Raw genomic sequence first — 124,563 nt, 5'->3', positions numbered from 1 at the left:
GGGAATAGTGCACGTCCTGCGCACGTCCTGGAAATGTTACTGCATTGCCTTGGATAGCACGACAACCCAACAGAATAAAGATAAGGAAAAAAAGGCATAACAATCAACAAGGTCGAGGTCGACGCAAGAAGAGACTAGGGACGTCATCACGGACCCCAAAATAGTAGAAGTCGCGGACTCAACTATAGAGGACCTTGACCCCATTCAATTAGATCTCAGCGATCCCAACAAAAAGGCCTACATCGGCTGCAAAGTCTGAGAACCAGGTAAATTTAGCCAATTTTTAATAACTAACGCAGATTTATTTGCCTTCAGCCATGCAGATATGTCAGGCATCCCCAAGGAGATCACCATACATAAATTGAACGTCGACCTATTATATCCCCCAGTAAGGCAGGTCAGACAAAAGTTCAACCCCGTTATCAATGATGCGGTCCATGATGAGGTAGAAAAACTATTAGAAAATAGTTCCATCAGCGAGTCGAAATATCCCAAGTGGATCGCCAACGTAGTGATGATCAAAACGAAAAATGGGAAATGGAAGATGTGTGTAGACTTCATAGACTTAAACAAAGCATGTTCGAAGGATTCATTCTCGTTACAATATATCAACCAACTCATCGATGCGACAGCCATGCACAAGCTGCTGAGTTTCCTGGACGCGTACTCGGGCTATAACAAGATACTTATAGAAGAAGAAGACCAAGAGAAAACCACGTTCATCACCCACCGAGCAACATATTGTTATAGGGTCATATCATTTGGGTTGAAGAACGCAGGATCCACCTATCAAATATTGGTCACAAGAATGTTCAAAGACCAGCTTGGCAAAACCATAAAGGTATATATCGACGACATGATGGTCAAATCTATAAGGGCAGAGGACCATATCAACCATTTGAAGGAAGTTTTTGACATACTAAGACGGTACGAAATGAAACTAAACCCAGAGAAATGCGCGATTGGCGTAGCCTCGGGGAAGTTTTTGGGTTTCATAGTGTCGCAACGAAGGATCGAAGTCAACCCGTAACAAATCAAAGATATCGAAGGGATCCCGGAGTAACTGACTACTAAGAAGCAATACCAAAGGTTGACTGGTCGAATGTCGCTCTATCGAGATTCATCTCGCGGTCATCCGATATATGTCACAGATTTTTTGGCATGCTCAAAAAGGATAACAGCCTCAAGTGGACGCCCGATTGTGTACAAGCTCTGTAAGAACTAAAGGTGTATCTATCATCACTACCTCTACTCTCGAAGCCTGAACCCGAGGAACGCCTCCTCGTCTACCTCACCGTCTCCGAAGTGGCAGTAAGTGCAGTCCTGATTAGAGAAAGTAAAGGTACGCAATCTCTCATTTATTACATTAGCAAAACACTCATTGACACCGAAACGAGATACCCATACCTCGAGAAACTAGCCCTGGCACTGGTCGTAGATTCACAAAAGCTTAGACCCTATATCTACTGCCACCATATCTCGATCGTTACCAACTTTCCTCCAAGAAGCATTTTACATAGACCCGAATTGTCGGGGAGGCTGGCCAAGTGGGCCATCGAGCTAAGAGAGCACGATATCACATATTAGTTGCGAACAACGATAAAGTCGCAAGTGTTTGCCGACTTTGTCGCAAACTTCGGCGCAAAGATAATGCCTAAGGTCGAGAAGGAAGCCGCCCCAAGCTTCTATCCAAACACAACACCTCTGGGTCCTATACACCAATGACACATCCAATGCTTCTGGATCCAGACTAGGACTCGTACTCGAGGTCCCTACCGGCAAAGTAATTCTCCAGTCCGTAAAATGCCTAGATATAACTAACACTCAAATATAGGGCGAAGTGGTTGAACCTCTATTGTGATTCACAGCTCGTAGTCAACCAAGTCATAGGGACTTTCCAAATCAAAGAACAAAGGTTGCAAAAATATCAAATCAAGACCTGCAAGTTGCTGCCCAAGTACGACAAATGCCAGCTCGACCAGATCCCGCATGCCCAGAATATCGAAGCGGACGACCTCGCCAAATTAGCCGCAGCCACCAAAAGCACCACAACCGGGGATAAAAATATAGTCCACCTCCTCAACTTGTCGTGGGACCAAATCGAGGTAAGATCTATAAGTTTAACTTGGGATTGGCACAATTGTATTATCACCTACTTCCAGGACGACACACTCCCAAACGACAAAAATGAAGCTAAAAAACTAAGAATAGAAACAACCAGATATAACCTCCTTCATAATGACTTATACAAGAGAACATACGGCGGCCCTCTGGCGAAGTGTTTGGGTCTAAACCAAACCCAGAGCATCCTCGAAGAAGTTCATGAAGGCCATTGCGGCGCTCGATCGAGCGCTCGTTAGGTGTCTCATACATACAGGATACTACTGGCCCACCGTGAAAAATGACCCCTCAGAATTTGTAAAGAGATACTAACAATGTCATAAATATGCCCAAATAATTCACCAAACAGGCGAACAACTTCACTTAGTCACCTCTCCATGGCCATTGATCAAGTGGGGAATGGACATAGTGGGCTCCCTCCCAGCAGAGCGAGGTAATCTACAATTTCTTTTAGTTTTAACTAACTATTTCTCTAAATAAGTGGAAGTAGGAGCGTTCTCCCAAAGAGACGAACAAGAGGTAATCGCCTTCATATGGAAAAACATCATCTGCCAATTCGGCCTACCCAAAGAGATCAGCTGCGACAACGGACCCTAGTTCACGGGAAAGAAAACCGCTGAATTCCTCGAGAAATGGCATATTAAGAAGATACTTTCAACCCCTTATCGCCCAGCCGGTAACGGGTAGGCATAATCCTCTAACAAGTCCATATTAAACATCATGAAGAAAAAACTCGAAGACGTCAAGGGATTGTGGCCGGAAATACTCCCAGAAGTATTGTGGGCGTATAGAACCACCCCGAAGATAAGCACAGGAGAAACACTCATTTTTTTGGTCTACGGAACTTAAGCAGTCATACCAGTGGAGGTCGGAGAGCCCAGCTTGAGATACTATCATGAAAGCGGCATTAACAATGACGATACTAGAAGGCAAGAGTTTGATAAGATCGACGAACGAAGAGACATGGCGTACTTAAGAATGGTTTCCCAAAAGCATCAAGTGGAACATTACTACAACAAGAAGGCAAAGGTACGACCACTCAAATTCGGAGAATACGTACTCAAAGCCAAAACCCAAGCAAGCAGAGATCCACAAGAAGGCAAACTGGGAACAAACTGGGACGATCCGTACAAGATTATAGCCAAAGCAAACAAGTGTTCATTCCAACTAGAAACAATGGAAGGAAAACAATTACCAAACAATTGGAACATCATCTACCTCAAATACTTCAACTTCTAAAAAAAAGAAGCGCCCCCTAAGTCGTACTCTTTTTTCCTCACTTGAGTTTTGTCTCATTAGGGTTTTCTCAAGGAGGTTTTTAACGAGGCGGTGGAAAGCATATTGAAGATGACGAAATTAAAAGGAGCAGAAAGCATAATGACCAAACAACAAAAGCAAAAATACATAAGTACAGAAATAAATAACAGGAAAGGAATAAGGTGCAAGACATAAATTTAATATTTCACATATAGATATAGATTTTTTTATAAAGGCTCTTGAAGATGCCGACAAAAATACACAAAAAATGTCAAAAACTGCTAGCCATCGCCATCACGACCCACAACGTCCTTACCAGCCCGACCCTCAGCAACATCCCCACCCTAATCGCAGACACCATCACAGTCCCGACCTTCAGCGTCCTCTCCATCCTCGCCCTGAAGGTAAATAGAAACGTACTAGGCATCCTCCTCAAGATGATGTATAGCATCCTCCCCATTCTCATTTTCTTCGCCAGGACGAGGCATAGCAGGTAGCCACAAGAAATTCGAGCCTCGCGAGCCTTGCCCCAGCATCCTCAAAGGTCGCCCCAGAAACGGAGCCCATCATATGCAACTCACTAAGCACATCCAGTCGGGCCTCGACATGAATCCATTCTTCATACAACTCACATGGTATTTTGGGGAAGCCATAAGTAGTAGACAGAGAAGGTCGTGCAAGCAATTGGGCCTTCTCAGCCTCCAAAGCAGCAACTCGATCATAAAGATCATATGTTTCCTTTTCTAACTCACCAATCCTCTCCTCAAGTCAGCCCTTCTTAGCCCTCGCCATTGACATGTCGTTTTCTCACTCAGAATGAAGGGATCGATTCTCCAACTCAAGGAACTCCACCCTCCTCCGAGCCTCCAACCAAGTAGACTCCGCCTTATCAAGCTCCTCCTGCTTCCCGATAATCTCGCCGCTGAGAGCCTCCGCCTTAAACTGTCACTCTTCAAGTTGGCCTCGCAGATGGACCACTTGGGCTTGAGGATCGCTACATTGGGCCTCTACGCCCCTACTAAGCTCGAGCTCATACTCTTTGCTCCTCAACGTCCCTTCGAGGATGCTACACTTCTCTACGGCCTGCATCAGCACTTCATCCCTCTTTTTCAAGTCCTCCATCAGGACTCGAACATCGCCAACTTTACGAAACCGACCCTAGAGCTCCCAGTACTCTCTAAGGCACGTTGTATACTTATCTTTTAGATTCACATAAATTTCTTTACGTCTCATCTCCCGCCGAGCACTCTCAATCTCTAGAATAACCATGTATAAAATGAAGAAAAAGTGTTATATCTTACAAATAAACTAAGGCATAAGGAAAGGAACAAACGATAATCGTACTTACCCTAAGAGTGAGACCAACAATGTTATTCAACAGGGAACCATCATTTATCTTCTCGAGGGTCGTATCCTCAATCTTAGAATAGAGAGGACCGAGGGCAGGGACAACCTCCTCAGTATTTACAAGCAAATTATGATCCATTAGGATCGTAAGAGACCTAGAGTCCCCCTCCAACCTCACCTCAAGTTGATTAAGCCCCTCCTCAATTATCCTCAACTCGTCTAGATCCATATTAAAGTCAAATCTGACATCCTCCTCAGCAACGGTCTTGCTTCTGTCACCAGCAGACAATGAGACATCTACTGCAACCCTAGAGGACGAAGCCTTATCTTGCCTCAAAAGTGTGAGGTCATCGTTAGGCGACCCACTTCGACTGTCTCCCCCTCAATACGCACTGATGCATCCACATTCATCTCCTCCAAGTGCGGGGCCTCAGAGTCCATCCTCGTGCTCTCTCTAACATGCACTATGGTCGTCTCTTAAAGAATGAAGTCTCCCTCTTTTAAGTCAATGGCTATTGGTACTTCCCCTCCCGCATCTACGACTCTCCTCTTACGGGGCATTAGACCCCCATCATCAAGGGTGACATTGTCGTCCTCATCAACCAGTGAAAAGAGTTGAGGATTAGAAGTAGCAAACAGAATAGAGACATGCTCTTAGACTGCGGTAGCCAAGGCAGGGGCAGGTACATAAGTTGTAGTAGTCAAAACAGAGGCAAAAGTTGAAGGTACAACAACCTTCCTCCGAAAAGAGGGCACTGGTGCCCGGCTCCTACGAGAAGACCCCCTGCCTCGGAAAGAGAGAAACGTTAAAGTTAGTAGAATGCATCGACAATACAACAAAAGTGAAACGACCACGGCCAAAGAGAAGAGGTTACCTGTTGAAGGAAGAGCCAGTTTGAACTTCTTGAAGAAGCTCGGCCAGTTGCGGTTTCCTACGACATGGGGGAGGACTTGCTCGACATAATTGGAAATGCGCATGACTAAAATGGGAGGCTGGTTGTTATCTGCAAGAAAAGAAAAATCCTTCAACTAACTCCGAGCAAGTAAAATAATAAAGATAGAAACTGGGCACTTACGTGTGTAGTTCCAAGCCTCAGGAAAGCCATCGACGTTAGCCACAATGTCCCTAGTTCTAACGTTGAAGAAGTTGAGCCCGAACTGACTATTGGCCTTGTCGACCGTCTTCACCACCAAGAATTTGCCTCCACGGTGGTGAGGTTCATCATCGTTCCCTATAGAAGCTATGGACAAATAGATGCACCAAATGTGGCATCAGTTTGACCCCGACCAACTCGAAAAATTTATTCAGCATTCTGATAATCATGTTGACTTATGGTGCAAGCTGTGTAGGGCTGATGCCATAGTGATGACAAAATTCTTCCATCAACGGAAGAATGGGGAACGAATAATCGATGAGGAAGGGATAATGATATAGAGAATAGTATCTAGGGCAATGAACCGGCACCACGTCCCCTTCGGCCGGGATCAATTTGACATGCTTTGGAATACCGAACTTTGCTTTGAATTTCGCCAATTCTTTGGAAGCCATCGTCGATAGAAACTTCCCTAGTGCAGCGTTCGATGATCGGGTAAGATCAGACCTAATGTCGGGGTTATGGGGGGTTATCTCCTCCACCGACGGGAAATCTTCATCCTCGGCAATGGCAGAAACACTCTCCCAATGGGAGGGAAACACAACTTCCAAGGGAGCAACGCGACTCCCTTCACCAGCATCTAAGAGCAAGTTTGACATGATTTAAGGTGATGAAGAAGAATATAAAAGGGAGAGATTGGGGGATGATGTAGGGCAACAAAACAGGGAAAGGAGGTTTAGAGAAAAAAGATGCAGGAAAGAAGGCTGATGTCTAGAAAAGATAGAAGAACAAAATTTCAAATTCAAGTCCAAAAACCTCTATTTATAGAAATCATGGCACTAAACCCGAAAATGACTCGTCATAATTGGCATCGGAATCGAAACGGTAAATCCAATCAAGGGTCATGCACGAATTGAAGCAACACATCGAGAACATGCGTCCTAATAAACATGATGTCATGACGTGACTCTAACCCTTGGACAAGATAACTCTAACAAATTACCCGGGAAACCTGAAGAGTTTGAAATATGCTGCCCACAGAGAGCCACGTTGTTTGTTCGCCATGACGACTACGACTCTTGTGGCCAACTCGATAAGTTCGACCACAAATGACATTATCCGCTCATTGAACTCACATGCGAGGATGACTTCAATAAGCGGAGGGATGACGAGCGCAAAACACAACACAAAATTAATGATCGCTAGTCAAAGATAGTATAGTTTAATTATCGTCTCCACATGGATTGGATTTAAATAATGTTCGAGTAATGGTTTAAATGCTATTCAAGAGGATAAACACGTGAGTAAATGATTATGAACTACATTTAACTACTAAAATAAAGCAATTAACAATTGACTGCAAAGAACTAAGGATTAGCAGAGTCAGATTCTTATCAATGTGAAGAATAAGGGTGCTGACATGGTAGGTGCAAGGTTGTTATTCTGGATATAATATTGTTATATTTCATTCTTGAGTTTCTATTGATTCTCACGAATTCAATAGGTGATTAGCTTATGCTTCCGATTCAGACTCCTCTCTCGATTAAATCTAAATCTTTCAAATAAACTAATGTGAAGTGCGGTGAAACTTGCAAGAATCTATTGGTAAGAATGGTCTAAGAGAAACTTCTCTCGATCATTTCTCAATCTCAATTTAAGAGGTAGATCACAAAGCTCTTTCGATTATTTTAAAGAAGTACCAAAATAAATTAAGGCATGCATTGTAACGATGTTCAATATTATGCTCCTCTTTCGATTAAACAAGATAATGAATAAAATCACAAATTTAGTTAAATCTCTTCCAATAGATTCAAGCAATTAAGAAGTAATCAAATACATAAACAATAACCAAGTCACCAAGGCATGTCAAATCCTAAGGTAAACTACTCCATAATTATGGAGGAAGTCATCACAATAAGAGTTAAAGAATAAGAAAGCATCAATCTAGCATTACAATCTAAACACCCGTATTGAATTGATGGAAAGATGATGGAATCTCGTGTCTCGTTGCCTTCAATGCTTTCCCAAAGCTTCCAAGTTTCAAAGTCCTCTAAAATTCATGTTTTTGGTATATTTATACCATATTGGAACGGGCCCGGACGAAACTACCATTTTCAGGCCGAATTGGGACAATTGGATCGCGAAAATATACTAGCGCGCCACCCATGCGCCACATTAGTGAGGATTTTCACTTTTTAGAGAGTTGATTTTTTCACTGTGCAGGAATTTTGCACTAGTGCCCCGCTACGCATGGCGCGAGGCGGTAGTGCAATTTTCTTAGAGTAATTTTGTTTTTTCACTTTTTGAAATCTGGACTTGGTCCTCGACTCCCGAATGTGATCCCGACTTAATTTCTTGAGCTTTTACTCAGACTTCTAAGCTCCAACTTGTTCAAATTAGCTCCAAATTATCTTAATAGATCGTAATTACTTCATGCAAGGCATAAAACACATAATAAGTACAATACACTAACATTTAAGCTCAAACACAAGTAAAATACAGTAATTGGAGTGCAAATTATGACTAAAATACGGGATTCTAGCCTACCATCAACGTCCCACACATAGACCATTGCCCGTCCTCGAGCAATCAAACTGCACTTCACATAGAGACGACCTTCTTATCAGATAACTTCCCTAACACATCATGCCAAGAATATTTAAAGCAGACTAGGCACCCTATCATAACATCCTAGCTTCAAGACTCGACTCAAAAGCACCACGTATTTTTCACAACCTGCTCACTTACTCTAACATAGAGGTCAAAGTCATTGCCTTTCCTTTGCAAGTCATGTGCTCTTACACAATCAATAGAGAGTAGTTCCATATATAATAAAGTTTAAGAACAATTAGGAACTAAAGATAAAAAGAATTCACTCACTGTTAGAATCAAAACTCATGTGCCACAGAAGACGTGCCATAAGCTTGCCCATAGTGTAATACTCTACTAATTGAGCTCAGTCAGTCAAAGATCAAGTAGGACTTAATTTGGTTGTAATGTAGGCTGCGGGACGGGTAGGATACATTTGAATATAGTGACTCCACCCCCACTGAGCACTTAAATACATATACATTAACAATTCAAACTCCACACTTATATTGAACCAAACCCCAACCTTCATTCATAATAGCATCGAGCTCCTAATATCTTTAAGCACAAACAAGATGATAACTACCAATGGAATAAATTTTTTTCTTTCTTTTTAATCAAACTCTTTTTCCTTTTCAATTCTCTACATATGGCTCTCATTAGTTTTCAAACAGTGCATCTTTCTCCCTTTTCTATAGTTCCACTCAAAAACCTGACCATACCTCACTTAGCTTTTACAAGCTCATACAAATTCAAATGCTCACGAGAGGTAAAAGGTTCAAATAGATAGACAATTCAAATAAAAAGGGTTAGGCTTGTAGTGTGGTTGCCAAAGAAATAGGATTTACACGCTCAACGGAGCTAACTAAGATACATCATAATTAGGTGGGTAAACACATATATCTGGCTCAATAAAGAAATGCCTATATCTTCCTAGACTGAACAAGACTACTATTTCACTTTGCAAACACACGGGGCAAGTTCTAGATATCAACTGACATACACAGAATATCACAAAACCTCACACACGCACATTGGCACATAACTCACTTAGGATCAGATCGATCTCATCTCTCTAGTCAAAGCAGTTAAGCAAAGTCATAATTAACTAATTTAAGGCACTTATCCATGAATCAAGAACTGAGCCTAGGTATCACAACTGAGGCACTCACTACTCTCAAGGCACAACAACATTAAGAAAATTCATCTCCATTTAATACATAGTACGAGACTTCACTATTCCTAATAAAAGAAAAACTAACTACATTAGGTTCAAATAAAATCCTTGGAAAAGAACCGCGACACAAAGAAAAACCAAGATGGAATTGTTACACTACCTAAGAAAATAAAATATCTTTTCTACGACTTTTATCCCTTAAGAATACAGTCGAGGAAATCAATCGTCGGGAAAAGTCAAATTTTTATTCAAAAGAAACGAGTGCAAACACATATATACATATATACATTCCCCATCCCACACTTTAAATTGTGACATGTCCCCATTACACACAAATAAAAAGCAAGAGGTAAATGAAACTTCCCTGATTCATCTAGTCGGGGTTTGAATCGAAGTCGAGATCTCCTTTACACACCCGACCCAGTGCATACATCCACACAGAGAGCTTCTTTTCTGTCTTCTTTGGGTATACCCCACACTTATCAGCTTCACTCTTTCCGATTTGCTCTTTCAGACCCCCCTTCTCCTTCCATTTTGAAGATCAACCTTTCATCCCCCACTCTGAGCATGAGCTGCCTTTCTTGAATATCTATAATTGCTCTGCCCGTAGCCAAGAATGGTCTTTCTAAAATCATAAGGACCTTCCTATTTTCCTCTATGTTCACCACAATGAATTCCACATTGAACACAAATTTATCTACCCGAACCAGCACATCTTCAATGATTCTGTTAGGTATGATTGTGGTCTGATCCGCCAGCTGCAAAGAAACAGGTATCGACCTAATTTCTCCAATATCACCCTCTAATTTCCTGTAAATAGACAAAGGAATAAGATTAATAGAAGTACCTGAATCACACAAAGATTTTTTAAATTTAGTACTTCCTAAAGAGCAAGGTATAATAAACTCCCTGGATCTCCACAACTTTTAGGGAGCTTATTTTGCAAGATTGCACTACAATGCTCTGTCAGCTTGACAACCGATGTCTCTTCCACTTTCCGCTTCTTGGACAATATCTCCTTCATGAATTTAGCATAAGCTGGCATCTGTGAAAGCAATTCTGTGAAAGGTATATTCACATGCACCTGATTGAACACTTCTAGAAAGTGCTCAAATTGTTTGTCTAACTTTTCTCTTCTTTGTTTCTGGGGGAACGGTAGAGCTGGCATGTATTTGCTCTCTTTAGTCTCATTATTTATTGAATTATCTTTTTTTTCTTTTTCTGAGCTCTAATCTTCCCCTTCCTCTTCAAATCCCCATCTACCATCACTTTTCCTTCTTGAATATTGTTATTTTTCTGCTGGTCCACAATCTGCACTTGTCTCTCAATCGGCTCATACTTTTGCTTTGCTATGGGATCCTCCAACTTGTACCCACTCCTCAAAAACACTGCATTGATTGTCTCTTTTGGATTTCTTTCTGTATCAGCAAGGAGAGTTCCTGAAACCCTCTCAGACAATAGAGTAGCTAGTTGCCCAACTTGTCTTTCTAGGTTTTGAAAAGATGTGCCTAGTTCTTTGATAGTTGCACCATGGGTGTCAAGTCTCTCACCTGTCTTGATAATGAAGGCCTTCATTAGATTTTTCATGCTAGACTGATTAGACTGTGGAGGCTGATATTGCTGCCTTAGCTGATTTTGAAAGCCCTGAGCTCCATGTCCCTGGGGTGTAGAGTTACTTTGCTGCCATGAGTTCAGGCTACCACTTGGTGAATTCCAAGAAAGGCCTGGGTGCCTCTGTCCCATAGGATTGAAATTATTACCACTCTAATAGTTGCCTATATCAAAGCTTCCCACAACATTTACCACTTTATCTGCAGCTAAGGCCTGATATTCATTCGTTGGATGACCCATTCCACAGAAATCACAAACTAGTGATGGTTGGCTTTGGACCTTGGCTAAGGTCAAATTTCTTATCTCTTTGGCCATGGCGTCTAGTTAGGATTGCATTGTAGTGTAAGAGTCCACTTGATGAACCCCAAGTGATTTTCTTCTATCATTACTCTCAGCAAGCCACTGGTTAGCATCTTCAGAGAGCTCATCAAGAATTGTCATAATCTCCTCAGGAGTCTTCTTCATTAAAGGACCTCCGACTGCAATGTTCAGTGTTCGTCGTGGAGGGGTGTCAATCCATCCCAAAAGTCCTGGAGATGCATCCACAATTCAGTCCCATTATGCTGACACTTCCTCACTATCTCCTTGAATCTTTACCAAGCCTCAAAAATTATTTCGGTGTTCGTGTAGCAGATGTTGTGAATTTCCCTTCTGAACTTCACTGTTTTTGCAGCCGAGAAAGTATTTGTCAAGAAACTTTCTAGTCATATCTTCCCATGTCCTGATCGACCCCGTTGGTAAGCTACGAAGCCATTGCTTCGCATCATCCTTCAGTGAAAAAGGGAATGCCCTTAAGTATACTACATCTTGTGACACACCGTTGTACTAGAAGGTGTTCATGATTTCCTCAAAATCCATCAAGTGAATGTTAGGATCTCCATTCACCTTTCCTCTGAAGACACTGTTGTTCTAGATAGTTTGAAGTAAGCCTTGCTTCAACTCGAAATTATTCGCTGCTACTGGTGGAGGTCTGACACTGGACAACTCCTGATTGTAGACTGGTCTGGCATAATCACCCAATGCTCTACTAGGCCTAGGTACCGCATTCTCGAACTGATCTTCAATCAAGGGTCGACTTAGATTGGATCTTCGACCCCCATCATCATTGATGATCTCATCAACATCTCTACGGGCTGCCTCAGCTGCTATCCTTGCAGTTTCTTCTCTATGTTGTGCTACTTCTCTTGCAGCTAAATTTACCTCATCTTCACCGTTATTAGCCATGTGTTCTTGGGTTGAAGGTTTCCCCAAGAACTTTTCGGTGAGTTCTTTCTCTTTCCTCAACTGTCACATACTCTTTTCTACCTCTGGATTATATGGAATCAATTCCTTTGAATAAGATCAAGTTATACACTAGAGACGTCAATCTGTTTCCTGCACACGAAAGAGGAAACCCGTGAAGAATAAAAAAGAAAAAAAGAATAGAATAAAATAAATTCCTGAATTAGAACCAAAAACTAATTTGAACACTATTGATTGTCAATCCCCGGCAATGGCGTCAAAATTTGACGAGCGCAAAACAGAACAAGAAATTAATGCTCGCTAGTCAAGGATAGTATAGTTTAATTATCTTCTCCATAGGGATTGAATTTAAACAGTGTTCAAGTAATTTCTAGTTTAAATGCTATTCAGGAGGATCAATACTTGAGTAAATGATTATGAACTACGTTTAACTACTAAAATAAAGTAATTGACAATTGACTGCAAAGAACTAGGGATTAGCAGAGTGAGTTTCTTATCAATGTGAGGAATAAGGGTGTTGACATGATAGGTGCAAGGTTGTTATTTTGGATATGATAGTGTTATAATCACTTTTGAGGTTCTATTGATTCTTACGAATTCAATAGGTGATTAGCTTATGCTTCCGATTCAGACTCCTCTCTCGATTAAATCTAAATCTTTCAAATAAACTAATGTGAAGTGCGGTGAAACTTGCAAGAACCTATTGGTAAGAATGGTCTAAGAGAAACTTCGCTCGAATATTTCTCAATCTCAATTTAAGAGGTAGATCACAAAGCTCTTTCGATTACTTTAAAGAAGTACCAAAATAAATTAAGGCATGCGTTGCAACGATGTTCAATATTATGCTCCTCTTTCGATTAAACAAGATAATGAATAAAATCATAAATAGAGTTAAAGCTCTTCCAATAGATTCAAGCAATTAAGAAGTAATCAAATTCATAAACAATAACCAAGTCACCAAATCATGTCAAACCCTAAGGTAAACTACTCCATAAATATGGAGGAAGTCATCACAATAAGAGTTAAAGAATAAGAAAGCATCAATCTAGCATTACAATCTAAACTCCCGTATTGAATTGATGGAAAGATGATGAAATCTCGTGTCTTGTAGCCTCCAATGCTCTTCCAAAGCTTCTAAGGTCCAAAGTCCTCTAAAATTCATGTTTTTGATATATTTATACCATGTAGGAATGGGTCCGGATGAAACTACCTTTTTCAAGCCGAATTGGGACAATTGGACCACGAAAATATACTGCGCGGCGCGCCATGCGCCACATTAGCGAGGATTTTCACTTTTCAGAGAGTTGATTTTTTCACTCTGCAGGAATTTTGCACTAGCGTCCCGCTACGCATGGCGCGGGGCGGTAGTGTAATTTTCTCAGAGTAATTTTATTTTCTCACTTTTTGAAATCCAGACTTGATCCTCGACCCCCGAACGTGATCCCGATTTAATTTTTGAGATTTTACTTAGATTTCAAAGCTCCAACTTGTCCAAATTAGCTCTAAATTTTCTTAATAGCTCGGAATCACTTCCTGCAAGGCATAAAACACATAATAAATACAATACACTAACATTTAAGCTCAAACACAAGTAAAATACAGTAATTAGAGTGCAAACTATTACTAAAATACTGGATTCTAGCCTACCATCAAGGGACTAACTGTATGGGTCAAAAATTACCTTTGACATGATCAAACCATGTTAACATTAAGGAGGCACTCACAGACCGCCACGTGTCGCCAGTACGACTTTGACAAAGGCTTGCCCGCGGTCGAAGCGATCTCTTAAGAAGTGAATGGCAGGGCCGATGAAGCTATTGAAGACCAAGGTCGAACAGTCAATAAAGATCAGGGTTGAGGTCGAGCACTCACCGTAAATAGAGTGAATAACTACTAGTTTTAGGATAAAACATCAAAGGAGAATATTCTAGTGGATATTCTCTGTACCTGTACTATTAGGGTATTCTAGGTATATGTTCCCTATAAATAGAAAGAGACATAAGGATTGGGGGAAGAAGATATTCACTTATAAGAAAATACATTGACTTGATAGAGAGAATCTGGCTTTATCGCAAGCACACGAGAATAACTTTTTACTAAGATTCTTGTATAATTTTTCCACTTGATCCAAGAACAACCCGAATATTCGAAAGCTCATCAATCATTCATCATTATCAGATAGAATATCCACAGATCTTACCCTTTTTTGAGTGACTCGCATATTTTTATTTTACTTAAATGTCATTCATTACTATTTATTGTTATTTAATGCCATCCTCTTCCTTTTGAGTCATTGAATATTATTTGTGTTGTCCACATTTATTGCCATTCAGTCAAACATACATATTATCTACTACAAAATCAGTTAATATATCTTTTAGATATTAAAATTGGCTAAAATTGATCCTACTTTATTTAAATCTAATTAGTTGAACCCGGGTCTAAATTTTGAATCAAACATCCAGCACGACTCATAGTAAGTGCAAAACGTAAGTAATTCTTGAAATGGTATAGAACTGGTTGTGTAATTAAGAGTTAATTTCTTCTGTCTTCTCGAGGAAGGGAGCTAGCTGTTTTTATCATTTTTCATCACTTGTTCTATTCCAATAATGATGTTACATGAACCAAGCTAGGACTCTGTCGTTTTGGGAATTTTACATTAATGACATACGAAGAAGCATATACATCACTCTTTTTCAAGAATTGACCAGCCATTTTGACATCTTATTTAGTAAGTTAACTAAGGTAGAAAATTCTTTTACATGTATTATCCATTCGAAGCATGTTTGGTATCCTTGCCTTGGTTTTGGGATTCTTTTTTATTTTCTGATAATATATGAAACAAAATCAAAGAGAATTGAAGCATTCTGCCCAGAGAAGTTTACTACTTAGATAATTTGAGACCCTTTATTTTTCTCTAACATTATAAACTGCGCTTTGTCCAATTATAAGTGGTCTACAATTAGAACACATGCATTAAAGGCGCATTTTATTTTTTGGTCCAACTTATATACATTCTTTAACCAAAAACTATGATCTCTGTTGAGTTATATAATAATGTCCCACACTATTTTGGATCGGATATAATTCAGATCAACCCAATCTCACACTTTTTTTTATTGTTCCTAATGCAAGTTATTGTTCATTTTTTTCTTCTCAGAGAAAGGGGGAAAAAGCATCGAATGCCAAAACGCCAATGATGTTCTATAATCCTCATATGCCATTGCTAATATATTTCTATATAGTTACCATGCAAATAAACTCTTTGTCAAACCCCACAAATGCACGACAATGTCATGATGCTATGAAAAAACAAATTACTCTCTCGTCCTAATTTATGCGGTGGTATTTAATTATGTACGAGGTTTAAAAATAAAAGAAATATTTTTGCAGCTTATGGTCTAAAACAAGTCATAAGAATCTATGAAGCCAGAAATCATCTCATTAAGGATATAACAAAAAATTTAAAGTTAAATTATTTCTAAATAAAAAAGTATGACAATCTTTTTGCACAAACTAAATAAGAAATTTGTGTATAATACTTCACCTATAAGATAATTATTTTTAAATATCTGCTATAATTATTTTTAAATATTTGTTATAAGTTATATAACGTGATAAAAGAGATAATTAACTTACTATAATAGATTAAATTACACTAATTTTGTAAAAAAAAATATTACTATCACGACCCAAAATCCACTATAGGCCGCGATGACACCCAACATCGTCGTTAGGCAAGTTAACACTTAATTATTCATTTTATCATTTTTAAAATCATAAATCTTTCTTAGATAACGAGGTTACTACATTAAAATAAATCATAGTTACGTACAATTTCGTTAAAATAATAAGTGAAAGTGAATCAGTGTAAAACAATCCATAACAAATTCTAGAACACCCCCAAAACTCGGTGTCACAAGTGCATGAGCATTTACTAAGGAGTACATTTGTTACACCCTATATTTTCGTAAATAAAACTGCGTCGTGAGCAAACTAATGTAGGACCCAAAGAAATGAGATCATCTTTGAAAATATATAAAACAAGTTAATCATGTTACCTTGAAAGTTACAAATATTGAAGATCATGAACTACAAGTACAAAGAGGGTTGGAAGGTTTAGAAGCTAAAGGAATTAAAAAAAATAATGTTTCGTCGAAAGCCGACAAATTGGGAATGTTATAGCATGTACTTTTGGGATGAGACCGGGGTGTTTTACATGATAAGGAGGTTATGTTACGAGTTATGTTATTCGTATGATAGTCGTGTGTTATGTTTTGAAGTCAAGCGAGTGGTGGAACAAAAGTCGATGAAAGTCATCACAAGTTACGTTCATAAGTTTTACTGAAACTTTGGGTCAAATGTAACTGCAATTTACTCCCAATATACTTAGAGTTATGGGGTGTTCCATCCATCAAATTAAAGATCTATGAGTCTACTTTCCAACGTATTAAACCGTTTGTCAATACGATATCTGAGTAGAGAGATATGGGCATTTTTGCGAGACTGCGCAGACTATCACCTACTTTCTTAAACGAGAATCCAAAACTGGGCCTGTTCGGGTCGTCCAAAAATGGGCCAGTTCGGGTCATTCAAAGAGAACTTTTTAAAGTCCTATCCCCTTCATATATTAGTCTGATAATAGGGCAAAATAACCAGACTCATTCTCTACAAAACTCCTCCCAAATATTTCTCCCAAACCCCAATTAATTTCCTCCCCCTTTCAAGTTCTAATCGGAGGTAAAGCCTAGAGTTTGAAGAACCAAGTTAGGAGTCGAGTTATCCAACAAATAAGGTAATTTTACTGCTCTCTTTCATCCATTTTTTTCTGTTGTAGATGTATAGTAAGTCGTTCTATATTTGTAAGAACTCACGGGACGGTGATCGGAAGCCGTGAGTTCGAGTTATTCACTTGTAGCGGACTATTTTGTGTACTGTTTTATGGACTGTTTTATGGTGCTATTGGACTACGTGTTTTACTACTGTTTTATGGAGTTTTGGAGGAGGAAGGGTGTGGATAAACACCACATAAATGCAGGATGTTGGGCTGGTCGTTCGTCGTAACATTTTCGGGTTGTTGACACTACTACGGTGGTCATTTTGTGTATGAAGAGATTGGGGTGTGTTGGGATGTTTTGTAGTATTGTGTGGTGTGCATAAGGTTGGAAAATAATGTATATATGTTGTTATTGTTGTTTTTGGTGTTGTTGGTGTTATCTTAAATTTGGAGGAAGTAAGGATTATAGGGGAAATGCTGTCCGTTTTAATACAAAATAAGCATGTCGTTCGTTGTGCGATAGTTATACGTTTCATAACTTAATGATAATATTATTATCGTTGTTGTAGATTAAGGTGAGAAGAGGCGAGTTCAACTTGGTGATTGAAAAGAGTGTGATAAGGTATGTTAAGGCTAAGCCTTCCTTCATTTTGGCATGATCTCGTAGCTACATGTGTTAGTAATGAGACATAAAGAGAAGTTCGTATTCATGAATTTATTCACATTATTCTAGTCTCATAAGTTATAATATTATTCCTTATCGAGACTCTATATTCAATTTAGTATTGTCTTCTTTCCAGTCAAGAGAGCAGCAAGCCTATATATACAGTATTACAGTATTTTCATTACTATCGAGCTATAATCGATGGGCAGGCCCCTATTGGGCAACCTCTGATCAGATGGAAAGTTATATACCGAGCCTACTGTGGCCGAGCGCCTATGAGCGAGCCCAGCATGGTCGAGATACATAGCCTAGTATGGCCGAGCGCCTATGAGCGAGCCTACTACGGCAGAGCAGTTATATATACCGAGCCTTATAAGGCCGGACAATTATTTTACTTACTATATTGAAGGAGTTGAGTCAGTATCAACAGGTAAGTATATCTCCAGATCATCTTTGACTCCCAATTACTTTCAGTTATTATATTATCAGTTCAGTTTCAACTTTCAGTTATGTTATCGCCTTATATACTCGGTACATTATTTTGTACTGACGTCCCTTTTCTGGGGACGCTGCATTTCATGCATGCAGGTTCAGATAGACAGACGGGTATACCTCCTCAGTAGGTGTTTCCAGAGTTCAGCCTGATCGGTAAGCTCCACATCCTTCGGAGTTATCGGGTCTAGGTTTTCGTGTACATCTTCTGTATGTATGTATATATATTATGGGTAGGTCGGGGCCCTGTTCCGATCACAATATATCTATCAGTAGAGGCTTGTAGACATATCCTGTCAGTTAGTGCATTATGTTGGGCTTGTAGGCCTGGTATGTATATTTTGGTGGTTTGTCAGTTGTAGTAGTTATGACGGCCTTGTCGGCCCAACTTTATATTGAAGTTTAGTCAGCGCTAGTTTCCATTCAGTTTTATATTTTGCTTCACAAATTGTCTTGCAAGGTGGCCCCTTGGCCAAATTATGACATTATATGTTCAGAGTCCCTTAGTCGCAATTTGGTACGCCCAGTTAGGTGAGACACCGGGTGCTGGTCTCGTTCCCAGGTTTGGGGCGTGACAAACTTGGTATCAGAGCAGTTCTATCCTAGGGAGTCTACAAGCCGTGTCTAGTAGGATCTTGTTTATAGATGTGTTGTGCACCACATTATATAAGCAGGGAGCTACAGGGCATTTAGGAGTTGGTTACCCTTCTTTCAAATCTAAATCGTGTTGTAGAACTGAGTTATAGGAAATTTGAGTTAAACTTACGTATTCTTGTTTTCATACACAGATGACGGTGACTAGGAAGACTACGGCTAGCCAGAGGGGAGATACAACAACAAGTGAGGGGACCAGTAGGGTACCCCCAGTAGATGGGTCCCAGTCTGAGGCCCAAGGCGAGACCCCTACTCAGCCATTACCGGCTCCTCCACCACCTGAGGAGATTCCTAGGGATACCGCACATCCATTTTCCCCTCCACTTCCACCAGATCAGGACTTGAGGAGTGCGGTGCATTTATTGACACAATTGGTAGCTACCCAGCAACAAGCTAGGGCATCAGCTAGTGCAGGATCTTCTGAGGGGTCTGGGAGTTCAAGGGTCCGAGAGTTTATTGCTTTGAGTCCCCTAGAGTTTACAGGGTCAAATCAGAGGGAGGACCTGCAGTATTTCATAGATAAGCTTCACAGGATCTTTCGGGTTATGTATGCCACAGAGAAAGAAGCAGTTGATCTAGCAACTTTTCGACTCCGAGATATAGCCATCCTTTGGTACGAGGGATGGGAGAGGTCCAGGGCACGTGATGCACCTCCAGCTAGTTGGGAGAATTTTTTAGATGCTTTCCTTGACCAGTACTTACCGCAGGAGATCCGACAGGCTCGGGTCGATCAGTTTCTAGCCCTTAAGCAGGGCAATATGAGTGTTCGAGAGTATAGTCTCCGTTTTGACTCATTAGCCAGATATGCACCATCCATAGTTGCTACTATGCATGATAGGATCCACAGATTTATAGCATGGTTAGCCCCAGAGTTGACCGAGGCATGTGCCACCGCTGCATTGCATGATAATATGGATATCTCCCGGATTCAGGCATTCGCTCAAAATATAGAAAAGGGGTAGGCGTCGACAGCAGGGTACAGAGAGGACTGAGCAAGGGCAGCGTAAGAGGATGCGATTTCCTAGGTTTCAAGAGGAGTCTCAGGGTAGTTATAGGCCCCAGTACTTCGGATGGCCACCTAGGCCTCCGCCACCTCAGTTGCAGGGTTACAGGTATGACCGCTATACTCAGTCAGGACCAGGTGAGAGCTCACGGGCGTCAGTTTTGCAACAACAACGAGGTTCAAGGCAGACATGGTCATTTCCGCCGCGGTGTGACATCTGTGGTAGAGGACACTTGGGCCAATGCCGAGTAGGTTCTGATGCTTGTTATACATGTGGGCGTCCGGGGCATATGATGCGAGATTGCCCAAACAGAGATTCTGGGGGTATGGCACAACCAGCAAGTTCAGCGACAGGATCATCTATGTCTGTGCATCCTTCTAGGCGCGAGTCTCAATCTTCGGTTGGTAGAGGTCGAGGTAGAGGTAGAGGTTCCAGTTCAGGTGTTAATTAGAACCGTATTTATGCTTTAGCGGGTCGACATGACCAGGAGTCTTCACCAGACGTTGTGATAGGTATATTGACCATTTGCTCTCACGATGCTTATGCCTTGATAGACCCAGGATCTACTTTATCATATATTACCCCATTTGTCGCGAGGAAATTTGGTATAGTGCCTGAAATACTAAGTGATCCTTTTGCGGTATCTACACCGGTCGGAGAATCGATTATTGCTAGACGGGTTTACCGAGGTTGTACGGTGATAGTTTGTAGTCGTCAGAACTCAACCGACCTAGTTGAGTTAGAGATGATGGATTTTGATGCTATCATGGGCATGGACTGGTTGTCAGCTTGCTATGCTACAGTTGATTGCCGAGCAAAGGCAGCTAGATTTTATTTTCCAGGTGAGGCAGTCCTTGAATGGGTAGGTAATACAGCAACACCCAGAGGTAGGTTTATTTCCTATCTGAAGGCGAGGAAAATGATTGCAAAAGGGTGCATTTATCATATTGTGCGAGTTAGAGATGCAGATGCTGAGATATCTACACTTTAGTCTATTCCCGTAGTCAATGAGTATGCAGATGTGTTTCCAAATGAACTTCCAGGTATTCCTCCAGAGCGAGAGATTGATTTTAGCATCGATTTGCTTCCAGGAACTCAACCAATATCCATCCCTCCGTATAGAATGGCACCTGCGAATTAAAGGAGTTGAAGGAGCAGTTAAAAGATTTGCTGGAGAAAGGTTTCATCAGGCCCAGTACCTCACCTTGGGGTGCACCGGTACTCTTTGTGCGGAAGAAAGACGGCTCGTTGAGGATGTGTATCGATTATAGGCAGCTGAACAAGGTAACTATTAAGAATAAGTATCCACTTCCAAGGATTGATGATTTGTTTGATCAGTTGCAGGGGGCTAGATTCTTTTCAAAGATAGATTTGAGATCGGGATACCACCAGGTCAGAGTTCGGGAGAAAGATATTCCGAAGACAACCTCCAGGACCCAATATGGCCACTTCGAGTTCCTTGTCATGTCCTTCGGGTTGACGAATGCTCCCGCCGTATTTATGGACTTGATGAATAGCCTATTCCGTCCATTTTTAGATCTGTTCGTGATAGTATTTATTGATGATATTCTGGTCTATTCAAGTTCAGAGGATGAGCATGTGGACCACTTGCGAGCGGTACTCCAATCCCTCCGTGATCGTAAGTTGTATGATAAGTTTTCTAAATATGAGTTCTGGTTGAAGTCTGTAGCATTCTTGGGGCATATTGTATCCGATGAAGGTATAAAGGTAGACACTCAAAAGATTGAGGCCGTGAAATCTTGGCCTAGACCTACCACTCCGACAGAGGTTCGTAGCTTTCTAGGCTTAGCAGGAAACTACCGGAGATTCGTAGAGGGTTTTTCTTCCCTTTCGGCACCATTGACGAAGTTGATGCAGAAATCAACTAAGTTTCAGTGGACGGAGGCTTGCGAGTGGAGTTTCCAAGAGCTTAAGAACAGGTTGACCTCAGCGCCAGTTCTAACACTTCCAGAGGGTCCAGAGGGTTATGTCGTGTATTGTGATGCCTCAGGTATTGGGTTAGGATGTGTCCTGATGCAACATGGGAAGGTAATTGCTTATGCTTCAAGGCAGTTAAGGAAGCATGAGAAAAATTATCCAACCCACGATCTCGAGTTAGCTGCGGTTGTCCATGCACTTAAGATATGGCGGCATTATTTATATGGTGTTCATGTTGATGTATTTACCGATCATAAAAGTCTGCAATATATATTCAAGCAAAAAGAGTTGAATTTGCGACAGAGGCGATGGCTTGAGTTATTGAAAGATTATGATGTTAATATTCTCTACCATCCAGGGAAAGCTAATGTTGTAGCAGACGCCTTAAGTCGCCGATCTATGGGTAGCTTAGCACATGTAAAGGCCGAGAAAAGACAATTAACTAGAGAGATTCATCAATTGGCTTGTTTGGGGGTCCGGTTAGTAGATTTCGATGATGGTGGAGTTGTACTCCAAAACACTGCAAAATCATCTCTCATAGCTGAAGTCAAGGAAAGGCAGTACAATGACCCAGAGTTTGTCGAGTTGAGAGAGCGAGTTCCGCAGCAGAAGAATCCATTGTTAGAGCTCAAGGGAGATGGAGTTCTCAGATATAGGGGTCGTTTGTGTGTTCCAGATGTAGCAGGGCTACAAGACAGGATTATGTTAGAGGCACATTATTCGTAGTACTCCATTCATCCTGGGTCGACGAAGATGTATCATGACATTCAGGATGTGTACTGGTGGAACGATATGAAGAAGAACATTGCTGAGTTTGTCGCCCAGTGTCCTAGTTGCCAGCAGGTGAAAATAGAGCATCAGAAGCCCGGAGGGCTAATGCATACTATAGAGATCCCGACATGGAAATGGGAGGTGATAAACATGGACTTTGTTACGGGTTTACCTCGTTCTCATCGTAAGTTCGATTCTATATGGGTGATAGTCGATAGGCTCACTAAATCAGCTCATTTTCTACCTATCAGATCTACATATACAGCAGAAGATTATGCAAAGTTATATATTAAGGAGATAGTGCGGCTACGCGGAGTACCAGTATCTATTATATCTGACCGTGGGGCTCAATTTACAGCACATTTTTGGAGGTCATTTCATAGAGGTCTAGGGACTCAGGTGAATCTCAACACAGCTTTTCATCCACAGACTGATGGGCAAGCCAAGCGCACAATTCAGACGCTCGAGGATATGTTACGAGCATGTGTATTGGATTTTAAAAGAAGTTGGGATGAACATCTACCTCTTGTCGAGTTTGCATATTATAACAGTTACTACTTCAGTATTCGGATGGCTCCGTACGAGGCTTTATATAGGCGTAAGTGCAGATCTCCTATAGGGTGGTTTGATGTTGGAGAATCTGGGTTATATGGGCCAGACCTAGTTCAGCAGGTCGTAGAGAAAGTAAAGCTCATCCGGGAGCGACTGTTGACAACTCAGAGTCGCCAGAAGTCATATTCTGACATGCGGCGACGAGACTTAGAGTTTGAGATTAATGACTGGGTATTCTTAAAGGCATCCCCTATGAAGGTAGTGATGAGGTTTAGCAAGAAAGGCAAGCTTAGCCTACAGTATATTGGGCCTTACAGGATTATTCAGAGAGTGGGCCAAGTAGCTTATGAGTTAGAATTTCCCTCATAATTGGAGTTAGTCCATCCAGTTTTTCACGTATCTATGCTACGGAAGTGCATTGGAGATCCTACCAGAGTGGTATCCACAGATGATGTATAAATTACGGAGGACTTGTCATACAAGGAAATTCCAGTTGCCATCTTAGACCGACAAATTCGCAAGCTACAAAATAAGGAGGTAGCCTCCGTGAAGGTTTTATTGAGAAGCAATAATGTGGAAGAGATGACATGGGAAGCGGAGGAAGAAATGAAGTATAAATACCCCTATCTATTTCAAACTGAAGATATGGCTCGAGATGGGATGCTACAACACAACTCTATTCAGACTAGTAGGTAATCACGTAAGCTCTTATTTTCTGACTTTCAGCATTTATGATTTACGACTCTTTGAGGCAAAGTGTTGTTATTTATAGACATTGGCCATGTGTGGCATGCATAGTATGTTTTCTGGATGCATGCAAGTTGGTTATAATCTAGTGCACGGAGGAAACTATGGCAAAATTTTTCCGAAGTCTCTAGAAGTAAATATTCGAGGACGAATGTTCCTAAAGGGGGAATGATGTTACACCCTATATTTTTATAAATAAAACTGCATCGTGAGCAAACTAATGTAGGACCCAAAGAAATGAGATCATCTTTGAAAATATATAAAACAAGTTAATCATGTTACCTTGGAAGTTACAAATATTGAAGATCATAAACTACAAGTACAAAGAGGGTTGGAAGGTTTAGAAGCTAAAGGAATTGAAAAAAATAATGTTTCGTCGAAAGCCGACGAATTGGGAATATTATAGCATGTACTTTTGGGATGAGACCAGGGTGTTTTACATGATAAGAAGGTTATGTTACGAGTTATGTTATTCGTATGATAATCGTGTGCTATGTTTTGAAGTCAAGCGAGTGGTGGAACAAAAGTCGATGAAAGTCAACACAAGTTACGTTCATAAGTTTTACTGAAACTTTGTGTCAAATGTAACTGCAATTTTCTCCCAATATACTTAGAGTTATGGGGTGTTCCACCCATCAAATTAAAGATCTATGCGTCTACTTTCCAACGCATTAAACCGTTTGTCAATACGATATCTGAGTAGAGATATATGGGCATTTTTGCGAGACTGCGCAGACTGTCACCTACTTGCTTAAACAAGAATCCAAAACTGGGCATGTTCGGGTCGTCCAAAAATGGGCCAGTTCGGGTCGTTCAAAGAGGACTTTTTAAAGTCCTATCCCCTTCATATATTAGTCTGATAATAGGGCAAAATAACCAGACTCATTCTCTGCAAAACTCCTCCCAAATATTTCCCCCAAACCCCAATTGATTTCCTCCCCCTTTCAAGTTCTAATCGGAGGTAAAGCCTAGAGTTTGAAGAACCAAGATAGGAGTCGAGTTATCCAACAAATAAGGTAAGTTTACTGCTCTCTTTCATCCATTTTTTTCTGTTGTAGATGTATAGTAATTCGTTCTATATTTGTAAGAACTCACGGGACGGTGATCGGAAGCCGTGAGTTCGAGTTATCCACTTGTAGCGGACTGTTTTGTGTACTGTTTTGTGGTGCTGTTGGGCTGCGTGTTTTACTACTGTTTTGTGGAGTTTTGGAGGAGGAAGGGTGTGGATAAACACCACATAAATGTAGGATGTTGGGTTGGTCGTTCGTCATAACATTTTCGGGTTGTTGACACTACTACGGTGGTCGTTTTGTGTATGAAGAGATTGGGGTGTGTTGGGATGTTTTGTAGTATTGTGTGGTGTGCATAAGTTTGGAAAATAATATATATATGTTGTTATTGTTGTTTTTGGTGTTGTTGGTGTTATCTTGAATTTGGAGGAAGTAAGGATTATAGGGGAAATACTGTCCGTTTTAATACAAAATAAGCATGTCATTCGTTGTGCGATAGTTATACGTTTCATAACTTAATGATAGTATTATTATCGTTGTTGTAGATTAAGATGAGAATAGGCGAGTTAAACTTGGTGATTGAAAAGAGTGTGCTAAGGTATGTTAAGGCTAAGCCTTCCTTCATTTTGGCATGATCTCGTAGCTACATGTGTTAGTAATATGACATAAAGAGAAGTTCGTATTCATGAATTTATTCACATTATTCTAGTCTCATAAGTTATAATATTATTCCTTATCGAGACTCTATATTCAATTTAGTATTGTCTTCTTTCAGTCAAGAGAGCAGCAAGCCTATATATACAGTATTACAGTATTTTCATTACCATCGAGCTATAATCGATGGGCAGGCCCCTATTGGGCAATCTCTGATCAGATGAAAAGTTATATACCGAGCCTATTGTGGCCGAGCGCCTATGAGCGAGCCCAGCATGGTCGAGATACATAGCCTAGTATGGCCGAGCGCCTATGAGCGAGCCTACTACGGCAGAGCAGTTATATATACCGAGCCGTATAAGGCCGGACAATTATTTTACTTACTATATTGAAGGAGTTGAGTCAGTATCAACAGGTAAGTATATCTCCAGATCATCTTTGACTCCCAAATACTTTCAGTTATTATATTATCAGTTCAGTTTCAACTTTCATTTATTTTATCGCCTTATATACTCGGTACATTATTTTGTACTGACGTCCCTTTTCTGGGGACGCTGCATTTCATGCATGCAGGTTCAGATAGACAGACGGGTATACCTCCTCAGTAGGTATTTTCAGAGTTCAGCCTGATCGGTAAGCTCCACATCCTTCGGAGTTATCGGGTCTAGGTTTTCGTGTACATCTTCTGTATGTATGTATATATGTTATGGGTAGGTCGGGGCCCTGTTCCGATCACAATATATCTATTAGTAGAGGCTTGTAGACATATCATGTCAGTTAGTGCATTATGTTGGGCTTGTAGGCCTGGTATGTATATTTTGGTGGTTTGTCAGTTGTAGTAGTTATGACGGCCTTGTCGGCCCAACTTTATATTGATGTTTAGTCAGCGCTAGTTTCCATTCAGTTTTATATTTTGCTTCGCAAATTGTCTTGCAAGGTGGCCCCTTGGCCAAATTATGACATTATATGTTCAGAGTCCCTTAGTCGCAATTTGGTACACTAGGTTAGTTGAGGCACCGGGTGCCAGTCTCGCTTCCAGGTCGGGGCGTGACAAACTTAAACCGACATAGTGGGGATTAGGATTAAGTGTGGATCGTAAATGGTACGATGGACTTTGTGGGTTGCAATACGTAGCCTGGAATGCAGCTCACCATAAAGTCTCCTCAGCAGCTGCGCCTATGTGCCAAGACCCAGTAAGTATCTAGCCTAACCCCGGAGAAGTAGTGACGAGGGGTCGACATTGACACTTACTAGAGGTGTCACGACCCAAATCGATAGGCTGTGACGGGCACCCGGTACCTTACTCAACCGAGTACCAACATAACGTATCTTTTCGTATCATACTATCATAGATAACTGAGCTGGAGAGGCTGCCGTGAGATAAGTAGAATACAACATGAAATACCAACTTATACTTAAGACATACGGGCCTACAAGACTAAAATGAGCACTCTTATACTGAACATAGGCCGATAAGGCCATACAATCTTTCATATACATGACATCTATCTACAAGCCTCTAAGAGTACATAAACATCATAAAGGTCGGGACAGAGCCCCGCCATACCAATCAACACATGTTCTAATCATACTGACCAAATAGCAACTCCATAGCAAATGGAACGCACCAACACCTTCCGCTGAGCTGATAGCCTACTTGGAGGAATCTCATTCTGTCTAACGGACCTGCGTACATGAAACGCAGCATCCCCAGGCAAAAGGGACGTCAATACAAATAATGTACCGAGTATGTAAGGAATGAAAATCAGTAAATAATAGACATGAGAGAAACATGGAGTAAAAGACTCAACATGTAAGTTTGAATAAATCTGTGAATCATTTCATATTTATAATGTCATGCATATGCGTATAAATGTCATACCATGCATAGGTATATGCGTTCATAACATCATCAAGCCTCTGAGGGCATCCCATCATATCATCTCGGCCACTGTGGGCAAATCATCAACGTATACCAGCTGATCAGGTGGTGGTGCGTATATAACGCTGTAACCTTTTCCCATATATTATATACATATAAATACATATATATATACACGTATATAATGCCATGTGGTCATGGGTCATGTATAAATGCATGAAATGCATAAGAAATACGTTAATAAGATTTCTCGAAATGTCATAAAAATAATATGCCTGTCGGATAAACTTTATCAAATACGTATTTTTCTGAGATCCGTGAACAAAAGATATAATAATAATTCACATGGGGAATCAAGAATATAGACACCCATGGTATTTCTATGAATGGAGTCATTTATGGAAGTTGCGTATTTTGCTCGTTTCATTGTATTATTTGGATCATGCCAAAAAGAAAGAAGGGATAACCTTAACATACCTGAACTGATTCTCTTGACAATCCCTTTAACACCGTCTTTTGCGATGAAACACGTAACGGCGGATCGAAGTAGGAAATAATTCCTATGAAATACCCGAAGCAATAACGTTGCTATGCAGCTTTTCCTTAAGAACTTAGCAATAACGTTGCTATTTGGAAAATCATCTTTGTTGAACTCTTTCTTAAGAGATAAGAAATAACATTACTGTGTAAGGAATCTTGGCTGAAACTCTTAGAAAGAACGTTATTTTTTCCTGAAATCCTTTCTTAAGAGATTATAAATGTTATCCTTACTTTTAGGTAGGCCCCACATAATAATGACTAAGCCTTATAATCTTACTCAATTGTGCCACCTTTCCATTATAACATAAGAGTCACTAAATAAAAAAAAAGGGGCTGCCACGTGAAAGACCAATTATCCTTATCCCACTAAACTAATTAATTAGTTAATCTTCCACTAAAATCACTAATTACCAACATATTCACATAATTAAGAATTATCTCAAATTACTCAAAATACCACTTACTTTTAACACACCTTATACACCACCTTACTATCATGGTTATTTGGTACCTTGTATGACATTAGTCCATAAATACGGGGTATTATAGCTTGGACCGTATTTTATCTCAAACTTTGACGAACCCTTTTCTTTTGATTCGCTTACCCCCTCACCTTCACGAATTTACTTGTCACTTGTTTGAAATACCATAATGCTTATAATCTCAAAATAATCTTATTCTCGAACTTACGTCGATTAACTTACGACAAAACTTTAACGTACGAAAACGCGGGATGTAACATCTCATTTCCGAGCTTTCATCAATTTATTTATGGCATACTTTCACGTACGAAAATATGGGGTGTAACAAGAGGTCCAACAAAGCAATATAATAAATTATAAGCAGACGTGAAGTACACAACAATAATGGGGTAAATCTGTAAGTTACCTAACCTTCCAAATATTTCTTTTAAAGTATGAATTTCTCAGTCTTGTATTCTACCTCAACAACTCAGCTGTATCAAGTACCAATAACAAATGGATAAGAAGTACCATATAAAATATCGGGCATCAGTGGAAAGATAATCTCGTGAATGTTCGGACTACGAGCGATATAACACACGATTATACCGAGGTTATTCGGCCCGATCCATAATAATGCGTACACTGCCAAGTGTCAAGCGGCATGAACTATAGATGCATCTATTATACTGCCGAGACGTTCGGCCCACTCCACAAGAAAAGAAGGAACTTATCACATTACGAGACATGTGCTTACAATACAGTACATGAGTATAAAGTGAATATAACCTTTATTGTTTCTCAAATAATTTGCCAACACACACACACACACACACACACACACACATATATATATATATATATATATATATATATATATATATATATATATATATATATATATATATATATATATATATAAATCCAATTTAAATTATAAATTTAATTAATTAAGCCAGCAGAATGAGTTTAAATAATTCAAATATTACATGATAAAGTCCTAAGTCTACCCGGACATAAACATGTTTAGCTACGTACAGACTCTCATCACCTTGTGCGTACGTAGCACCCGCAACTAGTAGCACACAACAATTACTTTACCTAGGGGCATTTTCCCCCTCACAAGGTTTAGACAGGAGACTTACCTCGCTCCCAAGTTCCATAACCGGCTCCAATGCCTCTTTAACTTCTCGACTCAAAGTCAAACGATCCGAAACTAGTCAAACAATGTGCAATTCAATCAAAATATACTCCAAAGCTCATGATTAATCAATTTATAACAATTTCTAACCCCACTCGAAAAGTCAATAAAGTCAACCCCTCGGGCCCACGTGCCCGGATTCCGAGATTTTTGAAGATAAACTTTACCCATAATATTACGAACTCAAATATATAATTTATTCCCAATTCCATGTCCAAAATCGTGGTAAAAATCCAAAATTATCAATTCTAGGTTTCTCCTTAAATTTTCCTAATTTCCAAGAATTTCCATGTTAAAAACCTTTATAAAATCCAAGTATTTAACTTGTAATAGGGGGAAATCACTTACCTCGAGTTGCTTGATGAAACCCCCCTCAAGATAGCTCCCTAAATTCGGCCATCCAAGTGAGAAATAAGAGCTAAGTCTCGATTTAAAAGAACCCGTCTGCCCAACGAATTTTGCACCAGCGGACATCCAGCTGCATATGCGGCGTTGCTTTTGCGACAAAAACCTTGCTTCTGCGGAGAAGCACTGGAGGCCATCTCTCGCACCTGCGGAAAATCCCGTTTCTGCGCAAACGCAGGTGCGATTTAAATTTTTTGCTTTTGTGCTGCCTTTTGCTTCTGTGATTGTGGATTCTGCTTATGCGGACGCGCAGATGCGCCCAACATTCCGCTCCTGTGGATCCCCCCCCTCCCCAGTCCAATTTCGCTCCTGCGACCAAAGGTGTCGCTTCTGCGCTTGCGCAGATGTGACCAAAAACTCCGCGCCTGCGATACTCTGCTCCCAGCTCCTATTGCGCTCCTGCGCTTCGTCTGTCGCTTCAGCAGCTCCGCACATGCGCCTAAATTTCTGCAGGTGCGGTTACACCAGAACTTGGCCAAAACCAGCATGTCCTAAATTCCAAGTTTCAATCTGTTTCAAACCCGAGGCCCTCGGGACCCCATCCAAATGTACCAACTAGTGCCAAAACATAACACGAACCTACTTGGGGTCTCAAATCACACCACCACCACTACCACCACCACCACCAACAACCCAGTATAATCCCACTAGTGGGATCTGGGGAGGGTAGTTTGTACGCAGACCTTACCTCTACCCTGGGGTAGAGAGGTTGTTTCCGATAGACCCTCAACTCCCTCCCTCCAAGAACTCCCTACCTTGCTCTTAGGGTGACTCGAACTCACAACCTCTTGGTTGAAAGTGGAGGGTGCTCACCGCTAGAGTAATCCACTCTTCTCAAATCACACCAAACAACATCAAAAATTGCGAATCGACGATCGAAACCTTTCTTTAAACTTTTAAACTTCGACGAACACGTCCGAATTATATCAAAACATTCCGGAATGACGCGGAACTTTGCGCACATGTCATAAATCACAATACGAAACTATCCCAAGGCTCGAAATCCCAAACGGATATCGATAACACCAAAATTCACTTCAAGTCAAACTTAAGAAATTCTTAAACTTTCAAAATGCCAACCTTCCACAATAGGTGTTGAAACGCTCCTGAACCACCCGATACTCAACCCGAACATACGCCTAAGTCCGAAATCATCATACGAACCTATTGGAGCCTTCAAATCCCGATTCCAAGGTTGTTTACTCAAAAGTCAACCCTTTGTCAACTCTTCCAACTTAAAGCTTTCGAACTGAGAATTTTCCTTGCGAAACCATTCCGAGCTTCCCGAAATTCAATTCCGATCACGCGTACAAGTCATAAAACATGAAGTGAAACTACTCGAGACCTCAAACCGTCGAACGACGCGCTAAAGCTCAAAATGACCGGTCGGGTCATTACAATTATATTATCATGTATATAACTTGAACCTAAAGAATTTCCAATTCGATAGTACTTCTTTATTGCTCACATTTTTTTTCAAATTTGAAATGGAAAAAGAATCATTAGATTTGAAATAAACCAATGTATATCAGCTATATGTATAATTCGTAACTGCCTATTTATTTTTACCTTTATTAAGGAGCTTACCTTTTCTGGATTCCTCTCCTTTTGGAGTGAACCGGAAAGGGGCCAGGCTGAAGACCCGAGAACCCGAGGACAATTCAAAATTTAACTACTCATAAAAACCCCCGCCTGTCTCCACATTCAAATTAAAACGGTAAAGATAAAAAAGTTCACCATTTTCTCAGTTTCAGACAAATCGATCGGAATCTGACCGGAAAATGGAACAGAAGAAAGCGTCACAAACGTCATGCATCCCATCACCCTTCCAGGACCTCCCATTTAAAGAAATCTCCAATTTCAAAACTCCAAAGCCTTCACGATATGCAGCAAAGTTCAGTTCTCCTTCTCCTACACCGGTTCACCGCCAGCCGGAGTTCTTCACCGCCTCTAAAACCCCGCCGGTATCCTCCATACGCCGTCGTGGAATCATGAAGCCGTCGGCGGTGAAGTCGAGTGCTGCTGCTCGAAGATTAAAGGCGTTCGAGCTCGAGCAAGCGAAATCAGCACGAAAGGCGTTGATTAACAAAGAGAGATCGTTGAAATCACTCGCGAAGTCGCTTACCGTGTGGCTGAATTTCTTGTTTGAAAACCCTACCTCTTGTGGCTGCGATGTCTCGAGTTTCACCGGAGGATTTGAGACGTCCAATCGGCTGCCGTGTGTTGCCGGAAATGGGAAGAGGAGGGAGAGTGAGGCAGGGCACAACACTGTTGGAGTTGATGTGCTGTGGCGAGGGCCCAAGAGGCAGAGGCATTTATCCTCAAATTTTGAAGATGAAGAGACAACAGCATTTTCAGATTCCATGTTTACGGGACTTAAAGCTTCGTTGACTGAGATTTGCAGCTTTGATGATTTAAAGGAGAGGATGAGTGGTTACCTCAGCTTGGGAAGCTGTAAAGAGGTTTTTGTTACAATGACTCAAGTAACAAAGGTAAAGTATGGAGATGCTAAATTCACAATTGAATCACTTTGTAAAGCCGTTTTCTGTTGAATGATTGGATAATGGGCTTAATCTGTTTTAAAATAATATGAGATGCTTGCTGACGAAACTCCGCCTTCACAAAGAATGATTGGTCTCAAGCTTGATTAAATGACTAGGGTTGTGGTAGATTGAAACTAAAGAAATAGTCAAACTATGAGAACCTCTAGTCTCGAGAACCCTAATTTCCCTCAAAAGGCAAATTGTTTTATATTGGACTGAATCAGCTGAAAAGAACTAATGAGGCATAATTGATTGATTGATTTGATGATGCTTTTTCTAAGTTACTCTACTGCTAATATTTACTCAAGGAGATGATAGCGTGTTTTATATTGGAATCAAGATCTTAGGCACCAATCTAAAGTAATCTGAAGCTTCACAACATGTTTTAGGAGTGTAATTAGTGCGAACTGAGAACTGTAAAAGTGTGACTGTGCATGCTTTAGCTAACAATACCATGATTCAACCTATAAATATTATTATCACAGAATATAATATATGCCTACTTTATCATGGTTTGAATTATGGTCATTTGTTAAATTTCTCCTGCTTTGGTTATCTTTCAGACCATTGATGAAGGACGCCTGAAAATGAGAGCTCATTGTCCCATGGTAACCGATGTTGGAATGAAGGAGAAAGCCTTGAGAACTCTTATGTGTTATAACCCCGTTTGGCTTCGGATTGGATTGTACATACTCTTGGGGGGTGACACCTTGTTACCAAATGGAGATGTCAATTCCGACCAAGAAATTGCCTTCTTGAAGATGGTGCTTGATAAGCAATTTTTCTCACATGTTGGTCTAGCAAAGACCTATGCTTATAACAAGTTAGTGGAGGGTTTATATAGACCTGGTTACTATGAAAAGTTAGGCAATATTGTCTTGAAGAGATTTTTGTTGCTTGTTCTCATACTAGATAGAGTCAAAACTCAGAGTAGTCTGCCACTTAAATATGGTATTGACGCACAAGATGGAGGATCTCCTCTATTGTTCTCTTTGCAATCAGATGCTAAATCTAGCCGTCAACTGATCAACAGTAATTACTTGTTTACTCTTCATATTTTTCTTCTGTAGCTTGTTTACAAGACCTTTCTATTCTAACTCGTGTATTAACATATCCATATCTTAAAAACATTTTAGAGTTCTTATCATCCGATGTGATGCATGGTGAAGGCAATCTACTTGCGCATCTTGTCATCGTAGGCTATAAAGTGACATATCAACAGGTAAGCATGTCTATTAATGAACTTAGTTTGCTAGTTTATATGCTTTTACTACATGGTTGACTTTTTCTGGTTACCGGGTTGTCTCATGTTTAAGTAGGACCGAGTTGAGCCCTCGTTTAACTATGGGTTGTCTCTTCGTTACCGGGCGCTCTCTTGTCTTCTGTTTACTTTTACGGCACGGTTGACATCATTCATATGTGTTGCAGTATAGGTCTCTGATTATTGTGGCCAACTGATATTGTCTGGTGCAGAATCCTTTGCTTGAGTATCACTTTGGTGTGGCTGATTTATTTAAGGACCTTCAGGATGGCATTCGACTTTGCAGAGCCATTCAACTCTTGCAACATGATCCTTCTATCCTCTCGGTTAGCTTATAAATGATTGTCTTTCCTTCCTTTCCTTTCGTATGTGTTAGATTGGTTCCCATTTCTACAGAAGCTGTCACAATTGGAAACATAAGGCTTGTTACTATGTGCTGTTCTATGTCAGAAAATGGTAGTTCCCTCAGATACTCGCAAGAAGAGTCTGGTGAACTGTGGCACAGTTCTACAATTTCTCAGGGAGGCAGGTGTCCCATTGTGTGATCAAGATGGAACACTTATTATGGCAGAAGACATCGTTGATGGAGACAAGGAGCTCACCATTTCATTGCTCTGGAACATCTTTGTGCACTTGCAGGTGAATTTTAGTATTCCTAGTGACTATTTCATCTATGTCAGTACACGTTAAAAACTTAACCTTATTTTTAACGAGGTATGATCTTTTACCTGTTGCTTTTATATAACTAAAATAGTTATGCTAAATCCATTCTCAGTTTACTTAGTTGTACTTTGCTTCCTAACTATTATAAAATTTGTTGTTAGCTACAGGAATTATACTCTATACTTTTGTCACGACCCAAAATCCCACCACATGAGTCGTGATGGCACCTAGTCTGTAAGACTAGGTAAGCCGATTTCCATTGCATTTTTGAAGCCATTTTTTTTTTGAATTAAATAAATAATCAAAACTAATAGCGTAAATAATTACAATATAGAACCTCCCAAGACTGGTAGTACTGAATCACGAACTCTAACTGAATACATGGAATGATCACGAGGACCGAATATACAATACTGTTTGATTACAAATTAACAGTACAATGAAATGAAACGACTCCAAGGGACTGCGACAACCAAGCAGCTCTACCTTGAATCCTTACGACCCCGCTTTAACTCTGCTCAAGTCCGTTATCTTCAATACCTGGCTCTGCACAAAAATGTGCAGAAGTGTAGAGTGAGCACATCACAGCGGTGCCCAGTAAGTATCAAGACTAACCTCAATGGAGTAGAGACGAGGTACAGTCAAGACACTCACTAGTCTAATAACCTGTGCAATATAATATACAAAATAATAGGAAACAAATAATAATAAGGGCAGGATAAAACAACCAGTGATATGTACAACAGACAACAAGAATACCATTAATATCACTCAACAATACACAATTACACCCAATTAAATCAAGTCCTTCAAATAAATGTCTTTCACATATAATTCTTCCAGATAACTCTCTTTCAAATATAATTTTCTCAAATAATAACAATTATTTTTTTTTCAAATATAATTCTTTCAATAAATCTTTTCAAATATAATTTCCTCAAATAAATATCTTTCAAATATAATTCTTTATTTATTTATTTTTTTAAATATAATTCTTTCAATAAATCTTTTCAAATATAATTTTCTCAAATAAATATCTTTCAAATACAATTCTTTCATGATAAAAACCTTTCAAATATAAACTTTTCAAATAATTAGCCTTCAAACATAGCTCTTTCAAGATAAATACTTTTCAAGTATAACCCTTTTCAATTAAGTATCCTTTAAACATAGTTCCTTCAAGATAAATACTTTTCAAATAATATCCTTCGAGTATAAGTCACCCTGTGACACCTAAGCATGGAAGATTAGCAGCTCCGAACACAGATATAACCACAGGAGAGTCTACCGGAATACCGTCCCGTAGTCCCCAATTTAAATATGCAGTGCTGGGGGATCTCCCGGAATACGTCCGTAGTCCCAATTTAAATATGCAGCGCAAACAACAGAGATAACAACTATAACACGACAGAAACCTCGTACATCACCACAGCAAGTACAAAAGCAACAATGACAGAGATGCAAAGTACGGCGAACAAATCAACTCAAGAACTTAAATCACAAGAACGGTAGAACTCATTCACAAGGAATAACCACAGTAAAGAATGCTAGGCACAAGGAGAACAGCTTAACAAGGCAAAACAAAACAAAATGTAGCAACGATTCCACAATATTCAAGTCAACAATAAGAAGCCAACACGAGTCAAATAATTTCAAATAATGGCAAGTCAACTAGGATATAGGTTATCTAAACTCCTTTTGAGGTTGAGAAATTACGAGGAATATTCAACAATTCAAGTAAGTATTTAGGCACGACAATTAGTTGATTAAATATATACCAACAATTACCCAATTTACCACACAATATGCTCAGGACTTTAACTCGATAAACTTTACACATATAAGCCAAGTACGTACTCGTCACCTCGCGTAAATGGTTTTCAATTACACAAATTGCACATAAGACTTAATGCCTAAGGGGTAATTCCCCCACTCGAGGTTAAGCAAGACACTTACCTTTTTGAAGTTAGGCCGATATTCCAAAATAGCCTTCCTGCTTGAATTGACCTCCGGACAGCTCAAATCTATCCAAATTAATTGTATAACTTCATTAAAATTCATCGGAAACAATTCCAGATAATAATGCGTCGACATAAAATTTTATTCCAAAAAGTCAACAAAAGTCAACGCAGGGCCCGCTCCTCGGAACCCGATAAAATTTTCATGAAATCCGAACACCCATTCCGATACGAGTTCAACCATACCAATTTTATCGAATTCCAATAACAATTCGACCTCCAAATCTTAATTTTTCGTTTTCAAATTCCTAAGTTCAAACCCCCGATTTACACCTTAAAAACATATAATCTAATCGGATTATTCAATGATAATTCAATATTATGGAGTAGAAATGATCACAAGGGACTTACCTCAAGTTTTCCCGTGAAAACCTTGCTCAAAAATCGCCCAACCCGAGCTTGAAATGCCCAAAAATGGCAAAAGCTCGGAACCCCTCTGTTTTTGTATTGCCCGGGGGTTTTCGCATCCGCGGCAAATTTTTCGCACCCGCGGTGCCTGGCCAGTCCATGAATTTTCCGCTTCCGCGACTCATTTCTCGCATCCGCGAGCTCGCACCTACGTCCCTTTTTCGCGCAGGTGCGATCACACCAGCAGCCCAGCTGCTTCAGCTCTTCCAAATCCAAATTCGATCCGTTAAGCATCCGAAACTCCCCCGAGGCCCTCGGGACCCCGTCCGAACATACCAACAAGTTCCATAACATAACACGGACCTACTCGAGGCCTCAAATCATATCAAACAAAATCAAAACGACGAATCGCACCTCAAATCAAAATCTATGAACTTTGAACTTTCAAATTCTATATCTTGTGCCGAAACATATCAAATCAATCCGGAATGACTTCAAATTTTGCACACAAGTCATAAATGACATAACGAAGCTATTCAAATTTTCAGAATAATATTTCGACCCCGATATCAAAAAGTCAACCCCCGGTCAAACTTCCAAAAAATTCAACTTTCGGCATTTCAAGCTTAATTCCACTACAAACCTCCAAATAATTTTCCCGACACGCTCCTAAGTCCAAAATCACCATACGGAGCTATTGACATCATCAAAATTTCATTCTGGAGTCGTTTTCTCAAAAGTCAACTCTCCGGTCACCTCTTTCCATTTAAGCTTCAAATTAAGGATTGTTCGTTTAATTAAATTCCGAATCTTTAGTAAATCAAACTCGACCACACCCACAAGTCATAATACATATTGCGAAACTGCCCGAGACCTTAAGTCATTGAACGGGGCGTAAATTCTTAAAACGACAAGTCGGGTCGTTACAACTTCTTTTATATTCATGATGTATTTTGTTGTCCATTCTGTAGTTGCCACTTCTAATCAACAAAGAACTTTTGTCAGAGGAGATTTCTAAAATCCGAGGAGTTGTTGAGGTATGCTTAGTCTTGAGCAAATATACTTATTCTACTTTCCAGAAAAAAAGAACAATCTCTAAGTCTATAATGTGAGTATAATGGTGTAGATTGGTTAAGATAGGAAATCTATGAACATGTTTTCCACCTCTAGTTCGCAATACTGTGTACTGTTAGCCTATGTGTTAATGCTCATTGTGTCTAAAAGAGTGTGTATTTTATATTCGTACACTTAAATCCCCCCACTGTAACGAGCCAAATTTGGTAATGCTTTTCATATTTTCCACTTACAGCAAAACTCAAGCAGCTGCAATCACTTGGACATGCTCCTGAATTGGATCCAGGTATTATTATCAATTAATGAACTCTGTGACTACGGTAGTAATGTTTTCCTTAAATCAGCCCTGTGGTGATCCGAGTATTATTCTCGCTGGATTTTGCGATGATCCATTGCCATTCTTTCATTGTTGTCACCTAGTACGCTTCACACTGATTATATCACATATGGTTAAGTGATGCTTAGAAGTTTGATTGACTAGTTGATGTAGATGACTAAAAGAAATAACTCTTACGGGGTGTGATTCTATACAGGCATTTTGACTACGCTACTCTCTTGGATTGTCCTTTAGTCTCCTTTCTGGAAAACATAGCTCTTTAACTGTGATGCAAAAGGAAACGTACAGGATTTAACATGGTGAATATGCCTGGTTAATAAGAAACTAGAAAACTCCTGTTATTTGGCTCTTATATAGATAACATATCCCAGTATTTCCGAAGGATGTAGTAACACTCATGCTCAGTTTCAAATAATCCTAGCTGCAGAATATGTAGCTTCCACTACGGACCACCCTAATCCTCATTAAGTAGTAGACTCGTTAGAAGATTATTGCTGCCTGTATCATTATGATTTGGATTTATCATATGAACATGATTACCTGACTGTTTCAGGCAATTTGTGAAAGTTATGACCTTAAGGTCGAAAATTTTTCATCGTTGGTTGATGGAAAAGCTATGTGGTGCTTGCTTGATTATTATTTCCGCAAGGACAATCGCTGTTCCTGCTCTTATCAGGTGCTTGAATTTTATCCATTAATCTATCATTGTTTAGCATTCTACTAAGACAATTTGCAGCTCAATACCGTTTTGTGATGATAGTACAGGCACTAGGTGAAACAAAAGAAGAAGTTTCCATAGTATCTGTAATTGATTACACAGATGCAGTGCACAATTTTATTCTATCTCAAAAGCTGCCATTGCTATTGGGGAGGTTTCCAGAGGTGAAAACATATTTTACTTAGTGTCTGTAAAAATTGAGCAATTCATAATATTCTTTTATCGCCCTGGTAAAATAATTGGTTTAGGAGCAAAATAATTCTGAGTGTTCCAAAGAAATGCTGCTCCAACTGTTGTTTCCCAACGATGAAGTTGTCCCCTGCAAATAAGAGTACTGATACAAGTACTTAAAATTGTTACAGAAAAAGAATATGCCAGACCTCTTAATTTTCCAATAAGTGCTTTCAACATTCAAACTTTTTACATGGCTTCTGCACTCACATATTAATCTGAATGAAATACCTTTTAGTATCAGAGGGACCTTCTATCAAATTAGTATACATTCTTCTTTTCCTGAAAACTTATACGTTAAGAAAGATCTCTATGATAACCGAACAGTAACTCCGGCTCAAACTTTTGTAATATTATCCGGGATATTTCAAGTAGCAGTGTATTGCAATAAGCCAATAAGCATTTGCTTGTAGAGTTCCATGTATTGCAGGCATTTGCTCCTAAGAGATTGAGGCAAACAAGGATTTCCTACTGCTACACACCCCACAGAATATTCTTCTTAGGAGAGCAAAACGTATGAAAAGCAACCAATAGCTGTAATCTACCTATGGAGTTATGATATGGATAATGAATGTTTGTCGGGTAGTTTCTTTCTTAGTCTTTTCTTGCTAGAAGTGCATGCCTCCTTATTAGTCAATACTCCTAGTGATTGGATAAGATACCGTGTATAGTTCCTCTGCGCCTTTATCCTTTTTATGTTCTCTAGTCTTCCTCTGCAACTTTTTGTTGAACTGAGAAATAGAGAACAATTTGTAGAAATGAACCATGTTCTGACCTTAACCAAAGTGTTTGGGATTCAAAAGTGGAAGAAACCATTTGGTCTGTTACAATCGGACACTTATTGCTTTTCACCCATATACGTTACCTTTTGGAGGTCGCAACCATTTATATAATTCTATGAATTTGGTGTTGTTGGTCAGTTAACATGCTACCTTTGTTCTCAAACTCCCCCAGTCCCAATTCCATGTCCATCGTACCTTTTTGGTCTGTCCCTTCATGGAAAGTTAAGTTTTACCACTTAATGTGTAACTCAGGATATTTCATTAGACGAAAATGATCTTTCATAGTAATTTTATTTTAGTGGCTCCATTAAATAAAACCATGCCGAGCTAAACAACCAACATCCACTTTGGGATGGCAGGAATAATTTAATTAATACTTGTGGGCCGAAAATTGTATGATTGAAAGTTAGATATAATATTTTTGCAGGTACTACAAGTCAGTGATATACTGGAAACAAACGGTGCATGCAATGGTCAGAGTGTCATTATTCTCTTGGTGTTTCTCTCATTTCAACTACTAGTTAGAAGAAACAAGGTATTATTCATTATAGATTATATGCAAATCACTAGTGTTAGTCTTAATTTGGGAAAGAAATGACCATTGTCTTTTAACAGGATCAATTGAATTTCCACAAGTTATTGGGATTTAATTGTCAAAGTCCTGAAAGAAAACGGCTAAGCGCGGACCAGTGGTTTATGCATCTAGAAGCAGCTGTAGACCCAGAACAAAATGATGACAAAGGTGTCTGATGGTTCTTTTGAGGGATTCTAGTTTTAGAAATTTTATTGTTTATTTTATTTCATTTGTTTGGCCAACGGAAGACTTGAAACATTTATCAGCTGTTTATATGAACTACAGGAAGTAAAAGTTTTGGGTAACACCATGCCTCAGAAAATTTTCCATAAAACCAAATGGTAGTGAACCCTGTAGGCGCTGTTTATATAAACTACAGCGAACATAATTTTGACTGTGACACCATGCAGCAGAAAGTGTTGCGTGAAAATATGAAGTTGTCAATACTACAGATTTTCATTAAAGTTGGTTAGAATAACTTATTTCAAGTTTTAATTTTCTTTTCCAATGAATGCAAATTTTATGAAAAATGTTCCCACTTCTTTACGGAAATAATTTCAGTAGAGGTAATCTTTCTCTGCATAAAGGCTTCTGTCCTTTGTAATAGTCCCATATCCATGTCATCGACAGCCTTTCGTACTAATATAATTTCATGGTCTTTATGACCTTTTTGATAACACAGATGCTGCCAGAAATTTTAAGGCTGTAATGGCTTGGTGGCAAGAGATGGCTCAACAAAATAACAAATGCACTTCTAAGGAAACTTCTAGCAGTCCAAAGTGGTCTTTTACTAGTAAAAGGAGCAATGATACTCAAAAAGGTAATCATCCATGACAATTATGTACTTGGTGTGTAAATATTTTGCTGTAACCAGTATCAGGAACATGTCAATATTCTCTCCGATAGCTTTTCTTCTTGTATATAATTCAATGTGGGTGTCACCCCTACTATCTCCATTCTGTGCTTTGTCATCTGAGGATGAAAATCTGAAATTATGCTTCAGGTATAGTTTTACCAGGCCTCAAGCCAGCTGAAAGATGTTTGTCTCATTGTTTCAGAAAATGCAGCCAAAGTAATACAGTCTCATTTCAGACAGTCAGTGCAGCGTCGCAAATATTTGAGGATTAGGAATGCAGTCTGTATCTTGCAAGCTGCAATACAAGCATGGCTGAGGGTAAAGAAGGAACCATCAATTCAGTTCTTTGGTTCACAGACATATCTGGCATCACTATGCGGTATATGCTTACTTTTTTTTCTTCCCTTTTGCTCCATTACTAGATAGAACTTTTATCATTTAATGTATTGCTACAAATGAACAGGTGCTAGGAATTGTTCAGAAAATTTGGAAAATCACTCTGCCTTTGTGGTTGATAGACATGCCTTTCTTAAGTTGAGAAAATCTGTAAGAATCATCCAGCGTGCCACTAGAGACTGGATTTCCCGGAGACATGTGACTGGAGATGCATCACCGCAAGATTTGTCCACTCCAACTCTCAATGATGCTGCCATTGTCATACAAAAGTGTATTCGTGGGTGGATAGTAAGGTCTTCTCTTGTAAACACAGACCAATCTCCCACAGTTTCTAAGGAACGTGAAGAGAATATGTATCATATAAATGCAGCGGTAACTATCCAACATGCTTCAAAGGAATATACATTAAGCAGCCCTATACACAGTCAACACTTTGCAGCAACTAAAATTCAAAGTCACTATCGTGGATGGTTGATGAGGAAAATTTTTGTGGATCAGAAGCAAGCAGCAACAAAAATACAGAGCATTTTCCGATCTGCAAGATGTTTGAAGGATTTTCATTGCTATAAACGGGAAGCTCTTTCAACGATTACAATCCAGGCTTATGTCCGCAAACGGATTGCTCAAAGAGAAGTTTATAGGCGTAAATCTCAAATTATTATGATTCAGGTAATTTTGTCTTCAAATATTAAATATTTGAGCGTATATTGCTTCATTTTGATTTACTTCTGAGATACACTCGATATTAACCTGCCATATATTGTACTTAACTACACCTGTTATTTGGTGCCTCGGGCTTATTAAGTAACTCATTGAAAGTACATCCTCATAAGGTCAATATCTAGTCAAAGGACTTAGATTGTGTAGCTTCTTTTTTTCATGCATTTGCGTTATGTTTTTCTGTTAGTTGTATCCTGCAACCTTCCAGAGGTCATCAGTCACATAAGGTACAGGGTTCCATAATGTTTATGTCAATATGTGACACAAGTCAAACCGCAGAATTTAGGTCACTTCCTTTCACGAGCAGACTGTACCTTGAATCATTAGCCTACGGGATAGGCTTATATTTTTTTCAGGCTTAAACAGCGTGTTTGCACCAGTTAGCATGAGGAGAAATGTAGATAGATGAACCAGAGGCATTACAAGTTTATCTAACAAGATGCGGGAAGCAAGGCTTAGATGGTTTGGGCACATGCGGAGGAGAAGCCAAGATGTCCCGGTTAGGAGGTGTGAGTGGTTAGCTTTGACGGGTATGAGAAGAGGTAGAGGGCGGTCTAAGAAGTATTGAGGTGAGGTGATCAAGCAGGACACGATGCGACTTCAGATTTCCGAGGACATGGCTCTAGATAGTGTGAGAAGGCACGGGAAAAAATATGTTATTGATATTGAATGAACAATACAATACAAGAGGTCCTTATTTATAGTTATACTATACAAGGACATACTACTCTTTTACCAATGTGGGATAATACTACACTATATACATGCTGTAAACTAACACTCCCCCTCAAGCTGGTGCATACAAATCATATGTACCGAGCTTGTTACATATATAACCAATACGAGGACCAGTGAGAGACTTGGTGAAAATATCTGCAAGTTGATCATTCGACCTCACAAACTTTGTAGCAATCTCTCCTGAAAGTATCTTTTCTCTGACGAAGTGACAATCAATCTCAATGTGTTTAGTTCTCTCATGGAACACCGGATTTGATGCAATATGAAGAGCAGCTTGATTATCGCACACAAGATCCATCCGACTGATTTCACCAAATTTCAACTCTTTGAGCAATTGTTTGGTCCAGACTAGCTCACATGTTGCCATAGCCATTGCTCCATATTCTGCTTCTGCACTAGACCGAGCAACTACATTCTGTTTCTTGCTCTTCCAGGACACCAAATTTCCTCCTACTAAAACACAATATCCAGACGTAGAACGTCTATCGGAAGGTGATCCTGCCCAGTCAACATCTGAGTATCCAATGATCTGCTCATGACCTCGATCCTCAAAGAGTAACCCTTTGCCTGGAGCCGATTTTATATATCGAATAATGCAGACAACTGCTTCCCAATGACTATCACAGGGAGAATTCATAAACTGACTTACAACACTCACAGGATAAGAAATTTCGGGTCTAGTCACTGTGAGATAATTTAATTTTCCAACCAGCCGCTTATAGCTTGCAGGATCGCTAAGCGGCTCCCCCTGTCCTGGCATAAGTTTAGAATTCGGATCCATCGGAGTGTCAACAGGTCTACAACCTATCATCACCGTCTCCTCAAGAATGTCTAAAGCATATTTTCTTTGAGAAATAACAATACCTGAGCTAGACTGGCAACCTCAATACCTAGAAAGTACTTCAATCTGCCTAGATCCTTAGTTTGGAAGTGCTGGAAGAGATGCTGCTTCAGATTGGTAATACCATCCTGATCATTGCCAGTAATAACAATATCATCAACATAGACTACCAGATAAATACAGAGACTTGAAGTAGAGTGCCGATAAAACACAGAGTGATCAACTTCACTACGAGTCATGTCAAACTCATGGATAACCGTGCTGAACTTACCAAACCAGGCTCGAGGAGACTGCTTTAGACCATAAAGTGACCGACGCAATTGACATACAAGGCCACGAGACTCCCCCTGAGCAACAAAACTAGGTGGTTGCTCCATATAAACCTCATCCTCAAGATCACCGTGAAGAAAGGCATTTTTAATGTCCAGCTGATAGAGGGGCCAATGACGAACCGCAACCATGGATAGAAAAAGACGGGCTGAAGCCACTTTAGCCACGGGAGAGAAGGTATCACTGTAATCGAGCCCAAATATCTGAGTATATCTTTTGGCAACAAGACAGGCCTTAAGTCAATCAATTTGTCCATCGGGACCAACTTTGACTGCATAAACCCAACGACAACCAACAGTAGATTTACCTGAGGGAAGAGGAACAAGCTCCCAAGTACCACTTGTATGTAAAGCAGACATCTCGTCACTCATAGCCTGTCGCCATCCTGGATGAGACAACGCTTCACCTGTAGACTTAGGGATGGAAACCGAGGACAAAGAAGATATAAAAGCATAATGGGGAGATGACAGACGATGATAGCTCAAACCGACATAATGAGGATTAGGGTTAAGTGTGGTTCGTATACCTTTTCGAAGTGCAATCGGTGTATTAGGAGCAGGGTCCGCAGCAGGAGCAGGGTCAGGTGCAGGACAAGAACCAGTTGGGCCTGATGGAGGACGCAAACGACGATGATAGGTAAGATCTCAGATATATCATGGTGGTCAACAGGAGTAAAGAAAGGTTTAGACTCAAAAAATGTGACGTCAGCTGACATAAGGTACCTACGAAGATCTGGAGAATAACAACGATATCCCTTCTGAACACGAGAATAACCAAGGAAGACACACTTGAGAGCACGAGGAGCTAACTTATCTTTCCCAGGGGCTAAGTTATGAACAAAACACGTGCTCCCAAAAACACGAGGTGGAAGAGAGTATAAGGGTGACTGGGAAAACATTACTAAATGCGGAATCTGATTCTTGATGGGAGATGAAGGCATCCGATTAATCAAATAACAAGCTGTGAGAACTGCATCGTCCCAAAAATGCAACGGGACACGAGATTCAATTAGAAGTGTGCGAGCAGTCTCAATAAGGTGCCTATTCTTTCTCTCAGCAACCCCATTTTGTTGAGGGGTATAAGGACAAGATGTCTCACGAATAATTCCTTGAGAAGTCATAAACGGCTGAAATTGAGAAGATAAATATTCTAAGGCATTATCACTGCGAAAAATGCGAATACAAACACCAAATTGGTTTTTGATTTCTGCACAGAAACTTTGGAATATAGAAAATAACTCAGAACGATCTTTCATTAAGAAAAGCCAAGTACATCTTGAATAATCATCAATGAAACTAACAAAATAACGAAATCCCAAGGATGAACCGACTCAACTAGGACCCCATATATCAGAATGAACTAAGGAGAAGACAGACTCTGCATGACTCTCAACAGTACGCGAAAAAGAGGCTCGAGTATGTTTCCCAAGTTGACACGACTCACAATCTAATGTAGACAAACTAGATAAACTAGACACCATCTTCTGAAGTTTGGATAAACTCGGATGTCCTAAACGTCTGTGGATTAGATCTGGAGGATCTGTAACTAGACATGTTGTGGAAGGACTGAGTGAGTTAAGGTAGTAAAGGCCTTCTGATTCACGTCCTGTACCAATTGTGTGTCCCGTACTGCGGTCTTGCATAATAAAAGAATCGTCAATAAAATATATACCACAATGGAGGGCACGAGTCAAACGACTAACAGATGCAAGACTAAAAGGACAGCCAGGGACATAAAGAACGGAATCTAGGGTGATAGAAGACAATGGATTAGCTTGTCCCACTCCTTTTGCCTTAGTTTGACATTCATTGGCTAAAGTAACAGTGGGAAGAGACTGTGAATATACAATATTTGACAAAAGTGATATATTACCAGAGATGTGATCAGAAGCGACTGAGTCCATGACCCATGGGCCACGAGTGCTAGACTGGGAAACACAAGTAAAAGAATTATCAGTAACAGAAGTATCAGTCTGAGCAACTGAGGCTACTTGTGGAGATGTCTGCTTACTTGCTCGATACTGAAGGAGCTCATTATATTCTTCTTTAGATAAAGAAAATCCCTGGTTACCTGGAGTCTCGGTCTGAGCAATGTAAGCATTTTTGGGTGGACGACCATGTAAGGAATAGCACATTTCACGAGTGTGTCCAAGTTTGTGACAATAAGAACACTTGGGTCTAGATCTTCCAAAACGACCTCCTCCTCGTCTATGCTCCATAGTTTGAGATGCCCGAACATCCATTGTCTGGGATGCAAGAACAGAGGAATCAAGTATCTGTGATGAGATCACTGGTGGACTTGGTGCTGCAGCAAGGCGGAGTAATCGAGAGAATAATTCATCAACTGTCGGGACAGTCGGAATAGCCAAAATCTGGTCGCGTACTGAATCAAGATCATTAGGAAGTCCAGCGAGGGTAAGAACGAGAAACATCTTCTGTCGCTGCTCTTGTTGTTTTTCCACACTAGCAGAAACTGACATCAACTTCTCAAATTCCTCCATGACTGCCTATACTTGACCCAAGTAAGTAGACATATCCAATTCCTGCTTCTTTAAGTTTGTCATCCGCGACATCACATCATAGAAGCGAGATATGTCATTAGTGTATAAGGTGCGTGCCTTTGCCCAAACCAAATAACATATCTGGAATGGACGAAACAAGGGCATCAACTTGAAATCAATAGATCGCCACAAGATGCTACATAACTGAGCATCGACTTTTGCCCAAAGTGCTATTGCCTTTTCATCTCCATCACTAGACTGTTTGATTAGATGATCTTGAACACCTTGACCTCTACACCACAACTCGACAGATGAAGACCAAGCTAAGTAGTTTGAACCTCTCATTAAAGGTTTCGAGGTAATAATAGCACTAGAGCTTCCAGAACTCATGTTTCTAGACCCAAAAGCATCAAATCCCAAAGACATTATTGCAAATTATTACCAAATAAGAGAAAGAATCAATTGTAATCCACCGAAACAGAGTATGGCAACACAGAAACATAATGCTGAAATATTGTAGATGACGGAATCTACTGTAGCTGTCGGAATAGTACTGTAGCTGCCGGAAAAAACTCAAAGTTGTCGGAATGAAATGTGTGAGAAGTCACGGGAGAAAATATGTTATTGATATTGGATGATAAATACAATACAAGAGGTCCCTATTTATAGCTATAAACTACAAGGAGATATTACTCCTCTTCCAATGTGGGACAAGACTACACTATACATATCTATAAACTAACACTCCCCTCAAGCCGGTGCATACACATCATATGTACCGAGCTTGTTACACATGTAACTAATATGAGAACCAGTAAGAGACTTAGTGAAAATATCTGCTAGTTGATCATTCGACTTTACAAACTTTGTAACAATATCTCCTAAAAGTATTTTTTCTCTGACAAAGTGACAGTCGATCTCAATGTGTTTAGTCCTCTCATGGAACACCGGATTTGACGCAATATGAAGAGCAGTTTGGTTATCACACACTAGTTCCATCTTGCTGATTTCTCCGAACTTTAACTCCTTGAGCAACTGATTGACCCAAACTAACTCACACGTCGCCATAGCCATGGCCCGATATTCGGCTTCGGCGCTAGATCGAGCAACTACATTCTGTTTCTTGCTCTTCCACGAGACCAAATTACCTCTTACTAGAACACAATATCCAGACGTAGAACGTCTATCAAAAGGTAATCCTGCTCAATCAGCATCTGTGTACCCAACAATCTGCTCGTGGCCTCGATCCTCGAATAGTAATCCTTTGCCTGGAGCTGACTTTATATACCGAAGAATGCGAACAGCTGCATCCCAGTGACTATTACTGGGAGAATCCATAAACTGACTTACAACACTCACCGGAAAAGAAATGTCAGGTCTAGTCACTGTGAGGTAATTCAATTTGCCAACCAACCTCCTATATCTCGTAGGGTCTCTAAGAGGCTCCCCTGTCCAGGCAGAAGCTTAGCATTCGGATCCATAGGAGAGTCAATAGGTCTGCAACCCATCATTGCAGTCTCCTCAAGAATGTCTAAGGCATACTTCCGTTGTGAAATAACAATACCTGAGCTAGACTGAGCGACCTCAATACCTAGAAAATACTTCAATCTGCCCAAATCCTTAATCTGGAAGTGCTGAAAGAGATGTTGCTTCAGATTAGTAATACCATCCTGATCATTACCAGTAATAACAATATCATCAACATAAACCACTAGATAAATACACAGATTAGGAGCAAAATGCCGATAAAACACAGAGTGATCAGCCTCACTACGAGTCATGCCGAACTCCTGAATAATTGTGTTGAACTTACCAAACCAAGCTCGAGGGGACTGTTTCAAACCATATAGTGACTTGCGCAATCTGCACACACAACCATTAAACTCCCCCTGAGCAACAAAACCAGATGGTTGCTCCATATAAACTTCTTCCTCAAGATCCCCGTGGAGAAAATCATTCTTAATGTCTAATTGATAAAGAGGCCAATGACGTACAATAGCCATAGACAAAAAGAGACGAACAGATGCTATTTTAGCCACGGGAGAGAAAGTATCACTATAATCAAGCCCAAAAATCTGAGTATATCCTTTTGCAACAAGACGAGCCTTAAGCCGATCAACCATGCCATCCGGGCCGACTTTGACTGCATAAACCCAACGACAACCAACAGTAGACTTACCTGCAGGAAGAGGAACAAGCTCCCAAGTGTCACTCGCATGTAAAGCAGACATCTCGTCAATCATAGCATGTCGCCATCCTGGATGAGATAGTGCCTCACCTGTAGACTTAGGGATAGAAACAGTGGACAAAGAAGATATAAAAGCATAATGTGGTGACGACAGACGATGATAACTTAAACCGACATAGTGGGGATTAGGATTAAGTGTGGATCGTACACCTTTGCGGAGTGCAATTGGTTGACTAAGAGGAGACAAGTCCGCAGTAGGTGCAGAATCTGATGCGGGGCGTGAATCACCTGGGCCTGATGCTGGATGTGGACGACGATGATAAGTCAAGAGTGGTGGAGCTGCAGAAGGTTGAACTGGATTATGTGGAGGAACTGGAGCTATAGGTGGTGGAGCTACAACCGAAGCTGTAGGTGGTGGAACTGGAGCTATAGGTGGTAGAGCTACAACTGGAGCTATAGGTGGTGGAACTACAACTGGAGCTGTAGGTGGTGGAGCTGGAGTGACTGAATCTCCAAAAGATGAAACTGGTAGTACCTCAGAAATATCTAAGTGATGACCCGAACCTGTGAAGTATGATTGGGTTTCAAAGAAGGTAACATCAGCGGACATAAGGTACCGCTGGAGGTCAGGAGAGTAGCATCGATACCCCTTTTGTGTTTTCGAGAAACCCAGAAATACGCACTTAAGAGCACGAGGAGTTAACTTATCTGTTCCTGGAGTAAGGTTATGGACAAAACAAGTGCTTCCAAAGATACGGGGTGGAAGAGAGAACAAAGGTAAATGGGGAAACATGACAGAGAATGGAACTTGGTTCTGGATAGCTGAAGATGGCATACGATTAATAAGATAGCAAGATGTAAGAACGGCATCCCCAAAAAACGCAACGGAGCATGAGATTGTATGAGTAGGGTACGAGCAGTTTCAATAAGATGTCTATTCTTTCTTTCAGCTACCCCATTTTGTTGAGATGTGTACGGACAAGATGTTTGATGAATAATCCCATGAGATTTCATAAACTGCTGAAATGGGAAGACAAATACTCTCGGGCATTATCACTACGAAATGTGCGAATAGAAACCCCAAATTGATTTTGAATTTCAGCGTGGAAGGTCTGGAAAATAGAAAACAGCTCAGATCGATTTTTTATCAAAAATATCCAAGTGCACTTGGAATAATCATCAATGAAACTGACAAAGTAGCGGAATCCTAAGGTGGAACAGACCCGACTAGGACCCCAAACATCTAAATGGACTAAAGTAAAAGATGACTCTGCTCGATTATCAAGACGCCGAGGGAAATGGGAGCGGGTATGCTTACCGAGCTGACATGACTCACACTCTAGAGCTGACAAGTGAGATAAACTAGATACCATTTTCTGAAGTTTTGACAAACTGGGATGTCCCAACCGTTTATGTAATAAATCTGGTGAATCAGTAACACGACAAGTTGTAGAAGGAAGACAAGATGTGAGTCCATGTGATTTAGCAAGGATAAGGTAATAAAATCTGTTTGATTCACGCCCGGTACCAATGATCCGCCCCGTACTGCGTTCCTGTATAAAAACATGGTCATCAAGAAATAAAACAGCGCATTTAAGTGATTTGGCTAAGCGACTAACACCTATGAGATTAAAAGGACTATTGGGAACATAAAGGACTGAATCTAAAGGTAAGGAAGGAAGTGGGCTTGCTTGACCTATTGCAGTTGCCATGGTTTGAGACCCATTGGCCATTGTGAACATAGACTCGGAATTCCTTTGCGAGCAAGCTGTCCTGAAGAAATATTTTCAAAAAATGGCCAGAAAGGTCACTGTTCACGCCGGAAAAATATAAAAGTGGCCGGAATTTGATTTGAATAAGATGGGTAGGCTCGGAATTTTGAGGAGAGCACACTGTCCTGAAGAAGCTTCACGAAAAAAATGGTCGGAACCCTCGCCGGAAAAGTTGTTGCCGGCGCGTGGAGGAGCGTGGCGGCTTTTCTGCCGGATAAAATTTTAGGGGTTGGTAGTCGGAAGGTGATCTACCTCGTGGTGGTGTTGGTTTTAGCACAACACCGACAGAAAGTGACTTTCACTTAGACAAGCCTTAGGTCACCGGAAAAATTACACGATGACTAAGTTCTTTCTTCCCGGTTAACGTTGGAATGACGCACAACGATCTTTTCTCACTAATGCTCCGATACCATGTGAGAAGGCACGGGAGAAAATATGTTATTGATATTGGATGATAAATACAATACAATAGGTCTCTATTTATAGCTATACACTATAAGGAGATATTACTCCTCTTCCAATGTAGGACAAGACTACACTATACATATCTATAAACTAACAAAATGAAAACAGTAGGGGTAGGATCGGAATTACCAGGTGACCCAACTGTTCTGAAGGAAGATTTTCAAAAAATGGCCGGAAGTAGTCGTACGCGCCGGCGCGTGAGCTTCTGGTGGCGTGTGGAGGCTGCTGCCGGAGCTTTTCACTGGGGTTTGGTCGCCGGACAGTGACGACTCTTGTGGTAGTGTTGGATTTTGCACAACACTGACAGAATTAAAGCAGATAGAAAACAACCTTAAAAAAGTATTGATTTCTCTTTCCCGGAATCGCTGGAATTTATGCACAGCGATAAATCTCTCACAATTGCTCTGATACCATGTGAGAAGGCACGGGAGAAAATATGTTATTGATATTGAATGAACAATACAATATAAGAGGTCCTTATTTATAGTTATACTATATAAGGACATACTACTCCTCTACCAATGTGGGACAATACTACACTATATACATGCTGTAAACTAACAGACAGGAAGGTGAGGAGATCGAGCATTAGGGTGGATGGTTAGGAGTGAGTCGAGCGCCTTTCTTCCTTCGTATCGGCTGTGGGGCTAGCCTGTTAGGGTATTGTCTTTGGGTTATTAGTGGTGTAAGTTTGTATCGACACTATTTTTCCGTTTTTTTTTTCATAGTACGGTGACTCTATTACTGGTTGTTGTTATTGCTTTTCTATCCATTTTCTGTTTCCTACGATGCTAATATTATCTCTCTGATTTTTGTTGTTGTCACAATTCTATTGTCTTTTTTTCGTCTTCTTGAGCTGATGGTCTCTCGGAAACAACCTCTCTATCCCTCCGGGGTAGGGGTAAGGTCTGCGTATATTCTACCCTCCCCATACCCCACTTGTGGGATTTTACTGGTTTGTTGTTGTTGTTGTAAGTGCAATACTTTGTTTTGACACTTTCACTTGGCAATGGCGTTTGCCGCTTTTACTTCCATATTTTGCAGCCAGTCAATTGTTGTGTCATTTTGGCTTCTGTAACCGTTATGTTACCCCTACATTAACTACTCTAACAAGGATTTCATATAGCAGCTCATGCAACTTTATCATGATATGGACTAATAAAAATACTTTTTTCAAAGGACTTGATTGTTCCTAGTGTTTAATAATTTTTTGTTGTGCCAGAGCCATTGTCGTGGCTGGTTAACAAGGAAAAGGCTGCTCATTGCAAAAGAGGCTGTTATACAGATTCAAACTGCAATTCGGAGCATGAAATACCAGAAAGCATTCTTTCACCAAAGGCATGCTACTTTGGAAATACAACGGTTTGCAAGAGGAGCCATTACTAGAAAGAGGCTCCTAGGTACCTTTATTTTCAATCACAAGTTTCATTGTTGACTTTTCTTATACCTGTCTATAATCAACTTAATGCATGGTATTCCAGGGGCCTCTTGCTACCGTAACATCTCAAAATTGGGTTACCAAACTCTTGCACTTAAAATACTATTGCAAGCAGTATTAAAGTTGCAACGGTGGTGGAGAGGTAAACTGCTTCACGAACAGAGAACAAAAGCAGCACTTGTCATCCAATCACATGTCCGAGGATGGACAGCACGGAAAAGTGCTTCAAGAAACAAGCACCAAATTGTTGTGATCCAAGTAAGTCGTAGATCTTGCTTACCGCGCCCTGCTTCCTTAACATGCTTGAGACAACTTCTGAAGTTCATATGTATTTTATAGTCCTTTAAATGCAAAAAAATGGTACTTCTGCGTTGTTTATTTCCTTTGTGACTATGGCTGGGTAATTATATTTTACTTCCAGCTTTTCTTGTCACATATTGAAGATTAGCAAGGACTACTTCTCCTTCTTTTTCACTATTTATCTCTTCCTGCAATGTAGATTGTAATATTTTCGCTCACATCTGAAACATAGCCGACAGTGCGTATGACCTTTGCATCCAATAATTCATTTCTAATCCCCCCCTTTGTAGTTGATCACATGTTTCTAAGATACTTTTTACTTGATTTTGTGCTTTTAGATCATCTGGAAACTTGATTTTGTTCGTGGAGAAAAGCTGAACAATAATGCTTAAAAATATATTAGCAAGCAGTTCTATTTAATATAGCAGGAATGGCCTAGAGCAAATCAAATAACAATCTTTAAAATCTCTTGAATCATGTGGTTGTTGTTGTCTGAATCTTCCAGCACTGAAAAGAGGGGTCCTTACTTGAGTGAAATATGGTTCAGCTCAATATCAGAAAACATCTTTGCAGTATCGGCGTTGCTACATTATGTATATGTTTCAAAGTATTTGTATCATCAGATAGAATGGGTGTAGTGAATTGAAGCAGCGTCACTTCAATATAATTCTCGAAAGGTGAAGTTCTTGTGATGATCTTAGGGTGATTTTTTCTGTGAATTAGCTATGAGGGAAGCAATTGGGGAATATATGAAGGTGAGAAGATGAGAAAGAAAAGATTCTTGTCTGAAGAATAGAACGTGATCATGTAGTACTGTCAAATAAAATATATAGCTCATATATGCTTTGAATCACTAAGTTACAGATGGGAATAAATGCACAAGGGTATACTATCTCAACTATATGTGTCCATTTTCACTATCTCAGCTATATATGTCCATGCCGTAATGATTTCTAGCCGTATTGAATGAAGCTCAGTTTTACACGATTAAACCTGTACGTATTGTGCCTATACTGTAGGATGTCTGCGAGCAATCTTCTTCTTGAATAATTTTCTTATATATGTTCCAAATATATCCAAATTTATTTTTGGAGTTGAATCAGCAGTATCTTCATTCTTCTTGAACCTTCTTAACTCATGCATCATTTTTCACTCTCCAGGCATACATGAAGGGTTACCTTGCAAGAAAAGATTTAAGAGGGCAGCTTCTTGATTTGCGTCTGAGAGTACAAAAATCTGCTGCAAATGTTGATGATGGTATGCGCATAATAAACAGGCTCGTTGCAGCACTGTCAGAACTTCTGAATATGAGAAGTGTCAGCGACATTCTTCGTATCTGTGCAACTCTGAGTAAGTGTTTGCGCATCTGGTACAGATGTCTTTGGTTTTTTCTTGTTTTCAATGTTCATTCACTTAACAGTGCATAGAAGGGTGTATGTTTAGCTTCTCATGAGTGATGAGTTCAGTCAAGATAGTTCACCTTGGGATCATAAGGAAACAATATTCCTCTTTTTCCTTTTCCTATGATAGATATGGCAACACAACATTCACAAAAATGTTGTGAAGAACTTGTTGCTGCGGGTGCTGTTGGTACATTGTTGAAGCTGATCAGCTCTCTCAGCCGGAGCCTACCTGATCAAGAAGTTACAAAACATGCACTCTCCACTCTCAGAAACCTTTCCCGATATCCACACTTGATTAATGTACTAATTGATAGCTGTGGATCAGTGGAAACAATCTTGCGGGAGTTTTTAAGGTATGCTATTGAAATTGAGCATTAAAATCAAGTTCCTAATGTACTTCAGGTGGCATAAGCTTTATATGTTTCTGCTTTGCAAATGCTTGTGCAGAAACAAAGAAGAGGGATATTTCATTGCTTCAGACCTTTTGAAGAAGATATTCACAGAGAAAACAGGTGTTGAAGCTGTGCACAAGTTGCCTGCTCTTTTGAAGAGATTGCGCGATCATGTGGAAGAGCTTTCAAGGAAAGCAAAACCTGACAAGAGGTCTGCGCTTCAGTATAGCAACCCCATTTGCTTAATCTTCTTCTCCATAGAATAGATTAGTTGTGGTAGATATGTTGTCTAATATTGAACCTAATTTATGCAGGACCAGGACCCCACAGCCACATGCAAGGAAAGAGCTGGACAAAAGATTGAGAGAAGCTGTTGAGATATTGGAATTGATTAAAACCTCCATCGGATATCCAACTAGACGACTCTCTTACAAGGTGTAAGAATTTTCTTACTAGTTGGATAGGAGTCTTCTTCTTTGTTGATATTGTTAAATATCCATTTAGTACATCATGTTTAGCAATATAAAATAGAAACTTTCCTTGCAGATCAGTTAGTGAGTTGTGAAGATATCTTCACTCTATACTTCTCATTCTCCAACACCATCATTAATCTAACTTTTAGTTAGTCCATTATGGACTCTAGGCTGTGATATGTGAGGTTGCTGTTAGTATTAGGATTAGGATTGTTGTGTCTAGACCGACTTAGGTTTCCCAATGGTAGGAGTCAAACTTTTTGCAATTTGTGATTTTTGACTGATGACCTTTGTAACTTTTGGTTTTCACCTACGCTGAGTTTAATCTCCGTACAGACATCATGATAAAAATTTTACAATATCAGTCAACTCAAGTTAATGTGCTACAACATATTAAAATTACACTAATAGTATAAATTCTTTACGCTTATTGAAGTTAAATCCAACCGGTAATGTCGATACTTCTAAATAATCATAAAAGATTTACCAAGGGTTTTTTTCCTCTAACGAACAATTTAACAATTTAATGCAAGTGACATGCTTGGGCGGAAAGTTCATTGTTTCTCAAATATTAAATGTAATGGGCTATTCTAATTCTTTCTGAATTCATGTGAAATTTTCATATATTAATAATTCAAGGACGGTAAATAGTTAATTATCGACTTTGGATTCACTAAATTGGTCAATTTCCCTGTGGGGTCGCATTAAATTTGGATAAGATATTTTTTATTGCATTTATCCTACTGCTGTGTGGGGCTTCTGCAAGTTGCAGCCTTTTGCTGAAAATCATACGTAATTATAAATGTTAAGTATCCAAGTTGGCAAGTTGTGAGTTTCATTTGGCAGGGGAATTCACTTAATAAAGTTGGTTAAAGTAAACGCAAAGTAAAGGGGACTGTAGGGCCCACCCTGTGGCTGCCGTCCCGACCTTTATCTTTTTCGAAGTGCATCAAAGGAGATTCAGATTCCATGAGCCAAAATTATCCACCAGCAAAACCTACTGTCAAATTCTTCCCTCTTTTTTCACTATTCCTTCTCCTTTAGATTCAAGATCAACCGAGAACTTGATTATACTGAAAAAGAAAACCTTTAGTTAGAGGGTGTTTTATCCACTTTAGTGAACCTACTTGGTAGAAATGTTAGAATTTAGACCAATGTGTGTCACGACTCAAAATCACACCACAGGCGTCATGATGTCATTTAGTCTCTAAGACTAAGTAAACCGATCATAATAATAATTTAAGCCATTTAAAAAAAAAATTCAAGTGTCAAAACCAACAACGGAAATATTCAAACAACCTCTCAAGACTGGTAATAGTGAGTCACGAACTCTAACTGAATATATGAAATGATCTCAAGGATCGAATATACAATACTGTTCAAATAATAATTGACAGTACAATAAAATAGAAGGACTCAAAGGGACTGCGAAGATCAAGCAGCTCTACCTTGAATCCTTGCGATCAACACACTAACTCTGCTCGAGTCCAATATCTCTGGTACCTAGCTCTGCACAAAAATGTGCAGAAGTGTAGTATGAGTACATCACGGTCGGTACTCAGTAAGTATCAAGACTAACCTCGGTGGAGTAGTGACGAGATACAGTCAGGACATTCACTGGTCTAATAATCTGTGCAATATAGCATACAAAATAACAGAAAATAAATAGCAATGATGGCAACAAGAATCAATCAAGGATATAAACAATAAGGCCACAAGAACACCATAAATATTGCCCAAACGAATAATGAACACAAGTACAACCAAGTAATCAAGTCTTTCAAATATAAATCTTTCACCTATAAGTTTTTCAAATAAAAATCTTTAGAATATAATCCTTTCAAATAAATATATTTCGAATATAATCCCTTCAAATAAATATATTTCGAATATAATTCTTTCAAATAAATAGCCTTTAATATAATTCTTTCAAATAAAAGTCACCCTGTGACACCTCATTTCATAATCATAAAAATACGGGTCTTAGCTCATTTTCATATTTTCGTAATACAGGTCTCAGCCCACTTTCATATTTCCACGGCACATCGTGCCCATATTTTTATCACAACTGCACAGGCAACTCACGTGCCAAAATATCAATATATAAGATTTACACGGATAACTCACGTGCCAATAATAAAATCATCATTTACTCGCGGCAACTCGTGCCCATATCTCATTTCACAATTGCACGGACAACTCATGTGCTAATATCATAATCATTATATATCCACGGCACCTCGTGCCCATATTTCATATCACAACCGCATGGACAACTCACATGCCAATAACATAATCCGTCCGGCAATAGCCATAGACTTACAATTTCAACATGTATTAAACTGTTATCAAATTTACTAAATTAACAAAACAAGTTGCACAAGATATAAAAGAAATCACAAGAAAATCACAATATCACATAAAAATCACCAACACAATAATCCCACATCATCACAGATCATCCCTGCCAATAGCCACCCTTATCTCTCCTATAGCCACCATTATCACTCCATATAATAGTCACCCTTATCCCTCCGCCCCGACAATATCAATAGCCAGCCACCCTTATCTCTTCGCCCCGACAATATCAGTAGCCACCTTTATCCCTACGCCCTGACAATATCAATAGCCACACTTATCGCTCCTATAGTCACCCTTATCACTCCTATAATAGCCACTCTTATCACTCATATATTAGCCTCCCTTATCGCTCAGTTTAATAGCCTCCCTTATCACTCCGCCCAGACAATATCCCAACACATATAACAACAATGAAATGCCATCCTTATACCTGTATAATATTAACAATGGAATGCCACCCTTATACGCCGTACAACATTAACCTAAATCACACAATAATTTACACAGAAGATTATCACAACAACACCACATAATCAACTCATAATTACAAATTGCCCGTAGGCCACAACCTTTCTAAAAGTACAACGAAATCAATTAATTTCACAACAAATAGCCCAAGGCTCCACACAACGTATATAAAACCTCAAAAATAATAACAAGGATGGAAAAATAGCTCAGCACAGGACAACGCCTTCTTTAATCCAAATTTCAGATAAATATACAAATGCCTCCTTTTAAACTTATTTAATTAATTATTTTCAGGAAATGTCAACTCAACAAACACGCGGAATTCACATAAAAATTAAAGTGGTAATCACACCAAATTATCATATAAAAATAAATTCGACAAACAAGGATTTGAGGTATGGCAAATAGAGGATTTAATAAATGCCAAAAATTATCTAATTTAATACATAAAAAAATGCCTAAGACTTTAAACCAATAAAATTTGCACATATAAGCCCGAGTACGTACTCGTCACCTCGCGTACACGGATTTCAATCACACAATTTCCATATAAAACTCAATGTCTAAGGAGTAATTACCCCATTCAAGGTTAGGCAAGATACTTATCTTTTTGAAGTTAGGCCGATATTCCAAAATAGCCTTCTTGCTTGAATTGACCTTCGGACAACTCAAATCTATCCAAATTAATTCTAAACCTCATTAAAATTCATCGGAAACAATTCCGGATAATATAACGTCGACTTAAAATTTCATATTAAAAAGTCAACCAAAAGTCAACGTGGGGCCCGCTTCTCGGAACCCGACAGAAATTTTACGAAATACGAACACGCATTTCGATACGAGTTCAACCATACCAATTTTATCAAATTTCGATAATAACTCGACCTCCAAATCTTAAATTTCCGTTTTGGAAAAGATTTTACAAAAATTCCAATTTTTTCCATTTAAATCCGAATTAAATGATGAATATAACCATAGATTTATGAAATATAATCACTTTCGGATATAGGACACTTACCCAAGTTAAAGTCTTGAAGAAATCCTCAAAATCGCCCAAGAACCGTGCTCCAAAAATCCAAAACAAAATGAAGAAAATGACCACTTTTGGTCCTTAAGTGTCTGCCCAATAAAAACACTAATCTGGTCGCTAAAAGTGCCAAATCAGGTCGCTAAAGGTGTGCACCTGAACTGTTTACACCAGCAATTTATTTTTCACTGAAAAGGCTCTAACTCCATCATATGAACTTGGAATTCGACGATTCTTGTTCCTATGAGACACAAATAATAATACGAACCTAGTCGTTTAATCAAAACTCAATTCAGAGCTCATTTGCTCAATGCGATACCAACTTCGCTCGTTAAACAATTAACTCATGTTTCGCGCTAAAAACCCAATCGCGACTTGATGAAATTAGACCAAACATTCCAGATCATTCATATAATTCATTATAAAACTCCAGGAAGTCTCGAAATCGAATTTCGATCTGTAGAACTAAAAATGGACCTTTGGATCATTACATTCTTATGCTCAAAACAATAACAAAACACCAAACACATTAAAAACACATCCAAAAACTCATGTGAGCCCTATGGGACCCACCAAGTATACTAACAAGTCCCAAAATACAATACAAACTTAGTCGAAGCTTCAAACTACGTCAAAAAATGTCGAAATTACGAATCGCACCTCGAATCGAATTATGAGTTTTCAAATCTTCCAACTTATATATTTTGCGCCGAAACGTATCAAATCAATCCGGAATGACTTCAAATTTTGCACACGGGTCATAAATGACATAATGGACCTGTTTTAATTTTCGGAATCGAATTTTGATCCCGATATCAATAAAGTCAACCCTCGGTCAAACTTTCGCCAAAATGCGTCGAATTGACCTACGGACTTCCAAATCCAATTCCGAACATACGCCTAAATCCAAAATCACCATACGAAACTATTGGAATCATCAAAATTCCATTCCTCAGTCGTTTGCTCAAAAGTCAAAACTCTGGTCAACTCTTTTCATTTAAGCTTCAAAAGTAAGAATTGTTTTCGAACATTCCAAAAACCAAACTCGACCGCACACGTACGTTATAATACATATTACGAAGCTGCTCGGTGCCTTAAACCGTTGAACAGGATGCCAATTCACAAAACGACAAGTCGGGTCGTTACAATGTGTCACAAGTTCAAATACAACAACAACAACAACAACAACAACAATAATAATCTAGTATAATCCTACTAGTGGGGTCTGAGGAGGGTAGTGTGTACGCAAATCTTACCCCTACCCTGGGATAGAGAGGCTGTTTCCGGTAGACCCTCGGCTCCCTTCCTCCAAGAACTCCCCACCTTGATTTTGGGGTAACTCAAACTCACAATCTCTTGGTTGGAAGTGGAGGGTGCTCACCACTAGAGCAAACAACGGAAAAGATGAAGATATTTTGCATCTTTCTGTGTTCTCTTTTGCAATTACAAATTGAAATTGGACACCGCTATACACCTCCTTAATTAACTAAATTCAACCTCCAATGGTGCATAAAATTCTGAATCTATCATTCCTAGATTTTCCTTAGAGAGCATTCATAAGATTTGGTTTTCTTTTTTTATTTAATTTTCTTTTGGGAGGATGGACCATGTAAAGAAGAAGGGATGGTTAGAGGAGAAGAGATTTAACCCCTGGCATCTTCTGCACCTTGGGTGATGCAGGGTAAATAGACTCCAGTCTCCAGGCCATAATTTTGTTACAGAGATATTATTCACAAGCTTAAAAGTTTTTGGAATGACAGCAAATTTAGTTTAAGGATTATGAGCCGAGGGTCTCCGGAAAACAGCCTCTCTATCCCTCCGGGATAGGGGATAGGGTTAAAATTTACGTATACTCTACCCTACTCAGACTCCACTAGTGAGATTCTACTGGATTTATGTTGTTGTTTTTTGTTGATTATCATGAATCTAAAGTATGTACAGATAATCAAAGAGAGCACAATCTTGAAATCATTATCTATTCCTGAGCAATGACCATTCCTCTCGAAACAATCAATGCTTACAAGAATAAGTATTACTAATATCAACCAATCTTGTTTGGAAAAAATATATCAAGCAGCTCTAGCACCAAGATTCACCATCCTTTTTGGCAAGTCAGCTGGCTCAATGAAAAATCCCCTTCTCACAAGTGTTCTTGGAACTGTGACTGTCAAAACACCATCTCTATAACTAGCACAAATTCCATTCATATCCACCATTCCAGGTAGCCGAAATTTCCTCATGAAACTCCTTGTTGGTCCTGTAGTTTCATTGGCAGCTTCAGTTCTTATTATCAGGTATCTTGAATCCTCAACTTCCACCTTTATTTCCTCTTTCTTCAGACCTATCCAAAAAATAAAAACATTCATTCAAAACTCAAGAAAATTAATACCCGATACAGGACAAAGTAAAGGGTGTTTAAAGGGAAAAAAAGTCTATTTAAATCCCCTACTGAATTTTGATTCTTTTTTTTGTTTTACCTGGAAGATCAGCAGAATATATGTGAGATTCAGGGGTCTCTCTCCAATGAACATAATTCTCAGGAATGAAATGATAGGGAAAGAGGAGAGGAGAGGTGAAGAAAGAATTCCATGTTGAGGGGTGGAAGGTTGAGAACTCCATGTTCTTGGAAAATAGAGAGAAGAGGATTTGGGAAGAAAACTTGGTGGCTGCAAGAGAGGTTGGTTGTGTTTTAGGGGATGAAAAGAGTGTTGATTTTGACCTTATATAAGCCTAGCCAAGATTGGTGGCATTGGTGATCTTGTTAGGCTTTTCATTAAAATAATGATTGGCTCCTCAATTCTTTGAAGGGAAAAAGCAAATATATCTATCCTGAACAAAGAGATGCATATGAGTTGCTACTTGCAAGTTTGGGCGTCTAATAGTGAAGTGACAAATCCAACCCAATTTTAGAAGAATCAAATAAAATAATTAACTACTTAGACAAGTGGGAAATGTTTCCTCTATTTTACTCTTTTAGGACTTTCGGAGATGATTTCCTTTTTACTTTAAGATTCTCTTGAGATCATTACATTATAACCACAAACAAAATTGTTCAATGGGAGAATATATATTGAAAGAACAAAACCATAGAATACAAAAGCAAAACAACCTTTTTAATATAACTAACGTTGAGAACTTCTACAAGTTCAATATTGAGACACAAATCGTCTACACCTATGACTTCTTTCTTCTTTTTTTTTCCTTTTTTGGATTATCGGGGGGGGGGGGGGGGGATTGGATTGTTATCACTCACAAGAAGGATTATATAATCATGAATATTGCTCCTATCAGTACAGAAAAGAAAAGAAAAAACTTAAATAGAACCTAACTAACAGCCGAAGTAATCCATAAGGTAGCATGTTTATTAACGATTTCAGCTAAGGACTAGTAGTTCAACGGATTCAGTGGGATTATGAGAACGAAGAGACTATGTTTGATTCTCATCTATATTTTTACTGATTGTAAATTCACCTTATATTATTTAAGTTGGTGATTGTAATCACTTACTCTCTAAAGTTCAACAATATACTTTTGCTCATCCCTTATTCCATTATGTCAATTTTTCGCTGAATTAAATATGAAACACTTGGATTGTAATATATAAGAGGAAGGACGATAAAAAGTTTCAAAATATTTTTACCTTTTAGTGTTTGTTCCTTAATGTCGTAGAATTTTCATAAAATTTTGTACGAATTCTCAATAACCAATTTTTACATAAATATATATTAACTTTATTGATTTTATAAACAATTATCCACAGCTCTTTTCTATTTTATCTTCACTTCTTTTTAGTATTCAGAAAATTTGAAGGTGAGTGGGATGCGAAGGACAAAAGTTGAAGTCGCCTGATATTGATCAAGTTGGATTGCACTTTTTTTTAGAAAAACAAAATAAAAACTTCCAAAACTGGTCATCAGGACTCAACTAATAAAATGTACTACCATTGATGGAAACAAAACACTGCTAGGTTACTACCTCCCACTAGCACAAGCACAAGCACGAACAATCACCTTGCCTTACTAATATATGAATTTAGTCGCATTGTCTTCCTCCAACAGGAAGGAGAGCAGCTGATTCTAGGGATGCCCATTTGTCCACGTCAAAAGGAAAGGAATCAAGGATATTACGTAGCTATTATGCATCAAGGGTGCCAACTTTCGCCACCTACCTGATCAGGGTTTCCATCCGAACTAGTGCCTTAAGCAGGAAGGTGGTGTGTCAATTTGAATCTATTTTCTTTATGCTACCGAAAGACGAAAAGGGGAACAGACTCGTTCCTTCCCTACGGAGGTGGTGGGACCTATTGGCATAATGCACGCTGGAACGTGGGAATTCGAGGTCTTATGAACTACTACTAAAAACTAACTTTTTTTAAGTTTTGTTTGTGGACAAACGATATCCGGTCAGGCTTATGGCTGAATCCTTTTAGTATCAATTTCTTCTTTTAAATACTGCTTATAGATAGTTTTCAGTAGAAAGGTTAGTTGCATACCTACTATAAGGGGGGTGCCCACTGAATCTGTCTCCAACTAATTTCATTTTAATTTCGTTGCGGGCCAGTGCACCGGTAATTCTATCGTCCAAAGCTTAGGGAAATGGAAGAAAACACAGCTTTTTCGGTCTCAGCTAAAATTTCTCCGGAATATACCGTGGTAGTCTTACAGATATATAATATACATCAGACCGTCGAACATAATAAAAAATAAAAGTTTAGTTCACAAATAATAATCATTTGATGAAAGAAACAAACACAGATTCCATATACGGACTGAAAACAATTTCGCTGCAAGGCATTTCTTTAACAAGTATCCCTCAGATGATCAACATACAGCTGAATATTGACAACAGTGTGCAAGACTTGAGAATTACAACATCAACATGGCTTTAGTGGATATCCTAATTCATGTATTTACTCCTAACAAAAAACAATTGCTATATGATGGGAAATTAGTGGAAGTGCCAAAAATCCTCACAGGAGAACGGAAAGGATTTGGTGTTACAGGATAGCTAATATGTAACCCTGCAGCGCGAAGAACTTGTTTACTACTTGAGCACGAAAGTTCGGACTCATTGGTGAAATAAGCTGGAACGTTCATGGATTTTATCAAGTTAAGAGCTCCACCCCAACACGAATAGCTTCCTAACCCGCAATTCAAAGACACGATAATATGAGGAGTTGGCAGATAGCTGGCTTCGTCCTGGTAAAGACCCCTTACAAGGTTTACCCTCACTCTGCTACCTATTCCAGAAGTTGTCCCGGATAAATTAGTGGGGACTTCTGGCCCGACCATTATTATGTGTATATTGCCCATCCCATGGAGTAGATGACCAATATCAGCAAAGGCTGGCATCCAATCTAACTCACCTTCAGGTCCAATGTAGTGGAGTATCACCTCTTTGTTCTTGAGTAACAGATTCTTTGAGCTGATGTTGAGTGCTGTCAATATGTAATAGATTGTCAAGGGATGAGACAGAATATCTGCAACGGGACTCGTTAGTGGTAATGACCGGAGGCTGTAGTACTCTAGCCAACCAGATAAGAAGACTGAGCTTGATATCCCATCTCTAAAATGATTATGAAAAGGTGAATCATGAGGGTATTCATTCTCGTCCAAGCCGCCCCATGAATCCCAAAGTCTACCCGGAACAGGAAGAAGACCAAATGGACAATGGAAATAACAATTACATTTTCTTCTCCACATGCCTTTCTGGTGAATACCAAGTGATTCAAGCCATTTACAAGGCTGCTCAGCAGAACAATTAAAGATGAAGAAATTCATTGCCAGCTCTTCTTCTCTTTCCATCATGGCCCTGTAAAGTCCGCAAACATCTTTGTGCGCTTCCTTCCAATGCTGCTTCTGGCAGACGGAACTGCAATAGACCACCGCAGAGCAATGACCACAGCAAACTGACTGTTCTCTGCTGACCTTTTCCTCACACAGCATGCACTCCCTCAAACAGACAGCTGCATTTGATTTCACATCAATAAATGTCTCCTCCATTTGCGCTTCGGAATGCTTGGTGGGAGTGGAAGTTGATGACGAGCTATACTTTTCCTGATATCCTCGACCAGGAGGGTGTGAAATTGTTACTGCCACAAGATCATTTCCTTTGGCCATTTCAGCAGGCCATTGAACATCAACAGTTTCAATAAAAGGTTCGAAATATATCACTCTAGACCACTTTGGAGCTGCTCCATAATCTTGCTGAAGCAAAGGGTGCAGAAGAGAAGCTCCTTTCATTACTGCATACACAAATCTAAGCTCTTCAAGTGTTGGATTCCTAAACTGAAGCTCGCCAGTGGTTGTGCAGCGGCCAACGTCAATTACTGGATATCGATCTTCACCTGAGACCTCCAATGCCAACGATATAACAAATCTCTTATTTGAAGGGAGCATCACAGAGTCCAGGTCATAAGTAACCCGCAAAACCTCAATATTTGGAACCCGAATTGTCTCCCTAGGGCCAGTCATCTTCTTCGCATCATTTTCCGACCTAAACATATAAAGACCTATATCCCCACCATCCCCACCAATAAATTGGATACAAGAAAATGGCTGTTTTTTGCCAGACCAATCTGAATCCTTCCCTACCCTTACACCGAAAAGATGACTTGGGCGCAACCGCCTCCAAGGATCAGTCCTATACAAAGCTGCAGCAGCTCTGTATATAGACTTAATGAAAGGCGGTGCAATACCATCTATCTTCATAAGATTGGTTCCAGATCCAGGACCAAGTCCAGGTCCAGCTCCAAATTGCTCTTGAAATCTACCAAACGCATATTTTAAATGCACATCCATCTTAATGACTGACACCTGCAAAACTTAGATGTCACTTAACTCACGAAAACCAACCAACACCATGCATAAGTATATCAATAACAACAAATGCAGCAGCAAATTCAAGCAGAACAATGTAGTAATCTGTAAGAACAATTTCAAACTAAACACTGGTCCTTTTGTGACATATCATTTTGAATGACAAACCGAAAAATTGAATAAGAAAACGTGTTGCTCTTGCTTCACCATATAAAAAATTCTATAATTAACAGTACCAAGAAAAGAGGCTAAAAGGACAATTTATTCATAAATTGAGCAACGCAACAAATGCAGTACCAAATTCAAGCAGAACAGTATAGTAAGCTGTAAGAAACATTTCAAGCACCAAGACTGCTCCTTTTATGTGATATACCATTCTCAAGGACAAACCCAGAAACTAAATTATAAATATTTTTAATTTTACTTTATCGTATCAAGAATTTTCTACCAAACAGTAAACAAAGGTACAGGGAAAAATTATTTCTGGGTATTCCTGAAATTTACTTGAAAACAGCATTCATAAGTTTATAAGTATGATGAAAAGATCGTCCCAGCTAAGTGAAAATGCAGAGAAGAATGCTTCAATTTAATTTGGTGATAAAATAAAAATCGCTAGTACTAAAACATTTAAGTTGGAATTTCTTGATATAAACAAGATGGCAATGTCACCTTGATAATGATTTCTACTGAAGAAAGCTGCGATCTTTAGCTTTCAAATAACACAACAGTCAACTTAGAGTCAAGATCTGCTGACACTGACAAGAACTGTGTCTGAGAGGAATTGGAAATGGGAAGATCATCGTCGATCAAGTTGAATGGGCTTTATGTTGGGCCTAAGCTTTAGTAATATGGACTTTCTTGGGTCGCTCAGAGTTGTTGCCCGAGGAATTTTTCTTTCCTTTTTTGCTTACATAGTAGTAGTAAGACATATAAAGGCATTAATGGTAAGAGTCCTCCTATTTAACATTTCTCGAGGTGAAACTTTGATAATGAAGTGTCATTTCATATGAACACCTTAATCCTCGTAGTAGACCTTCGAGAATATGATCAAATCTCTGTATAACAGTTTATTTTCATATTTTTTAGTTTTTACGGTGAATGTATGTTATAAACAAAAATAATTTAAAAATTAATTTTTTTAATGTTACATATAAAATATAAGAAAATTATTCAAATTTAAATACTCAAAAAATATAGTATAAATTTTACTAGTTAAATATTAAAGAAAAGAAACACATTATTAATAAAATTCGTAACTAAATGTATAATGATTTAAACTCTAAAGCATACATTTTAAAGCTACTAGAACTCTAGAAGATTAAATTATTTCAAGATTAATGGGAAAAATCCGTAATTATAGCTTCTTTCGTAGATTCTAGTTTCTTACCAATAATATAACGCTTCAATTAGCGAAGATTTGTGTCCAAACTTCCATTAAAAGGATATCTAATAGCTTTTCCTTGAAGACAATCTAAGAGGTTAATAGTTGAATCTTCTATCTCGGTCCAAGTAGTAGAAGGTTGAGGTCAAAATCTTTAAACTGATTATTTGTGACCTTATTAGAGATTCTATATGGATGTTATACATTAGTAATTTTACAAAGAGCGTACTGGTGTAAAGATGGATGTTGCTTTTATAGGCAAAATGTTGTTATAGAGAGGTAAAATATAACATAAAAAAATAGTTTATAAAAAAATTGGTTTTTATAATGAATGACTTTTATATGAAGATGATGTTATAGAAAAGTCTGACTGTACGTAAAGAAAAAGGGCACATAAAATGATTTTATTTTTAGTATCTTTTATGAAGTATACAAAATTAGCTTACTTAAAAACATATTATTCGGCACACTAATGTTTAATTGTATCTCCATATATATTCACTATTCACTATGTGAGAGTAAAATTCACAAAAGTATTAATAGAGTATTAGTTCCAGCGCATATCCAAACAGTTTAATAATAACATTAAGTTATAGATTATATTTATTTCGACAATAATTCATCTTGTATTTCTATATTAAGAGATGTGCTTACAATTGTACAATTCTTGAACCTTCAAGAAATATAGATGTTGTATCTCTTAATGTATTTAATATGTAACTATCTGATGTTGGATATTGAAAAATCAGCTATGATTGAAATTGATGTTATTGGAATATTGAAAGATTGACATATTCCTTACAAAATAAAAATGTAAGTAAATTACCTAAATTGGCCGAGAAAACACAATTTTTAGTAAATTATTAGTTAAATGTGTTTAGTTAAATCACAATGACTTTAAAATTAAAAATGGTTGTTACCTATTGTATTGTATCGTATTTTTACTTTAAATACGATGTTTGTTTTGGTTGTTACTTATATTTTATTGTATCGTATCGTTAAATTCATCGTTACAATATGCCACTTTATGTAACGACTGATTTGGTGTGGTTGCGTCGTTATGTTATCTTTTTCTCTCATCCCACCCTTCATTATTATTAAATATTTTTATTTTATCATTTACCCTATCTTTTTATATAATAAATTTATTCCGTATCATAATTTTTCTTTATAATATTGCAAATTTATTCTTCATATTGCCAGTGCATGATATCATGAAACAACGGCAAGCGATACAATTTATCCAAACATTATATTCATCAAACGATACAGTACAATACAATACAATACGATACATTATGAAACGATGTATAACAACCATCCAAACAAGCTGTAAAAGACCCAAAGATCGTTTGGTAGGAGGTATCAGAAAAAATAATGCAAGTATTAGCTTTGTGCATTACTAATTCCTTGTTTGGTATATTTTTTCAACCAAGTATTAGTTATACATGCTATTTGGTATTATACTTTGTATAACTAATACATAGCAAACCATGGTATTAAACAATGAAATATTTTTAATACTTGCATAAATATAGTTAAGGACATAATTGCCCCTAAAAACTTATTCCAAATACTTTCCACCATATTTTAGAAGTCATTTCTGTCAACATCTAATATTGTTAGAAATTATACAATATTTTAAATCAAATAGTAAATAATAATAACAACATAATTGATTTCATTATTACTAATACAAACATTATTAATACATTGCCCAAAAGTACTATAAATATTTTTGAATATTCTCCTCGTCCTACTCCTAGCAAAGCCGAAGTCCAAGAAAGGCCAGAAAATATCTCATCCTCTTCGCCCATTGTATTCCCTTCTTTGTCTCTCCACATCCAAACATCCTTATAGGGTTCCGCCGAATCCCAACCACCCTCTCTTACCCCCCAATCTTCGCCACGATGCAACCAGCAAATACCATGGTTCCACCACCACAACAGTACCAACAGCAGTGGATGACTCAGCAGCCGCCGCAGTATCAGGTTCCGCCGCCTCAGCAGCAATCTGGATATTATTACCAGCAACAGCCGCAGCAGGGCGGAGTTCCTCCACCTCAACAACAACAGCCTCAGTATAACGCCTCCGGTTCTGTTCAGCCGACTACCGCTGATGAGATCCGAAGCCTTTGGATCGGAGATCTTCAGTTTTGGATGGACGAACAGTACCTCCTCAACTGCTTCGCACAAACTGGAGAGGTATGCCTCGTATACCAACAATCTAATTTTTCTCCTTTTTATCGTTTTGCCGTACGCTGTGATATAGATTTTTGCCAAATTTTGGATTCATAGTAATTGTTGTTTCATGGAATTTCTCGTTTTTGTTTTAAATTTAAGAGGCTTTATGTGGAAGATTTGATCTTTGTTATCTTCCGAGAGATTTTCAAGTGTTTGCTACATTCAGATATGAATATTTTACTGAATGTTTATTTGTGAAATGTGAATATGATGGTGTTTGTATTTAGTAATTCTGTTGGGAAAAGGTATGCTACTCTGCTGTAGTTTGTAATCAGTGACTTTTGGGTTAGATTGTTGGTGAAAGGTATGTGAATAAGCTGTAATTTGTATTCAGTAACTCCTCTTACATTGTTGGTAAAAGGTATGCGACTGCACTGTAGTTTGTATTCAGTGACTTCTATTAGTTTGTTGTGAAAAGGTTTGTGAATATGCTGTTGTTTGTATTTAAACTTGTGTTACATTGTTGGTATACAGTGTGTGAATGTTCTGTTGGTTTTACGTAGTAACTCGTGTTATGTTGTTGGTAAAAGGCGTGAGAATATGCCTTATAAAAGGGCATGAACATGCTATAGTTTGTGCAAGTAAATTGAATTTCCTTGTTGGTAAAAGTATGTGAATATGTTGTAGTGTGTATTCAGTAAATTGTATCACCTTGTTGCTAAAAGCTCGTGAATATGCTGTTGTTGTGTTCGGTAATTTGTATTAGAATGTTGGTAAAAGGTATGTGAATGTGCTGTAGTTTGTAGTCCTGAACTTGTACTAGCTTGTTGGTAAAGGGTATGTGATTATGCTGTAATTGTATTCTGTAACTTGTATTATGTTGTCAATGAAATGTGTTAAGGTTAACCATATCTAGACAAGTAACGTAAGCCTAGAGGAAAAGCACCCTCCACCTCCAGCCAAGAGGTTGGGATTCAAATTACAAAGGAGCAAAGTGGGAAAAGGGCCAGTCTTGACTCTTGGACAGGGTTGTTAGAATTACATAATTAAATTTATAGGAGACAATTTGAACCAGGAATTTGTGCATCTCTTTTTAAATAAATGATAGTTATGTTTTAATTAGTTTGTCGAAGTGGCTTGGGATTATCTTTTGGAACTATCAGCTGCTGTCTAATGGTTGCTTTTTATCTGCTAATTAAGCTGTTCTTCAGTTGAGATTCTTTTAATGTGTAACAGGGGTAAAAAATTGGATAGTAATTTTTGACCCTATAATTGGTGGCTATACCTGCTGATACCTGCCTCTGTTGACTATGGGTATTGACACTGGAAAGGATTAAGCTGAATGCGTTTTCACTGCATCTGAGATATTGCAAGAAGGGGCCTAATAATCCATAAACAACCTTATCATAAAAGTAAATCCATGTGCAATCCATACACAACCTTATCAGAAAAAGTAAATCCATGTGCAATTTGTTTATGCTTACCGATTGTGTGATGGTTGACTTTATATGCATGCTTGTGTGAGTAGACAAAATAAACACAAGCGCTCTTTCCCCCTCTCTATTTATTTTTTCTTGTATCTTATACTGTATGAGCAGTAGTGTTACTACTATTAACAGTCTTCTTTCCCGTTCACTTTTTAGGTTTTTTAGGAGAATATTAACTACTTGTCTCTTGCGTAGGTGGTCAATGCTAAAGTTATCCGTAACAAGCAAACAGGACAGTCAGAGGGTTATGGCTTTGTTGAGTTTAATAGCCATGCTGCCGCAGAGAGGAATCTGCAAGCATATAATGGGACCTTGATGCCTAATACTGAGCAAAATTTTAGACTTAACTGGGCATCACTCGGCTCCGGTGAAAAACGTTCCGATAATGCTCCTGAATATACAATATTTGTTGGTGACTTGGCAGCTGATGTCACTGATTACATGCTTCAGGAGACATTTAGGGTTAACTATCCTTCTGTGAGGGGTGCTAAGGTTGTAACAGATAGGGCCACAGGGCGCACCAAAGGTTATGGTTTTGTTAAATTTGGGGATGAAAGTGAGCAGTTACGTGCTATGACAGAGATGAATGGACAGTTTTGCTCGACCAGGCCCATGCGGATTGGTCCTGCAGCTAACAAGAAGGGTATGGGTGGTCAGAGTCAAGGTATGTCTCAACCCAGTTGGTACTTGTACTGCTTTATGTGGTAATCTTTTACAGCAGTTAAGCGAAATGTATCCAGCTTGCTGCTTGATTGCTTGCTTCACTTGGGTTGTAGATTTTGGATCTTTTGTCTTTTGTTTAGTTGTCATAAAGTCCTTCAATTGTTAAGTTTTGATAGTTTGAGGATGCTGTTGCTTTATTTTGGGCGGAGCTGATGTCTATTTTTGTTTTGCTCGGCCATGCGGGTGTCATTACGTTTCCTTTCATTCCATTATGCTCTTGAATTCTTGATGAGTATCCAGCTATCCACATCATTTCGTTCCAGTTGTTAAAAACTTCCCCTTGAAATATTAAATCTCATAAAACTCCGCTTGTCTCCAAGCAGGATGAATGGGAGGCTCTATGATTTAAGGGCCTGGATGCTTGTTTCAGCTGAAATGAATACCATTTAGAACGTGGTTTGGCGTAAGTCAGTTCATTTAAACGTGGTTAAATTTCGTTATGTGGGATCCTCGTAACTTTTTTATTTTTATTTTGCAACTTATTCCATTACTCCGCACTCCTTCCGTCAGTTTATTTTTCCTTACTTTTCAGCCATTTTGCTTTATCTTTACTTTTCAGCCATTTCACTTTATCTTTACATTTCCACCATTTTATTCTTTAACTTCATTATCTTGTTAGCCTGCCTGAAGTTGAACTTAATCTTCATTATTCCTTTACGCTTTCTGGTAGTCTCATTCATTGATTTAGTTCCTAGTCCTGGATCCATTCATCTCTTAAGTCTGCTTCATTTACCTCATGAACTTGTTTAGTAAATCCCCTTTACAGGGGCGAGAACTTTCCTGCCACCATTATAATCTTATGCTGCCATCATATGTTTCTGTTTGGTTCAAGATTTGGTACTCATGCTTTCTTTATGTGACACTATTACTAGTTGAAGGAGTCAAACCCTTTTTTCTTTAACTACGATTTTTTATTATTTAAAATTATCAACCATTGTGGCTTGTAATAATTTTATATCATTCAAAAATCTGTAAATTTTATTTCAAAAAACTTGAAGAATCAATGCCCAAATTCATACTAAAACTAAGTCCTTTGACCCTGTATATTCCGAGCCTCTTCTCATGAATGGAACAGAGGGGTTATAATTGTTTTTAGCTGGCAGCTGTATGTACAGTTACTTGGGTAGTATTTTTCTTTTTGAAGGTTTATTTTGATAAAATTTGCCACTAATATTCTGAATCTTTATCTCATGGAGAGTTTAAATAAGATGATAATGAGGTTGGTTTTAGGGTTTCTTTCGCTATGATCTCTTGACTGACGTGAATTGTCTTATGATTGGATTTCAGAATATTGCACTTGAATAGTGCTTTAGATTCTAAATTTAATTGGTTTTGATTTTACTAAAAATGAGTATAGGATAGAGATTGCTTGGAGCCCCCCTCCCCCTCCACCCCGAATACGGAATTGAGTCCAATTTTGCAACACTTTGGTGCCTACTACAAAGGTGGTTTGGTCATGGAAACTACTAACCCCTTTTCTGCCTTTTATCACCTCTTATTTAACAGTCGTGTGATTATAATTATCTTAATGCATGAGATGGGATGTAATGAGATAATGCCATGTAGGCTGGGAAAGTTAATGAGATAATGCCATGCAGGCTGGGAAAGTCAGGAAATTATTCAGAAACTGCAGGACACCTAGTGGTGAATATACATCTTGAGAATATTTTTTCTTCTTGTTTACTCATATATTGGTCTTCATTTTGTCCCTTCGCCTAACTGTGGCTATCCTTGACAAATTTGAAACATAAATGTCTTCCTGCTTCCATACTCCCACAAGCACATCTGAAATATCTGTTGTGTATGCAAAGTAACCTCATGTTTGGTTATCCAACAGTTCAGATATGTATCCATTTCTCAAATGCTTGATTGCCTCTCTAAACTGTTAGACATGCCTCCTGACTTTTAATGGTTTAGCCAAATGCCTGTCAGCTGTTTAGTCAAATGTCTGTCAGTTTGTGTTCTGATGCATATTCTGTTTCTTTTGGGACCTGTAGGAGTTAACAGTTATCCTTCTTGCTCTTTTGGGGCTATGCAATCATCCGACTGATGCATGATGTATATAATTGTGAAATGACTGTTTTATCTCTTGAATCATATGTAAAAGTATTTTGTTATCAAGAAAGTTGTACACAGTTATTTGTATTACTGATGGTGGTAGTCCCCTGGCTGACCTTTGCCTTCTTGTGATAGTTTATGGTACATAAGCTTGTTCTTTTGTATTCCATCTTACTCATGAAGCATAAAATTCTCCTCCCTCTCCCCTCACCTTTGCCTCTTTCTTTTGCAGCTTCGTATCAAATTTCACCTGGAGCTCAAAATGAGGATGACCCTTCTAATACCACTGTCAGTACATTTCTTTCTGGCAGAATTTGACATTCAGTCAGCCTGTACTCATATCCAAATGAATTTGGTTGCAGATTTTTGTTGGGAACGTGGATACCAATGTAACAGATGAGCATCTGAAGCAGATTTTTGGACATTATGGACAGTTGCTTCATGTAAAAATACCAGTAGGCAAGCGGTGTGGCTTTGTTCAGTTTGCTGACAGGTACAGTAATATGCCTTCTGAAGATGATCAATCTCAATGCTTGGAGGCTTAACACGTGAGCCATCATTGTTATTGCAGAAGTTGTGCTGAGGAAGCTCTACGGTCACTAAATGGAACTCAGCTTGGTGGACAAAGCATCCGTCTTTCCTGGGGTCGTAGTCCAGCAAACAAGCAGGTTATTTAGTAACGCCAATATTCTAATTTCTGGTTTTGGCACTTCTCGGTTGGTCAATAAGAACTATGTGTTTCTGGTTTGTGCAGCCTCAGGTTGATCCAAACCAATATTGCGGTTATTATGGGTATACACCTGGATATGAGGCGTATGGTTATGCTCCACCTACTCAAGATTCAAATCTATATTATGCGGCGGGCTATGCAGGATATGGGAATTACACACAACCTCAACAATAGCAGCAAATGTTGCAGCAGCCTCAGGTTTGATGAACCCGTTGAGCTTATTTGAATTAAATGAATGCAACATTCTTTTAGGTTATTAATATCTTTTAGCTGTTGACTGCTGCTTATCTTTTCTCCACGATTTTGTTACTGGTTTAACTGGGGAACAAATTTAAACTATAACAGCAACTCATTGAAAAATGATGATGTATTCGATACTCATTTCACTTTGTTTTTGCAGTGATCTGCTGGTCGAATGAATTGCTGAGTGCTTCATTGCATGACTACTTACTAGCGTTAAAAGGGGAGCACAGGGGATTCTCAGTTGGAATCCAGATGTAGGCTAATTGTTGGGGATACAATATATTTCACTACTTTTTTTAAGTTTATCGCCTGCCCTTTGTTTTTTTTATGTTTCATGAAGCACTTTTGTTTCTTAGATATGAGATCTACATATACTTGAAGACCTCGGAGAGGTAGAGGGCATTTGTTTATACATGTATGTGCTTTGTTTGCTATTCTGACAATGCTTAAAACTTCATTTTGGCAGACGGTGGTTGACCTTTCAATAGTGGCCAATGGTTTTCTTTAAAGATAATTGTATACATAATAATCATTTGGGTGACTCGTTCTCCGATGTATTCAGATGAGAAGCTCAAAAGGCATCGTTTTAAGATCCTAACTGACTTCAAGTTTTCTGTCATCTTTTGGATTCCCTGATGCTATGCTACTCTCCATGGCAGATATCTTCTGTGTTAGTGTCATATATTAATGTAGGAAAAACTTTAGATTGGTGCCAATTGCCGCGTGATCTGGTTAGTGTCAAATTGTCAATCATATGGAAGCCTCATGCGATCCTAGGTTGAGCTATTACTTGGTCACTCGATTTGGCGATATCCGAGGACGATGGCATTTTACAGTGGAAGTATCCAGGCACCGTATTAGTAATGTGTAATTAGATAACCTCTACGAAAAATGTAAAAATACACATCAACTAATTGCAATACTTTTGACAATATAAAACTGTTGGAGCAGAGAAACCATATTAACTAACTTTCCAAATAGTGATCGTTTCGGCTCCAAATTGCCAAATCTTCAACGTTCCAAAAACCTTAAATCGAGGTATTCCGACTTAGTTTTTGTTAAAACTCGTATAAAAATGCATATTAGTTGTTTTTAATGTGCTCTATGTTGTTTTGCGATTTAACTATTTTGTTATTTTTATCCGGATTATGATATTAGTGTGCTAAAAAAATTAGTAAAAATAGAGAAATTATTTTTAGTTATTAAAAAAAATGATAACTAGTTACTTTTTACTGTGATATATGTATTTTCGTGAATGTTTTGTGATTAAATTTATTTGTTGTTTTAATCCGATTTAGATTATTTAATCGCTTAAAGACTAGTAAAATAGATAAATTGTTACTTTAGTTCCCTCTAGTGGTATCTTTTGGCCTAATGTAGTGCTTGTATTTGTAATGTAGTACCCTTTTAGCGTTTAGCGTTGTAAGATGTAGTGCCCTTTAGCGTAGTATTATTATAGTTATTGAAATTAATCATTTAAGTATCTATTATACCCAAAAATACGTTAAAAAAAAAGTTGATAGTCAACAATCATAAGAAAATAACATGAGAAAACAAAAATATTTCCTGGACTAAGTATGCGAAAACAACAATATTTCCTGCACTAAGTATGAGAAAACAACAATATTTCCAGGATACCTTGGCGCTACTGGCCTCAAATATCAAGCCCGGAACCCATATGTGAATATTTAATAATTAAATCTTGTATAATTATGAAAATTAGTTATTTAATTTTATTATAGTAAAAAATAAGTGAGTCAAACAAAAATATGTAATAATAAAACTAACATATAAAATAATAAAACTAACATATAAATTAATAAAACTAACACATACAATATTAAACTAACATATAAATAATAAACTAACATTTAAAAATAACAAACATTTTGAGTGATAAATCGAGATAATTTTCTCATCATGAACACAAGAATTCAGGATATCTTGGTGCTACTGGGCCTCAAATATCGAGTCCAGAACCCATGTGTGAATATTTAATAATTAAATTTTGTATAATTATGAAAATTAATTATTTAATTTATAAACAAACATATAAAATAATAAAACTAACATGTAAAATAATAAAACTAACATATTAAAGTAAAATAAAATCTCGGACTTGCCAACCTGGATCTACTGTTGTTACTGGGCGATCATAGGTCGTCACACATATGGGAGGGACAGTTACTGGCCCAGACGTTCCGTGCCAGGAGAGTAAACGATATGTGAGGCTTTCTTAGGGACCACCCTCTCTATCCCCGTATAGTCAGACGCCTCCAGGATACATGCTTTTATAGGATTGCGTAGATCGGCCGACTACATCTTGATTGGTCGTTGATGACCCTGATAGAGCGGTGGCGACCGGAGACACACGCATTCCATTTGCCCATTGGCGAGACCACTATCACGCTTCAGGACACCCTGTTGCTTTGCTGAATGCCATCAGAGAGTACGGGTTTGCACTACATGGAGATGCTGCAGCGGCTCACCGATTTCCAGCCACCGGATGAGACTGCACTGGTTGGGGTCAGTTGTCTGCAGTTGACGCCCGTCCAGCAGTATTTGGAGGCATTGCACACCGACATCACAAATGATACACCAGAGCTTCATATTCACCGTTACACGAGGTTACTGCTCCTTCTTATGTTTGGAGGGGTTTTGTTCCCGAACACTTCGGGGAACCTAGTCAGCTTGAGATTTCTTCATCATCTTGAGCGGCTAGATGATTTACATCAGTACAGCTGAGGTGTTGCTGTTCTCGGTTACTTGTACATGCAGATGTGTCGGGCGTGCATGATGACGTTGCTGAATTTTTACCGCTGCTATAGGTGAAAACATAGTTGAATACTCTATTCATTATAACATATCCAGTAAACATATACCTTAAATTTTACGTCCACTTTGTATATTAGGTTTGGGCTTGGGAGCGGTTCCTGCAGTTGCAGCCACCTCTACCACCCTTAGCTCATTTAAGATCTCGTATTCCCAAAAATACGTCAAAAAGCTGATAGTTCAAACACAAACTCTGTCCAATTCTAGCAAACATGATTTGTAGTATTCCTGGTTAATGTGTTCATCATACCATTCCTCAAACATACAATGATTTCCGTCATTGCGTCCAAATAATTGTTGACACATCCAGAATCTGTGCCCAACATTACCATCGGACCAACATGCCCTCAAAATCGCACGTTTGCCACAATAGCACCTTGGTTGGTCATTGCGTCCAGACATTTGTTAATGCAAGAAAAATGAAAAATTTATGGAAAGTTTTGCTATTTATTTTTGTTAAGCGCAAATAATAACTAAAATGCGCTAGTTATTTATAGGCAAGACAACCCATATAACGTAGTATTTCACCGCGCTATGCTTCGCGTGTTAAAGATTCTTTCGGGTACAAAATAACTTTTCGAGAAGATAACTTTTGCAGGCGAGCAGCTTTTCACGTCGACAAGACAACACACATAACGTAGTTGGATACCGCGCTATGTTTCGCGTGTTAAAGATTCTTTCAGGTACAATACAACTTTTCCAGAAGATAGCTTTTGCAGGCGAGCAGCTTTTTCAGGTCGATAAGACAATTGTTTTTTTTAAAATGGGTTTATGTTAGATTGTTGTACCGAAGTATATCAATAAGATTTAACAGCAATAGAAACATAATTTTATTTCATACATTCTGTAAGATAAACAAGTACATACACCTATTATAACCACATTACGGAAACAAAACACTACGTGTATCCTTGATAGTTGGACACATTAGATGAACTTCCACCAGGAGTTGGATTACCACCGCCACCCAAACCAGCTGAAGGACATTTACGACGATCGTGTCCTGTTTGCGAGCATATGCCACATATGCGCGCATAAACGATATCACCAACATCTATTTGGTTCCGTATACACGTTCTTTTTTGCACATGTCATTGACGTACATAGTCCTTGTTACACACCATTTTAAATGGTTCCGGCGGCCAATAATGCTCAGCACCCACTGGCTGCAACTGCCCACTATAGGTGTTTAAGTAAGCAGCAACACTATATTCTTTATCAACGTAGTTGGTTGCCCCTAAACCTGTATGTTGAAAGCACTTGATGGCATGTGAGCACGACAAGTGGTAGATGGACCATTTCCCACAAGAGCATAACCTTCTGGCTTCATTTACGAGGTGTGTATTATTCCCCTGGTTGTGATGGATAGCGGTGCGAACTTCAAAAATATTTCGCTCGTTGCAATACTGCAAAAATGAATGCCAATGTGCTCGCTTCCTGTATTTCTCAAATCTTTTCATTGGTATTAGCATAAATTCAACACCTCTTTCCATCAATGACGATGCATCTCTAGCCCTTTCAACAAACCTCTCTGCCATCTGCTTGAATGACATCCGCACCATGGCAGTGACAGGCAATCCTCGTGCAGACTTCAATAACCCGTTGAAAGACTCTAACACATTTGTAGTCAGAATTCCCCATCTTCTACCACCATCCGCATGCAAAGTCCACTTGTCAAGCTCATGTCGCATCAACCAACGATGGGCTCCCTCATCTTCCTGCCTGATAGATTCCATGCGCCTCCTGAATTTACACTCTTGGTGATCTATTGCAGCCATCCACATTAAATCATGCAAATCCTTGTTGGGATATGCCTTCTGGAAATTGGCCTTTAGGTGCCTCACACAGTAACGATGGTAGGTATACGGTTCCTGCCATGCACGCAAATTCTGTCCATAACTTAAAATACCACTATCCCGATAAGATATTAGACAAATACCTGAACGCTGTTTGATAACGTGCTCTTTCAAGTGGTTCAAAAATAGTGTCCACGTCTATTGGCTTTCATTGGCACAAATAGCAAAAGCTAAGGGTAGCATCTACTGCAACAACGATCAACAACTTAATATCATACTTACCATAGACATGAGTGCCGTCTATGGATATTACCGGCCGGTAATGCAGAAAACCATCAATTGCTAGTTTAAATGCCCAGAACACATATTTGAATATATGTTCTCGTATTCCCGGACTCTGCTCAAACTTTCATTCAACAACAGTCCCGGGGTTAAAGTGCTACAATGCGGCCATGTACCTAGGTAGAGATGCAAATGACTTATCCTAGTTACCATAAACAATTTCAAACGCACGTTTGCGCCCGAGAAATGCCTTTCTTTTGATAATGGTGCACCCATATTCCAGGAGGACGGATGTAATACACTCTTTGATCTTGTACCTCATGGAAGTCAACATCCAAGTTGAAGCGATTCCCATTGAATATGTCCATTTCACAATTGTGGGTGCCAATATATTTACCCACAACCCACATATTTGATTTTTTCTTCGCACGCAGCATTCAATTACAACCCGTAAATCATCTACGGCAAACAACCTTGTATACATCCGGAGTTGACTCCCATCCCTCATCTCACGACACTCTTTTACGCTGTACATTCTCACCGTCCTACTTAGGCGCGCTTTATCAGGAAGGTTGTAAATCATCTACGGCAAACAACCTTGTATACATCCGGAGTTGACTCCCATACCGTCATCTCACGACACTATTTTACGTTGTACATTCTCACCGCCTTGCTTAGGCGCGCTTTATCAGGAAAAAAATACCCTTTTACAGCAACGTTGGTCTAGACTCATCCCACATTGCTGTCCGAATTTCGTCAGTATCCCTTGTGAGGGCATCCACATCCGGCATACTTGACAAATGATCAAGGTAGGGAATCTCCCTGGAATGAAATGGCACGTGAGACTCGTACACTCTTGGTCTAACGGGGGGTGGACCATGCTCCCTCGTCAAATCAGTTCCAACTTTCTCTTCCTCCTCATCATCACCGTCATCAATCATCAAGGAAGGGTGTGTCATCTTCGGACTCATCGGCATTGTTGTCATAATCACTGTTCTCTTCCTGACTCTGTGCATCTGCTAGATCCCGATTAAATATGTCGTCTTCGGGCAATTGAGTAAGGACAAGACGTTCAAGTTACTCGTTTTCACTGCACAACCAACAAAATAATGAGTTATTCAAATTGATAAATATTTACATATAGCTATATCACTTCACTTACAAATCGTAATGTGTTGACATCCCATGATGAACATTATCCTGTTGGTGATACTCCAGGATTGACCACCATGATCCAACACACCAGAACTACGCATATTCTAACTGGGCGTTGGTTCATAACTTATAAAATTCATATCTGGCCAATACCCCCTGTAAAATATATGAGTGTTAATACAAATTCAATACAGCAAAAATAAAGATTGTAACACAAAGAAAAATTAAAGTTTACCACTCGTCTTGTGGATCATGTAAAGTAGGAGAGAAATTATTTCCTCAATCCTCATTCGCCCGTGGAGATAAATTTAGATCAGGCCAAACTCTTTCAGCCGGAACCTGTTCGGCTAAAACTGCTCCAAAATAACCACCCGATGACTGAGGATATCCCTGCTTTGCGCAACCTCATTATTGCGAACGTCTTCAACCTTGACGTACATTTCCAACATTTTTATCATAAGAAATTTCCGATATTTATCCGGAGTCCTCAAAAAATCTCTCAAAGTTTCATCGTCCTCGATGTTAAACTCAGCATAACAAGCAACCCCTTGCATAGTGACATAATACAGGTATCTCCCGGTTACTTTAAGGTTCACCGAATGTTTGCTCACACTCATTTTTTTACATAACGATACCAATGTATCGTACTCCATTGTAAGTGGCAACTTAACATGACACGGTGGAGATAAACTATAGGTTACTGAGTTATTCACCACCATAACCTCACCCCCCCAATATAATGAAACCCTTACTTTTCGCTCTTCAGACATTATGACAAAATGCAAACAACTTAACGAAAAAATATTTCAGAAGACTTCGAATATTTGTGAATGGATTTTTAGAAAATTCTTAACCTACTTAAATAGGGCAAAAACCAGTCCGGGGGTACAATTAAATAAGGGCGTTATACCCATTTGAATTATTGTTATGTCAGTTAAGCCCAGAAGAATTATTGGTGGGCCCACAAAATATGTATAGCGCTTTAATAAACAGCGCTATACTCTCTTCAAGTTGAAGTTTACTCTCTTCACCATCTTTTTTTTCCACGCATTTCGGACGTTTGAGTCAAAAAATACCACATTTTGGTTCCGGATTCGCATGTGAGTTGTGAGGAGACAAGTGACTGCTGAATTTGGTTTTAAAACACGTCATTCCTGTCTTTCCATTCAGAATAAACAAAGATTTGCAGCAGGTACACATGGAATACTGAATTCTTTTCTGCAGCAATCAAGAACTTCAAACGGAAATGCCAGAACACACCAGTTTATATATGACCAGTTAGTGAATGCACCCATAAAAGCCCGACACAGACGATTTGTTGTTCCTCCAAGGCATATTCCAGGAAGAGGGCCTCCTTAAGCAAATACTGTCTGATTAGTTCCATCAAAACTGAAATATGTACTAGCAGCTTAATTCATTCTGGCTTCTTAAGGTTCAGGCAGTTATCCGTTGCTTGGTTAAACAACTCCTGAACCTGCTTTAGCTCCTTTTCTAAATCAACAAAATCAAACTGAGTCTCAGAATAAACAAAAAATAATAATATTTTAAGATACATAAACATTTGGACCTTAGCCTAACTAGAACAACTTTGACCACTCTCTCAGAAGGAAAACAAATACATGAATGCTTTCTTCCACCACAAATTCTGCAGTTAAGTAAAGGATATAGGTGCTGTGGAAGACTGATTAGATGGAAGTTATGCTCAATCAGTTCACAACCATCTCGGTCTGCATGTGCATAGCCATGTATTGTGTAAAAATGCCTCCCAAAACCAAAATTATGTCAGATACACTAGGAATAAATCCTTACCTGCAGCTTCCAGTTGCTTTTGAAGTTCTTGGCCAACTGCATCGTTCTCAGCCTACATCACATACAGAGAGTAAGAGTTATTGGGTACAATGCAGACAAAACAGTTAGCCCAAAAACGTAATAACAGATTAATCTTCATTTATCCTTTTCATTTTTTAATTTAACTACATAGAGGTTTTGTTTCAGTAAGTATATGGCATTGGAATTAGAGTAAGACGGAGCATCATCTTGCTCAAATGTCATATGTCAAAACATTATTTATGAGAAGCTTATACCTGGAGTTCTGCAATTCTTTTTAATTGGGCTTCTTCACCCCCATCTGATAAAGGAAGAGCAGCAACCAATGCATCAAACTGTCCAGTAAAAGAACAGAAGAAAAATGTTTTCAAGAATACGACAACATTGTAGCAAAGCTACAATTTAAGAGCACATTGCAATAGGTCGAAATTAAGAGCCATGCAATCTTCAAGGCTACTCTCAAGTGCCATCTGTGCATCTTAAGTTTGGTGGGATGCTAGATCAGACAACCTCTGATTGTGAGGACAAGATGAAAACAAGGGAAATATAATTGTGAACTTGAAAACCTTAGAAATAATGAAAAGTGTGTCCATATATTTCACTGAAGACAGCTAAAGGGCCACAAGCTAGAATTCAATTTTCTGGTTTTGAAGAACCAAGCATTACCCGATGAGACTTAGCCTAGATGTTATGGTTTAACTCCTGAGGCTGAGAGCAAGTTCTCAAGTTAAAGTCCCTAGAGTAATGAGATTCTGTTCAACTAGAAGTTGGAATTTGCCCACCATTATGTGAATAAGTCAGGTTTTAATTTGAGTAGTTTGTGATGTTAATAACATTATTATATGTGTTGTTAAAATAAAGGACAACAGACTTAGGTCTTTGAACTCAACCACACTGGTCTCAAGACTCAACAAACAAAGACTTGATGTTATCTGGTATAGAACAGCATGTACACAATAGATTGGATGAGCCATGAAACATAAATATCCCCATGATATGCATAAAGGTCCACAAATAAGATATTATAAGGATTTGATGTACTAAAAAATACATAGACTAGTCAAAGGAAGACGAAAAGACATTATTTGACCAGAAAAAAAATTCAATATTCTAGGAATCCTGGATATTTTCAAAGTACATGCAGAAGATCCATATAAATGTGGCTTGCTCATCTTAGTTGATAACCTTGATCTATAAGCATACGAGGGTGTTATAGAAAGAAAATGTGAAGGTAAGTGTACCTGCTTGGCAGCCTTAACAAAAGCAGCACTCATTTGCTTTGGCTGCTCTGCAACATTGGTTGCATCCTCTGTAGGATTAGCAGGAGGAGGTTCCGGATAATTAGGTGACAGACGAACAGGAGGGGCATCCCTCTGAAGGGTACCAAAGGTGTTGAAAGCAAGAGCTGCAATGGTATTTACTTGCTCCTGTAGCTGTGATATTATATCCATCTTGTGGATCCTTCCCTAAGTTCCTAAAAAATGGTGAATATAGATTTTAAAACGATTGCCTATATATATTGAGTACCAATGATTCAGGGCTACTGTTATTTTCATCAATAACCATCACTCACGCATCAGTCACGGATAAACTTTTCAAAGAAGATATAATCAGATAACAAATTTCAAATTGCTTTTGGTAAGTTATCACAACAGCAGAAAAGACAGTTTTTTATGACACTAATGTAGATTTCACCACGAAGTTGCTGATTGTTTCTCAAGCTATCAAACTCTACCAGAACTGGTTTTATTATATATCTTACAAGACTTGAAGCAGTTGATGGTTACTAAGTCACATAAAATCTTATCATGTTGTAATCTAATGAGTTATTCCTAGTATATCTCATGTAGTAGTATCAGAGCATGGACACTCTAACTTAGCTTTTTAGTTGGTTATCACACACAATATTCTTGTAGTTGTTCCTTTTCTGAAATGAGATTAGTCACAATTCCGGCCCAGCTTAATGAGGGGGTTGCTAGAAACAATGTTTTTAAAAGCAAAAACTGCAAAAAGCGATATCATCCATGGGGGTTGAAGCGAAAAGTGAGAAATGAAGCGCACAAGTCACATAAAATAAAAATTACCAAACATACATGAATTTATTACTATAATAATCAAAGTGCAACTAAAATAAATAATTTTAGCGACAATCTTACAAGATATTAATCCAACTTCTCAAACTTGAGATTCAAACAATCTACCGCATTAGGATCAGTGGATCACTTTGGGTATCTTTGTTCGAAGGATAACCCCTTGCTTCAGATCCTCTTTAGAAGATGAACTGATTGATTTTAACAGCACCGGCTAGATATGCCATTAAGTGCTACAAGACCAAAAGAACAATGATTTCTTGAGGTTTTATGCTAGAAGCAAACTGTCAAGTGCACTGTTTATCAAAAGCACACAACTTGAAAACAAGAAGAATTTACTATAATACTTAGTTAATAACTAGAAACCAAACCCACTGCATAACTCAGGAAATCTTGTGGTTAGAATTTTCAGAAAATTTACTTCTTAATCCTTGAAAGCAAATTATACCATCAAAATTTAAGCTATTATATCATGGGAAGCAAATAAGAACATATATTAACTTGTAAAAATCACAAGGAACAATGATTCCATCATAGGACTAGCATCACATAACCGAAAATAAACAGAGAAAACCAAATGTCCAAATACGTAAGAAAAGTATCTCCATTCACAAATTGGCAGAATTTACTCAGATCATTCACTTATGTTCTGAGCTCCCGACAAAAGTACTGAAATTATCTGCGGTTCTTAGATGTTAATACAGATGAATATATATATATATATATATATATATATATATACACACACACACACACCATAAAGGTGGAACTTTTCCTCTGCATTTCAACTAGTTAGGCCCTTTTCACTCTGCATCTTTATTCTTTTTAACCCATGCTTTCTTTCAATCAACTAAATTTCTTTACACTTCACTACTCATAAGGGACGGTGGTATCTGATCCAATAACAATACAAATATACAATAAAAGAACTCAAATAAAAGAAGAATCTTTTAAACTAATCATAATTCACAGACACTTCGAATTCAGAGTTCAGATATGTAGCATTTCCCTTAACAGGCATCAAAATTACATCTTTTAGCAATCAAAAAATTGCAACTAGGAAATTCAATTAAAAAAAAAATGCCATCATACCAATAGCACAAAACCAAAGATATGCAAAAGCAAAATACACCAACAAACAGCATATAAAAACGTTTCTGAAGATCCTTGGATGCAATTACCCAATAAAAACTACAAACTATAGTAGTACATCAACAAACATAAAGCATAAACGAGATTGAACTGTACTCAGAAAATTGAATGCAGTAAAAAGGCAAAACCCCACAAGATAATTGGATCAGAAAATCGAAATACATAAAATTTGGAAGAGCAAGAAGACACTGACCTATGCAATGTGAAAAGTGGGGTTCTGCAAGAAAATTGTAGAAGCAAACACAGTAATATAATCTACCTTTACTAGAATTTGCGTTGTTCAGCGAGGAAGAAAGGGCATGTTCGCATTTGGGCTTAATTTGGTTTGTTTTAAAGGGACTGTTCGAATTTGGGCTTAACTTGGGTTTGGTCCAAGATCCACTAATGCGAACATATTTGAGTAAAATAGCAGGGGCTAGCCAGTTTTCAGACTGGTAATTCAAAAATAGCCAGCGTTTACAAAGTCATAGCCACTATTTTGCTGTAATACGGACCGGTACAGCATAATATACTGGAGATTGGTGCACATGTGTATGAACTTGCAGCATATTATGCTGGAACTCCAACACGCGGAAAGTTCCAACACAATATACTGGAGATTTGAGCACTTGTGTATGAACTTCCAGCATATTATGCTGGACCGATATATTATACTGAAATTTCAGTATATTATGCTGGAATATTTTTCGAATTTTGAACAGTGTTTTCGTTCAGATTTATCGTTACATGAAAAGTGGCTAAATTTCGAATACTTTTGAAACTGTGGCTATTTTTCAATTACCACTTATAAATCTAGCTATTTTTGAATTTCTCCCATATTTGACTATGCATGGTGTTTAAAGGGAAAAAAAGAACTATTGGAACTTGAGATTTTAAATATATTATAATTATTTTATGAATATAAAATCATATCTTTAAGAGGAACATATAATATTTGGAATTATATTATTTTTAAATATAAAAAAATATGACTTTTTTAAATAACTTAGAAAGAAAATAATGTCTGAAAGAGATGGTCCCATGAGTCACAAATACTATTCAATTCAAAAAATATCTCATATAATAGAGTGTATATATTTATAGTCATAAAGATTACTAGTAGGGATAGACCGGGCTTTGCTTGGGCCCAACGTGAACAAAGCTATGGTGTTGCAAATAGAGGTACAGTGACAATATATGTAAGGATGAGCTTCTGCCCAACGTAAATAAAGTTATGCTATTGTAAATAGAGGTACTGTGATAATATCTACTAGGATGAGCTTCCACCCAGAGGAGAAATAGAAAATTACGGAGTTACTATAGAAACCATAATGCTAAAGTAATATGGCTTTTCAGCCGCAAATGATATGGATCTGAAAGACAGCAGCAGCTACAATTGCTGTCAACAAGATGAAAAACTACTATGTAAAATAAACTATAACAGTGAAATAAATTAGCCATTAACATAACTTTATGAATCAATTTTTCATGAAAACACTTATAGATCATCAAGCACATTTGGTGTAGGCATGACTTTGTTACTTTAGTATGTAGTTAAACATTATGCCTAAGAAGGAATTGACTAACCAGTTTTACGCTATATTTTGAAAACAACATAAGTAGCACATATATAAAATAGGAAAAACTAAGGATGAAGGAAACAACAAGGTAGATACCGACTACTGAGCAAAACCGAATTTCATCAGGCTGGTAAATGAATAGCATCACAAAAAGTGTAAAAAATATAATTGCTTAATGACCGGAAAGAATATCACACAAGTCCTGCTGGCAACAAAAAATCACATGTAGTATTATCACATGTTCCTAAGTTTTTTTTTTGAATAAGAGCAAATGTCTGTAACAATCATTCAACAACAAAAGTTCATTTATATAACAAGAATGCAAGATGTAAGGCTATGCAAAGGCATTTTCAAATTCCACATTTGCCTCAAACAAGAGGGATACGGATTTCTAAACTGATGAGGTCTAAATCATGTGGCCAATCCACTGGATATCTATCAATTTTAACTAAGTAGATATTGGTAGAATAAGGTGATCTATAAAGTTAATGACATCTCCATGAATTTGGAATGACAAATCGAAGAAAAAAGGATCCTTTTTGTCTATCTTAGTCTTTCATGCTCTCACTTTTTCTCGCTTGCCCTTCTTATTTTGTTGTGCCCCTCATCGAATCATCCACATTTCATAATCAATGTGAAAAGAAGCAAACATGCATATTTGTATATATAGTTTTGGAACAAAAGCACTTCGAGAAAATTAAATTAAGTAGTACGTATGAATAGGACGTGGTGAGACCTATCGCTAGCATTGCCAAAAGATTAGACTAAGACAAACCTCTTTTTGTAATAACTGACGTCTCTGGATCATGTGGTTGATTTTGATATATTGATGTTGTACTTAATATGCAAATCATTATAATCAATACATGAAAAATATTATAACTCAAAATTCGAATACGGAGTAGTGACCAGTTATCATTTCCTTTGACAGAGTCAACTATTGTGCCATCTGCAGAAGATGTATTAGCTACTGCAGAACATAGGTTACTTCAATTTACTTCAATGCAGTCTAAACTTCGAGCATGGTAGCATTAGTCAAATGTGGAACATATGAGTTCAAGCAAATAATATGCCTTCTCTTAGAAAATCCAGAAGAAAATAAAGCCAACATTATTCACTGGGATACTTTTACCTAGTTAAATCATCATGAATTTTTCTTTTCATAAGAGCATTATCAGATTAGTAACTAAATTATGATAAGCTAAATTTACGACAGCCCCAAAATAAGAAGTCATAGGCAAAAAGTCAAAACAATGAAGAACTAAATCTTAGAGATAGAAAGAAATTATCAGAAGGCTAATTTTGTTACCCTGTACTTTTCTTTGAACATTAGGTTACTTCAATGCAATCTAAACTTGGAGCGTGGTAGCATTAGTCAAATGTGGAACATAAACTGATTATTTCATTTTGACGTGTAAACAAAAGAAATAAAATAAAGGTATCTTACATTGCAACTCTTTTTGGAACAAACTATATCCTTTTTAAGGTAGTAATGTATACCTTTCATTTCTTCAACACCATTTCTCCAAATAAATGAATTAGGATGTTCATCAATGCGGGCAAACCATAATTTTCAACTTGAAACAAGTCATAGCAAAAGCATAAAATAAATTAGTAAAAACTTCAGATACTACAACAAGCGCATCAGACTAATTTTTGAATTTTTCATCACATCGATACCATAATTATTAAGCATTGCTTTTAATAAATCAAACGACACCAAACAGAAACACACAATTCATATATAAATCAAGATATTACAATGTGGAAAATATAAATGGAGATAACAAAGATCCTACAGAAATGCTAAATATTCTATTTTCTCAACATTACAACATACGAGCAAAACTCAAGGAAAAAGAATTAAGATGTCACGACCCAAAATCCCACCACAAGCATCCTTATGATCGCGCTTTAACTCTGCTCAAATCCGATATCTCCAATACCTGGCTCTGCACAAAAATATGCAGAAGTGTAGTATGAGTACACCACGGTCGGTACCCACTAAGTATCAAGACTAACCTCAATGGAGTAGAGACGAAGTGTAGTCAAGACACTCACTAGTCTAATAACCTGTGCGATATAATATACAAAATAATAGGAAACAAATAATAATAAGGGCAACATAAAACAACCAATGATATGCACAGTAAGACAACAAAATCACCATTTAATATCGCTCAAAAATTAATAAATATAATTATACCCAGTTAAATCAAGTTCTTCAATTAAATATCTTTCACATATAATTCTTACGAATAAAACTCTTTTTCAAATATATTTTCGTCGAATAAATATCTTTCAAATATAATTCTTTCATATAATTCTTCTTGAATAAAAATCCTTTCAAATAAATATTTTGAATATAATTCTTTCGATTAAAGAGTCACCATGTGACACCTCATTTCAAAATTATAAAAACACGGGTCACAGCCTATTTTCATATTTTTCGTAAACATGGGTCTCAACCATTTTTCATATTTCCACGGTACCTCGTTCCCATAATTAAATTATCATATATTCCCGGCACCTCGTGCCCTCATTTCATATCACAACTGCATATTTCATCACAACACCTCGTGCCCACATTTCATATCACAACTGCACGGACAATTCACATGTCAAATATCCTCATTATTTACTCATGGTACCTCGTGCCCACAATTCATTTTATAATCCGCCTGGCAATAGCCACATGCTCTCAATTTCAACATAAATCAGATTGTTATCAATTTACCAACAAGAAGACAAATTGTACAAGGTATAAAATAAACACAAGAAAATCACAACATCACATGAAAATCATCAACGCCACAACCCCACATCATCACATATCGTCCCTGACAATAGCTACCCTTATCGCTCTTATTGCCACCCTTATCGCTCTTATAGCCACCCTTATCGCTTCGCCCAGACAATATCAATAGCCACCCTTATCACTCCTATTGCCACCCTTATCACTCCACTCAGACAATATTCTAACAACCACAACCACAGTGAAATGTCACCCTTATACCCACATAATATCAACGGTGAAATGCCACCCTTATATCTTCAAAATAGTAATTAACACAACACAATAATTTACACGAAAAATTATCACGGCAATATAACAAAATCAATTCATATCACAATTTGTCCAATAGCTACAACCAAAATTTCAAAGATACAACCAAGTCAATTAATTTCACAACAAATAGCCGAAGGCTCCACACAATGTGTACAACACCCAAAAATAATCAACAGAGATAGAAATTACTCAACATAAAGCAAAGTCTTCATTAACTCCAAATTTTCAATAATTATATAAATACCTCTTCTTAAGATCATTTAATTAATTATTTACAGAGAAAAAAATCCAAAATAAAATTAAATTCCAATAATTATCAAACCAGAAAATTCACGGTATTTCATAAATAATCAAAAAATAATTACATCAAATTGTCATATAACAATAGAGTCAACAATAAGGATTTAGGCACGACAAATAGATGATTAAATATATGCCGACAATTATCCAATTTACTATACAATATGCTCAAGACTTTAACTCAATAAAATTTGCACATATAACCCAAGTACGTACTCGTCACCTCGCGTACATGGTTTTCAATTACACAAATTGTACATAAGACTCAATGCCTAAGGGAAATTCCCTCACTCGAGGTTAAGCAAGACACTTACCTCTTTGAAGTTATGCTGATATTCCAAAATCGCCTTCTTGCTTCAATTGACCTCCGGACAGCTCAAATCTATCCAAATTAATTGTATAACTTCATTAAAATTCATCGAAAATAATTCCGGATAATAATATATCGACTTAAAAATTTATTCTAAAAAATCAACAAAAGTCAACATGGGACCCGCCTCTCGGAACCCGACAAAATTTTCATGAAATCCGAATACCCATTCCGATACGAGTTCAACCATACCAATTTTATTGAATTCCAATAACAACTCGACTTCCAAATCTTAAATTTTCGTTTTTGAAAGATTTTACAAAAATCTTGATTTCCTCCATTTAAATCCTAACTAAACGATGAATATAATCATATATTCATGAAATATAATCACTTTAGGATATAGAACGCTTAACCAAGTCAAAGTCTTGAAGAACTCCTCCAAAATCGCCCAAAAATCGAGCTCCAAAATCTCAATCGAAAATGACGAAATGACCATTTTTGGTCCTTAATATTCTGCCTAGTTTTCGCACCTGCGGACTAGTTTTCGCACCTGCGTGCTCTCTTTTGCGAGCGAAATCTCGCTTCTGCGAAGGGCAGTACCAATAAACACATCGCACATGCGGAATCCTTTCCGTTTCTGCGCATTCGCAGGTGCGATGCAACATCCACATCTGCGTAAACAACCGCTTCTGCGCCTTCCTTTCTCGCTTCTACGCTTCCGCAGGTGCGGGATTTTCTTCGCATCTGCGACCACTGCCATGCCCTTCCATCTTCGCTTTTGCGATGGCTCCCTCGCTTCTGCGTGGTCGCATCTGTGCCCAAAATTCCGTAGGTACGATTCCAAGAGGTGCTGCCATTTTCCAGCAGCTTCTTCCAAGTTCGAATTGCTCTGTTAACCTTCCAAAATACACCAGAGGCCCCCGGGACCTCAACCAATTATACCAACACGTCCCAAAATACAATACGAACTTAGTCGAGGCTTCAAACCACATCAAACAACGCCGAAATTACGAATCGTGCGTCGAATCGAATTATAAGTTTTTAAATCCTCCAACTTCTATATTTTGCACCGAAACGTATCAAATCAATCCGTAATGACTTCAACTTTTGCACACAAGTCATAAATGACGTAAGGGAGCTATTCCCATTTCCGAAATCGAAATTCGGCCTCGTTATAAAAAATTCACCCTTCGGTCGGACTTTTTTCCAAAATCTTATATTTTTCAACTTTCGCCAAAATGTGTCGAATTGTCCTACGGACTTCCAAATCCGAATCCGAAAATACTCCTAAGTCCGAAATTATCATACGAAGCTATTGCCATCATCAAAATCTCATTATGGGATCGTTTGCTCAAAAGTTAACTCCCCGGTCAACTCTTTCTATTTAAGCTTCAAAATGAGAATTTTTCTTTAAATTAAATTCCGAATCTTCCGAAAACCAAACTCGATCACACACGCGGGTCATAATACATATTGTGAAGCTTTTCGAGACCTTAAGTCACTGGACGAGGCGTAATTTCTTAAAACGACAAGTCGGGTCATTACATAACATGTCTAAACTTCAAAGCAAACACGAAACCCAAAATAAAAACATATAAAAAATTTATCACGACCCAAAATTTAACTACCCGTGATGGCACCTAACCTCACCCGCTAGGTAAGCCCAATAATAATAATCCGATTTAATTAATATTTAACTAACTCTAATTCACTCCCCAAATACTGATAGTACAAATCATGAGCTTCTAAGAATAGAGTTTACAAAACTGGTATGAAGTAAATACATCATCTGTTTGAAAAGTACATAAACAGAGTTTTATGAATCTAAGGCTACCATGAACAAGAAGCAGCTACAACTAGAACGCAGATACGTCTTCAAATCCAGCTCCCAACGAATACAGTAACATCAGCAGCCAGTATCTGCACGTAAGGTGCAGAAGTGTAATATGAGTACAACCGACCCCATGTACTCAATAAGTAACAAACCTAATATTAGGTTGAAAGTAGTGACGAGATTTTACCCAGGTCGGGTCCAAAACCAATAGTCCACAACAGTCCATAACAACGTAAAGCAATAATATAAGAAGTAACTCAGAGATAAAATGCTTAGCTAAATCATGTTTTCTAAAAATAGTTCTTCCTTTCAAGTACATCAGTGAAAACCCAAATCGTTTACCGAAGTTGCCAAAAATATGAATAAGTTTAAAAACAATAATTTTCCCAAAAATCCTTTCAATAATAAAAGAGATGTTTTATTTTCTTTCCAGATAACCCGTGTAAAACAAATGCATCACTATGCCCATCTGTCAACATGTGTGAGAAATCATGAATGATGTGATGATGTACATCATGAGGAAAATACATCTCTATGCCTATATGTCATGTGTGCATGTCAATGCGATGCAACTCAGTGATAAAATTATATGCATACTCTCAGAGTATCATTTCACTCAATCCTCCCAGTTACTTAGTCCTCATAGTCACTCAATCCTCACAGTCACTCAATCCTCACAGTCACTCAACCCTCCCAATCGCTCGGCACTCGCACTCAGTAGGTACCTGCACTCACTGGGGTGTGTACAGACTCTGGAGGGGCTCCTTCAGCCCAAGCGCTATTATCTGCACGGACAACTCACGTGCTATAGTATCAATATATGTATCCGCACAGACAACTCACATGCTATAATAAGCCAATCTGGCCTGCTGCGGCGTGCAACTTGATCCCATAATAATAAAGTATATAAAGCCAATATGGCCTGCTGCGGCGTGCAGTCCGATCCCATAATTATCCTCACAATCATGGCCTCGGCCTCACTCAGACATCAATTTCTCCACTCTCTCTCTCTCTCTCTCTCATGGGCTCACAATGTCATGAAAATAGTCCGAAAATGATGATATGATGTATCAATAAATAATAACAGAGACTGAGATATGATATGTAATGACATGAATATGACTGAGTATGAATTTTCAATTTAAAACAAATAATTCACAACAATATGACCTCTGTGGGTCCCAATAATACTGGCACATAACCTCAACATGATTTTTAATATGATTCTCAGCTCAATTTCTTTAGCACATAAAACTACATAGAAAATGCCAAGATTATTTGACTATAAAATTCCACAGAGACAATTATGTCACAATTTCCATGGTGCACGCCCTCACGCCCATCACCTAGCACGTGCGTCACCTCCCAATAATTCAAATAATACATATATTCAGGGTTCATATTGTCACGCCCCAAACTAGGGGAGGCACGACTGGCACTCGATACTGTATTCGATCGAGTTAGCCACTAAACATACTAGCTAACTAGACTGGGGGCCCAACAGATCGGGCAGCACAACATCTGAAATACTAAGCCTGGACCGTAAGGTTATGACATGAATAACAATAAGCCATATAAACATAGGTAGACAAGCCAAAATAATAAATACTAGCTGGCCGATGAAGCCACGACTGAAGACATACATGCCTGCACACCTATATATACATGCCAAGCCTATGGGCTGGAGACTGAAAGCAGCAAAAAGAAACCCAGAATATTGTGTCCACAATAGCCTCTAAGAGTGTCATAAGCACTGTCGGGATAAGGCCCCAACTATACCCAAACTGTACAACAAAAGTAACCATCCTATGAAAGCTCCAGGAAGAGGTGGAGCTTACCAACTCACAGCTGAACCCCGAAATCCTAGCGGAGGGGTCGATCAGAGTCCCTACCTGGACCTGCACGCACGAAACAAAAATGCAGTGTCCTTAGGCAACGGGACATCAGTACGAATAAAAATGTACTAGTATGTAAGGCAGAAAGTAGAATCATACATAGCTGATGTAAAAAGGTAATAAAGATACCACCTGACACTGAAACTCTGATAGCCTCCATGGCCGACATCCGACCTCATAGTAATAAAATATGCATGGTATGCTCGTGTAATCGTATGTCGTGAATACATATATATTGATGTAAATGTATGACATACCCAACCAAATGCTAGCAATGGCGGTCTCTCCCGGTAGCTAACCGGTATCATATTGCCAACCTGTGGCCATCTGTACAATATATATAGTCTTTCGGGCAAATAGGCCCCTTACCTCCGATTATAGCTCGAAGTCCATGCATAATATGTTATGTATGATATGAACTTTGAATGCACATAATAGGCCATAACAAAAACTTAGCCAACCTTGGCTCATTGGTACTCTTATTCTCATAATCTCATAATCACCTTCGTATCGCATACAAATATCTCGTGGAACCTCATATCTTTTTTAATAAGTTTGAAAACTTAACTCGACTTTTAGAAAGATAACTTAACTCTGAATATGTTCATAAAAAGCTTAAGGTGCTTCACTTAGTCATTATACCTGATTTCTTGATAATTAGTAAAAGAAAGTATTTCAAAAAAAATCAATTGTTTTAGTAGTTTAAACATAAAAATTATATTTGAGAATTTTTGAAATCGACGTGTCACTTTAGAGATTTTAAAATACACTTTAACAAGGAAGAATGACTGATCGCAAATACTAAATGCCTTTATTTTTAAGTCACACAACCCAAAGACGAATAAGAATTCATATATATGGACATATATTTAAGAAAGCCGACAAAATGACATATATAGATGTCGAATACCCTTTTTAACCGAACGAGTGGAATATCAACCTAATAGCATCATGAAAATACTTCAGCTACGATACCAATGTCTTTCACAGAAGGTCTTTCTAGCAACAGAATAGTAAAATATCACATTTGGCGTCTTAGGAATTTCCCAAAATTCGTGCTAAAAGGAAGGACGAAGCTTAGCCTTAACATACCTCTCCAACGAACGTCCGAATGCCTGTAGTTCCTTCACGAAAGTTGTTCCTTACATCCTAAGCTTTGAAACCACTATATATATGCAACTTGTACGCACCTATAAAGAGTTCATAAATGAGTCTAAATTGGCAGATTTGCCATATGACCCTAGCTTGACGAAACGCCCGTAGAACTTTGTAAAAACGATCATAAAAGAGTCCCAAGATGATTACCTTGGCAAACCAAGTATAAATCCTGAAGAACCAGTAAGAAAAACAATTTTCTATCTTCCAAAAATAGCTCCAAACACAGCTAATAGAAAGGAAAAACGATTGCAAAGCGTAGAGATTGCGCTTCTAGGCACGGGGGCAATCTTTAACAATAGAAATCGTTAAAAATGCACCTTAATCACTCAAGAACACCATGAAACCCTCTCTTAAGCTTTCTCACTGTTTTGGGACGAAGATGAAATATTTTTGGGTCTTAAAAGTCGGATTTTCCGACTTATACCACTTGTTTGACCCGACCCGGTTTGCGACCCGATTTTAGCCCGGACAGTCCGCGGTAAAACAGTTATAACTTTTTACTCCAATGTCGGTTTGATATGAGATTTCTTTGGTTGCAAACTAGACTCGTAGACCTTCGATTTGGTAGGTTGTGGGTCCCATAACTCTTTATATATTGGGAGAAATGATCTGATACATTTGACCCAAAGTTTAGAAAATTTATTAGAGAAATTTAGGATAACTTTTGTCGACCTTTATTTCGCAACTTGCTTGACTCCAAAACTTAACATGTGACCAGTGTGATATTATAATACCTCATAACACATTATTATTAGCATATTATACACTCTTAGTCTTATCCCACAGGTGCAAGTTAACTTAAACCTTCCGAACGCGCGGGGTGCTACCCGAGCCATTTCTTTAACCATGAACCTTTGTTTAAGGGATTCCTTTGACTTAAAGCTTTAGTTTAGTTCCTTGATATTACCACACATTTTCAGTCTTATTCTCCCAATGTACTATACCCAATCATATATACCTAATATAACCATGCCACGTTACGTATATTACGTAAGAGAAGAGAGAAACACCTGGGGTCTCAAAGTCTCCCCCCCTTAAGAACATTCGTCCGCGAATGGGTCAAGTCAATTCTTTGGTTTCATTTCTTGTCCGCTAATACGTTATTTGCGAGGCTATATTTGTTATATTTACAAAGCATAAATCAAATTATGAAGATTCCAACTACTAGGCTTCGTATAGCTATCTCGCAATAAGAAATTTAAATTGCACTTTCAAGTCATTTAAAATCCAATTAAGTTGGTGTAAAGAAATAATTGGCAATTATTTAAATGCGACTCACCTTAAGTCGTAAATAGGTGGGGGTACTTCTTCCTCATTTCCTCCTCAGCTTCCCAGGTCATTTTCTCGATGTTGTTATTTCGCCATAACACTTTCACGGAAGCTACTTCTTTAGTTCGAAGCTTCCTTATCTGCCGATCTAAAATAACTACTGGTACCTCTGCATAAGATAAGTCTTCAGCAATGTGAATATCCTCAATGGGCGTAATACGTGAAGGATCTCCAATGCACTTCCGGAACATAGATACATGAAACACAGGATGGAATGCATCCAATGCTAAAGGCAATTCAATCTCGTACGCCACCCTACCAATCCTCCGAATAATCTTATACGGTCCAACATACGTGGGGCTGAGCTTCCCCTTCTTTCCAAATCGCATGACGGCCTTCATAGGCGATACTTTCAGGAAAACCCAATCTTCTACATCAAACTCTAAGTCTCATCGTCGAACATCTGCATAAGACTTTTGCCGACTTTGTGCTGTACGAAGCCAGTCTCTAATAAGTTTTACCTTTTCCATTGCTTGCTGGACTAAGTTAGGACCTAGCAACTCTGTTTCCCCGACCTCGAACCAACCGATCGGCGACCTACACTTTCGCCCGTATAGTGCTTCGTAAGGAGCCATCTGAATACTAGCTTGGAAGCTGTTATTATAAGCGAACTCAATAAGAGGTGGATGATCATCCCAACTTCCTTTAAAATCTAGCACGCAGGCACGTAACATATCCTCAACTGTCTGAATAGTACGCTCTGACTGTCCATCAGTTTGCGGATGAAAAGCGGTGCTAAGATTTACCTGCGTGCCTAGACCCTTCTGAAAAAATTTCCAAAAATATGCTGTAAATTGAGCCCCTCGATCAGAGATAATAGATAATGGCACTCCGTGAAGGCGAACAATCTCTCGAATGTAAAGCTTGGCATAATCCTCGGCTAAATATGTCATCCTGACTAGGCAGGAAATGAGCAGATTTTGTAAGCCTATCAATAATTACCCAAATAGAATCATACCTCTGTGGAGTGCGAGGCAAACCAGTGATGAAGTCCATATTTATCATGTCCCATTTCCATAATGGAAGCTCAATACACTGAGTTAGGCCTCCAGGCCTCTGATGTTTGGCTTTAACTTGCTGGCAGTTGGGACATTGGGCTACCAGCTCCGCGATATCTTTTTTTATTCCATTCTACCAATAGATCTGTCGAAGGTCCCGATACATCTTTGTCGCTCCGGGATGAACTGCATAGCTAGAATAATGGGCCTCCAAAAGAATCGTGGCACGAATCTCTCCTACTGACGGTACACATAAGCGGCCCTGGTATCTAAGGACTCCATCTCCAGTTAGCTCAAATAAAGGTTGTTGCTGCTGTGGAATACTTTCCCTCAGTTTTATAAGCTCAGGATCCTCGTGCTGTCGCTCTTTCACTTCAGTAACAAAAGAAGATTTTTCCGTATTCTGAACGAGAATGCGTCCACCCTATGCATCTACCAAACGCACCTGCAAACTAGCTAACTGGCATAGATATTTGGTCATCTTGACCTTATTAGCTTCAACATGGCTTAGACTGCCTATGGACTTCCAGCTAAGGGCATCAGCAACAATATTAGCTTTGTCGGGATGATATAACATATAAACATCATAGTCCTTTAGTAATTCTAGCCATCTTCTTTGTCGTAGGTTCAACTCCCTCTGTTTAAATAAATACTGAAGGACCTGGTGGTCGGTGAAAACATCAATATGAACCCCATATAGATAATGCCGCCAAATCTTTAGGGCAAATACAACTGCGGCTAACTCAAGATCATGCGTAGGATAGTTCTGTTCATGTTTTCACAACTGTCTGGAGGCGTAAGCGATAACCTTACCATGCTGCATAAGAACACAACCTAGGCCAATTCTCGAGGCATCACAATATACAACATAACCCTCGGTGCCATCCGAAAGAGTCAAGACAGGTGCCGTAGTAAGCCTTTTCTTTAGTTCCTGAAAACTTGTTCACATGCCTCAGTCCACTGAAACTTAGCTCCCTTATGTGTCAGTTTCGTCAATGGTGCAGAGATAGAGGAAAATCCCTCCACAAACCTTCGGTAATACCCTGCCAAGCCTAAAAAGCTACGAACCTCTGTCGGATTCAAGGGCCTCGGCCAAGTCATCACAGCTTCAATCTTTTGGCCATCAACCTTGATACCATCGCCGGTAATAACATGACCAAGAAAAGCTACAGAAGTTAGCCAAAATTTACATTTAGAGAATTTAGCATATAACCTGTAGTCCTGGAGAGTCTGAAATACAGCTCGCAAGTGGTCCGCATGCTCGGCTTCCGATCGTGAATATATCAGGATGTCGTCAATAAACACAATCACAAATTCATCCAAGAATAGTTTGAATACCCGGTTCATAAGATCCATAAAGGTTGCTGGGGCATTTGTAAGCCCGAAAGACATGACAAGGAATTCAAAATGGCCATACCTCGTCCTAAATGCTGTTTTTGGGATATCAATACCCCTGACTCGTAGCTGATGATAACCGGATTGCAAGTCGATCTTCGAAAAGCATTTGGCACCTTGTAACTGGTCGAACAAGTCATCAATCCGTGGAAGAGGATACTTATTCTTGATAGTGACTTTATTTAGTTGCCTGTAGTCAATGCACATCCGCAAGGACCTATCTTTCTTTCGAACAAAGAGCACCGGAGCACCCCATGGGGATGTACTTGGCCTAATAAAGCCTTTATCGAGCAAGTCCTTAAGTTGTTCCTTCAATTCCCTTAGCTCTGCAGGAGCCATTATGTAGGGATGAATGGATATAGGCTGCGCATCAGGAAGCAAATCTATAGCGAAATTGATTTCCCTTTCGGGGGAAATTCCTGGAAGCTCGTCAGGGAATACCGTCGGGAATTCATTCACAATAGGAACCGACTGAAGAGTCGCTGACTCCTTATCTATATCCCTAACATGAACCAGATGGTATATACAACCTTTAGCAATAAACTTCCGAGCCCTAAGGTATGAAATAAACTTACCCTTGGGCGTGGCTGCATTACCTTTCCATTCAAGGACAGGCTCACCAGGAAAATGAAATCGGACCAACTTTGCACGACAATCAATATTAGCATAACAAGCTACCAACCAATCCATACCCATAATGACATCGAAGTCTAGCATAACCAATTCAACTAAATCAACAGAGGTTGGATGGTCATTAATTAACACTGTACAATCTCGATAGACATGATTAGCTACAATAGAGTCGCCAACTGGCGTAGACACCTCAACTGGCTGTGGCAACAACTCAGATCTCATGTCAAGCTTACCAGCAATAAATGGAGTAATATATGAAAATGTAGAGCCGGGATCCATCAATGCATAAATGGCATGAGAATGTATTGTCAATATACTTGTGATAACATCTGGGGATGCCTCTGAATCCTGTCGGCCTGTGAGTGCAAAAAAGCGGTTCTGGCCACCACTAGAACCTGAGGTGTCTCCTCTACCTCTCCCCCTACCACGGCCCTGAGTAGACTGTGGACCTGGTCGGGGAGCACGGACTGAGGGTGAAGAGGCTGTTGTGAATCCTGAAGGCTGAGCTGGTGTACCTCTGCCTAACCTCGGGCACCGGCTAATATAATGTCCTGTCTGCCCACAATGAAAACATGCACTCGAACCCTGTCTACATTGCCCGGTGTGCAGCTTACCGCACTGAGTACATGGAGAAGTAAGCTGTCTCATCTGTGCAGAACGCTCCTGTCGACGGCCCTCAGGCTGGCCTGAGCTCTGCCCCGGTCCTGACTGAATATAATGATCAAACCGCTGGCCCTGCATCTGTGGTGGGAAACTACCTGCTGACCGAGGTGGATATCGATGGAGTGGGGGCCTAAAATCAACTCGTGGCTCCCTATAAGACCCCATAGTACGAGCCCTCTTACTCTGCTCCCTATCCCTGCGAGTATCATGAATCCGACGGGAAAGGTCCTCTGTAGTCTGAGCGAAAGCCTATATGCGGGAAATATCTACATCATCCGATAGGGATGCAACCCTACAGTCTCTAATCAGATGATCCCCCAAGCCATCCACATAATGATGAACTCTAGCCCTCATGGTACGTACTATATCTGGTGCATACCTTGCCAAAGAATTAAACTTATGGATATAATCCCTCACACTCATATCGCCCTGCTTTAGGCTAAGAAACTGGTCAAGACGGGCCTCCCGAACCTCCCGTGGCAAATAATGGGCTAAAAAAGCCTCAGAGAAGTCCTCCCACTCTGCCGGCGGAGCATCAGGTCCTCTAGATCTCTCCCATGCCTCATACCATAGGACGGCTACATCACGTAGTCAAAAAGAAGCCAACTCCACAGCCTCGGTGACGGAGGTATGCATCACCCTCAATACTTTATACATATGGTCTATAAAGTCCTGGGATCCTCAGTGGAACTGGATCCTGTAAATAATAGAGGGGCCAAGTGAAGAAACTTTCGTACCATCGAGCTTCCTATCCGATCTCTCCGGGCATCTGCTCCTGACTCCAGCTGTCGCTCATGAATAGAAACCATCCTAGTCAGCAACTGAACAGCCTCCCTCATCCCCTGCTCCCCAGTCTCTAATGGGGAAACAATAGGTGCTGGAGGTCCTGTGTCAATGATAAAATCATATGCATACTCTCAGAGTATCATTTCACTCAATCCTCCCAGTCACTTAGTCCTCATAGTCACTCAATCCTCACAGTCACTCAATCCTCCCAATCGCTCGGCACTCGCACTTAGTAGGTACCTGCGCTCACTGGGGTGTGTACAGACTCTGGAGGGGCTCCTTCAGCCCAAGCGCTATTATCTGCATGGACAACTCACATGCTATAGTATCAATATATGTATCCGCACAGATAACTCACATGCTATAATAAGCCAATCTGGCCTGCTGCGGCATGCAGCTTGATCCCATAATAATAATTTATATAAAGCCAATATGGCCTGCTGCGGCGTGCAGTCCGATCCCATAATTATCCTCACAATCATGCCCTCGGCCTCACTCAGTCATCAATTTCTCCAGTCTCTCTCTCTCTCATGGGCTCACAATGTCATGAAAATAGTCCGAAAATGATGATATGATGTATCAATAAATAACAACAGAGACTGAGATATGATATATAATGACATGAATATGACTGAGTATGAATTTTTAATTTAAAACAAATAATTCACAGCAATATGACCTCTGTGGGTCCCAATAATACTGGCACATAACCTCAACATGATTTTTAATATGATTCTCAGCTCAATTTCTTTAGCACATAAAACTACATAGAAAATGCCAAGATTATTTGACTATAAAATTCCACAGAGACAATTATGTCACAATTTCCATGGTGCACGCCCTCACGCCCATCACCTAGCACGTGCGTCACCTCCCAACAATTCACATAATACATATATTCAGGGTTCATACTATCATGCCCCAAACTAGGGGAGGCACGACTGGCACTCGATACTGTATTCGATCGAGTTAGCCACTAAACATACTAGCTAACTAGACTGGGGGCCCAACAGATCGGGCAGCACAATATCTGAAATACTAAGCCTGGACCGTAAGGTTATGACATGAATAACAATAAGCCATATAAACATAGGTAGACAAGCCAAAATAATAAAATACTAGCTGGCCGATGAGGCCGCGACTGAAGACATACATGCCTGCACACCTATATATACATGCCAAGCCTATGGGCTGGAGACTGAAAGCAGCAAAAAGAAACCCAGAATATTGTGTCCACAATAGCCTCTAAGAGTGTCATAAGCACTGTCGGGATAAGGCCCCAACTATACCCAAACTGTACAACAAAAGTAACCATCCTATGAAAGCTCCAGGAAGAGGTGGAGCTTACCAACTCACAGCTGAACCCCGAAATCCTAGCGGAGGGGTCGATCAGAGTCCCTACCTGGACCTGCACGCACGAAACAAAAATGCAGTGTCCTTAGGCAACGGGACATCAGTACGAATAAAAATGTACTAGTATGTAAGGCAGAAAGTAGAATCATACATAGCTGATGTAAAAAGGTAATAAAGATACCACCTGACACTGAAACTCTGATAGCCTCCATGGCCGACATCCGACCTCATAGTAATAAAATATGCATGGTATGCTCGTGTAATCGTATGTCGTGAATACATATATATTGATGTAAATGTATGACATACCCAACCAAATGCTAGCAATGGCGGTCTCTCCCGGTAGCTAACCGGTATCATATTGCCAACCTGTGGCCATCTGTACAATATATATAGTCTTTCGGGCAAATAGGCCCCTTACCTCCGATTATAGCTCGAAGTCCATGCATAATATGTTATGTATGATATGAACTTTGAATGCACATAATAGGCCATAACAAAAACTTAGCCAACCTTGGCTCAGTGGTACTCTTATTCTCATAATCTCATAATCACCTTCGTATCGCATACAAATATCTCGTGGAACCTCATATCTTTTTTAATAAGTTTGAAAACTTAACTCGAATTTTAGAAAGATAACTTAACTCTGAATATGTTCATAAAAAGCTTAAGGTGCTTCACTTAGTCATTATACCTGATTTCTTGATAATTAGTAAAAGAAAGTATTTCAAAAAAAATCAATTGTTTTAGTAGTTTAAACATAAAAATTATATTTGAGAATTTTTGAAATCGACGTGTCACTTTAGAGATTTTAAAATACACTTTAACAAGGAAGAATGACTGATCGCAAATACTAAATGCCTTTATTTTTAAGTCACACAACCCAAAGACGAATAAGAATTCATATATATGGACATATATTTAAGAAAGCCGACAAAATGACATATATAGATGTCGAATACCCTTTTTAACCGAACGAGTGGAATATCAACCTAATAGCATCATGAAAATACTTCAGCTACGATACCAATGTCTTTCACAGAAGGTCTTTCTAGCAACAGAATAGTAAAATATCACATTTGGCGTCTTAGGAATTTCCCAAAATTCGTGCTAAAAGGAAGGACGAAGCTTAGCCTTAACATACCTCTCCAACGAACGTCCGAATGCCTGTAGTTCCTTCACAAAAGTTGTTCCTTACGTCCTAAGCTTTGAAACCACTATATATATGCAGCTTGTACGCACCTATAAAGAGTTCATAAATGAGTCTAAATTGGCAGATTTGCCATATGACCCTAGCTTGACGAAACGCCCGTAGAACTTTGTAAAAACGATCATAAAAGAGTCCCAAGATGATTACCTTGGCAAACCAAGTATAAATCCTGAAGAACCAGTAAGAAAAACAATTTTCTATCTTCCAAAAATAGCTCCAAACACAGCTAATAGAAAGGAAAAACGATTGCAAAGCGTAGAGATTGCGCTTCTAGGCACGGGGGCAATCTTTAACAATAGAAATCGTTAAAAACGCACCTTAATCACTCAAGAACACCATGAAACCCTCTCTTAAGCTTTCTCACTGTTTTGGGATGAAGATGAAATATTTTTGGGTCTTAAAAGTCGGATTTTCTGACTTATACCACTTGTTTGACCCGACCCGGTTTGCGACCCGATTTCAGCCCGGACAGTCCGCGGTAAAACAGTTATAACTTTTTATTCCAATGTCGGTTTGATATGAGATTTCTTTGGTTGCAAACTAGACTCGTAGACCTTCGATTTGGTAGGTTGGGGGTCCCATAACTCTTTATATATTGGGAGAAATGATCTGATACATTTGACCCAAAGTTTAGAAAATTTATTAGAGAAATTTAGGATAACTTTTGTCGACCTTTATTTCGCAACTTGCTTGACTCCAAAACTTAACATGTGACCAGTGTGATATTATAATACCTCATAACACATTATTATTAGCATATTATACACTCTTAGTCTTATCCCACAGGTGCAAGTTAACTTAAACCTTCCGAACGCGCGGGGTGCTACCCGAGCCATTTCTTTAACCATGAACCTTTGTTTAAGGGATTCCTTTGACTTAAAGCTTTAGTTTAGTTCCTTGATATTACCACACATTTTCAGTCTTATTCTCCCAATGTACTATACCCAATCATATATACCTAATATAACCATGCCACGTTACGTATATTACGTAAGAGAAGAGAGAAACACCTGGGGTCTCAAAGTCTCCCCCCCTTAAGAACATTCGTCCGCGAATGGGTCAAGTCAATTCTTTGGTTTCATTTCTTGTCCGCTAATACGTTATTTGCGAGGCTATATTTGTTATATTTACAAAGCATAAATCAAATTATGAAGATTCCAACTACTAGGCTTCGTATAGCTATCTCGCAATAAGAAATTTAAATTGCACTTTCAAGTCATTTAAAATCCAATTAAGTTGGTGTAAAGAAATAATTGGCAATTATTTAAATGCGACTCACCTTAAGTCGTAAATAGGTGGGGGTACTTCTTCCTCATTTCCTCCTCAGCTTCCCAGGTCATTTTCTCGATGTTGTTATTTCGCCATAACACTTTCACGGAAGCCACTTCTTTAGTTCGAAGCTTCCTTATCTGCCGATCTAAAATAACTACTGGTACCTCTGCATAAGATAAGTCTTCAGCAATGTGAATATCCTCAATGGGCGTAATACGTGAAGGATCTCCAATGCACTTCCAGAACATAGATACATGAAACACAGGATGGAATGCATCCAATGCTAAAGGCAATTCAATCTCGTACGCCACCCTACCAATCCTCCGAATAATCTTATACGGTCCAACATACGTGGGGCTGAGCTTCCCCTTCTTTCCAAATCGCATGACGGCCTTCATAGGCGATACTTTCAGGAAAACCCAATCTTCTACATCAAACTCTAAGTCTCATCGTCGAACATCTGCATAAGACTTTTGCCGACTTTGTGCTGTACGCAGCCAGTCTCTAATAAGTTTTACCTTTTCCATTGCTTGCTGGACTAAGTTAGGACCTAGCAACTCTGTTTCCCCGACCTCGAACCAACCGATCGGCGACCTACACTTTCGCCCGTATAGTGCTTCGTAAGGAGCCATCTGAATACTAGCTTGGAAGCTGTTATTATAAGCGAACTCAATAAGAGGTGGATGATCATCCCAACTTCCTTTAAAATCTAGCACGCAGGCACATAACATATCCTCAACTGTCTGAATAGTACGCTCTGACTGTCCATCAGTTTGCGGATGAAAAGCGGTGCTAAGATTTACCTGCGTGCCTAGACCCTTCTGAAAAAGATTTCCAAAAATATGCTATAAATTGAGCCCCTCGATCAGAGATAATAGATAATGGCACTCCGTGAAGGCGAACAATCTCTCGAATGTAAAGCTTGGCATAATCCTCGGCTAAATATGTCGTCCTGACTGGCAGGAAATGAGCAGATTTTGTAAGCCTATCAATAATTACCCAAATAGAATCATACCTCCGTGGAGTGCGAGGCAAACCAGTGATGAAGTCCATATTTATCATGTCCTATTTCCATAATGGAAGCTCAATACACTGAGTTAGGCCTCCAGGCCTCTGATGTTCGGCTTTAACTTGCTGACAGTTGGGACATTGGGCTACCAGCTCTGCGATATCTTTTTTTATTCCATACCACCAATAGATCTGTCGAAGGTCCCGATACATCTTTGTCGCTCCGGGATGAACTGCATATCTAGAATAATGGGCCTCCGAAAGAATCTTGGCACGAAGCTCTCCTACTGACGGTACACATAAGCGGCCCTGGTATCTAAGGACTCCATCTCTAGTTAGCTCAAATAAAGGTTGTTGCTGCTGTGGAATACTTTCCCTCAGAATGCGTCCACCCTCTGCATCTACCAAACGCACCTGCAAACTAGCTAACTGGCATAGATATTTGGTCATCTTGACCTTATCAGCTTCAACATGGCTTAGACTGCCCATGGACTTCCGGCTAAGGGCATCAGCAACAATATTAGCTTTGTCGGGATGATATAATATATAAACATCATAGTCCTTTAGTAATTCTAGCCATCTTCTTTGTCGTAGGTTCAACTCCCTCTGTTTAAATAAATACTGAAGGATCTGGTGGTCGGTGAAAACATCAATATGAACCCCATATAGATAATGCCGCCAAATCTTTAGGGCAAATACAACTGCGGCTAACTCAAGATCATGCGTAGGATAGTTCTGTTCATGTTTTCACAACTATCTGGAGGCGTACGCGATAACCTTACCATGCTGCATAAGAACACAACCTAGGCCAATTCTCGAGGCATCACAATATACAACATAACCCTCGGTGCCATCCGGAAGAGTCAAGACAGGTGCCGTAGTAAGCCTTTTCTTTAGTTCCTGAAAACTTGTTCACATGCCTCAGTCCACTGAAACTTAGCTCCCTTATGTGTCAGTTTCGTCAATGGTGCAGAGATAGAGGAAAATCCCTCCACAAACCTTCGGTAATACCCTGCCAAGCCTAAAAAGCTATGAACCTCTGTCGGATTCAAGGGCCTCGGCCAAGTCATCACAGCTTCAATCTTTTGGCCATCAACCTTGATACCATCGCCGGTAATAACATGACCAAGAAAAGCTACAGAAGTTAGCCAAAATTTACATTTAGAGAATTTAGCATATAACCTGTAGTCCTGGAGAGTCTGAAATACAGCTCGCAAGTGGTCCGCATGCTCGGCTTCCGATCGTAAATATATCAGGATGTCGTCAATAAACACAATCACAAATTCATCCAAGAATGGTTTGAATACCCGGTTCATAAGATCCATAAAGGTTGCTGGGGCATTTGTAAGCCCGAAAGACATGACAAGGAATTCAAAATGGCCATACCTCGTCCTAAATACTGTTTTTGGGATATCAATATCCCTGACTCGTAGCTGATGATAACCGGATTGCAAGTCGATCTTCGAAAAGCATTTGGCACCTTGTAACTGGTCGAACAAGTCATCAATCCGTGGAAGAGGATACTTATTCTTGATAGTGACTTTATTTAGTTGCCTGTAGTCAATGCACATCCGCAAGGACCTATCTTTCTTTCGAACAAAGAGCACCGGAGCACCCCATGGGGATGTACTTGGCCTATTAAAGCCTTTATCGAGCAAGTCCTTAAGTTATTCCTTCAATTCCCTTAGCTCTGCAGGAGCCATTCTGTAGGGATGAATGGATATAGGCTGCGCATCAGGAAGCAAATCTATAGCGAAATTGATTTCCCTTTCGGGGGGAATTCCTGGAAGCTCGTCAGGGAATACCATCGGGAATTCATTCACAATAGGAACCGACTGAAGAGTCACTGACTCCTTATCTATATCCCTTACATGAACCAGATGGTATATACAACCTTTAGCAATAAACTTCCGAGCCCTAAGGTATGAAATAAACTTACCCTTAGGCGTGGCTGCATTACCTTTCCATTCAAGGACATGCTCACCAGGAAAATGAAATCGGACCAACTTTGCACGACAATCAATATTAGCATAACAAGCTACCAACCAATCCATACCCATAATGACATCGAAGTCTAGCATAACCAATTCAACTAAATCAACAGAGGTTGGACGGTCATTAATTAACACTGTACAATCTCGATAGACATGATTAGCTACAATAGAGTCGCCAACTGGCGTAGACACCTCAACTGGCTGTGGCAACAACTCAGATCTCATGTCAAGCTTACCAGCAATAAATGGAGTAATATATGAAAATGTAGAGCCGGGATCCATCAATGCATAAATGGCATGAGAATGTATTGTCAATATACTTGTGATAACATCTGGGGATGCCTCTGAATCCTGTCGGCCGGTGAGTGCAAAAAAGCGGTTCTGGCCACCACTAGAACCTGAGGTGTCTCCTCCACCTCTCCCCCTACCACGGCCCTGAGTAGACTGTGGACCTGGTCGGGGAGCACGGACTGAGGGTGAAGAGGCTGTTGTGAATCCTGAAGGCTGAGCTGGTGTACCTCTGCCTAACCTCGGGCACCGGCTAATATAATGTCCTGTCTGCCCACAATGAAAACATGCACTCGAACCCTGTCTACATTGCCCGGTGTGCAGCTTACCGCACTGAGTACATGGAGGAGTAAGCTGTCTCATCTGTGCAGAACGCTCCTGTCGATGGCCCTCAGGCTGGCCTGAGCTCTGCCCCGGTCCTGACTGAATATAATGATCAAACCGCTGGCCCTGCATCTGTGGTGGGAAACTACCTGCTGACCGAGCTTTAGTTTAGTTCCTTGATATTACCACACATTTTCAGTCTTATTCTCCCAATGTACTATACCCAATCATATATACCTAATATAACCACGCCACGTTACGTATATTACGTAAGAGAAGAGAGAAACACCTGGGGTCTCAAAGTCTCCCCCCCTTAAGAATATTCGTCCGCGAATGGGTCAAGTCAATTCTTTGGTTTCATTTCTTGTCCGCTAATACGTTATTTGCGAGGCTATATTTGTTATATTTACAAAGCATAAATCAAATTATGAAGATTCCAAATACTAGGCTTCGTATAGCTATCTCGCAATAAGAAATTTAAATTGCACTTTCAAGTCATTTAAAATCCAATTAAGTTGGTGTAAAGAAATAATTGGCAATTATTTAAATGCGACTCACCTTAAGTCGTAAATAGGTGGGGGTACTTCTTCCTCATTTCCTCCTCAGCTTCCCAAGTCATTTCCTCGATGTTGTTATTTCGCCATAACACTTTCACGGAAGCCACTTCTTTAGTTCGAAGCTTCCTTACCTGCCGATCTAAAATAACTATTGGTACCTCTGCATAAGATAAGTCTTCAGCAATGTGAATATCCTCAATGGGCGTAATACGTGAAGGATCTCCAATTCACTTCCGGAATATAGATACATGAAACACAGGATGGAATGCTTCCAATTCTAAAGGCAAATCAAGCTCGTACGCCACCCTACCAATCCTCCGAATAATCTTATACGGTCCAACATACGTGGGGCTGAGCTTCCCCTTCTTTCCAAATCGCATGACGCCCTTCATAGGCGATATTTTCAGGAAAACCCAATCTTCTACATCAAACTCTAAGTCTCGTCGTCGAACATCTGCATAAGACTTTTGCCGACTTTGTGCTGTACGCAGCCGGTCTCTAATAAGTTTTACCTTTTCCATTGCTTGCTGGACTAAGTTAGGACCTAGCAACTCTGCTTCCCTGACCTCGAACCAACCGATCGGCGACCTACACTTTCGCCCGTATAGTGCTTCGTAAGAAGCCATCTGAATACTAGCTTGGAAGCTGTTATTATAAGCGAACTCAATAAGAGGTGGATGATCATCCCAACTTCCTTTAAAATCTAGCACGCAGGCACGTAACATATCCTCAACTGTCTGAATAGTACGCTCTGCCTGTCCATCAGTGTGCGGATGAAAAGCGGTGCTAAGATTTACCTGCGTGCCTAGACCCTTCTGAAAAAGATTTCCAAAAATATGCTATAAATTGAGCCCCTCGATCAGATATAATAGATAATGGCACTCCGTGAAGGCGAACAATCTCTCGAATGTAAAGCTTGGCATAATCCTCGGCTAAATATGTCGTCCTGACTGGCAGGAAATGAGCAGATTTTGTAAGCCTATCAATAATTACCCAAATAGAATCATACCTCCGTGGAGTGCGAGGCAAACCAGTGATGAAGTCCATATTTATCATGTCCCATTTCCATAATGGAAGCTCAATACACTGAGTTAGGCCTCCAGGCCTCTGATGTTCGGCTTTAACTTGCTGACAGTTGGGACATTGTGCTACCAGCTCCGCGATATATTTTTTCATTCCATACCACCAATAGATCTGTCGAAGGTCCCGATACATCTTTGTCGCTCCGGGATGAACTGCATATCTAGAATAATGGGCCTCCGAAAGAATCTTGGCACGAATCTCTCCTACTGACGGTACACATAAGCGGCCCTGGTATCTAAGGACTCCATCTCCAGTTAGCTCAAATAAAGGTTGTTGCTGCTGTGGAATACTTTCCCTCAGTTTTATAAGCTCAGGATCCTCGTGTTGTCACTCTTTCACTTTAGTAACAAAAGAAGATTTTGCCGTATTCTGAACGAGAATGCGTCCACCCTCTGCATCTACCAAACGCACCTGCAAACTAGCTAACTGGCATAGATATTTGGTCATCTTGACCTTATCAGCTTCAACATGGCTTAGACTGCCCATGGACTTCCGGCTAAGGGCATCAGCAACAATATTAGCTTTGTCGGGATGATATAACATATAAACATCATAGTCCTTTAGTAATTCTAGCCATCTTCTTTGTCGTAGGTTCAACTCCCTCTATTTAAATAAATACTGAAGGCTCTGGTGGTCGGTGAAAACATCAATATGAACCCCATATATATAATGCCGCCAAATCTTTAGGGCAAATACAACTACGGCTAACTCAAGATCGTGCGTAGGATAGTTCTGTTCATGTTTTCGCAACTGTCTTGAGGCGTACGCGATAACCTTACCATGCTGCATAAGAACACAACCTAGGCCAATTCTCGAGGCATCACAATATACAACATAACCCTCGGTGCCATCCGGAAGAGTCAAGACAGGTGCCGTAGTAAGCCTTTTCTTTAGTTCCTGAAAACTTTGTTCACATGCCTCAGTCCACTGAAACTTAGCTCCCTTATGTGTCAGTTTCGTCAATGGTGCAGAGATAGAGGAAAATCCCTCCACAAACCTTCGGTAATACCCTGCCAAGCCTAAAAAGCTACGAACCTCTGTCGGATTCAAGGGCCTCGGCCAAGTCATCACAGCTTCAATCTTTTGGCCATCAACCTTGATACCATCGCCGGTAATAACATGACCAAGAAAAGCTACAGAAGTTAGCCAAAATTTACATTTAGAGAATTTAGCATATAACCTGTAGTCCTGGAGAGTCTGCAATACAGCTCGCAAGTGGTCCGCATGCTCGGCTTCCGATCGTGAATATATCAGGATGTCGTCAATAAACACAATCACAAATTCATCCAAGAATGGTTTGAATACCCGGTTCATAAGATCCATAAAGGTTGTTGGGGAATTTGTAAGCTCGAAAGACATGACAAGGACTTCAAAATGGCCATACCTCGTCCTAAATGCTGTTTTTGGGATATCAATATCCCTGACTCGTAGCTGATGATAACCGGATCGCAAGTCGATCTTCGAAAAGCACTTGGCACCTTGTAACTGGTCGAACAAGTCATCAATCCGTGGAAGAGGATACTTATTCTAGATAGTGACTATATTTAGTTGCCTGTAGTCAATGCACATCCGCAAGGACCTATCTTTCTTTCGAACAAAGAGCACCGGAGCACCCCATGGGGATGTACTTGGTCTAATAAAGCCTTTATCGAGCAAGTCCTTAAGTTGTTCCTTCAATTCCCTTAGCTCTGCAGGAGCCATTCTATAGGGAGGAATGGATATAGGCTGCGCATCAGGAAGCAAATCTATAGCGAAATCGATTTCCCTTTCGGGGGGAATTCCTGGAAGCTCGTCAGGGAATACCGTCGGGAATTCATTCACAATAGGAACCGACTGAAGAGTCGCTGGCTCCTTATCTATATCCCTAACATGAACCAGATGGTATATACAACCTTTAGCAATAAACTTCCGAGCCCTAAGGTATGAAATAAACTTACCCTTGGGCGTGGCTGCATTACCTTTCCATTCAAGGACAGGCTCACCAGGAAAATGAAATCGGACCAACTTTGCACGACAATCAATATTAGCATAACAAGCTACCAACCAATCCATACCCATAATGACATCGAAGTCTAGCATAACCAATTCAACTAAATCAACAGAGGTTGGACGGTCATTAATTAACACTGTACAATCTCGATAGACATGATTAGCTACAATAGAGTCGCCAACTGGCGTAGACACCTCAACTGGCTGTGGCAACAACTCAGATCTCATGTCAAGCTTACCAGCAATAAATGGAGTAATATATGAAAATGTAGAGCCGGGATCCATCAATGCATAAATGGCATGAGAATGTATTGTCAATATACTTGTGACAACATCTGGGGATGCCTCTGAATCCTGTCAGCCTGTGAGTGCATAAAAGCGGTTCTGGCCACCACTAGAACCTGAGGTGTCTCCTCCACCTCTCCCCCTACCACGGCCCTGAGTAGACTGTGGACCTGGTCGGGGAGCACGGATTGAGGGTGAAGAGGCTGTGTTGAATCCTGAAGGCTGAGCTGGTGTACCTCTGCCAACCTCGGGCACCGGCTAATATAATGCCATGTCTGCCCACAATGAAAACATGCACTCGAACCCTGTCTACATTGCCCGGTATGCAGCTTACCGCACTGAGTACATGGAGAAGTAAGCTGTCTCATCTGTGCAGAACGCTCCTGTCGACGGCCCTCAGGCTGGCCTGAGCTCTGCCCCGGTCCTGACTGAATATAATGATCAAACCGCTGGCCCTGCATCTGTGGTGGGAAACTACCTGCTGACCGAGGTGGATATCGATGGAGTGGGGGCCTAAAATCAACTCGTGGCTCCCTATAAGACCCCATAGTACGAGCCCTCTTACTCTGCTCCCTATCCCTGCGAGTATCATGAATCCGACGGGAAAGGTCCTCTGTAGTCTGAGCGAAAGCCTATATGCGGGAAATATCTACATCATCCGATAGGGATGCAACCCTACAGTCTCTAATCAGATGATCCCCCAAACCATCCACATAATGATGAACTCTAGCCCTCATGGTACGTACTATATCTGGTGCATACCTTGCCAAAGAATTAAACTTATGGCTATAATCCCTCACACTCATATCTCCCTGCTTTAGGCTAAGAAACTGGTCAAGACGGGCCTCCCGAACCTCCCGTGGCAAATAATGGGCTAAAAAAAGCCTCAGAGAAGTCCTCCCACTCTGCTGGAGGAGCATCAGGTCCTCTAGATCTCTCCCATGCCTCATACCATAGGACGGCTACATCACGTAGTTGAAAAGAAGCCAACTCCACAGCCTCGGTGACGGAGGCATGCATCACCCTCAATACTTTATACATATGGTCTATAAAGTCCTGGGGATCCTCAGTGGAACTGGATCCTATAAATAATGGAGGGGCTAAGTGAAGAAACTCTCATACCGTCGAGCTTCCTATCTGATCTCTCTGGGCATCTGCTCCTGACTCTAGCTGTCGCTCATGAATAGAAACCATCCTAGTCAGCAACTGAACAACCTCCCTCATCCCCTGCTCCCCAGTCTCTAATGGGGAAACAATAGGTGCTGGAGGTCCTGTGTCAGTGATAAAATCATATGCATACTCTCAGAGTATCATTTCACTCAATCCTCCCAGTCACTTAGTCCTCATAGTCACTCAATCCTCACAGTCACTCAATCCTCACAGTCACTCAATCCTCCCAATCGCTCGGCACTCGCACTCAGTAGGTACCTGCGCTCACTGGGGTGTGTACAGACTCTGGAGGGGCTCCTTCAGCCCAAGCGCTATTATCTGCATGGACAACTCACGTGCTATAGTATCAATATATGTATCCGCACAGATAACTCACATGCTATAATAAGCCAATCTGGCCTGCTGCGGCGTGCAACTTGATCCCATAATAATAAAGTATATAAAGCCAATATGGCCTGCTGCGGCGTGCAGTCTGATCCCATAATTATCCTCACAATCATGCCCTCGGCCTCACTCAGTCATCAATTTCTCCAGTCTCTCTCTCTCTCATGGGCTCACAATGTCATGAAAATAGTCTGAAAATGATGATATGATGTATCAATAAATAACAACAGAGACTGAGATATGATATATAATGACATGAATATGACTGAGTATGAATTTTCAATTTAAAACAAATAATTCACAGCAATATGACCTCTGTGGGTCCCAATAATACTGGCACATAACCTCAACATGATTTTTAATATGATTCTCAGCTCAATTTCTTTAGCACATAAAACTACATAGAAAATGCCAAGATTATTTGACTATAAAATTCCACAGAGACAATTATGTCACAATTTCCATGGTGCACGCCCTCATGCCCATCACCTAGCACGTGCGTCACCTCCCAACAATTCACATAATACATATATTCAGGGTTCATACTATCACGCCCCAAAATAGGGGAGGCACGACTGGCACTTGATACTGTATTCGATCGAGTTAGCCACTAAACATACTAGCTAACTAGATTGGGGGCTCAACAGATCGGGCAACACAACATCGGAAATACTAAGCCTGGACCGTAAGGTTATGACATGAATAACAATAAGCCATATAAACATAGGTAGACAAGCCAAAATAATAAAATACTAGCTGGCCGATGAGGCCGCGACTGAAGACATACATGCCTGCACACCTATATATACATGCCAAGCCTATGGGCTGGAGACTGAAAGCAACAAAAAGAAACCCAGAATATTGTGTCCACAATAGCCTCTAAGAGTGTCATAAGCACTGTCGGGATAAGGCCCCAACTATACCCAAACTGTACAACAAAAGTAACCATCCTATGAAAGCTCCAGGAAGAGGTGGAGCTTACCAACTCACAGCTGAACCCCGAAATCCTAGCGGAGGGGTCGATCAGAGTCCCTACCTGGACCTGCACGCACGAAACAAAAATGCAGTGTCCTTAGGCAACGGGACATCAGTACGAATAAAAATGTACTAGTATGTAAGGCAGAAAGTAGAATCATACATAGCTGATGTAAAAAGGTAATAAAGATACCACCTGACACTGAAACTCTGATAGCCTCCATGGCCGACATCCGACCTCATAGTAATAAAATATGCATGGTATGATCGTGTAATCGTATGTCGTGAATACATATATATTGATGTAAATACATGACATACCCAACCAAATGCTAGCAATGGCGGTCTCTCCCGGTAGCTAACCGGTATCATATTGCCAACCTGTGGCCATCTGTACAATATATATAGTCTTTCGGGCAAATAGGCCCCTTACCTCCGATTATAGCTCGAAGTCCATGCATAATATGTTATGTATGATATGAACTTTGAATGCACATAATAGGCCATAACAAAAACTTAGCCAACCTTGGCTCATTGGTACTCTTATTCTCATAATCTCATAATCACCTTCGTATCGCATACAAATATCTCGTGGAACCTCATATCTTTTTTAATAAGTTTGAAAACTTAACTCGACTTTTAGAAAGATAACTTAACTCTGAATATGTTCATAAAAAGCTTAAGGTGCTTCACTTAGTCCTTATACCTGATTTCTTGATAATTAGTAAAAGAAAGTATTTCAAAAAAATCAAATATTTTAGTAGTTTAAACATAAAAATTATATTTGGGAATTTTTGAAATCGACGTGTCACTTTAAAGATTTTAAAATACACTTTAACAAGGAAGAAGGACTGATCGCAAATACTAAATGCCTTTATTTTTAAGTCACACAACCCAAAGACGAATAAGAATTCATATATATGGACATATATTTAAGAAAGCCGACAAAATGACATATATAGATGTCGAATACCCTTTTTAACCGAACGAGTGGAATATCAACCTAATAGCATCATGAAAATACTTCAGCTACGATACCAATGCCTTTCACAGAAGGTCTTTCTAGCAACAGAATAGTAAAATATCACATTTGGCGTCTTAGGAATTTCCCAAAATTCGTGCTAAAAGGAAGGACGAAGCTTAGCCTTAACATACCTCTCCAACGAACGTCCGAATGCCTGTAGTTCCTTCACAAAAGTTGTTCCTTACGTCCTAAGCTTTGAAACCACTATATATATGCAGCTTATACGCACTTATAAAGAGTTCATAAATGAGTCTAAATTGGCAGATTTGCCATATGACCCTAGCTTGACGAAACGCCCGTAGTACTTTGTAAAAACGATCATAAAAGAGTCCCAAGATGATTACCTTGGCAAACCAAGTATAAATCCTGAAGAACCAGCAAGAAAAACAATTTCTTATCTTCCAAAAATAGCTCCAAACACAGCTAATAGAAGGGGAAAACGATTGCAAAGCGTAGAGATTGCACTTCTAGGCACGGGGGCAATCTTTAACAATAGAAATCATTAAAAATGCACCTTAATCACTCAAGAACACTATGAAACCCTCTCTTAGGCTTTCTCACTGTTTTGGGACGAAGATGAAATGTTTTGGGGTCTTAAAAGTCGGATTTTCCGACTTATACCACTTGTTTGACCCGACCCGGTTTGCGACCTGATTTCAGCCCGGACAGTCCGCGGTAAAACAGTCATAACTTTTTACTCCAATGTCGGTTTGATATGAGATTTCTTTGGTTGCACACTAGACTCGTAGACCTTCGATTAGGTAGGTTGTGGGTCCTATAACTCTTTATATATTGGGAGAAATGATCTGATACATTTGACCCAAAGTTTAGAAAATTTATTAGAGAAATTTACGATAACTTTTGCCGACCTTTATTTCGCAACTTGCTTGACTCCAAAACTTAACATGTGACCAGTGTGATATTATAATACCTCATAACACATTATTCTTAGCATATTATACACTCTTAGTCTTATCCCACAGGTGCAAGTTAACTTAAACCTTCCGAACGCGCGGGGTGCTACCCGAGCCATTTCTTTAACCATGAACCTTTGTTTAAGGGATTCCTTTGACTTAAAGCTTTAGTTTAGTTCCTTGATATTACCACACATTTTCAGTCTGATTCTCCCAATGTACTATACCCAATCATATATACCTAATATAACCACGCCACGTTACGTATATTATGTAAGAGAAGAGAGAAACACCTGGGGTCTCAAAGTCTCCCCCCCTAAAGAACATTCGTCCGCGAATGGGTCAAGTCAATTCTTCGGTTTCATTTCTTGTCCGCTAATACGTTATTTGAGAGGCTATATTTGTTATATTTACAAAGCATAAATCAAATTATGAAGATTCCAACTACTAGGCTTCGTATAGTTATCTCGCAATAAGAAATTTAAATTGCACTTTCAAGTCATTTAAAATCCAATTAAGTTGTTGTAAAGAAATAATTGGCAATTATTTAAATGCGACTCACCTTAAGTCGTAAATAGGTGGGGGTACTTCTTCCTCATTTTCTCCTCAGCTTCCCAGGTCATTTCCTCGATGTTGTTATTTCGCCATAACACTTTCACGGAAGCCACTTCTTTAGTTCGAAGCTTCCTTACCTGCCGATCTAAAATAACTACTGGTACCTCTGCATAAGATAAGTCTTCAGCAATGTGAATATCCTCAATGGGCGTAATACGTGAAGGATCTCCAATGCACTTCCGGAATATAGATACATGAAACATAGGATAGAATGCTTCCAATTCTAAAGGCAAATCAAGCTCGTACGCCACCCTACCAATTCTCCGAATAATCTTATACGGTCCAACATACCTGGGGCTGAGCTTCCCCTTCTTTCCAAATCGCATGACGCCCTTCATAGGCGATACTTTCATGAAAACCCAATCTTCTACATCAAACTCTAAGTCTCGTCGTCGAACATCTGCATAAGACTTTTGCCTACTTTGTGCTGTACGCAGCCGGTCTCTAATAAGTTTTACCTTTTCCATTACTTGCTGGACTAAGTTAGGACCTAGCAACTCTGTTTCCCCGACCTCGAACCAACCGATCGGCGACCTACACTTCCGCCCGTATAGTGCTTCGTAAGGAGCCATCTGAATACTAGCTTGGAACCTGTTATTATAAGCGAACTCAATAAGAGGTGGATGATCATCCCAACTTCCTTTAAAATCTAGCACGCAGGCACGTAACATATCCTCAACTGTCTGAATAGTACGCTCTGCCTGTCCATCAGTTTGCGGATGAAAAGTGGTGCTAAGATTTACCTGCGTGCCTAGACCCTTCCGAAAATCACTCGCGATCGCGAAGAACAAACTCCCCAACTCTTCCAGACAACCTCTAGTTTAATGGTTCTAACTTGTTGTACAAAACCCCAAATGACAAATAGTTTGTCTTTCTGAAAACTAGACATCAAGGGCTACAATTTTCTTTTTTGGATCGTCTCCAAATTTCTTATAGATTGCAAGATATAAGTTTACAAAATCGGGTCACTGCAGTAAAGATTTTGTTCTACGCGATCGCGAAAGGGCTTCCGCGATCGCGATTCACAAGGCCCCAAACTGCTGTTTGCTCTTCGCGAACGCGACCAAATGTTCGCGATTGCGATGCACACCGCTGTAGACAGAAACCAGCAATTAAAAAGGGCCTAGAAATGATCCGAAATCACTCCGAAACTCACCCGAGCCCCTCGGGACCTCAACCAAATATTCCAACAAGTCCTAAAACATCATACGAACTTAGTCGAAATCTCAAATCACATCAAATAACGCTAAAACCATAAATCATACCCCAATTCAAGCTTAATGAAACTAAGAAATTTTAACTTCTACATTCGATGCCGAAACCTATCGAATCAAGTCCGATTGACCTCAAATTTTGCACACAAGTCATAACTGACATAACGAGGCTATTCCAATTTCCAGAATCAGATTCCGACCCCGATATCAAAAAGTCAACTCCCCTGTCAAACTTCTCAAAAATTCAACTTTCGTCATTTCAAGCCTAATTCCACTACGGACCTCCAAATTATTTTTCAGACATACTCCTAAGTCCAAAATTACCATATGGAGCTATTAGAATCATCATAATTCAATTTCGAGGTCGTTTACACATAAGTGAATTTCCGGTCAACTTTTTCAACTTAAGTTTTAAATTATGAGACTAAGTGTCTCATTTCACTCCGAAATTTTTCCGGACCCGAACCAACTAACCCGATAAGTCATAAATCAACTGTAAGGCATAAATTGAGCAGTAAATGAGGGAACAGGGCTGTAATACTCAAAATGACCGGTTGGGTCGTTACAAAATTTCACCTATAAATCAAAGTTTTTGACCTGGGTATGAATCTATAAATCAAGATACACAAATAAAAAACTTAAGATATACTAAATTCACATATAATTTAAAATATTCAAAAGCCACAAATGTAAAACCCACAAAACACTAAAAATCCAATATTTAGATATATAATAAATATATAATAAAGCCAACAAATTCAACAACCCAAGAAAAACCGTAAAATTTTCAAAGCATATGACAACCATAAATTCAACCTCTAAAAATAAAAATAAAAATTCATACCTTTACAGCAAAGAGATGAAACCCCATACGGAAGATGAAAGCCATGATAGAAGAATTATAAGTGACAAATATGAGTAATTACCAGAGTAATCCGCCAAAGTGCAAAGATAAGAAGATGATGAGCAATGGAAGAGTATACAGTCGGGGCAGAGTCTGTTTGCAGACGAGAGCTTTTGGTAAATTGTAGGTTAAAGAGAGAATTACTTTACAATTGTCAAAAAAAGAATCCACGTGTTGATCTATTAATACAAGGAACTTGAAATGACCAAAATATCCAGTAAATCCTAAGCAGACATGTTGACCTTGAGTTGCTTGTATTCATTCTTATTAGTAAGTAGTAATCTAACAAGATGAATTAAATAAAATAAAAATGACTTGAGTTTTGCTTAAGCGTATATATAAATCATCCTTTTGAGTAGTAAAAATTATGGTGGCGCACTATTTGGTCTCCTCCATTTAACATGTACCCGCTTTTTTTTTAAAAAAAAACTTGTACCCACTGTTTAAACAACTTCAGGCCTTTTTATCCTCTTTCTTCCTCTTCTTCTTCTTCTTCTTCTTCTTCTTCTTCTTCTTCTTCTTCTTCTTCTTCTTCTTCTTCTTCTTCTTCTTCTTCTTCTTCTTCTTCTTCTTTTTCTTTCTTAACAGTGATTTTTATGGTATTTGTGAACATATTTTAAGGTAGCTTATGATGTTTTACAGTGGTGAGTTATTGTGTCGCTTTTTTTCTACTATTGTTTAGTTTTTTTTCTTAATTGCAAAATGTGTTTGTTAGATTTATTGTTGTTTTGATAAATTGATGATTGGAGTTTGTTCTTGATGATATTTGGAGGTTATGTTTAAAATTTGAACTCATTTGGAGTAGATTTAGGTATTAAATCGTATATTGGATTGTTAAAATTCGAAAAACAAATTTCTGTTTTTGGGCAATTTGCACTCCAGGCCTATTTGGCCTTAAGTGCATGAAAACGTTAGTTGCACTTCAGACATTTTGGTCTTAAGTGCAAGTGTAGGAAAATATTTGTTGCACTTCAGATATTTTGGCCTTAAGTGCATCTCAAGTACAATTTTTCACTTCACACTTATTGGCCTTAAGTGCATGAAACCATTGGTTGCACTTCAGACATATTTGGCCTTAAGTGCATCTGGAGTGCAATTTTTTATTTCAGACTTATTGGCCTTAAGTGTATGAAACCATTAGTTGCACTTGAGACCTATTTGGCCTTAGTGCATCTGAAGCGCAATTTTTCACTTCATACTTATTGGCCTTAAGTGTAGGAAAATGTTTGTTGCACTCGCCGTAAGTGCATCTGAAGTGTAATTTTTCACTTTAGACTTATGACTTTAAGTGCACTAAACCATTGGTTACATTTCACACATATTTGGCTTTAAGTGCATCTAAACTGTAATTTTTTCACTTCACACTAATTTTTTTTAATTTCAGACCCGATAAGTCTAGACTCTGAAGTTGATCATAAAATGGATAAACTTGCAATTTGTTTTGCAAAGTGAGTATAGTTTCAATTGTGAACCCAAAATTGGGTATAGATGCAAAAGCCTTACTTTAGTGGTGAAATCGTTACATTACGTCAATAATGTTGTTTAATATGCAAGATATAATTCTTCAAATTCTAATTTATTTGTGTTGGCCCAAGAAAGAGAATAGTTTTGAAGATTGACAAAGGAACTCAGATATGAACCAGGTCCATCACTGGCAGACATAGACACAGGCAGAGTCATGCAGGAGATAAGCGTATTCTGGTAGAATGAGATATCTCCTGATCGAAAAGATTACAAAAACGATAAGGAGAAGGACTCCTTATTCAATAAGAACAATATCTAAGATAAGGAAAGATTTAGGAGTTGAGTTTAACTAGAACTCTTCCACCAAGGAAGAGTAGCATTAGGATTCTAGTTAATTCTTTATCTACTAACTCCTATATATTGTGGAATGTTCTTATTGTACAGTAATGCACAAAAGTAGAAGTTAAGCAAGAATTGAGAGTAAAATAGCGAGGCAATTTTGCAAGCAGTTCGAGTGATATTTGAGTATGCGAATCTAACGCTACTTGAACCAGCTAGAAGAACCAGTTCCAACTGTTGTCTTTTAGTCTAGTTATTTGTAGTAGGTGGTTTTAACTTATACCTTTTTAGCTTTATCTAGAAGTGTCTGTAATAGGTACTTTGTATTTTCAAGTTAGAGTTAACTTAAAGTTTGTCGCAAATAGCTAGAGGCTAGTTTGCTACAAAGGGTTAGAGGTAACCCTAGGTTTACAAAAGAGTTTTTGTAAATGCTGTTTTGGCTCACTGATTTAGTAAAGAGTTTTGGGAAAATCCTACTAGGAAGTAAGTCGTGGTTTTTTTACCTTTTGAGCCAGGAGTTTTCCACGTAAAAATCTCTGTGTTCTTTATTTTCTATACTTATTATTCCGCAACAGTAGTAGTTGGAACACATAGAAGAACTAGGTCCTTCTATAATCTATGCACGCGAAAAATTTAACACCACACAAATCACCCCCCCCTCTTGTGTGGTATTGACGTATAAAATATCAATTGGTATCAGAGCCGGTTATCCTTGAAGAGGCTAACACCTTAGGAGAAGATCAAGATGAGTGCACCACCTGAGAACTGGGAAGGACAATCAACTGCCAGGCCTCCACTCTTCAATGGCCAGTACTACTCCTGGTGGAAGAACCGAATGAGAGACCACATAATTGGAGAAGACTACGAGCTATAGGACATTGTTACTGATGGTCCTTTGGCTACCATGAAGAAGAATACTGAAGGAGTAGATGTGCCAAAGACAAGATCTAACTGCACTGCTGAGGACTTGAGAAAGTGGGAGAAGAATGCTAAGGCCAAGAAATGACTTATGTGTGGACTTGGTCCAGTCGAGTACAACAGAATTCAAAGCTGTACTACTGCTAAGGAAATTTGGGACACCTTGCAAATGGCTCAGGAAGGAACTACTCAGGTGAAGAGGTCTAGAGGTACTTTACTATATTCTCAATATGAGAATTTCTCTATGAAGGAAGGAGAGACTATCCAAGAGATGTGGTTCACCACACTGACTAATGAACTGAAGTCTCTTGGAAGGACTCTTCTTGAAGAAGACAAAGTTGAGAAGATTCTGACTAGGGTTCTACCAGTTTATTGGGAAAGCAGAATCACTGCAATTCAGGAATTTAAGAACATTGCAACTCTTAAACTGGATGAGCTGATTGGAAATCTCATTGCGTATGAACTTAGAAGGCAGACCATGAAGATGGATGTGCCCAAGAAGGAAAGGAGCATGGCACTCAGAATCACTGAAGGTGCTGATCTGGAGGAAGATGAAATGGCTATGATCACCAAGGACTTCAAGAAATACCTTATGAAAGGAAAAGGTTCTTCAAGAGGTAGAAATTACAACAAAGCAAGGGTTCCTGAAAAAACGACCAATGAGGGCTGCTACAAGTGTGGGAAGACTGATCATCACATCAAGAACTGCCCTCAAAGGGAAATTTAATGGAAGAAGGAAAGATCTGAATGAAGGAACAGGAAGAAGGAACAGGTTCATCCCAAGAAGAACAAAGGATCAACAAAGGCTATGGTTGTTACTTGGGAAGAAAGTTCAGATGAGGAATCAGATGATGAAGATGGAGATGAACAAGCATTTATGGCAATTGGAGAATCATATGGGGAATCTCATGAGGAATCTGAGGTAAGTATAATTCATCTCAAAGAGAAGATTAAGTTTTTGTCTAAAGAAAAACTCTCTGAATTATTGCTAGATTTCATTGATGAATCTGAGGCAATAAATAAAGAAAAAGAACAACTGTCTAAGGATTGTGTGATTTTAAAAGCAAAGTGTAATAACCTGGAACTTAGAGTTAGTGAGATTGTAAGTGAAAATACTGCTCTGAAGAACCAGGTTCATACATTTGAAGCAAATGTTCTTGAGTTGAAATCTGAAAATCTAAA

The 124,563-nt window shown here is 39.1% G+C and overlaps 7 protein-coding genes across 9 annotated transcripts; 2 read left to right on the top strand and 5 right to left on the bottom strand.

Annotated features, from left to right (window-relative positions):
• Positions 1–10,073: 10,073 nt before the first annotated feature.
• On the bottom strand, positions 10,074–10,753 carry LOC107774704 (uncharacterized). Its single transcript, XM_016594329.1, has 2 exons — positions 10,543–10,753; positions 10,074–10,432 (listed from the first exon to the last, which is right to left on the bottom strand). The coding sequence occupies exons 1-2, from the start codon at positions 10,751–10,753 to the stop codon at positions 10,074–10,076; spliced, it is 570 nt and encodes a 189-aa protein (XP_016449815.1).
• Positions 10,754–31,842: 21,089 nt separating this feature from the next.
• On the top strand, positions 31,843–55,912 carry LOC107824776 (uncharacterized). 3 transcript variants are annotated; one of them, XM_075234791.1, is made up of 20 exons: positions 31,844–32,682; positions 33,297–33,765; positions 33,870–33,955; positions 34,207–34,320; positions 34,445–34,633; positions 37,995–38,060; positions 38,333–38,383; positions 38,988–39,110; positions 39,200–39,316; positions 40,593–40,700; positions 40,781–40,907; positions 41,422–41,559; positions 41,798–41,974; positions 42,059–42,660; positions 52,768–52,945; positions 53,027–53,241; positions 54,444–54,633; positions 54,814–55,039; positions 55,134–55,289; positions 55,393–55,912. In XM_075234791.1, the coding sequence occupies exons 1-20, from the start codon at positions 31,972–31,974 to the stop codon at positions 55,517–55,519; spliced, it is 4,170 nt and encodes a 1,389-aa protein (XP_075090892.1). In that variant the 5' UTR covers positions 31,844–31,971; the 3' UTR covers positions 55,520–55,912. The 3 variants fall into 3 exon arrangements, with proteins under 3 accessions (XP_075090894.1, XP_075090892.1, XP_075090893.1); XM_075234793.1 differs by lacking the exon at positions 39,200–39,316 and having other exon boundaries at positions 31,843–32,682; XM_075234792.1 differs by lacking the exon at positions 37,995–38,060.
• Positions 55,913–61,371: 5,459 nt separating this feature from the next.
• On the bottom strand, positions 61,372–62,202 carry LOC107789107 (15.4 kDa class V heat shock protein). Its single transcript, XM_016610874.2, has 2 exons — positions 61,885–62,202; positions 61,372–61,748 (listed from the first exon to the last, which is right to left on the bottom strand). Exons 1-2 carry the CDS (start codon positions 62,024–62,026, stop codon positions 61,477–61,479), a joined length of 414 nt encoding a protein of 137 aa, XP_016466360.1. The 5' UTR covers positions 62,027–62,202; the 3' UTR covers positions 61,372–61,476.
• Positions 62,203–64,172: 1,970 nt separating this feature from the next.
• On the bottom strand, positions 64,173–67,028 carry LOC107789105 (uncharacterized). Its single transcript, XM_016610873.2, has 2 exons — positions 66,895–67,028; positions 64,173–66,222 (listed from the first exon to the last, which is right to left on the bottom strand). The coding sequence occupies exon 2, from the start codon at positions 66,205–66,207 to the stop codon at positions 64,309–64,311; it is 1,899 nt and encodes a 632-aa protein (XP_016466359.1). The 5' UTR covers positions 66,208–66,222; positions 66,895–67,028; the 3' UTR covers positions 64,173–64,308.
• Positions 67,029–69,347: 2,319 nt separating this feature from the next.
• Positions 69,348–75,534, top strand: LOC107789104 (polyadenylate-binding protein RBP45). Its single transcript, XM_016610872.2, has 7 exons — positions 69,348–69,810; positions 71,472–71,940; positions 74,290–74,345; positions 74,420–74,550; positions 74,629–74,725; positions 74,812–74,985; positions 75,188–75,534. Exons 1-6 carry the CDS (start codon positions 69,517–69,519, stop codon positions 74,959–74,961), a joined length of 1,197 nt encoding a protein of 398 aa, XP_016466358.2. The 5' UTR covers positions 69,348–69,516; the 3' UTR covers positions 74,962–74,985; positions 75,188–75,534.
• Positions 75,535–81,910: 6,376 nt separating this feature from the next.
• On the bottom strand, positions 81,911–86,498 carry LOC107789103 (mediator of RNA polymerase II transcription subunit 21). Its single transcript, XM_016610871.2, has 6 exons — positions 86,358–86,498; positions 85,079–85,245; positions 84,164–84,396; positions 83,180–83,257; positions 82,905–82,956; positions 81,911–82,586 (listed from the first exon to the last, which is right to left on the bottom strand). Exons 3-6 carry the CDS (start codon positions 84,371–84,373, stop codon positions 82,510–82,512), a joined length of 417 nt encoding a protein of 138 aa, XP_016466357.1. The 5' UTR covers positions 84,374–84,396; positions 85,079–85,245; positions 86,358–86,498; the 3' UTR covers positions 81,911–82,509.
• A 20,499-nt stretch (positions 86,499–106,997) lies between these two features.
• On the bottom strand, positions 106,998–107,429 carry LOC142172027 (uncharacterized). The gene has a single exon (XM_075235778.1). The coding sequence runs from the start codon at positions 107,427–107,429 to the stop codon at positions 106,998–107,000; it is 432 nt and encodes a 143-aa protein (XP_075091879.1).
• Between the last annotated feature and the right edge of the window lie 17,134 nt (positions 107,430–124,563).

Source organism: Nicotiana tabacum, chromosome 17 (assembly GCF_000715075.1).
Source record: "Nicotiana tabacum cultivar K326 chromosome 17, ASM71507v2, whole genome shotgun sequence".
NCBI classification, from domain to species: domain Eukaryota; kingdom Viridiplantae; phylum Streptophyta; class Magnoliopsida; order Solanales; family Solanaceae; genus Nicotiana; species Nicotiana tabacum.
The sequence above is the reverse complement of the archived record's forward strand: the minus strand, read 5'-3'. Positions and strand labels throughout refer to the sequence as shown.

Bases quoted from the DNA above. Each gene is read 5' to 3' on its own strand.
- LOC107774704 (XM_016594329.1), bottom strand. From the start codon at position 10,753: ATGCCAGCTCTACCGTTCCCCCAGAAACAAAGAAGAGAAAAGTTAGAC. The intron at 10,433-10,542 runs GTAGTGCAATCT...TGTGTGATTCAG, and splicing joins TGTCAAGCTGACAGAGCATT to GTACTTCTATTAATCTTATT.
- LOC107824776 (XM_075234791.1), top strand. From the start codon at position 31,972: ATGGAACAGAAGAAAGCGTCACAAACGTCATGCATCCCATCACCCTTC. The intron at 34,634-37,994 runs GTGAATTTTAGT...TCCATTCTGTAG, and splicing joins ACATCTTTGTGCACTTGCAG to TTGCCACTTCTAATCAACAA. The intron at 53,242-54,443 runs GTAAGTCGTAGA...TTCACTCTCCAG, and splicing joins ACCAAATTGTTGTGATCCAA to GCATACATGAAGGGTTACCT.
- LOC107789107 (XM_016610874.2), bottom strand. From the start codon at position 62,026: ATGGAGTTCTCAACCTTCCACCCCTCAACATGGAATTCTTTCTTCACC. The intron at 61,749-61,884 runs GTAAAACAAAAA...TTTTTTGGATAG, and splicing joins ATATTCTGCTGATCTTCCAG to GTCTGAAGAAAGAGGAAATA.
- LOC107789105 (XM_016610873.2), bottom strand. From the start codon at position 66,207: ATGGATGTGCATTTAAAATATGCGTTTGGTAGATTTCAAGAGCAATTT.
- LOC107789104 (XM_016610872.2), top strand. From the start codon at position 69,517: ATGCAACCAGCAAATACCATGGTTCCACCACCACAACAGTACCAACAG. The intron at 71,941-74,289 runs GTATGTCTCAAC...TTTCTTTTGCAG, and splicing joins TATGGGTGGTCAGAGTCAAG to CTTCGTATCAAATTTCACCT. The intron at 74,726-74,811 runs GTTATTTAGTAA...TGGTTTGTGCAG, and splicing joins GTAGTCCAGCAAACAAGCAG to CCTCAGGTTGATCCAAACCA.
- LOC107789103 (XM_016610871.2), bottom strand. From the start codon at position 84,373: ATGGATATAATATCACAGCTACAGGAGCAAGTAAATACCATTGCAGCT. The intron at 83,258-84,163 runs GTACACTTACCT...TTTACTGGACAG, and splicing joins TTGTTAAGGCTGCCAAGCAG to TTTGATGCATTGGTTGCTGC. The intron at 82,957-83,179 runs GTATAAGCTTCT...TATGTGATGTAG, and splicing joins AAAGAATTGCAGAACTCCAG to GCTGAGAACGATGCAGTTGG.
- LOC142172027 (XM_075235778.1), bottom strand. From the start codon at position 107,429: ATGGGCAGTCTAAGCCATGTTGAAGCTGATAAGGTCAAGATGACCAAA.